Raw genomic sequence first — 134,301 nt, 5'->3', positions numbered from 1 at the left:
GTGAATTTTTACCCATTTTTTAAGCCATGATTTAGTGATACAATTCCTGGATTCATGTTGTGTTGTAGCTCTATGTTTTCCCTGGCTATAATATTTAGCAATAACTACTTTTGGATTGGGTGAAATAACCAAATGAACGCAGGTCCTTTGACCTCAGTCTGCCACTTACCTCTGCTCCCCCGCTGCCGTCATCTGTCCCAAACCATCACTGGACTGGAGAGGCGTAGCTCCAACTTTGGGAAGTTGGTAACAAAAACTGACTCCATTTAGAATCTGGGTCCAACAAACTAATCCAGACTACATTCTAACTGAAACCTGGCTGTCTGACAAAATCAAGGATAATGCCGTTGCACAATGAGTAGAATACTTACAGAGTGGATCAAGCCACAAGAGATGGGGGTTGCTACTTTTGTGAAATAATGGTTTTGCTGTTTTTTTGAGTTTCATTCGGTGTCCCTGTCCAAGGAATTTGAAGTTCTAGCATTGGATGTGTCTCTGGATCCTGTTAGTAAGGATATGAGGACTGAGTAGAGTAAATATGATTTAGGCAATTATGCTATGAGGCTAACGAATTGTATAGACAATGGTGACAATGTTTGCCTTCTACTTGATTTACCAATATGTTGTATTAGGGATTCCACCAGGTATTATTGTTAAGACGGACCTCAAACACTTTGTTGAGAAGGTTTTTCTCGTAATTTGTTTCTCAGTCATATCACAAGGTTATACTTCATTACTGACCCTGAACTAGACCTAATATATCTCAGAGAGATTCAAATGAAGGGATTAAGCATTGGCAAAACTTTCAACAGATGACAAATTATTGTCAGGACAGATTAAAAAATGCAAAGTCTTGACACCCTATCAGATTGTAGTAATCCAGCACAATGGAAATATGAACATAAAGAACATTAAACTTTTCAAAAACTAATATTGACACTGTGTACACAGTCCCTGCGTTCCGAATAGCATACTTCCCTACTATTTAGTATGCCAGAAAAAGATTTAGGATGTCCCAATACATGCACGTCAATTGTAATATGCTGAAAAAACCTAGGTGCCCCTCTAACTCCAATAGCATTTTGGAATATTCATCTTTATTTTTGACATTTCTCGACATAATGAAAAAAAACATCCTTATTTGATTTTTTTATTCTCTCCTGTGGCCCTAAAACTCTTCTCTACTTTAGTATGTAGTGTAGTAAAAAGAAAGAGTATGTGATTTGGAACGCAGGGAGTATACGTATAAAGCCACAGTGCCACAGGAAGTTAACAGGAATCTACTGGTGCCACCTGCTGGCCAAGTACTCATGTCAAAGACAGAGAAATAATCTCCAGTGATTCATCATAACAAGTTTATCTCTTTCTGCTTTTTGACATAGACATAATAATATAGTTCCTCCCTCTGTCTCTGATAACTGTGAAAACTTGCATGTCCTTGTGAAATACGGTACCCAAGGCTTCGCAGGGGGGAGAATGAATATTGACCCCAGGTCTGGATCAGGGGAATGGCTTCACGAAAAAGACATTAGTGTCTGGTGTGATTAGGAGCTAGTCCTAGGTCAAGCGTTTGTTTGCTCAGTGTAAGAGGACAAATGAACACCCATATGGTCAGATTAAAGGCCAATATATAACAGTAAGTTGTAAACATGTGTGTGTCTTGTCCTAGGACCTGGTCCTGACCCACAGGCTGGCCATTTGTAAATCCAAACTCAAGTTGCAAAAAAACCATAGACAACATTGCAGATGCAACATCCAAGTTTCTTTGGCAATTATTTTACTTTTATAAACAGGTTCTTTTTTCTTCTTCTTTTTTTACAGGATATTAACAAACTGTAAATTATTTTTCAGTGCTCAGGAAAGCCTTGAACACTGAAAGTAGATGTGCACAAGCAGAGGTTGTATTTGTTATCCCATCGCCATGTTGAAACCAAGTCGTGGACCCAAATTAACTACAGTTGATCTCATACAAGTTCAGCTCTCAGTAGAGAAGCTGTAGAAGTTCCTGTGGGTCCAGACTTAGAAATGGTGGTCTTTTTCTTTGCATCTGATGAGTTGGTTTTGCGCCTTTTTTCTACCTGGATCACTCTGGACCCAGTCTGGGTCTTCTCAATGACTGGTGGTGTCATGTTCTGGAGTTTCTCATCCTCCTTTACTGGGGAGCTTTTGCTCAGAGCAGTAGTCTGGTTTGGCTTCCTGGATTTGGATGATGATTTGGGTTTTGGAGTCTTTGGGTACTTTCTCTTTCGAAGACGAAAAAGTCTTGTCCTTCCCACCACCTTCAGTTTAATGGGGGCTTCAGAAATCCCTGCCATGTTCCGTGCCTGGCAGCGATACTCACCGGCGTCCTGATAAGATAACCCGTTCAGGCTGATAATCGACCAGCGAAACCCCACTTGAGGAGATGCCTGCACAACTTGAACATAAAAAAGGTGAAACAGTCTTAGGGCTCTGCACACTACAGCAGTCTCTTCCCGCATAGTATAGCTTTTTAAATGACCCAAGCTAAACAAGCTGTACTCCAAATGTGAGACCAGAACAATACAGTCCCCTCCAATAGTATTGGAACAATGAGGCCAATTCCTTTATTTTTGCTGTAGACTAGAAACATTTGGGTTTGACACCAAAAAATTAATATGAGACAATAGATCAACATTTCAGCTTTCAATTCCAGGTATTAACATCTGTATCTGATACTCAACTGTGAAGATAGCATTATTTGTAAAGGAACACCACATTATTAGGTGAGCAAAAGTATTGGAACAGATAGACCTAAAATAAATTTAAATTAATAAGACTTAATATTTTGTCACAAATCCTTCGCTTCCAATAACTGCATCAAGCCTGTGACCCATTGACATCACAAAACTTTTGCATTCTTCTTTTGTGATGCTTTTCCAGGCTTTCACCGCAGCCTCATTCAGTTGCTGTTTGTTTTGGGGGGTTACTCCCTTCAGTCTCCTCTTTAGCAGGTACAATGCATGCTCTATAGGGTTTAAGTCTGGAGATTGACTTGACCAGTCTAAAACCTTCCACTTCTTGACCCTGATGAACTGTTTGATGTTTTTGCATCATTATCTTGCTGCATGACGAAGGATCTTCCAATCAGTTTGGTTGCATCTTTCTTTAAATTGGCAGACCAAATGTTCCTGTAGACTTCTAAGTTCATTTTGCTGTTGCCATCATGTGTTACTGTGTTGTTGTCAAGATGAACCTTTACCAAAGTGATGGAAAGGCTAAAGTTTGGAGAAAGAAAGGATCTACTCATGATCCCAAACATACAAGCTCATCTGTGAAACACGGTGGAGGCAATGTCATGGCTTGGGCTTGCATGGCTTCTTCTGGGACGGGCTCATTAATCTTCATTGATGATGTAACACATGATGGCAACAGCAAAATGAACTCAGAGGTTTACAGAAACATTTTGTCTGACAATTTAAAGAATAATGCAACCAAACTGATAGGAAGATCCTTCATAATGCAGCAAGATAATGATCCAGAACACACTGCAAAAACAACAAAGGAGTTAATCAGGGGCAAGAAATGGAAGGTTTTAGACTGGCCAAGTCAATCTCCAGACTTAAACCCTATAGAGCATGCATTTTACCTGCTAAAGAGGAGTAACCCCCCCAAAACAAACAGCAACTGAAAGAGGCTGCAGTGAAAGCCTGGAAAAGCATCACAAAAGAAGAATGCAAAAGTTTTGTGATGTCAATGGGTCACAGGCTTGATGCAGTTATTGCAAGAGAAGAATTTGCAACAAAATATTAGGTTTTATTCACTTTAATCTATTTTATGTCTATCTGTTCCAATACTTTTGCTCACCTAAAAATGTGGTGTTCCTTTACAAATAATGCTATCTTCACAGTTGTGTATCAGATCCAGATGTGAATACCTGGAAATGAAAGCTGAAATGTTGATCTATTGTCTCATATTCATCTTTTGGTGTCAAACCCAAATGTTTCCAGTCTACAGCAAAAATAAAGAAATTGGCCTCACTGTTCCAATACTTTTGTAGGGGACAGTATGTGATATAGCAATAGCCTTGTCCCAAATATAATCTGCCAGTTGGTCATACATATTATAGTGAAGAGTCTGAGCAGAGGGCTATGGCACATGGTTAAAGATAAATGGAAACACTGCAAATATTGACCTCTTTTGGTTAACCTAAATTAACTGAAATTGATGCTGCCTAGCTCATAGTACGGTTGTTAACCTGAGAAGAGAACTGGAGTGGGACAGCCCGATCATGAGTGAGTGATACTGTGGAGAACGAATCAAGAGATGGTGATTGTATTTTGTATTCATGTTAGCAGCTGGTGTAGCCATAACCCTCAGTGGTATTCCATTGACCTAAAACAAATCATTTCACCAGGGCAGTGACCAGAGTATTTCACCTCAAGAACTTCACTACAGCTACAAATGATGTTTTTCACAAATAACTTCTATATTGAAATGACATCTGAACTGGTTTTTGAAAAATTCCTAACGTCGTTATGGCTTTATTATGACACCTTGACAAGAACCCTGTCTGCTGTAAATACTGCTCATGCAGGAAAGGAGAAAAGCACCACTTACAACTCTCCAAACTCTTGGGTAGCTGGTCCGAGTTCTCAATGATGTCTTCTCTGCAACAATCTGTACAGACAACCAAATCACAACATGACTGGACTGATACTCAGATGGTAGTGGCATCATTCTGTCACCTTTGTGTGTGTGTGTGTGTGTGTGTGTGTGTGTGTGTGTGTGTGTGTGTGTGTGTGTGTGTGTGTGTGTGTGTGTGTGTGTGCGTGCGTGCGTGTGTGTGGGTGTGTGTTGTGTCTTACCCGTGTAGGCTGAGGTTTTGATCCAGCTTAGGGTGGGTGTTGGGTAGCCGGTGGCGTCACAGCGCAGGATGACGTTGCTGCCCAGTGGAGAGGTGACTGTGGTGGCTGCAGGCTGGACTGAAGGCCTCATACACAGAGAGAGCAGCTCAGACTGACCCAGAGAGCCTCTGCAGACCAGCAGCTGGTCCATGAGCACCACAGGACTCCCCAGGGACATGGACAAGGACATCACCAAGGAGATCTGACAGTCACACAGCCAGGGGTTGTCATGAAGACCTGGGTATCCACGACAATTTGATTTGGTTATATTATTATTGGCATGGTTGATATATGTGTCATATTTTGGTTGGAAAAACCTTCTCTATAGTAAAGGAGTTGGCAGTAAAGGCAGCTTTTCAATTGCACAGTATAAAACACATTTCAGTATTGTTTAGTTTATTCTTCAAACTATTTTCTAACAAAGTCCTTCTCACAAATGATGTGATGTGAATGTTGTTTGAGATGCACCTGTTTGTGATACAATGTGTCCAACATTATAGTGAATCAATCAATCTTAAATCAAGCAGACTGTAAACCATAGCTACCATGGACAGGTCAACCTGTTAACTCTATAAGGAAGCCTTAAACTTCATGGATGTTCACTTGGCCCTGCTTGAGTAAAGCTGTGTTTATCTAAATATATGTGTGTTTCCATGTCTTTGCTGGTCTAAATCAAGACATCACTAGAATATAATGTGTCTTTATTACTCCAAAACATTCTGTACCCAGAATTCTTCTTTGAACTGGGCCTCCCTGTTGTCCTGCCAGAGGAAACCAAAGGTCTAGCAGCTCAGCAGATAAAATAGTCAACCTGAGAAGAGAGGAGAGGAGAGGAGATTAAAAGACTGGAAATTCCCACGGAAATGTTGAGTGTGCTTGCACCTTTGTGTGTATCCTTCCTAACCCTAGTAATATTACCAGTAATAAGTTGATGTGCTGTCTGCTGCGAGAGGTCTACAGAGTGAAGTGTATAAGAATACACCTCACTCTGAAAATCCAACGGAACACTGTCCCTCAATCCCCTGCTGGAAATCACTGTTGTACCTTGCTACACGCTCCTCTGATCCCTGCTGATTACATTGCTGTGCATTGACTGTGTTTTGTTTGTGTTAAAATAAACTTGTTTAATAGTGTAACCAGAAGTGTTTGTGATTATTTTGTGTGAATATTTTGTGGTAAATCAACCTCTAACACGTCAAGAACTCATTAACCTGCAGTATTGTGGTCATATTATCAGATTTATAAGTTCAATAGTAATTGATTTATTATTGAATTTTGAGTGATCATTTGACTAGGTTTTATTAAAGGTGAAGTAAGCGATTTATTTATGTTAATATAAGTGTTAAATCGCCCTTTATTCATACAGTGATCACTTACATAATGTGCGTGTTTCATAAAGCCGATCTCTCAGTCATGCTCTGCACATGTAGTCGGCAAATAAACTTTTTGTCGTATCCCAAAATTAATATCCAATCACAAGAGAGAACGCTACAAACCGAAACCCGTCTCACTCATGGTCTCACTGCCGGTGCACGCCAGAGCGACAGGTGGGTGAATGTTTATGCGCCTACAATGGCGGAGCAGGTAAAAATCCTTCCCAATGTCTGTTTTAGGATTTAGGATGTCCAAATTCTTGTGGTCAGATTAGAATGCTTAAAAATACCCGGATGTCTGCTACATCCGTCCAAGATTTTACGCGTTGAAAAAAAACATGCTTTACTCATGATTCTGACCCACAATCCAGTGCGCACCAGAAGTGAAGTCACATCGACGAGCCTGTATAAAACAACCGGCGATGTGATGGATATAAAAGCAAGAGGCAAGATCAATGCGTAATGTTATGATGAAATAAATAAGTAAAAGTACGTCCAAACCGTGTCTACTGCATGCTAACTAGATTCTGGTGTGTTCAGATGTAGTATGTAGAATAGAAAAAGAAAGAGTATGAGATTTGGAACACAGGGATAGTGTGCTGAATTCCTGCAGGCTACTGTGTGGCTCCTATGGTTGTGTGGTATCTGGACACACCTGTTGCTGGACACGTCCAGGTAAGTGATGTTGGGGAGAAATAGAGCAGCGTGAGCCGGAAGGCTGGACAGACGGTTGTTATGGAGACCCAGAGTCTGGAGGCGGGGCATGTCTCTAAGCCCCTCCCAGGGGAAGGACGTCAGCTGGTTCCCATCCAGACGCAGCTCTCTCAGGGCCTTCAGGTTGACAAAGCTGGAGGGGTGGATGGACAGGATGGAGTTGTAGGTCAGCCACAGGTAGCACAGCCGGGACAGGTTATAGAAGGCTGCCCGGGGCACCCTGAAGATCAGGCTCTTCTCCAAGCGCAGTTTGACCGTGTCAGAGGGCACGTTGACGGGAACGCTGGAGATTCCAGGGCCACTGCATTGCACCAACCTGCCATGGTAAACACAAACCTGAGATAAACAAAAAGACGTATTTCATTGTAATTGATCATGTTTTAGCTTTTCTATTCTGACAAGATGAGACAGATATACAGTACCATAAGTGTAAATACTCATTAAATCCCAATTCTGCTTGTATGATAGATTGCCACAGATAACCACAGAAATAAATAGTTTGTCAGTAGTTATATATATATAAGAAAGAAATAATAGGTTCTATGTGGATTTCCCTTGTGGAGAATATGGTGATGGATGACGCATGTGTTCACATGACTTTTTTCCAGATCTCTATAAAGCAGTGCACATGGTTCCTGCACCACTGAACTCCCACATGTGCGTTGATCTCTGTAGTGAGAGGTGTATGTGCTGCAGCTCTACTTAACCCTTTTCTGTCATTGTGGACGGACTATTTGTGCTGACTCGTCCTGCATTCTCATTGACAGTCACTTGATACCTAGGGGGCAAAACCCCCTTTTTTTAAAAAAACAGACATGGAGCGTTGTAAAAGGTTCACCAGAAATGATATCCAGGACCTTCCAGGACCCCAACCTGGGTGGACAACCTTGTCAACAAGCTGCTGGAAAGCTACAGCGGGCCGACATAGAGCAAATCAGAACCGCTGTTTAAGCGAATGAGGGTGGGCTAATAGGGAACTTTTTAAACTTATATATATCATTATGAAACTTTGCAAGTTGATTACTGACATTAAAACAACAACTTTTTGTATTACAGTATTTTCCAAAAGGTTTGAATAAATATGAAAAATCATAAATATCTTACTAATGATGCGTACATTTGCATATCTGCAAAGCCCCAAAATCTAGATGTTGGACAAAAGCAGAGTCAATTTATTTTTAAATTTTGAAAACAAAACAAGTGTCCAACTGCCTGAAGCCTTTCCTAATCACAGTTCAAATTTGATCAATAACCCATAGAAAATGAATTTTTTACAAGGGAATGTCTAGCCGTTTCCTAAAATACCAGCTGGAGACTCCAAAAGGACACTTTTGGTCCATGGCACATGAAATGTAACTGTGTAAAAAATGTATTTTCTATGGGTTATTGATCAAATTTGAACTGTGATTAGGAAAGGCTTCAGGCAGTTGGACACTTGTTTTGTTTTCAAAATTTAAAAACAAATTGACTTGGTTTTCTTCCAACATCTAGATTTTGGGGCTTTGCAGATATGCAAAATTTCGCATCATTAGTAAGATATTGATGATTTTTCATATTTATTTAAACATTTTGGAAAATACTGTAATACAAAAAGTTTTTGTTTTAATGTCAGAAATCAACTGGCAAAGTCTCATAATGGTATCTATAAGTTTAAAAAAGTCCCCATTAGCCCATCCCCATTCACCCCCATTCACTTAAACAGTGGTTCTGATTTGCTGTCGGCCCACTGTAGCTTACCAGCAGCTTGTTGACAAGGTTGTCCACCCAGGTTGTGATCGTGGAAGGTCCTAGATGTCATTTTTGGTGAACAACCTTTTACAACGCTCCATGTCCATAAAATCACTTTGCCCCCTGGGTATGAGAAAGAGTTGCTCTTCTGTATTTTCTGTTAATAACTCACTAATGATGGGCTGGATTTGATCTTTTAAAGGGAGCACGTCTTTGAATGGGAATTGTAAATATTAAAGCAGGAAGCAGTATCACAATGTTACTAATGTTACTTTGTAAAGCCTTTGTATAGAAACTTTTATTAATTTCATTCTAAATCAAAAAATATTTTTTTAAGTTTTTTGAAAGTTGAATTAAAGGTGCTGCGAGGAACTTTAAAATATTTAAAAAAAAAAAAATAAATGACATGTAACAGCAATCGAGACCATCAGTACAATGAATGCTATTTTTAGATAGTTTTTCTTTATGCCTTTGTCATGGGTACGCTCACCCAGGAACAACAGCTTGCATAGTAAAAGCATTTCCGCTTTTGTCCAAAGGAGACGCTAGAATGAACACAAAGTTCCTTGGAGCTCCTTTAACTATGTTTCTTTTAACTGTAAAGGTGCGAACACACTAAATGCGTTACACGCGAAAAGACGCGTATAAAATCATAATTTTTTCCATAGGGAACCATTGGTTTACGCGCGTACATGGCGCGTAGATGCGTTACTCGCGCTAAAGCAACACTTTAGCCGCGTATGAGCCGCGTATATACGCACCTAACGCGCCTACGTACCTACGCGCGGAGTTCAAAAAATTTAACTTTTTACGCTCCTACGCGTGACGATTAGCCGCGTTGGCCAATCAGCGGTGGGCTTGACGCGACGTCACATACATTGGCACGGTCGGAGAACAGTGTACACAGAGGCTGAGAGACACCGATGAGGAAAATGTATTGCAGGCGGCCGATGCTATATGACAGCAGCTCAGGAATAGAAGACGTGGGGAAAGTAAACCAATAGAATGGACTTCCTGGTTAATTCAGTGAATATGTGCGGCTGTGCTTTAGCCGATAAAACAAGTTAGCGCCGTATAGCATTAGTTAACTCACCCTGTTGTGTGCGGGCGGCTACCGCCTCATATTATGAACCCAAACATGACGGCTATGTCCGGGGGACTTTCACAACAAGTACAGCGTTACGCGCGTAGAACCATTTTTGACACAAAATGATCAAGCAACATTTTAGCTGCGTTACGCGCGTAAAGCATACGCGGGTAACGCGTGTAGTATGTTCGCACCTTTATGTTATAATGTTTTTTTATTGATTAATTGATTAAATGCTGCTTGCTACCTTTGACTAATAAGTGTCAAAAACAAATTATTTCACAACAATATTGATTCTTTACTCAATGTATTTGCTTGTTGATACATTATAATTAGGGCTGTCAAGCGATTAAAAAAATTATCTAATTAATTACAGGCTCTTTGATTAATTAATCTAAATTAATCGCACACTTATATGACACTTTTATGCCTGTTTATAAACAACTGTAGGCCTATAGGCTACCGTTCGTCTCTCTCTCTCTGTCTCTCTCTCTCCGTCTCTCGTAACTTCTGTCTCCTCCCCTCAGCCAGGCTTCTACATTAAATATATTTAGGAACTACTAGCGCCGAAAGAAAAAAAAACACAAAAAAACAAGCAGGCTAAATGACGCACACACACACACACACAAAGGAGGAAAAAAGACAGGCATATGCTAGGAAGAGTGAGAGGGGGCGGGTGTCCGTTGAGACGATCGCAACTAGCAAACAAAAGTGAGACACGAGGAAGATTGAGAGATACTGTTTTGAACCTGTTGTTAATTAGGCACCCACTAAATCAATAATGCACAGACACTGCGGAGAATAACATAAGACGTATTCCTACCTTCATGTTTATTTTCCCGGAGCAGCCCATAACATAGAGCCCTCGGCCCCTTTCCCCTGCTTCTTTCTTTACTCTTTAATCCCGTGCGGGCCGTGTCCGCAAGATATAGGTGCAGCTCCGCTATCATCTCACCTCTTTTGCACCGGGTCAAAGGGCAATATAGAAGTGCGAAATTAACGCATTAATTTGACAGCCCTAATTTAAATAGATATGAATGGTGAATAAACCTGTTTAATTTTATAAACAAATTATTACACCGAAATTAATTATTGTTTAAATGATGAATGTTTTCATTACATTTGTACATGACTTAAACTTTCATTCTGGTATAGACTCTATATCATGTAAATATGCAGTCTTATTGGAAGCTTATACTTTTGATATTGTAACAATGTCCCCTGTTCAGCACAGGTATCGCTGTCAAAATGATACATGTGTTCTTAGCTTGTGTTGAATTACAAGCCTTTCCATATCCATGCACTATTACCATGATCATTCTCTAAATATGCTGAGAGCTATGTTCATCTAGGAAAACCAATCACATGCACACACAAAGACACACACACACACACACACAGATGAGAATGAATTCAGCCTCACTCAACCTGAGCTCTGCTATCCCATTGTTCCCATATGTGCAGGTACAAAGAGCTGGACAGGAGTGGACCGCCAACAAAGCACACTGCAAGATAGTAACCAGGAGCAGCAGAAACATCCTTCATCAGACACTCTCTCTGGACTCAAACAGGACCTTTGCTTTTCCCCACATTCCCAGTCCTCTCCAGTCTGTCCACAGAGCAATGTGGAACTGAAGCCCAGATTAGCTGGGGGATTACGCTGCTCACAAGAGGCATGTAATCCCAACGCATTACTGTCTGTCAGAACACCAAATCACAACATCAGGGCCATTTTAGAGCCTTTTTTGGGGCATGGAGGAGTATTTCATTTAGTCAAGTTCAATAACACAGATCCATCATTTATTTTCTAATGGCTTTACAGAATGTAGAGAAATTATACAACTATACTCCGAAAAATTTGCCTGGAAATTCAGACCCATATCTAGAATGATATAGGGTCTGGCCACAATCAATAGACCTTCCCAACTCAAGGGGCGGCACCTACGCGGGCATTTCAAATACCACTGCTCGCAATTGGATAGCACTACGACCAATCAGAGCAAAGAACAAGGTGACACATTAAGCCCCGTTCATTTAGCGAACAGCAGGTTAACCGTTAAATTAAACTTTTGGCGTGGTCGTTCGGCAAAACAGGAAATTATTCTTTCTTGCTAATGAAAGATCTGAGTGCCATCTTCCAAATCGTTAAGTGTCAAGGCCAAAGCCGTCTCAAACTCAAACATTATCAGCAGCCATCTTTGTTGTTTACTATCACTGCTTCAACGGAGCATGCACATCACTGTCGTCATCCGGTTACGTCCGCCCCCATACAGAGGGCTCTGGCCCGCCCATATCAGGAAGAACGATTTGATTGGTAAGTCAGAATTTTCCGACATAGTTAATGAGCTCCAATGGATCGTGTCCAGACCAACAGGCTGAGCAAAAAAAAAAATTGCCAGCGGCAGGTCTGGATTTCCAGGCTAGCCTAAACCATACTGGGGGAAAAGGAACAGAGGAGGGATCCCTTTCCCAGGATAGACAGACAAGACAGGAGTTTTGTGTGAACAGAAGAGACAAACAAAATATCACAGTAGCCTATGACGAATTATGATGACACAGTTAATTGTAAAACACATGGAGCATTCTATGAGACACAGCAGTCTTAAGGCATCGGTGTATGAGCCTAAAACTGCACTTTTATTGTCAGTGTGTGATTGAGTTTTAAAGCTATAGTGCATAAGCTTTTAATGTTAATGAATGTCAGTTACATTCAAGCGGTCGCCTAACGAGTTGACACAAGGTTGATTAAGCCTATCAGCTCCACAAAACTTTCTCTGTATTTCTCAGTATGGTGTAGTGTATAAACAACTTAAAACACATTTTCTGTAGACTAGCAGAAGGCATAATTTGCCAAATCCCCCTGTCCTGTAGGAATGTGTAAATTGGCTGGACAGGGACTGAGCTTCTGTAAATCACCTTATTTCTGTTTAAGTTAAACCAGACACTTGCATGACTGTTTTATAGGTTTGAGTTAACATTGGCCGGATTCGGGCCTTTCCCAGCCATTAGGAAAGAGGTGATAATATACGGCCACTGTCCAAAACTGTTGGTGTTACTGGTCAAGCCCAGACTTCAGGCCGCCAGGCCGGACAGTGTCTCTGTCAATCTATTCCACAGATGTTTCGGAGGGATGATTGCACAATAGTTAAAACCCACCAATTAGACAAAGAGTGTCGTCTTTGACGACCAATCAGTTTACGTGAACCCTGGGATAAGAGAGCCTGCAGAGCAGCATTCAGGGGGCTTTAACGTTTTGACCAGGAACTGTCCACTTATGTATAACTTCCTCTGTTTCAATTTGGCTAAAATACTCTGACTTTTATTTGGCTTCGTTTACTGCAGTATGAGGTTTGTTGTGTTGAATAAATTAAGCTGTTCCTGAAAGCCTCCTCAAACCTGCGTCAGCTGTCAACTTCTTTCATCCAGCCTTGCCATCAGAGGTCAGACAAGAAACTACAATGGCAGTGTTGACATTAGGAATACAATAGCCTACTATTATAGCCTAATATCGACATACTTAAGAACAATGGACAACTATTATTTGCAATACAATAGTAGCTATTTCAAGTAAGAGTCCTGAATTCATTATACTTAATACATAACCCCCTACATGACCTTAAATGTATCCAGTTTAGCTAGCCTAATAATATGTAGGCCTTTTTATCACATTAGTTTGTGTGGTTGACATATGTGCTATGATTAATTATGTAGGCTACAAAATGTGAGCTTCAAAGACACTGTTTCTCGCATTCTGGCGACTTTATAAGCACAACAATCAGTTGTTCACATCATTGTGCACTTTCTCATTTTAGCCAAAGAAGGAAATAATGCCTTGCTGCCTTCATCTTTACTAACATTTAAGTAAAAAATATACAGGAGAAAATGTAATGTGCCGCTACAGTCTTTGACCGCTGACAGCCAGCTAAGGAAATGTTAAGGTGGAGTTTTCCTTCATGTTGAGGTGATAGCTGACTATTATCGTTTCTCTTGCGTGACATAACCTACACTTGAATGAGGACCGGATCTCGAACGCTCAAAATATGACAATAGATGATACTTCATTCATGTTTGCTCGTTTTTCTTTTGTACTCTGACAATGTTAGCTAAGTTCACCTCTCTCACATTATCAATAATTCACTTGAGCCTCCCACACTTATAACCCAATCACAGTAAATATGTAGCGCCTTCTTCCCTTCCCTTTTCACGTTGTAACGGCCCCGGGAAGTCTTGTAAAAGAAAACGAAAGTAACGAGCGTTTCCTGCAGCGCTGCTGCCTTGATAACGCACGCTTCCTTATCGAGCGCCCTACCTCCACGGACTGTAGGCTTTATAAAAGCATCTCTGTGAGACTAAACAGTGAAGTAGGCCTAGGCCTATATGATGCAGTTCGACCTTCCACGTTCATCGGCTCCTTCCGACAGCTCACAGCCGCCGCCCCCGCACCGACAGCACAGCAAACTGCTATGACAGTTCGCCCCCCAGTATGAAAAACAAATTAATCGGGATAAATCAAAATGTGATCCTGCCATAAAATAAAAGGTGATATGATATTTTTACCATAGCGCAGATCTTTGCCCTGTTTTATTCTAAATGCATTATGGGCATTAAGTGTCTGTTTTGTGTAAGTAGGCTATCTGTTACTATTTGCCTTTCTTGTTTTCCATGTTAAAAGTAAGCTATTGGAAATTGAAAGTAGCCTAAATGTGGTTGAAAGAAAAGGAAATGTGCGTGTTGATCATATGTGATAGATAAGGGGTCGCTATTGGATGCAGACATTATGAGATTCGGACCTTTGCTGTAAGAAAATGTTGTCAACTGGACCCATTTCAATTTTAGATGAAGACCCCTCGGTCAGATCAAGAATAATGCAATTGTAGTTCAAGGATGATGTTGTCGATGACGGTATGAAGAAGAGAACTGTGGAATGCAGGTATTTTAAATGTAGAAACTGGGTTAGATAACATGATTTTTGTATGACTTGATTTGTGACTTGAAGGTTATGACTTGAGACTTGCTTGTGACTTGCACATTAGTGACTTACCCCCACCTCTGGTGAATACTGACTTGTGAAAAAGCTCTAGTATCACTGTATGGGGGAGAGACAAATCTAATTCCTGAGAGGCACCTGTTATACCCCTGGCAGGTAAGCCAGGCAGTTTTCCAGGTTAGAGGCCAGTCTAAAAGCAGCATCGCCATCACCCATTGGCAGTAGGATGATTGGATATTCAAGGAGCTCATGTGCATATTCAAATTAATTTAAGAAGAAACTTGTAATACAAAAAAAGTTACTTTTCAAGTATACTTTTACTATGTTAAGTTTTATTGTGGTAGGAGTAAAGGAAAAAATTAAGCCTATTTGGGTTTATTTTGGGCATGATTAATGTATAGCTCATTTGCATATTCAAATTCATTTTCAAAGAAACCTGTAATACAAAAAAAGTTCATTTTCATGGATACTTTCATTGTGTAAAGTTTCATTTTGATAAAAGTAAAGGAAAAAAATAGCCCCATTGGGTTGTATTGTTGTCTCGCCTTATGTCTGGGCCTCTTTACCTCTGTTTTGTTTTTGCCCTTTGCCCGTGTCCTTGTCTGGTGTATTGCAGGGTTGGAGTCAGGTTCGTTGGAGTCAGGTGAAGCACTCACAGCTGCCAGCAATCACTAATCAACCGCTCTTCATATACCCGGCCCGACCTTCCAGACACTGCCAGATTGTAGTCTCAGTTCCTCACAGTCAGTCGCTCTTCCTAGTTTACCTACCTGTTTTCAGCTCTGTTTGCATTTTGCCTCATCCTAATTCCTGTCTCTCTGCCTCAGCTCTCCCAGCCTGACTCCAACCACCGGCTCCAACCTGCACCAGACAGCACTTCCTCCCGGACCCCTCTGCCCGCCTGCTCGCGCTCAATCCCCTGGACATTCTCCGTTGCTCTCCCCCTGGTTTTTATTATTAGGGGAGAGTGGCCTAAGTTGTGCAACTTTTCACTCAAAGTGACTTTAAAGTAAGGCCTTGACAGCAAAGTCTCCAACTCAAATATGTACATATATTTCAGGGTGTTGTGCATCCCTGGCAATAAAAACTTTGGATCTGGAATAAACTGTTGAAGAAATATAGCTTTCGGAAAAAAAAGTTGTCTTGATGCACAACTTGCCCCCGGTGTGGTGTAAGTTGTGCGGTTGGAGAGAATACAATGGGGTGAATTGTGCCATTGCTATATATCTCATAAACTGTAATGCAAGACAAATCCATTAGACAATCACTTATTTAAGGTTTATTTAAAGTAAATAAAGTAAATAGTGGACAAAGATTGAAGGACAATTTTCTTAAACAAGGCCTAGCAGATCTAATGGTTTTACCTGCAAAGCTCACAATGACAAAGTCACCATCATCATCTTTCTGGCCATCTGAACTCTCATCAGTGGTGTCGTTAAGTGGAATTGAGATGTCACTCTCTTCTGAGCTACTGTAGACAATCACTTTCTTTTGGTGACCAGCGTATACAGCCATGCCACTGGCACAACTCTCAGAAATGTACTTTGCACTAGTTGCTCTGTGCTTGTGGAACCAACTGCCACCTGACAAATGTGATTCCCCTACATGTCTGCTTTTAAATCAAGGCTCAAAACCCATATGTACACCCTGGTGTTTCCTTCCCATTAACTATCTTACCTCTGCACTACTATCTGTGTTTATGTGGATGTATGGGCTTTACGTCTTTTATTTTGGTTATTGTTATTTTACCTTCATTGTTTACCTACTGAATGCACTATGTACAGCACTTTGGACAGTGCAAACTGTCATAAATGTGCTTTTATAAGTACATTTTACTTACTTACTTACTTATAACTCACCCAGGCCCTTTGGCACAAATCACCCCATCCCCAGAATTTTGGATAATAAGCATGATGCAGCAGTTTAGGGCTGACATCGTGCTAACTGTATAGACTCAAAATGTAGCATACCAAAGCACTAAAACATGTGTCAAATGTTTTCAAACTTGTCTATAATTGTTCAGACACAATAATCAAAAAACCTTGATCATGGAAATTTTATTTTGAAAGGCAAAACACAGTTTTTTGTGCTTAAATGTGCTTATCTTATTCCTTGTGTCTCCCTTCTTTACAGGATGAGTCAAATGGATGGCTCTTCTTAAATATGTGGTCACATTTCCAATTTCTTCCACGGTTTTCTAGAAACAAGGGGTGGAACAACTTCCAAAATGCACAACTTAGGCCACTCTCCCCTATAATTAATAATATCATTATTTTTTTAATTTAATTTCTATTATTATTATTTATTTATTTTCTGGTGAGAGTAAGTTCTAGCTGGCCCCTATGACCAGTCGCCAGCTAGAACTTTTCAATATAGTCTGAGTGGCAGGCGTGAAAGATTTGCACAGATAAGACCACGTTCGTAACGGTATCTAGGCTTGACAAAGTGCAGCGCGGTTTCTCTATGGGTCCATGGTGTAGGCCTACATCTATTATAATAGGTCCATGGAGTAGGCCTCCAGGCTCAGTATTGTTGTAATGCTATCCTGTCCTGTAGGGGGCGCGTGGCCTAGGACTTCTGCTGCGGGGATGATGGTGTCGTTGAGCTCTCGCGACCCCTCCATGTGAACGCGCGGCGCGGGGCGGCGACATTGGGATCGGGCTGTGTGGATTACTCCTCTAGCATGTTTTGATTCCTGAAAGTTACTGTCAGTTGAGAAGCTGTACAATGACCACAGCACCGCGGCCTGAGAGCGACCACTTTGTTTACCGTCGACGGGACTTTGAACCGCCGCCAGAGAACCAGAGAAGACATGACACTCCTCAAGCTGTCCACACAGCACTACATCAGCAGACACACCGGGTAAAATGCCAAAGTACAGTAACAAGCTAGCTGTAGCCTTACAGTGTAGCCTCAGTTGGCTGTAGCCTTTAGATTAGATGGTCCCATACACGGGAGCGGTTCCACTGTGTCCGAGCTAACGTTAAACTCTGTGAGATCCTTTGGCAGTGAAACATCGTGTCGGTTACTACAGACACACTTTCACTTTAACAGTTATCCTGTGTAAAACGCCCTAATAACACAGACCAAGCTCCATTCAAAAATATGATACTTTTTCAAAGGTAAGCCACTTTTAGAGGCTAGAAAAAGACTTGTGAATATTAAGAATGAACAGGATCAAGTGGCCGCATGGTAGTAAAACGTAAAGATTTGCCTGGTGTATTTATACAGCAGCCTACAATAGGCCTACACAACGAAGTGAAGGAGGTTCTTTCCACTCTGTGTGCTGTGTAGTCTGGTGGCGAGGACATGTGACTTTGTTATCTTGTGTCGTGTTATAAATCCAATGTGTCAGTGTAACAAAGCAGGAAGATATGAAGACAGATCAAATGGAGATTGTTAACTGTACATTCAAAGTGACAGCCATCAGCCCACATAAAGTTAGCAGTAATATGGCCACATTGAGAGTTCACCAAACAACTGTCAAGTCGTGGTGCCCTATTCTTCTATAAGAGAGAAAGAAAGTTCCCCTGGTAACGCTGACGTCACGGCTCCACTTCACACGTGCGTAGTCTATAACATTTGCTGAAAACGTGTGTAGCTTATATGCCAGGGACATGGCTCTCTACATAAAAAAAACACTATCCATAGTTCAGCGTGCAGCAGTTAAGTTACTGTTCAACAAAAGGAGCATTAAGGCTACGGCTTCACAGTAAAAACATTTCACTGGCTAAACATTAATAGCATTTCACTGGACAAACGTGAATTGACTTTTATTTTGAAGTACGCCTAACAGGAAAGTAGCCGCTCACAAAGCCCCTTCACTATCAGCATGTCTTCTGTTTTCACGAGTTCAATGTTGTGAAATAAGAGGACAGAAAGCTTGTCATTTACAATACTTGTAACCCTAAGCTTACACCAACCGCTTTATGAACGTTAGTGGCATTCATTTTCGGTTACAGTAAGGTTTTATGCATCAAATTGTACCGGAAGAGCTATCTACTAGGCTAATGCCTCGTTTCCACCGAGTAGAGCGGGTCGGGTGGGAGTGGTTCGGTCCGGGTAGTTTGGCTTTTCATTTGCCAAAAGTTGGGTAGGGTACGGTTTAAGCGCACCTAACCGCTCTGAGCCGCTCCAAATCTCAGTACTCCTCCGTAGGGGTACTAGCCGCCTGAAAGGGTGCCGAAAATGCGGAGCTACACACTGCCGTCATTTGATTGGTCGAAATAATAATTTCCGCCATGTGTAGTCATCCCGGCAAGAGTGTGGAGAGTCTTGTGTTTTGGCGAAAATGTGAGCACAGCACTATTTATTGTGTGGTGTTTTTCCTCGTCAATAAATTAATCAGTTGGTTACACTGTGTCCCACTAGTCACGTAGCTGCCGCAGCCAGCGCTGTTCGCTCACTGTCTCTCTCTGTGTGTTTACGCCATAGCCTAGATAGTAGTAAATACACGCTCACAACAACACGGGGGGAATAAATAAAGAAGCGGCTGGTTTGACCGAGCAAAAACGAGAGACCGCTGGCTTGACCACAGTTGGTCGAAAGAATCATTTCCACCGTGTGTAGTCACCTCGGCTAGAGTGAAGAGAGTCAGTGTGTTTTGGCGTAAATGTGAGTGCGGCACTGTTTATTGTGTGGTGTTTTTCCTCGTCATTAAAATAATCAGTTGGCTACACTGTGTCCCACTGCTACGATGTCACGTAGCTGCCGCAGCCAGCGCTGTTCGCTCACTGTCTCTATCAGTTGCACCGAGCCGTCTCTGCGGTTTACACTCACAACCACACGGGGGCAATAAATAAAGAAGCGGCTGGTTTGACCAAGCAAAAACGAGAGACCGCTGGCTTGACCAGTTGTTCCACAGCCCGATAGTTTGACCCACATTCTGGCGGCAGCTATCGCAGTCCAGCCTAAACCCCGCCCCACCAGTAAGGGTAGGATCGGCGGTGGAAACACCACCGAGATTCTTAAAAGCGAGCTGTCCCGCTCTGAGCCGCTCCGCTCCGACCCGACCCGCTCTACTCGGTGGAAACGAGGCATTAGTGTCACTGCTGACTATTGGCTTGGCATGCCTACTACAGCGATTTCGGCCCGTTTCCTCTGAAAACATGTGTACGAGTGAATTTCAAATAAATTGCGTCTGAACGTTTAAAAAAAAAACGGGAAAACTGTCACGTTTTCACGGTGTAAAGGGCCCCTTAGTCTTCAACCTCTGTGCTTGGCCTGTGGTTCACTGCTTGTAATAGAGTTGGTTTGTGTTTATGGAATGTGAGCTGTTGAGATACACTGCAATGTATTAGAGTAGTGTTGTATACAGGATGGGCTGTGGTGTAGAAGGAGCTCCTGATGGCATTACTGGTTGAGTTAGATTATACACAGCATGATAATGATATGAGATATGGGCTGGATAAAGGCCTTAGTCCTTATGTTCCTAAAGCAGCAGAACTATTCTACAATGTTAAACTCTTCCTAGATAACAATAACATGACCAGTAGCATAACTATAGCATGCTACAAATCAGCATTCTGATTGATTTTAGGTAGAGTTTTCTCTTCTTCTAAGTAGTTCCCATCTAGCAACACACTTGGTAAGACTAGACGAAAAAAGAAATATTGGTCCTTCTCATCATACCAGTGTTTGGCTTTGGTTGGATTCCACAGTGACAGTCCCTGCGTTCCAAATCTCATACTTTTCTTTTTTCTATTCTACATACTACCTCTGACCATAAAAATAATCTAGTTAGGATGCAGTAGGCATACTATTGGGACATACTTTACTCTCTTATTTCATCATAACATTTGCGCATTGATCTTGCCTCAGCTTCTATATCCGTCGCATCCCCGTCTGTTTTCATATGGAGGCTTCGTCGATGTGACGTCACTTACGGTTTGCACTGGATTGTGGGTCAGAATCGCCCAAATAAGATGCTGTTTTCAACACTAAAAACCCTCGGGCCGGATGTAGTAGACATCCGGGTATTTCTAACCTTACTAAATCTGGCCACAAGAATCGGGACATCTTTTTTCTACCATACTAAATAGTAGATAGATAGTATGGGTATTGGAATGCAGGGAAATTCTGGAATATATATATATTGTATTCACTGTTCCTGTGCCTTTATTTATTCTGTTTTATAGCCATTTTATTTATGTTCTTTATTTTGATATTGTAATGTTTCTGTGTGTCTGCCTGTCTTCTCCCTACTGGAAATAGGCTCTGCTTTAATACTCCTTGTTAAGCATGTTGTAACAGTGTCAAGAAAATAAATAACTAAATGTGAATGCGTCTCTTGTGTCTCTGCAGGGGGATGGCCCCATCACGGAGCCCAGGCCCACATGGCCCTACGTGGAGGACCCCACCACCAGAGAGCCCCGGCTGGATGACTGTGAGCGCATGGGCACTCTGTTTGGGATGCTCAACAAGTGTCTGCGCAGCCTGGGCTTCAGCCAGATGTACTTTGGGGACAAGATAGTGGAGCCGGTGGTGATTGTGTTCTTCTGGCTGCTGCTCTGGTTCCTGGGCATCCATTGTCTGGGCCTGGTGGGCACGCTGTGTATCATCATCATCTACATCCAGAGGGAATGAATGAGGCTCACACACTGGACTGTTAATGTGCACTGCTCTGGCACCGAGCTGATCTCCTCCTGTTGCCACCGTGTTGTGCTATTGACGGAATGATTTAAAGATACAATAAGAAATAGTGGAAAGTATTTAGTTTGTGATGGTAAATGGACTTGACTTACATAGCGCTTTTTTTGCTTGAGTCAGAGGCTACAGAGTGGGACGCCCACCACACATCCCTTCAAGAAGGTAACACTCCTAAGAAGCTACAGTACAAGGTCAATGAGACCTCACAATATGGAAGCCATGAAGATGCTTACATACTGTAAGTTAATGTGGCACTAATAATCAATCCTAAGAACGAGTGTGAATGTAAAGCTGACTGCTGTGTTGTCCTTGTAGGTATCAGTTCTAAATGAGTCCATATCTCTTCATATGCCTGTGCTGTGTGGGCCTATTCCCCTGCTCCCTCTACCACATAATACATGTGATCATCACTTCTTGTTATCAGCCCTGAACGCACACATCAGCATCTCTAATGAAACTCACTCACTGGGTAGAGTGTGTTTTGTTAAAGACCTACTTCACCGGTGGAAATATGAAGGTGTATTGAACTCTGAGATCCTATGTAGTATAAATGTGCAAACATTTTAGAAATCGGTTCATCCTAGCCTGAGAAAAAGGCACTGTCTAACCCTAAAAATTTAGGGTTAGACAGTGTGTTATGGTCTCACTGTCTAACCCTAAATTTTCCCTACGTGACATCACACATGGGAAAATGTAGTTTTAGGATTAAGAGGACAGCTGGGCCAAGGGAAGACTGAAGGAAGAAAAACCTCATTCACTATATTATAATAGCGATTTTATTACGATAGAATGCCGGTCCTGTATGGGTGAAGTATTCCTTTAATGCAAAGTTCTTGTCAAAGGCCTTAATGCATACATACGTTACTTATTCGTTCACTAGTATCCAATAAAATTATTCAAAATGCCCAAAAAATTCAGTAAAATAAAAATGCAAGACCAAAATGATTTCAGTGGAGCCGACAGAAATGTGAGGTATGTTCTAACGATTTGTCAGGTCTGTAGCAAGAGACCAAATGAATAATCACAGGGAAAGAATTTGCATTAGTATTGGAAACTAAAGGTGTTACCTAGATACAGTCCCTGTGTTCCAATACCCATACTTCCATACTATTTAGTATGCCAGAAAAAGATTTAGGATGTCCCAACACATGTACGTCAATTGCAGTATGCCAAAAATACCTAAAGGCCCCACTTACTCCAATCGCATTTTGCAGTATTTGTCTTTATTCTTGACATTTCTCGACATAATGAAAAAAAATCTTCCTCATCTGATTTTTTTTCTCTCCTGTGGCCCTTAAAACTCTTCTGTACTTTTGTATGTAGTGTAGTAAAAAGAAAGAGTGTGATTTTTAACGCAGGGAGTGTGCCAGTAGGCCTGCGACTAAACTCTTCTACCAGATGCAAACATGAAGAGTCTTCCAAGTTTGTGAATGTGCAAAGCTGCAGTTTGACTGTTACAGTTTTCTGTCCAAAGCTCCTCAGTAGATGGAGTGAATGCCAGTATCATATCAGACTAGGTATTGCTTTGGGTTGTCTGGTTATATTGTCAAATACTTCCGTTTGTTTTGTGTTTTGTTTTTCCAAATCTGCATAACATTGCGTTTACACAGTGGTCATCACCTATCAGAATATTTTTAATTGAGTGCAATTCACACAGACATCCCTATTCTCCATCAAATCCATATTTATAATAATCATATCTGATTGTAATCATACTCAAAATCCCTGAAACCAAAATAAAATAATCTGGCCGCAGCTCATTTGTTCTGCTATTCTCAGGTTGAATTACAGTTGAACAGATTTGACTCTTGTGTTGTGATTGTATGGTTGTTGTGTGTCCAGGTTTGACTCAATGAGCAGATCTAGAGTCAGTCGGCACACTGTGACTTTGAAGTTTACTACTGAGGATGTGCACCACTGGCTCAACTGGAGCCATGCAACATTTGATTTTTTTTAAAGAAACTATAATAAATTATTCCAAACATAAATGATTGTTTACGTTGCAAGTTTTATGGAAAATAAACTTTAATCAAAATGTATTGCAATGTCTATGATTAAAAGTGAGCGTTCTTACATTTTTTATTTGGCTGTCACTGGGTTTTTACAGTATCATCTGCTTAATATGTTGACACAAGGTATCCAAGATGAGGCCATGTGTCACACAGTAGGTCTGTGCTCTAGTCCATGCACTGCTGCTTGGATACAAGTACATACATGTACCAGTGACCATAACCAAACGAGAAAAGTAAATCATGCTTGAGTACTGTACAGGGCAACTTTGCCTAGTGGGCACACTTACACTAGGCCTTCTGAAACGTGCCCAAGTACGTTTGCCCCCTAAAGTCTAGTAGGTTTGACCAGTATAAATATTATATTGACGGTATTGTTACTGTTTAGTTGACATATTTGTCCTATCTGTGGATGTTGATGCTCTTTGCTTGCAAGCAAAACATCTACTGAGAACTGAAACATTGTGTCAACCGGTACTTAATTGCCAGCTCTCGATCTGCACTAGACAAGCTGATATTTCCTGTTTGGTTCCCACGACAACCCCAGTACTAAGTCAGGTTAAGGATGAGGGACTGGGCGTATTATATGTGACTATGTCTCTCACCTTCAGTCTCCTGTTGTGTGGGAATGGTATAGATTCATAAGAACACTTTAGAAACTTCTCCATTCAAACGTAGCACATTGTGGTGGACCAACCAAGATTTCCATTTTTCTTCCATTGTTTATTTGGAACTGTCCCACAACAACACAACAATAGGTCCAGAAGAGTATTCACTAAGATATTTATTTGAGGCTATTTGGATGTGAATTGATGAGGCAGAGTTGTAAGTGAGGAAGAAAAGAAAAGATTCCATCCATGTAGCCATTGTTTTCAAGGTGGCTCCACTCTTTAAAGCTGCAGCAGTCCAGTGTATGTTCACATTTGACACGTAACATTTATTTTCCAAAACAGAAATTGCAAAAAAAAAAAAACTATACGATACGATACAAAGAAGCTAGTTAGTTAAGTGGAAAAAGCTCAGCTAAGGAAGATGGAGTGATGGGAGAGACAGGTCCAAGCTGCTTATGTGTGTGTGCTCTGCCTCTGCAGATTGGGTTAAACTAACATGAAGCAGTCAGCTGTCTCCTGTCAACAACTCTTAATACCACACTGAGTTTGTATGCTAGTTACATGTTTAAGAAACTCATACTTGTACTTTCAAATTGAGCTCATGCTGATGGCCTCACTAGATACACAACACATGTAGTGTCACAAGATACATTGCAATTATTCATACACTCAACTTTTGTCATTGCTCACCATTGATTTGTAATTTAACTTTGTGTGTGTCAAAGTGAACATTTTCTAAGGTATATTCTCATAACTGAATAAACAAACTTTCCTCACAGGAAAATTGGATCACTGAAATTAGAACGCTTCCTGAAAAGTTACTGTTTCACTGTTGTTGTTTACAGCAGTAGGGCCCACAGTTTGGTTTTCAAACATATATTCGTCTTAGGTTTGGTTTCTCCACAAGTCTCAAATTTTGATTTGATTTATGATGATACAATCATGCAATATTAAGAATTACATGTAGAGTAAATATGTTTTGTAAACTAACTGCAGGCTCTGTGAATGGAAACAAATCCCCCTCCTCTGAAACTCCATACCTTTAAGCCAATGTACATATAGCAAATCCTTCTGAACACAAATACACTATTATATACATGCATATATTTACCATACTATATACAGGACATTAACAGGTTCAACTGCACAACCACTGAAGGCCATTGGAAGGATTACAGCTCGGACACAAAATAGGCACCGAAATAACAATGTACTTACTTTGTATGTACTCTGGTCTATTATTTTATCTTTATGGCAAACACAAGTTAAGTTCAGAAAAAATACACAGCAGTGACACTATTTACATATTTCCTTTCACCAAACCTTGAGTGACTCATTCAATTTATTTACAAAATGTAAAAGATGCACAATATGAAAAAGAAAATATCAATACAATAAAACCTCCCAAAAGTCTTCGGGATCAAATCAAATAAATATGAGGAGGTTCACATGTTAATAGTGACTCCAGAATGTGCGTCTCCAAAAGCAGTTGAACTAGGTGTGTACTAGAAGAACATGTATTAATAATCAATTCATTACTCACATCTTTACCAAGTTAAGATAGCAAACACTGTCTGGGTGCAGCTTATTTCGATTGGCTAATGGTGGTTCAGGACATGGTTGGTTCAATGAAATGGATCATTTAAACACTGGCTTGGACTGGCTGTGCTCACTTGTCATTGGCATTTGTCATTATCTCATGAAATGGTTAAATGACCCTGTGTTCCAAATCACATACTTCCCTACTATTTAGTATGCCAAAAAAAGATTTAGGATGTCCCAATACATGCACGTCAATTGTAGTATGCTGAAAATACATAAATGCCCCCACTAACTCCAATAGCATGTTGGAGTATTCGTCTTTATTCTTGACATTTCTCAACATAATGAAAACAAATCTTCCTTATCTGATTTTGTTTCTCTCCTGTGGCCCTAAAACTCTTCTGTACTTAAGTATGTAGTGTAGTAAAAAGAAAGAGTATGTGATTTGGAACGTAGGGTGAGTTGCTCAATCATGCTGAACACCTCATAATGTCTTTACTATGAACTAGGTGAGCACGTTTTGAACAGTCAAAGCCACTGGATTACTCAGTAACAACTCTGTGGGTTTAACAACTGGCCAAGCTTGAGCAGCTGACAGTCAAACGCTCTGTCCCTTAGTTGATGGGTCAGTGTCCGTTGCCTCCCTCAGACAGGATGCGGCTGGGCTCGGTGAACCTGGCCGTGGCGATGTAGAAGAGGGCGGGGCAGGGGACGAGGGCCAATAGGGGCAGGTCCTGCTCCAGCTTGTCCAATCGGGAGATAGAGATGATGCCGTAGGCGTGGAGCAGCCAGTGGCTAAACAGCACCACCAGGCGTTTCTTCTTAGCAACCAGGTTCTTAAAGGACTGGAGTGGTGTAGGGCGAGCACATACACACAAACACACAGAGAAAACACATTACAATAATGCTGGGAGTACCGCTTCCAATACACAGGGAAACAGTGATTCTGAAATGCTTAAGCTGAGACACTAACGGCAAACATGTTTGTTTTTTCAAGCATTGGTACATTTTTGGAATTTTGTTTCCATAACATGTCTTCTTTTTTACTAAATCAAAGGTTTCAGTGTATATTTGACCGAACCTGGTCGGTTTGCGTCTGTATATTTCTGCTACACATCTTTAACGGCTATTATGTCAACATTCATTTTTTCCATAGTCTGAACGCATAAATCTCAACCTCTGTCGCATTGACATCAACTTAACGTAAACTTTCGAGGGAAAAGTTCCTACGCTAAAATGTAAGGTGTTGTGAGTGCTTTTTTAATGTCCTACACATTTCAAAGTGCAGTGCGTGCTGTTACCTGTATCTCAGAGGCAGACATGTAGACAGCCAGAGTGACCAGAGACAGGACCAGTATGATGTAGGGAAAGGCATAGTCTGAAACACACACCATTATGCAGTCTTATTACATGGCACTGTTAAGCTGGGAACACACCGCACTTACACTGGCCGCGCGGCCAGATTACATACAAAGTCAATGTACTAGCGCGTGGCCGCGCATCCACCCAAGAATCGGCGTCCAGCGGCCTTGAATCAAAGGCGCTGTCATTTGCGGCGCGGCCAACATATGCGGCGAACGCAGAAGATGAAATTATTTATCTTTTTGGCGTCGCCGCGCCGCGATAGCCAATCAGCGTTGAGATTGCCCGGTGGTCTGCAAGACAAGGTGGGCGTGTGGAGTGAGGACATTGGGCTTCCAATACATGTGGAATCTGTTTAGCTGTTGGTTGTACTTTAGCCAAGGTAGCGCCGGTTAGCATAGTGAAACTCACCCAGCTGTGTGCTGTTCCGGAGGATAATATGAACCCAAACTTGACGGCAGTGTCCGTGTGGAATTCCAATATAGTACAGCGAAGCACCGGTGTTGTCCTCCGCCAGACCCGGCACACTTTCACTTTCAGGTAGGCTGATGTCTGCCTTTATTTGTGCTGCTGAGCACACACTGCTGTTGTTATTGTGTTTAGTATGTTGCTGAATTGCTGTTAATATGTGTGTATTTGCGATCGGGGTGCGTCTTCATGCTGTTTTAATGATATTTGTGACATGACTGCCGCTGGTTACACAGCGTACCTACATCTGTATTTTTTGGCACAGCCGGACCATGTTGTTGTTGTTGTTGCACCGTAAGTGTGACGGGTCTGATCTCGGCGGCGGCTGCGGTTAATATGGCCCAATATGACCAAACGGCGAGCCTCCTGCGTTCACACGGCCAACCGCCGCAGGGGGCCAGTGCGGTGTGTTCCCAGCTTTAAATGCTGTGTTCTGATTGGTCAATCACGGCATTCTAAGGTCAGATATTACCAGTTAATGGCCGCTGTCAAGGATAATTGTCCGTTGCTAAAGGTCTTACGTCATTGTTTTGATGGATCACTTTCTGCCATATCAATCCACTGACAGACGTCTACAAACAGTTCCATAGCACTCCTTTAAAAAACAATGGAATACTTTCTCAACATGACTTTGAATGTACCAGAGAGCAGAGAGCATGTTTCCACCGAGTAGAGCGGGACAGCTCATTTGTAAGAATCTCGGTGGTGCTTCCACCGCCTACCCTACCCTTACTGGTAGGGCGGGGTTTATGACCCTACCCTTACTGGTAGGGCGGGGTTTATGACCCTACCCTTACTGGTAGGGCGGGGTTTAGGCTGGACTGCGGTAGCCGCCACCAGAATATGGGTCAAACTATCGGGCTGTGGAACAACTGTGGTCAAGCCAGCGGTCTCTTGTTTTTGCTTGGTCAAGCCAGCCGCTTCTTTATTTATTCCCCCCGTGTTGTGGGCGTATTATGATAACGGTAAATAGAGACGGCTCGGTGCAAGCCGACAGAGACAGTGAGCGAACAGTGCTGGCTGCGGCAGCTACGTGACATCGTAGCAGTGGGACACAGTGTAGCCCACTGATGAATTTAATGAAGAAGAAAAACACCACACAATAAACAGTGCTGCACTCACATGTTTCGCCAAAACACAAGACTCTCTTCTCTCTTGCTGAGGTGACTACACACGGCGGAAATGATTCTTTCGACCAATCAACGAACGGCAGTGTGTAGCTCCACCTTTTCTGCACCCTTTCAGACGGCTGGTACCCAAACGGAGGAGTACCGAAAAAAGGAGCGCCTTAGAGCGGTTAGGCTCCCTTATATCCGTACCCTACCCAACTTTTGGCAAATAGAAAGGCAAAAAACAGGACAGAACCGCTCCGACCCGACCCGCTCTACTCGGTGGAAACGAGGCATACGAGTCATCGTAAAAAAAAAACTGCAGTCAAGACCATGTGAGGAAGTCTGGCCACAAACTGATATAGTTATGGTTTGATATTGAGTGTGTTCCGACCGTGTAGCCGACTATATTTGGACCGTAGGAAATAAAAGTGTTTGTAAATCAATAAAAATGTCCATTTCTCCTTCGCTATACATTCTCTCTTACTTATTCAAACTGGAATCTGGTCCCAATCACAACAACACTGCTTATGGAATTAGGAATCAAACTCCCCAACATAATTGGTACTACAGTGGTGGGTGAGGCCCAATGCTTGACAGTGTACTCACAGAGCAGTCCTCCCCCCACAGCCTGCAGCACAGTGAGGATGGGGAAGAAGTAGAGAGCAGCGTAGATGCTTTTGAAGCGATCAGACTTGCCCAGACCGCAGGCAATCTTCTTGACCAACAGAGGGCGCAGCAGCATCATCAGCACCAGGCAGAAGGCGTAGTAGATCAACACAATGGTGTAGCTGAGGAAAGAGAAAAAATGACAATATACCACAATATAACAGCATATGTCAAAAGACTGGAGTATGGCTGGCTCAGCGATATGAACTCAAGCCAGTATCACCATTAATTCAACATTGTACCTCAATTACCATTAAAAGTGAAGTAAGCGATTTATTTATGTTAATATAAGTGTTAAATCGCTCTTTATTCATACAGTGATCACTTAGTGATAGTGTGCGTGTTTCATAAAGTCGATCTCTCAGTCACTCGCTCTGCCCGTAATCGGCAAATAAACTTTTCGGGGATTCCACTACTGATAACCAATCAGAAGAGAGAACTCTACACACCGGCACCCGTCTCACTGCCGGTGCACGTGCAGAGCGACAGATGGGTGAATGTGTATGCGCCTATGGTGGAGCAGGTAAAAATCCTTCCCAATGTCTGTTATGATGGTTTTTATCATGTTTTATCACACTTATGGATCTGAGATGATGCTAGATAACTTGCTGCTTGAAGACCACAGTGCATTAATGTGGTGACGTAGGGACGAGAGAGGGGACTGCTAACTGCAGTCACTGACAGGAAGTTAGCTAAACTGACCATTCCACTTACTGAACCTTTAAAGAACCATTCTTTTCTTGTTAGCTTCCTCTTATAGTTCACTGACAAGGTTTGTACTGTAAACATGCTTAACTATTATAGCTGGGATATTCTTTCTAATTAAATACTGTGTATCTTATCTTTGTGATTTAAACAAAATCAAGTTAACACAAACAGTTGAACTATTTATGGTTATTAATTGAATATTTTAAACTGACAAGAAAACATCGCTTGAAATGAAAAGGTCACAATTTTTTTGTTATATCAAGTTATATAAAACAGTTAGACAATAAATAACATGCATTTTTAATCGCAAACAAAAATCAATTCTCTCAAATGTTGCCATTTTGAAAAGTAGATAGCTTGGAAACTCTTGTTAACAAATATTAGTTTACAGAATTAAAATACAAAGAAACAACTCAATAGCCATGTGGGAACAGTGACGTGTGTTAGAAGTTCTGAATGTCTGTTTCCATTCATTGCTCAGCCTTTAACTTGAGTGTACAGGGTCAAGTTAACGTTTATTTCTTTTGTCTTAAAGTCCCAGTAAACCCAAATCCACAAAAAGCCTTTTAACTATGTCATTTGAGTTGGCTGCATGATAGTATACATCGGAAAAAGAGTTATATTTATCAATCCATATAAATATATTGTCATTTAAGGTTATTAAACTTGGAAAGTGTGTCTGGATTAGGCGGGCTTGTGCTCTGGTCCTTATGACACAGTAAGTAGCGTTCTATAAAGACAATGACTGTTGCCATGGAGAGCGTTTGTTACGGCCACGCCCACACAGCCCTGTCAAACGCTCTCTAGACAGTAACAAAGAAACTTTTTTAAACTAATTTTTAGAATATTTATAAAGATTGATTTTCATTCAGATTTGTTGTGAAAAGCTCACTGAGACACCCAACCTAAATATCATATATTGATTTGTTTTACTATTTCAGAGCAGGTTTCCAAAAGGCTTTAGCTTTCGGGCAACTGTGGCTCAGGTGGTAGAGCGGGTCGGCCAATGATCGAAGGGTTGGTGGTTCGATCCCCGCCCTGCCACTTGTGTCATGGTTGTGTCCTTGGGCAAGACACTTCACTCACCTTGCCTCATGTGAATGTCGATAGTAAGCCTGCTATCGGTGTATGAATGTGTGTGTGAATGGTAACGTGTAAATGGGAACAGGTCTCCCTTAAAGAGGACCTATTATACTACTTTTCTGGTCTTAATGTCTTGTTTTACACTGCTATAGAGCAACCTGACACAAATCACATCACAAAAAACTATGTAGATTTTCGGGAAGCTCTTTCTCTTATTTTGGCGATCCAGCACGTCCTGTCAACACTTGAGTGTGTGTGCTTCGGCAATCTCCGCTCCCTCCGCCTGTGCATCGGCCATCTCCGCTACCCTCCCCCCTCCTGCAAACCCCACTCCGTTGTGATTGGTTACCTTCCTTCCGGAACACTTTCAGTGGCGGGAAGCGCGAGCATGGACCTATAAGGGCGCGAGGCAGACGCGAGGCAGACGCGAACAGGGAAGTGACAGCATTACCATACATGGAAACATCCGCGTGGTGACTTCACAAAGTTACATGCGACGTCACAAAGTTACAAAGGGTAGACCGCTTTGAAGACGTGACTTCTCGACTGGCTAGAATAGTGTTTAGTGCTCTGCACAGACACCCCAGACGGTCAGCAGGGAATACGTCAAAATGCATGTAAGTCATTATTTGATAATTTAGTATGGTTAAGCATGATATAAATCATCATAACAACGTTTATAGGTCATAAAAGTCAAAAAGCATCATAGGTCCTCTTTAAAAAAAGAGTCTCCGGTCTCAATGGGATTTACCTGTATAAATAAAGGAAAAAGAAAAGAAAACTACTAGAAGTTTGCTGGTACTTACAGCGGGTAGACAGCCTCCTGGGTGCAGTGCAGGGTGTGGACATAGTCTGGACTGGGGTTGTACAGCATGGTGTACCAGTCTGAAAGCATCTGGACCCGACAGGACGAGATGCTGGGCAGGCCCACCGGCTCTGTCACCAGCACTGTCACCACAGCAGACACACTGCACTCCATCATGGCTGTCATGTGCTGCAGCAGAGCACTGGAGCTAAACACACACAACAACAACATCAACTCAAAAGTAAAACACACCACATTCTTAACCAAGTTATAATGTCATTATGACATTAATTAGCCTGGTCCAACCAGACCATCGTACTTCATTTCATTTGTACAGAAGGTCAGGAATCGCCCTATTGGCAAACGTTCACTCACTTGGAGGCGGGTGTCTGTTGAAGTTTAAAACTATTGGATCTGCCCAGTAGGTTGGATTAGCCAACCAATCGCATAACGTTTGGTTGTGACGTATTTCATGAGCCGGCTTCTGACGGTGCGTTCCAGTTGGACAGGGAACTCGGAAATTTCCGACTTCACTACGTATTGTAGTCTATGGATCTACCGGTACCTGGCAACGGTAACTTGTTAGAGCCTAACGTTTAGTTATTTGGATGAGAAAGGTTGTTGGCGTCCATACTTTCCCGAGCAGATGCACTGGAACACAGACAGGTCAGAACTCGGAACTACCAAGTCGGAAATTTCCACGTTCCGAGTATAAAGGAACGCAGCATTCAACTGAAACTGGAGCGCGACTTCGACGTCATCGTTCTCAGCCACTCGCTCTGTTCGCTGATTGGACATCCAAAAATCAGTTTGAGCAGGATCCCACTATTACATCCCAGCCCCAGACTGACTACTGAAGTGAAATGAAAATTGAGCGGAAGTAGGTAGGCGGGTGGAGCCAGGCTAGACATTAATAGGTTGACTTAATGAATTCTAAGCAGAGAGAATGATTGAGTGAGTGAGTGCTCCCACCTCTTCTTCCCAGAGTACCACTCGATGAAGAACCAGTGCAGCACCAGAGGCAGCATGGCCATGAAGCCCAGGTAGAGCCAGTCATACAGCTCTGGAGACTCTGTGCAGCGCTCACACACCTTCTGGAGGTTGGCCCGCTCTCCACGAGGACACACCTGCCAGGACACACACACACACAGACACATACACACACACACACACAGACACACACACAGGGCTGGCCATTGGAAAAGCACACAACAACAACAATCCACAGTAAAGCCTACTGCCAACTACTTTCCCCACATTCATACTTTCCCACTGTCTCATTTAACCTAGTGTTTAATCTATACCAACACAATTCATTCATTTCTATAAAGCTGTTTCGAACTTATTCAGCAGTCAGTAGCCTATCCTGGCAATAGCTGTGCCTGTTGCATATATTTGTACATGTGTGTGGGGGGGGCAAAAATAGACATTACTTTTTGATGGATGACAAGGCAATGCCCTACAGTCCTACACATAGGCCCTAGTGCTACCTGAGGTCAGGTTGGTACTCACACCACAGTCTCCCTCCACTGAGCCGTTGACCAGGAGCCTGCCACAGTACAGGCCCGGACAAGTAGAACTCATGGCCACAGCTGCATCCACATACAAATACACACAATACACACTGAGCATTAGTCCAATTATCTGAAGGTTAAAGGTCAACAGCATATTTCTGGTGACTAATAATTAGCCCGTGGTGGGGAGTAGTGACTGAACGCCATGTCTCCATCAACCTTGTAGAATGCATTCCATTTGCAGTGGCTTGCTGGTTCATTTAAATATTTGCATAGCGATTCAAGTAGTTCAAACTTAAATGACTTTGTTTTGTGCAGTGAACTACTAAAACTACACAAACAAAGACTTGTGCACACCAACACACTCCAACACACATTTTGCCCCAAAAAAGGAAAGGAATGAATTTTTCGAACATGACCATTGCTTCTCTAATTGCACTCAAATTGACCGACCTCAGGAATTAGAAAATCCAGATTTGTTTCAAAACAATATGTGACCTTCCATGTGATTGAGTCTTTGATTGAGTGAAAAGTCCAGATGGGACTGTTGTATCACGGACAGGTTTGTACATCAGCGCTATTCCCCGTCCAGGAAGCTACATTGTCAGCTCAACTGGGAAACCAATTCCTTATTGTTTTTAGTTTTCATTTGTTATTCAAATTTGATATTTGAAGCTGTCGTTACCAAACTAGATTTCTCCCTAGGGTAGCTTTACTGTAGGTCAGCTTCTTCCACTGTGACGCCATTGACAGATTTCACTGTGTCCACTACAGTGTCGGAGGGAGACACCCTTTGTTTGTTAATGATGAGGAACAGTGTTGTTGGCATGTTTGTTGCATGATGGATGAGCCGTTTATTTAGTATAGTTATTTGGGCACCCAAAGCTCTATGGGTAGAAGCATCACATTAAGGTTGGTTCGAGACCAACACAACCACAAGCAAGGAAACTGCACCACTTGACGCGACTGGCACGCACTATTCAGGTCAATGGTACGACGATTTAAATGGGGAATACAGCAGTCTGTCAATGTAACTATATTTCATTGAGAATAAGTTGTGCGTGTGCTGGATCTATGTGGATAGCCGGTGATATGTTGTTAGCTAGTTCTCAGCTAACGTTAGCTAGTAAACCACTGCTTTATGTGCGCTCGGCGGTATATCTTTCATTAGACTAAAGGTGAAAATGAAACCGTCACTTACCCATTGTGGGCCTGATAATGATATATAAAAGAAAAAGCTGTCGCCTCAGTGCTGCCGTATTTTCATTTGGTTGCTTTCTGTAACCGGATGCGGACGAATAATACAGTAGAATAAACAGGAAGTGTGTTGTGACACATCGTGTAGCGTCCGTGCAGCAACAACAAAGCATGAGGACAATCTTGCCTGAAATCTGAAGAGACCATAGATCAGAGGTGCCCACAAGTTTTCAGCTTGTGAGCTACTTTTATAATGACCAAGTCAAGAAGATCTACCTACTATAAAAATTTTATATTTCTTTTGATTAATAAACAAATCATTTTTTAGGTAACACTCAGGGCCTTTTAGGGGGGTCCGGGAGCATGCCCCCCCGGAAGAAAAATTCGAAACTTTTAAAGTAAAATGCATCAATCTGGCGCAATTTGAGAAGAATACTAATACTTCTACTAGCTATTTAGTACTATTTTCTGGAATAATGTGGGGACACAGAATTACCGAAAAGCAGAAAGAAAAAATGTACAGGTTTAAAAAATCTCTCTGTGAAGTTTTGTAAACAATGTAATTTAAAAAATATCAAAAATGTACTGGTGCCAGATCTCTGTATGTTCGGGGCCTTCAAAGATTAGGAGCCTATATTGAGCCAGTAAAAAAAACGTTTTAACTTTTTAAGAATGCCATGGCCAATTTTGGAATGCAGAATTTTTCACTTTTCAGCCCAATTGCAGCTAATCATTTGTTTACTCCCTCGACGGTGGATGGTGCATTCAAGATCTGGTGTAAAAAAGGCTTAAAATGCATCTGTGATCTATTCATTAATGATCTATTTGCTAGTTTTTCTCAATTGACAAAACATTTTGGTATCGAAAAAACTAATTTTTTCCGATTTCTGCAAATCAGGCATTTTACGCAGAAGTTAATTCCCCAATTCCCTTATAAACCGCCAGCCAATCATGTCAATTTGTTTCTTTCGGTAAACCCCACATTAAAAGGCTCAATTTCTGTGTTTTTCAACCTTATTTCGAAGTTGCATAGCCCCTCATTAGCAGCTATAAGAAGAACCCTGTGGGAGCAGGACCTAGGCTCTGCCTTCACAGATCACACGTGGAATTCAGTCCTGGATCGGATACACTCTACCTCCATGTGCGCCCGACATGCTCTTGTGCAATTTAAAGTAGTACATTGTATCCACATATCTAAAACTAAATTAGCTCGTATGTTCCCCGATGTAGACCCGACCTGTGATAGCTGTAAGAGCGCACCGGCATCACTCTTTCACATGTACTGGTTGTGTCCCACCTTGACTGAGTTCTGGACATCAGTTTTTCAAACAATTTCTGAAGTAATTCAGCATCAAATTGAGCCGAACCCTTTCACTGCAATCTTTGGCATTGCTCCAAATCCGGGCTTACCTAAGGCCCTGTTCTCACGGTGAAAACGTGACAGTTTTCCCGTTTTTGGTTTTAAAAAAAAACCCATTCAGACACAATTTATCTGACATCTTCACTCGTACACATGTTTTCAGAGGAAACGGGACGAAATCGCTGTAGTAAGCATGCCAGGCCAGCAGTTGGCGGTACAAGGTAGTAGTAGATAGCTTTTCCGGTACAATTTGATGCATAAAACTTTACTGTAACCGAAAATGAATGCCACTAACGTTCATAAAGCGGTTGGTGTAAGCTTGGGGTTACAAGTATTGTAAATGACAAGCTTTCTGTCCTCTTATTTCACAACATTGAACTCGTGAAAACAGAAGACATGCTGATAGTGAAGGGGCTTTGTGAGCGGCTACTTTCCTGTTAGGCGTACTTCAAAATAAAAGTCACGTTTGTCCAGTGAAATACTATTAATGTTTAGCCAGTGAAATGCTTTTACTGTGAAGCCGTAGCCTTAATGCTCCTTTTGTTGAACAGTAACTTAACTGCTGCGAACTATGGATAGTGTTTTTTTAATGTAGAGAGAGCCATGTCCCTGGCATATAGAAGCTACACACGTTTATTTTGCTAGAAAAACCGGCAGAGCACAAATCTTTCCCCAGACAAAGTGGCGGGTGCATGGTATCAATAACTTACTAATAGACTAAATTGGCGAGTGTTATATTTGAGCCCTGCACGACACTCTCCGCTGATCACAGTGATGGTGCCGCGGAGACACCGTGCATGTTATGTTGTCTTCTAACTTTAACTCGCGTGTGGGTATTTTGACAGCAAATGTTATAGACTATGCATACGTGAAGTGGAGCCGTGACGTCAGCGTTATCAGGGAAAATGGTTTCGGTGTTCACACGAAACCAAAACCGTTGTGTTTTCCAAAAAATCCTCCCTGGGAGTAGATCTCAAAAACTTGCGGTTTCATGCCTGCGTTTGCTGTTTTCATGTACATGATATAGTGCAACCGCGGGAATTTTTCCGCGTTTGCACCGTTTTGTGTTGCCGTGAGAACAGGGCCTAAAGTGAAGCTGAAGGTACTGGCCTTTACTTCATTACTTGCTCGTAGGGTTATCTTACTCAAGTGGAAAGATCCTGCTCCTCCTTCCCACTCACATTGGATTAGAGACATTATGTCATGTATGAATTTAGAGAAAATACGTTGCACTACCCAGGGATCTGAGAATAAATTTGACAGAATTTGGCGCCCCTTTCTAAATTATTTTAAAAAACCAACAATAACAATAGAAGAGTAGCTACCTACTCCCCTCTTTTATTTGATTTCATTTTATTTATTTTTTTATTTTTTTATTTTTTTCGTGTTGATTGTTTGTTTTTGTTTCTTGTAGTGTATATTTCGTGTTGTTGGGTGTGAGGGTGGGATGTGGGTGGGGTGTGTTCGGGGAAAAAAGGGGGAAAAAATTTGTACCCATTGTGCTGCAATTCCTTTGCAACTGGCATAATAAAAAAACCTTTGAAAAAAAGAAAGTCAGTTATATCCTCACGATCTGCTAGGCCTAGGCTACCTGTCAGTCAGTATGGGCGTGTGCTGAAAAAAATCTGGTGTTAATACACAACCTAGGCTCTGTAAACAAAGGGTATGTAAACAAAAGGGGCCCACCTTAGCTGGCAACATGCCAACATATTTACGGAGCCTAGGTGCTGTATTAACACTGGATTTTTATTTCAGAGCACACACTAGGCCTATGCCTACAGGTAGCAGCAGATTGTGAGGAGATATCTGATTTGACAAAAAGCTTTGATATCAGTTTTCCTATATTATGCAAACACTTTTTAGACTAACATTGAGTCTCATTTTACATGGAGGCAGATGCAAAAATCTATCAGCAGCAGTTACCATGGCAACTGCATCAAACGTCACACAAGCTGAGCACGTTCATTTGAAAGGCGTGGCTTAGGTAGAGAGAGCCGTGCATCGGCTCATTGTTCCCACCTGGGATCTTTGTTCATGTTTGGTAGCAGAACTAAATACTGTAAATGGAGCTATAGAGAAATAGAAGCGACGCTAGTTTGATTTCCCCCCCGGACAGAGATCAACAGGGTGGGGAGGGGGCTGCTGTGTTTGCTCCTCCAGGCTCCAGCGGCGGTGAACAGCTGGACTGACATGTTCTCCTCCGCTTACGAAGGATTTTAAAGGCCAAACGGAAAAGACAGGAGACTACTAACAGTTCAGACATGGAGTCGGGACTATGTCGCGTCTTTCCTGTGTGCAGTCTGCTCTGTGCTTAACCAAACGCGGCTGCGCTGCTGAACAAAGCGCCGGGAGCAGAGTGAATGACAGAGAGGTACAGCTGCTCTGTGTATGGAGGAGAGGGACAGAGGAAAGGAATAAACCATCCTTCTCAACCTAATCACAAGCATTCATGCTCAATTAGCAAATATGCTTTAACACTATGTGGATGAACAACAATTTACTTCCAGCGAGGAGTAGTCTAGCCTAAAGGAAGGTGAAGGGGGATTTTATTTATACAATTATTTAACAATATTTAAATAATAATAATAATAATAATAATAATAATAATAATTATTATTATTATTATTATTATTATTATTATTATTATTATTATTATTATTATTATTATTATTATTAAATAGGCCTAGACTAATAAAAATTTTGAAAAAAGTAAAGCTAAAGATTGAAGCAGTCAGGCCAAGGTGTGTGAATTTTAACTTTGTGTAGCTATAATTCTAAATAATAGCCTACCATTATTAAGCATCATAGAAGTGTAGTAGTATCTCCATATAGCCTATATCAAAATATGACCATGTCACATGCTATATAACAAACTGTAAATAAACTAAATACACACACTGTTTGGCAAAATGTGCCTTCAAAATTGGCCCTTGTAGCTATGTTAAATATACTGTGTGTTCATCAAGAGAATTCATAGGAATCTGGCAAACACAGAGCAAAGGTTGTTTCAAACAACATATCTGATGAACAAACAGTTGTGAATCGTCTTTATTATTCTATTCAAGAGGAATTTACCATTTCTAAATCTGTACACATGCACTTCTTGTGATGACTGCTAGGCTTATAAATGTCCCAAAATTCCAAACAGGATTGAGGGATGAGTTTGGAATTCTAAAATTGGGTAAAAGGCTAATACAAAATATCACTATCCAACATATTCCACCATTTATGCTTCAATGACAAATAGTGATGATATATTTTGTCATATTCAAGCCAAATACAGACCCAACATATTTCAATGCCATACAGACATTTTCGGATTCATATTCTATGTGTGTGTCAACATTAGATGTATCTGAAAACAGAATACTATATGAGGCAAATATGTTGAAATATGACCCAGCATTTGTCCTGACACAATGCATGTCAAAACAATCTCCAGATATGCTCCTGATTCTAGCAGAATTTAAAAAAGGATTTGGGGGGTTTTCGTGTAGTGTGCTGATGGGGAAAAACATTGTCATTCATCATTGATATTGGTGTTAGACTATACTGTATGTTCCAGTGTATTCCATTTTGTAACTCTGCCATCATCCATTGACAAAAAACCTACATATATTGAAATGTTACGTCAAATCAATTTGCTAAGTCGGTGTAAGTCTATGAACCAACATGTTTGAACATGTATTTGACTTCCCCTTGTCTTCTCCTTTCTTCTGTTGATGGAAACAATGAATCAGAAGCCTGCTAGTGGGTGAGGAGTTATCAGCAGCAACATCCTGAATCCAGGAAAGCATGCCAGACGGACTGTTGATCTGAATGGATGAGTGTGAGATGAGAACGGAGTTGTGTTGTGTTGTTGTTGTGCATCATCCATGGATCGACCTGTTAGCACTCTCCTGCCGGCCAGCAACTACACCCTGGGTCCAGGCTCTGCCTCACCTGTTGTGCCCAGGTAAGTCACTCTGTCCATCCTTTACCTTTACATATTGCCTTTGTGCTTTGAAATGATATTTAAAAAGCATGTAATACCAGTCATACAGTGAAAACAGCATCCTCCTCAGGGCTAGAAAAAAACGAAAACACTGCTTCTGTTTGTGCACATTTTATTTTATAGTAGGCACTCCACTGATGAGTGTGCAGAAGACATATTTAGACCCCTTTTCTAAATATAACTTCCTTTTTTAATTGACAAATAAACTCAACATATAACACCGTGTATAACACTGATTCTTTTTACCAAAAAAAGTGATTTTCTCCAGAATCACTGACTCAACCTTTAAGATCTTACTTTGAGATATGCATTATCTCAAAGTAAGATGCTCCAATTTGACTCATATTGTATGCAGAATAGGATGTTATTGTACAATGATTTGTCCACCTTTTGTCTTCCTGTTGGTACTTTAGGGTTGTTTCAATAGTGACCAGCCTAGTCACAACCACCACCACAGTGGAGGCCACAGTCGGAACCACAGGGAACCTATCTGTGTTGAGAGAGCAGAGAGGGAGCGGCCTCCTTTCCCAGGCCGTGTCCACCCATGCGTCAGTGCTGAGCGCGGCGGCCCACAGTAGCTCTGTGCTGCAGGGCTTGAGCGTGGCGGCTCAGGCCCTGGTGCTGCTCTCCATCTTCCTGCTGTCCAGCCTGGGGAACTCTGCGGTGCTGGTGGTCATCATCAAACACAGACAGCTGCGGACGGTGACCAACGCTTTCATCATGTCCCTGTCTCTGTCTGACTTCCTCACGGCCGTGCTGTGTCTGCCCTTCTCCTTCGCCATGCTCTTCAGCCAGGACGGCGCGTGGATGTTCGGGGACGGTTTCTGTGTGGCCAACGGCTTCTTCAACACCTGCTTTGGGATCATCTCCACCCTGACCATGACCCTCATCTCCTTCGACAGGTACTACGCCATCGTCAGGCAGCCGCAGGCCAAGATAGGGCGCCAGAAGGCCACTCAGCTGCTGATAGCCGTGTGGTTAACAGCGGTGGTCTTCTCTCTCCCTTGGTACCTGTTGGTGCCAACGCCGTCGGAGATCCACAAGCCGGGTTTCTACCACTGTATGTACGCGTTCCACTCCGGGACCTCGCGCATGGGGACGGCTTATAGCATCTGCCTTATCGTGGTGTGTTATCTGCTGCCCTTCTCCCTCATGTGTTTCTGTCATTACAACATCTGCAAGACGGTTCGGCTCTCAGAGATCCGAGTCAGGCCGGTCACGACGTACGCGTACTTGCTGCGGTTTTACAGCGAAATGCGGACAGCCACCACAGTTCTGATTATGATTGTTTTCATAATTTTTTGTTGGGGGCCATATTGTTTAATGGGGTTGATTACGGCAATGGGGAACTACACGTTCCATCCCGCGATGGACACTGTGGCCATTTGGCTAGCCTGGGCCAACGGAGCCATCAACCCTCTGATCTACGCCCTGAGGAACCCCAATATCTCCATGCTACTGGGGCGCAGCAGACAGGAGGGCTATCGGACCAGAAACATTGCGGCATACCTCTCCAGCCAAAGCCAGCACCGCGAGGTCCGGCACAGCCAAGCAGAGAGGATAAGGGACCGCTATGTGAGTCGCGTAGGGGTGAACAATAACAGCCGGATAACAAGTTCAAGTCCTGGGAAGGGAGGAGGGGGAGGAGAGGTGGCAATGTGGGCCTGTAAAAACCCAGCCGTCTTCTTCTGCAGGGACGCCCAGCATGATACCGCAGCACTAGCCAACTCTGTCAGCACTCCAAAGATCAGGACAGCCGACACCAGCCTGTAATGTTCTGTATTTGACCATTTAACGACTGTTTCCATCTCATCTGTATGTGTTGTTGGATCTAGAGACTGCCATAAACAGTTTTTTCGTGACATTTTTGGAAGTCAGTGTTTTTGTTTTGATTCAAAGCACCACTTCCTCACATTGTGTTCCAAGAATCAAAAGGATTATTTAAGTTGTTCAAATACCACTGTTATATTGCAGCACTCCATGTGGGAAGACGAAAGTTCAAACTCTAAATTTACTGTAAGTGGTTGTTGTCCAATAGAATCAGAACCAGGTTTTGTTTTGCCAGGTACATTTGCATACAGTACAACGGATTCCTGTGTGCAGGTGGTAGGCTTTGAGAAAAAGACACTGCACAACATTCTGCTTTTTATTTGACGCACTTGATATTTAAGTTTCTCTTTTAATGTGTCATTGATCACAAGTGAGCGATTTATTTCCACCGTTGACCGACATATTTCGGCATGTTTTTTCAGGCCAGGACCTTTGTTGTTACTTGGCCCTGTGGAGGTTAGTGCAGCTGACAGCTGACCACTCGTGCCAAGCGCATCTGTCATAGAGTAAAACGCAGAATGTGTTATTTTATATTTTTAAACCCCCTTTGAGTAGTGCCATCTGAACCGGCCATTACATTCTACACATTTACATCTCTGCAGACTTGTGTTTCTTTTATGGAAAAAGAAAACAAGACATGCGTAAAATGTTTAATATTTACCATTATCAGACAGTTGGTGTTTCTCCTCCACCACTTATGCCCAAAATGAATCAGATCCGGTGAGGCCAGCCACAAACTCTTCAGTGGGGTCAGTTTCAGGCTGGTGCTCTGGCTGGCTTCCTCCAGTCTGCGTGCTGCTGCATTTCAGAGCAGCAGCACGCGATTGTGGCAATTTCTTAAGGCAGACCACCTTTTCTTCACCTTTAGGTAAAGAAATTGCGACATAAACTTTTGTATTATGCTAATTTATATTATTTGATCGAAAACACTGATAAATAAATAAACTACACAAACCTCAGCTGGAGATCTTTTGTCAACTCCAACGCTGTTGAGCGCTTTTCTGACGTTTTTAATGTTCCAAAATAAAACATATTTGTTTTTTCTACTTGCGTTGATCGGTGTCAATTTCTACTTCAGAGAATTTCCTTTCTTTCCCGTATTGCGCATCTCATTGTCGTAAACCTCTGGGTGAGGCCTCTAAACTCAGAAAATACAGGGATGTGATATTCAAATTACGATTGTTTTCAGCCGCCGCATTTATCAGCACTGATCTCTGGTGTACGCTAAGATTGGCGAGGTACGACGGTTTGATAAATCCCACGTGATACCTGGCGTAGGGTTGATTTCTGCGCCGGGATCTGCACCAGTTTCATGGTTTCAACGCAGGTTTGATAAATGAAGCCCAATAAACATAGAAACACAGAGAACATAGAAAAAAATCAACATAAATAGAACATTTAAACAGAAAATATTAAACTAAGAGATGTGCAATTATCTATTTAAAAAAGAAGATGCAGCATGTGGACATTGAGAACTGGTATAACTGGAGAACAAGGTGTGACATCTTGTGTTGTGTTTGGAAAAAAAAAGCTCCTTCAGAATCAGAGGTCGGATGTAAAGTGGCACAGTGAATTTCATCAAGACATCTTTTAAAAGCCGTAGGTGCGGTGATCTTGGTGAGTGTTTGCAGGGCCAGCTGTTAAAACCACTGTTTTGCTATCCGTGAACATGCTAACACCACTGGTTGTGTCTTAGAGAATAGTTGGTTGACATTCTGAACACCTCTGTCTGGTTCACTTTCCCTAGAGCACATTAGAAAGGTGGAGAGATGAAGGTAAATCTTCTGAATCAAATTATTGTCAGATGCAGCCCGACAGGACGTACCAGTAAACACCAGTTTTCACATATGGACTCTTATGAATAAGAATTATAAATCACAACACTGATGATGGCTCTTTTCAGTTGACTGTAGGTGTACCAGGTTATAAGACGGTATCACATGCCACTAGCCCACACTGCAGCAGTGGTACATCTGAATGAAATGTTGCCAATACTATGGTTTTGGTATTATGCATTTAAATAACCAATATGTCATCTTAATAATGCAGAAAAAAGATCAGACTTTATTTTACAACTTCCTATATCCTTGAAAGTTTCTGATGACGCACCGTTTGTTTTTAATACAGTAAAAATAGATACAATGTTTTAATGTCTAACACTGGGGATTGGAATTCAAATTCAAAATGGTAACCATAATGTAACAACTGATCTGCAGTTTTAAATGATAGCGGAGGAAGACAATGAACCATTCATTTTTTACATTTGGACAACTTTTTGTTAGCAAGGGTATCTGTTGTCCTGTGACATGAGCGCTGTTGTATCAGTTCACATCCTGTGCTGAACCCTAAAGGTCACCTCTCTTTGAAGTATGTTTACCCTGCTCTATTTAAAGACAAGCACAGGACAGGAGATCTGACAGGCAACATGACAGCACTCTGTTTTAGTAGTCCTAAACAGCAAGCTTTCAAGATGAGGGCAACATTTGGGCTGATTGTGGCTGTTACATCATCTTATACATCACAGGTGCCATGATTTGGACATTTTGACCAGTTGGAAATGACCCCAACATTTAATTAAAAATGAAACACTGCCTACCCTGTTGGTCGGCACCCTGTTTATTTATTTATACCTTAATTACCCTTAGATTTAAGTAAGTGCTTAGCCTCTTGGGGAGACAGAGAGAGAGGGGGGATGACCTGCAGTAAAGGTCCACGGGTCGGATCCGAACCCGCGACCACTGCAACGAAGGCCAGCAGAGCCAACATGGCACACGCTCAAATTCAACATGACATTTCATTTGCTTTTATTTAATTCCCAAACACACTTCTTTCTCATTCTTAATGAGGAAAATTAGTATTCTGTGTCCCATCTACACTTTCCCCATTAACAACTCCTGCAGATCCATGATCCACATCATAGGTAGGCTATGTCTGTTTCCTGTCCAGCCTCTTGACATGGCACACCCACAATACTGCAACTCTCTCCTGCTGCTCTCTCTACAAGCATTCCACCTCTACAGCTCATGCAGAGTGCAACAGCCAAACTATCAAATAACAACTCTTTCTCTATCTGGAAAATGGAAAATGGATTTGACTTATATAGCGTTTTTTAGACGATTTTCTCAGCCCCAAAGCGCTTTACAATTCTCACCACATTCACCCATTCACACACACACTCATACACCGATAGCAGTAGCTGCCATGCAAGGCTCCCTCTCAACCATCAGGAGCAATTTGGGGTTCAGTGTCTCTTTGCCCAGGGACACTTGGACATGTGGCTGGTATGTGGGGATTTAACCTCCGACCCGGCACTCCAGGGTGTTTTTAAATGTAGTAGTGGAAGCAAGTCAGCTTATTTGATGAAGTTCATGTACTTACATGTTTCTTAGGTTGTACCCACATGATATTGTAAATAGGGTCTGGATAAACTGGTTAGCTTTATTAATGTTAATCTAAATGTAATGTCATTTTATGTTGACAGATTGAATGTACTGTATGTAAACCTTTAACAAAACCTGTTAACTTACTGTTATAATAGTGGAAAGATTGTAGATATATTAGCTATTTTTATACTAGAGACCTGCTAAGCGACTTAATAAACAAGCTGTAATTGCACATGAACTGTCTTCCTCACATGCCTCTACACTGTGTTCCAAATTATAATGCAAATTAGATTTTCACAGATTTTCCTAAATAGTCGATGCAAATCACAGTCAGTATAATTTTCAAGTCATCAACCGTTAGAGTATGATTCAAATTTTATTGAACAAACCTCCCAATAATAAAAGTATTTTTTTCAAAAATAAAAAACTCCAAATACACTGTTCCAAATTATTATGCACAACAGCGTTTCAAAACATTTTATAGGTTGTAAACAACTAAAAATGGTCATTTGTTGAATTTGCAGAATGTGAAGGTCATATTTTGTGAAATCAAAAGCTATTTCAATCAAAAACATCTTAACAGGCCAAGTTACATGTTAACATAGGACCCCTTCTTTGATATCACCTTCACAATTCTTGCATCCATTGAACTTGTGAGTTCTTGGAGAGTTTCTGCTTGAATATCTTTGCAGGATGCCAGACTAGCCTCCCATAGCTGCTGTTTTGATGTGAACTGCCTCCCAACCTCATAAATGTTTTGCTTGAGGATGCTCCAAAGGTTCTCAATAGGGTTGAGGTCAGGGGAAGATGGGGGCCACACCATGAGTTTCTGTCCTTTTATGCCCATAGCAGCCAATGACACAGAGGTATTCTTTGCATGAGATGGAGCATTGGCATGCATGAAGATGATTTTACTACGGAAGGCACGGTTCTTCTTTTTGTACCATGGAAGAAAGTGGTGAGTCAGAAACTCTACATACTTTGCCGAGGTCATTTTCACACCGTCAGGGACCCTAAAGGGGCCAACCAGCTCTCTCCCCATGATTCCGGCCTAAAACATGACTCCGCCACCTTCTGTCTGCCGTCACAGCCTTGTTGGGACATGGTGGCCATTCACCAACCATCCACTACTCCATCCATCTGGACCATCCAGGGTTGCACGGCACTCATCAGTAAACAAGACTGTTTGAAGATGAGTCTTCATGTATTCCTGAGCCCACTGCAACTGTTTCTGCTTGTGAGCATTGTTTAGGGGTGGCCGAATAATAGGTTTATGCACAACTGCAAACTTCTGGATCCTACACCTTGAGGTTCGCGGGAATCCAGAGGCACCAGAAGCTTCAAATACCTGTCTGCTGCTTTGTGATGGCATTTTAGCAGCTGCTCTCCTATTCCGATGAATTTGTCTGGCAGAAACCTTCCTCATATTACCTTCATCCGAACAAACCCTTCTGTGCTCTGAATCAGCCACAAATCTCTTCACAGTACGATGATCACGCTTAAGTTTTTGTGAAATATCTAATGTTTTCATACCTTGTCCAAGGAATTGCACTATTTGACGCTTTTAGGCAGCAGAGAGATCCTTTTTCTTTCCCATAGTGCTTGAAGCCTGTGGCCTGCTTAATCATGTGGAACGTCCTTGTTACGTAGATTTCCTTTGATTGGGCTTACTTAGCAAACTGATTATCACAGGTGTCTGAGATTGATTTCAATGATCCAAAGACACAATACCATCCATGAGTTTAAATTAAATACAAAAAATTAAATGTTTATGACACTTAATTCCAATTTGCATAATCATTTGGAACACAGTGTATTTGACAGAGCTGAGGCGTTTCCTTTCAATCACATACAGCCCCGGAAAAAAATAAGAGACCAGTCTGGATTTTTCATGAATTTTTTATCTCTACATTACTTATTGAAAATGCTCTAATTGACAATATTTTTATTGTGAATTTGGTAGAAATGTTGTCAGTAGTTTATATTATAAAATCAAAATGTTCATTCTACTCAAACAGATGCCTATAATAGTAAAACAAGAGACACTGAACATGTGGAGTGGTCTCTTAATTTCTTTCCGGTGCTGTATATCTGAAACGGCAAAGTCAATCATGTCAGCAATACTGTGTTGACTGGACTCTGACGGACAACAGCAGAGCAGCTCGATTTTAATTGTTCTAAATTATTGCTAGGAACAATTCAGTAGTCAATTAAGGTTCAAACACTCCCCAGAAACCTTAAAAAAATGGGGCACTTGATTTGAAAAGATTTGCCTTATTGGGACTGTCTGTTCTACTCTAATCCCTAACACACAGTTTGTACCTGATATTTTGTCCCTGTAATGTAAGAGGTCCCCATGACAACACTGAGTAAACAAACAGAGACCACATTATGTGGTAAATACCAGAAAACTCTCTCTTTCTCTCAAAAACACACACACACACACACACACACACACACACACACACACACACACACACACTGTTACGTCACCATCAAATCTCTTCAACTCTCATTGCATTGCACAATACTGAGGTAATGAGAAGTTCCAGGAAAAACATTTTCCTCTGTTTGCCTCTGTTATGTCATTCCCAAATAATGTGCTTTATTACAAAAAGTGATGGAGGACATTCTCAGATGCTTCAATAAAAGTATAAATATAGTCTAAAATGAGCTCAACATTAAAGATACTAACTATGCAGACTAGCCCAAATATATTTTACATTGCACTCTATGACACCTGTGCAGTTCTGGTGAAATGCCAGAAGGGGGCAGAGGAGGACCATGATGGACGTGGGCTCATCAAGGCGTCCGTGGCTCAGGTGGTAGGGTGGGTCGGCTGATGATCAAAGGCGGTTTGATCCCCGACCTGCCACCTGTGTCATAGTTGTTGTGTCCTTGGGCAAGACACTTCACCCACCTTGCCTAGTGTGAATGTCGATAGTTAGCCTGCTATCTGTGTATGAATGTGTGTGTGAATTGTAACATGGGAAAGGGAACAGGTCTCCCTTGCAAAAGAGTCTTCGGTCTCAATGGGATTTACCTGTATAAAAAAAAGAAAGAAAAAAAAAGGCAGTAACCCAGGATCAGAATCAGAGATAGCCTACTTGATTGATTCCGAGGGGAGTTACAGTTGCTCCTATTTACAACACAAACACGTGAAAGAACCAAGGGTAAAGAATATGTGTCCAGGGGCCTGTTGCATAAAAGTGGAATTAAGATATCCAGGATGATTGATAAAGCCAGCCTTGACAAAGTCTAGCCTGGGCACTTTGGATTAGTCAATTGCATATACGCCAATCCAGGATGTAAAGGGGCTGCTTTGTCAAGCCTGGGGCCAATCCGAATAGTCTTTTTTGCATAGGAAATTTCCTTTCCTATCGAGATGACCCGGAAGTACTCGGCAGATAGGTGATCCGAATTCTCAAAATGCTTAGGAAAGGCATAGGAAAGGAGCCTCGATTCATCCTTTAACCCTCCTTTAGCATAGGTTACTCCGGACCAACCTATGCGAAAGGAAAGGAGATAGTGGTATCCCATAATCCTTTACGGCGCCAAGATTTAAAGCAACAGGCCACCGCCGGAGTTTACCGACTCTACACGAATACGAACGAGAGGTAAAACAGAAGAGAGGAGAGGAGAAGAGAGGAAGATTTAACTCGGCTAAAACAAAATACCCCCCCCCCCATAAATAATAAAGAACTCATAAAAGACCAACATCATAATAGTTATTTTCGTAGCACATAATTTACACCATAAGAAAATAAAATACCAACTTCACATTTAATGATGTTACTGGGGGCAGTTCATTTCAACATCAACATAAGTGTAGCCTCTTTTTATTCCACATGTGAATTGGGATATATGGGAGTGATTCTCACTCTGTTGGCGACAACCTGATTAAAATCAATATGAAAAGAACGCATGGATCAAACAAGCGCTTGTAGTCAATTTTCGGCGAATAGGCTATGGTGTAGTTTCACGCTAGTGACTCACGTCAGCAATACTCGCCGTCGCGCAATGACGTCGGTTAGGCAAAGTGGAGTCGAAAGCTGCATTCCTATAGTAGTTGCACTTCCCCTCGTTCATTTACCCTCAGCCCTTGGTATGACGTAGCAGCATACGTTGCACGAAGGGAACTTGGAGCGCGGAGGGAGACTGGGCGGGGGAGGAGGATTTAAATGGAACCCACTTGCCCACTTGCCCTTGTAGTCGCAATGGACCGTCAGTTACATAGGTAAATCTGAATGCAAATAATACAGAATTATAACATTCTGCTAAGGTAGCCTATGTTGCAGAAAGCCATTTCCATAGCATAACAAACGTTGAATTTCGACACGGTAACTCTTGTAAGTAACAAGATATTGTTACTTACACATGTAAATTGTTTGCTCCGACATATTTTCTTATTTATGTTAGTTTCAACCAAAAACATTTGTTTTAAATAGTCCTCTAATTGGCAGCCATCGGTGTTATAGCAGCAATGTGTAAACTGCAATACATTCACTGGATTGTTCCTATAGAAATAGGATAGCCTAATTGAGGCGTTTTGGAATATATTTATATATATATATTTGTCCTGCGGGTGGCCGCAATGTCCCTAAAAGCATACAGTCTACCGGAAAATAAAAGGAGAAGAAGAAGAAGACAAACTGCAATGCACTGTGGGTGATATCCACCTCGGAGTGATCATGGATGTTCACTTGATCACTCAGCCCTCCGAGGGTCTATATCACCAAGTTCACTTCAGTTTCCAGACAATTGGAACGACACTTAAGATGGCGGCGGGGATTCCTCCGAGGGCAAGTGAACGAGGGCATGTTGAACGGGTATTGGAACGCATGGCCATTCTGAAACAGTGCTGTCTTTTCCTATGTTCGATAGGAAGCACCTTTCATATCTCCTTAACCCCGATGACGTTTAGGGGTTAAGGTATAGGAAAGGAGGCTTATAGGTTAGGAGATTGGACTATTCGGATTGGCCCCAGGTGTAAATTATTCTGTTAAGTGCCAGCCCACAGCTTTCAGAAGTAGACCCAAGCTGCATTCCAATAGTAGTTGCACTTCCCCTCGTTCATTTACCCTCAGCCCTTGGTATGATGTAGCAGCATACGTTGCACGGAGGGAACTTGGAGAGCGGAGGGAGACTGGGCGGGGGAGGAGCGGAGGATTTAAATGGAACCCACTTGCCCACTTGCCCTTGTAGTCGCAATGGACCGTCAGTTACATAGGTAGTTCTGAATGCAAATATACAGAATTATAACATTCTGCTAAGGTAGCCTATGTTGCAGAAAGCCATTTCCATAGCATAACAAACATTGCATTTCGACACAGTAACTCAGATTATCAAGATATTGTTACTTACACATGTAAATTGTTTGCTCCGACATATTTTCTTATTTATGTTAGTTTCAACCAAAACATTTGTTTTAAATAGTCCTCTAATTGGCAGCCATCGGTGTTATAGCAGCAATGTGTAAACTGCAATACATTCACTGGATTGTTCGTATGGAAATAGCCTAATTGAGGCGTTTTGGAATATATTTATATATATATATTTGTCCTGCGGGTGGCCGCGATGTCCCTAAAAGCATACAGTCTACCGGAAAATAAAAGGAGAAGAAGAAGAAGACGAACTGCAATGCACTGTGGGTGATATCCACCTCGGAGTGATCATGGATGTTCACTTGATCACTCAGCCCTCCGAGGGTCTATATCACGAAGTTCACTTCAGTTTCCAGACAATTGGAACGACACTTAAGATGGCGGTGGGGATTCCCCCGAGGGCAAGTGAACGAGGGCATGTTGAACGGGTATTGGAACGCAGGGCCAGAGATCGAACACAGATTTACTGATGTAAAAATGGAAAAGACAGCCCATTTTCCCACAATGCCTTGCTAGTTTAAACCATAAGAGAGGGGGCAGTTCATTTCATAGAGAAGCTGTATTCTATGCCCACTGATCTTGATGCCCCTACATTGATTAATGATAAAATAGTTGACAGTGAGCAGTCTGCAGGTGCATCTTTAAAAAAAATAATTATCATGGAAAGTCCATTGAGAAAGGGAAACTTTCATAGATTCACTACTCAAAGTGAAATATGTCAGGCCTTTTTTAGATGATTGATTGATCAGGGAATACAAAATCCAATATTCTCAAAATATTAGAATATTACATACAACCAATCACAAAAAGGATTTATAATACAGAAATGTCGACCTTCTGAAAAGTATGTTTATTCTAGATTAATTTCACTTCATGTGTAATGAATCAAGTAGAATATATTTAAATTTCACTTTTTGGATTAAATTACAGAAAAAGGAACTTTTCATTGATATTGAATTTAGTTTTAGATGCACCTGTATAAGGTTATAAGTACAAAGTGAATTTATTTGACCCACATATGCAATGTCATCTGCCATCGATAATCAATTGTATAAATATAACCTGCAATATGAACAGACTCACATAAATTATTAAAATGTATATAATTTCATATTTATTTATTTTAAGATATTTTTTTTGGCATTTTTTTATGCTTTATTGATAGTGTAGAGACAGAGTTGAAATGGGGCAGAGAGGGGAGTGACATGCAGAGAACGACCGCGGGCTGGAATCGAACCCGGGTCCGCTGCTGGCCAAGGCCCATGGGGGGGACGCCCTACCAACTGAGCTAAGGGCGCCCCTTACATAATTTCATCTTAATCTAATTATAATTAAGTTAATTATAAATGGTTCAGGTTAAATAGATAAAAAAATAACTATTTAACTAAATGACAATGCAGTCTTTTATGTGGTACTTTAAAAAAAATAAAGCAGTACACCGAAGATCATGGAATAACTGTTAAACACCTTGATTTCAGATCGGAGTGACAGCTGACTGAGCCAATCAGGCAACAGAATAAGTCTCCAGGGTAACTTATGTCCCTCCGCTTTTATGCAACCGGATCATTGCTAACGGAAGCCAGGATAACCGAAATATCCTAGGTTAATCCCTTATCTTAGTTTTATGCAACAGGCCCCAGGTTTAAGAATACAAATCTGACATTATAGGAATACAAAGTAAATAAGTAAGTAAGTATGTACGATATTATACAATATGTACAAGTGTAGGTACTGGAAAAAAAATGAATATATTAGAAATGTAATATGTACAATACTGACAGCAGAAAAGTGTTACAGTGTAAGTACTGGAAATAACTAGAGCACATGAGATATGACATATTATGTACAAATATTGACATCAGAAAGTGTTATGTATACATATAGCATCATATCAATAATGTTAAACAGCGCTGTAATAATACTTAGTGATGTGTACAGTTAAATTATTGCAATGAAGAAATATTGCATATGAAGGTAGATTATTATATTAAATAATAATTGCTAAGTGTGAAGGTAAGGTAAGGTAACTTTATTTGTACCCGAGGGTAGATTTGGTTGCAGTTAAAAAGAAGAGTGAAAGTAACAGTCCAAGGTCCAGTCTATTGACTCAGAAGCTGGATCTCAATTCAGGGGTTACAGCCTACGAAGGCGGCATTTGAAGACCGATTGCATCATAGCGGCGCGCAAAGGCTTGTTCCATTTGCAACGATTTGCAAGGCTCCTTCACATGCGGCCGAGAAATGCAGCCTTCGTTTCACGGTTTTGAAGGCTGCAACAGATGGATCCTTCGCGGCCCAGCATATCCCAAGATTCATTGCGTTTTTTTCCAGAGATGGCATAAAATAAAATAACAAAACAGCAACGTGTTGCTCCACCTTCTTAACTTTTATCTTCCTTTCTTTTTTTCTTGTACTTTTTTTTCTTTTCGTCTGGTAGGCAACTTCTTTTTCTTTTTTCCTCCTTTGACAAGGCTGTTTCCGTTGGCAGCAATCAGGGTTGCTAGGCAGCACAGGAGCGGCGAGTCGTCACGCAAGGTAACGGCTTGTTACGCAAACCGGAAATGCTCGTAAACGGAGACCTGCGGAGACCGTCTCGTTTAACAACGCTCGTTCGGCTTTCGAATCGGCCTTCACAGGCTATAGCCTTCATAGACACATTGTCACACAGTGTCAGTGAATGTGATCCTGTGTTGGACTAGAACATGATGGAGAGGCTGGGAAACACTGTCCAGGATGACACCTAGTTTAGACAGCATCCTCCTCTCTGACAGCCGGTCAGAGAGTCCAGCTCCACCCCACCACGCTCGACATGATGGGGGGCCAACACAAGCAGAGGCATCAGTTGGGCAGACATCTGGCAAACTACACTAGCGAGGGTGTGTGTGTGCGTGTGTGTGTGTGTGTGTGCGTGCGTGTGTGTGTGTGTGTGTGCCATCAAATAACTTGCAGAGGTAGAAGGTGGAAGCTGCCCCATTGTGCAGCGGTAGAAGTGCGGGAGGCAAGATGTCAGGCAGACAGAACACCGTCTGTGCAGCATACTGGTCATCATATTCATGTTTTAATATATTTGCCAAAAGGGTAAAATACATTTGGAGGAGGGGGGATTTGTTTACATTCACAGAGCCGGCAACTAGTTTACAAAACACATTTTCTCTACATTTAATTCTTAGTATTGAATAATTATTTCATTATAAATAAAAACTAAATTAATTTGAGGCACTTGGATCCAAACGTAAGACTACACTATGTTTGTGAACTAAACTGTGGGCCCTGCTGCTGTAAGCAACAACAGTAACTTTTAACAACACCTTAAGGCCAGGACACACCGGTCCGACTACCGACCGTCGCCAGAAAATGGAGTCTGCCGATGCAGGCAGCTCCATTCTCCCCGACACGGTCAAAATACAGTAGTGCGAAGAACACACCGAGCCGACTACTGACTTGCCGTACGCTCTGCGCTGGCGCGGGATGACATTAAGTAGCTGTTATCATACTGTAGGCTGTCATTATAATGGAGAGAATGCATGCTGCAGACACAGACACAGACACCTGTGGCCGCTCCTCGCCCAAACTACCTCTGAAAACTATTTAGGAAAACATGTGAAAACGTCATGCACGGACAATCTAATGCTGTGTGCTGATTGTGTTTGGCCTACATAACAATCTGAAACATTCTCCGATTCTATCAATAGCTTCCTAAATCATGTTTGACAAAAGTGAAACTAATATCTGCTCCGCTGCCGTGGCAGAGCAGAGACAGGCGAGCCCTCCACCAATCAGATTGCTCCGGCGCCGAAAAGAAGCCCGACGGCATCTACGACGGCCGACGTCACCAAACACACCAAACAGATTTGTGTCCCCGCCCCCTCCAGACTCTCCGACCATGTCCGACGCCCGATTATCGGGCCGGTGTGTCCTGGCCTTTAGAAAATGTTCACTTCTCCGACAGCCCAAAGTCACATAGTGCACCTTTAATTATTAATACACATTATGGGATAGTTGAGACACTGTGCATCATCAGTAACTGCTCTAGTAGTCTTTGTTGTAGTCAAGTGTGTTGAGTCACGAGCCAGGCACCAAGTCTAAAAAGAATGGAAAGCCCACGGCTGTGTGTAGGGAGGAGCTGCTGAGGGGCATCAGGAATGACTTGACTCACCTTGTCTGCACTGCCTGTCTCACTGCCTGTCTCACTGCCTGTCTCACTGCCTGCCTCACTGTCTGCCTCACTGTCTGTCTCACTGCCTGTCTCACTGTCTGCCTCACTGTCTGCCTCACTGTCTGCCTCACTGTCTGTCTCACTGCCTGTCTCACTGTCTGCCTCACTGCCTGTCTCACTGTCTGCCTCACTGTCTGCCTCACTGTCTGCCTCACTGTCTGTCTCACTGTCTGGCTCACTGTCTGCCTCACTGTCTGCCTCACTGCCTGTCTCACTGCCTGTCTCACTGTCTGTCTCACTGTCTGCCTCACTGTCTGCCTCACTGCCTGTCTCACTGTCTGCCTCACTGTCTGCCTCACTGCCTGTCTCACTGTCTGCCTCACTGCCTGTCTCACTGTCTGTCTCACTGTCTGCCTCACTGCCTGCCTCACTGCCTGTCTCACTGCCTGTCTCACTACCTGTCTCACTGCCTGCACCGTGTGGGATCGCTTTGTTTAGTTTGGTAACATTTTGTTTCCACATTCCACACAAAATTCCACATCCCCATTTGTGCGTCATGAGACATCTCCAAAGATGTAGTTTGCTTTCTATTTCAGTTGGCCTAGAATGAATCTTTAAACTTACAGCTGTGGGTTGTGATACTAAATTCAGTCCACATCTGCTACAACCTTCCCTTTCAGAAGACATTGCTTGACATTTATATGCACGTTTGATTTGTCACCTAATATGCAGTGTGTACATGTAATAAGACTTTTGAAATGTATTTTCAAAGACCACTGTAGAAACTAATAATGTAATAACTTATAACATTAAAGGTCACATATTATGCTAAATGCACTTTTTAAATGTGTTCTAACATATCCATGGGTCCACGGTGTGCCTATAGACTGCCAAAATATTTAAAAAAAAACAATCTCTCCTTTTCTCACTCTCCCCCTTTCTGAAACCCCCACCCCTCCCCCCAATATACTCCAGTCAGAATTCTCGCTGACTATTACGTAATAGTCGGCACAGCCACATCCCCATATTTTCTTTATATGGCCATGCTTCCCCCCCAGAAACGTCCACCGTGCAGTTGTCTATGATAACCCCACCCCCCCCCCATTTCTTATTGGTCCACGGCCCCGAGATCCGATGGAAAATAGTTTTTATTGGTATTTTTGCCTGACTGGTGTATAGCTATTTAGCTTTGGGACAAGCATTCAGCTTTTGCTCATAAAAACATAATTCTATTACCCACACCAGTCTGGAAATGCCTCGTTTTTAACAGGACAAAGGAAGTCAACTTTGAAGATATTTTTTTCACTGATTTGTGTGGTATTTTTAGCCGGTAGCTTCCGAGCTAGCTTCGAGACAAGCATTCAGCTTTTGCTCATAAAAACATAATTCTATTACCCACACCAGTCTGGAAATGCCTCGTTTTTAACAGGACAAAGGATTGGAACTTAATAGTGTGGAAGTCAACTTTGAAGATATTTTTTTCACTGATTTTAGTGGTATTTTTAGTTTATTTTTAGCTGTTCATAGCTTCGCTGTTTATATTCCCCACAGCAGTCTGAATGAATGACTCGTTTTTAACATGACAAAGGATGGGAAGATATTCATGTAGAAATCAAACTTTGAAGCTACTGTTTTCACTGGTTTTAATCATGTCAGGTCATGTCAAACTGTTCTCAAAGTATGGCTTAGCTCCGGCCGGGTAAACACTGTGTTCGCAGTCACGCAGTGTCTCTCTAGTATCGCGAGAGCACGGCAGAGACGGTGGGAGAGCCCCATGGACATATAAAGAAAGCCCGGCAGAGAGGTGGGAGGGGCCAGTCAGATCGCACAAATATAGGTCATCCTGAGACCAGAGGACAATCAGGGTATAGAGGCTTGCTACAATAAATGATCTGAACGGGTTTTTCAGCAAACATCTAAAAAAATAAGTATTAGGGACTACTTAGACCATATAAAATTGACAGCAAAGTGCATAATAGGTGAGCGTTATTGATACCGCTCATCATGTAATAACAGCTCATATAGTGAGAATAGTGTAGCATTTTCATAATTTTTACTTCTGCCAAAAGGGTCAATATGAAAGTAGACCACACCAAATAAAATGGAATAAAATAAAATACAAATCAGTGCAGTAAGAACTGTCACAAAAAAGTTAATTATTTACTACTTTGGTCACTGACAGGACTGTTTTGACCACTGGCAGTACATTGATTGCAGAGTAGGCTATGATCGTGTGAAAGGAGGTCGCTGATAGAAATGATAACACTGGTTCTGTAGGACTGCACAATAGTAAAAGTGATATTTTTTTTATAATCTGCTGATCTGCATCGGAAGAATCTCATTATCAGACCCCCCCCTCTCTCTTTCTCTTTCTCTCTCACACACACAATCACACACACACACACACACACACACACACACACACACACACACACACACAAACAGAAACACACACACACACACGTGCACACACACAATGCAGTGGGTGAGGTCTGGGTGTGACTGGCTCCACCAGGAATGCAGTAGTGTGTGTTTTGAACTCTCTACATAGCGTATACTCTCACCTAGTCTGATCTGTCATTTTCTCTGACAGAGAGACACACAACAGGAAATACTTCACTCTAAATGAACGCTTCAGAATGGAAAAAGAAAAGATAAGACAGAGGCACACATACAACAGGTGAGGTGTGGACACATGAAGTGAAAGAAATAGCTCTCTTCTTCTTGGGACACCTGCATGGGTCTGCCAGACTTTCGGGGAGATTCCTGACTGAATCAGCCGTTCACTTTTGGATCTTGTAGCGATTTTTGAACGGAACCAACTTTTTGTGGATTATGACTGACTTCTGCTGACTTTGAATATTTTGAATTCAACTCTAGCCCTGTTGAAAGTGACAAAGGGTGATTCAAATGATCTGACACCAGACTGCTACAAGCACACTTGCTGCAGCTGAACATGGCAACACACTGCGTCCCATAGAAGTGGATCACAAAGGTACGAGAGGCACATATTAGGATATAAAATCGAAATAAAAGTTCTAATAAATAAAGTAAATAAAGTAAAATCACAGGTGCACAGATGGGTAGGGGAGAAAGGGGTTATATGTCACACGGGTTGGTTGTCACAATCGTTATATCTCGGAACCAGAAGGTGCTTTCTGTGAAATTTTGGTATGTAAAAATCCAGAATTGGGATCAGAGGTCACCTACATAGTTTTCCTTGGAGTTAGACTGCTGAATTTGAGGTGAGAGGACTGTTTGTGTTTTTCATGTCAAATTGAAAATATTTAGCTCCTCAGTATTTTTCTTCTAGGCTTTCACAGAATGGGTTTATAACAAAACACTTGTTACCCTAAAAAAGTGTGAAGGGTAAGCTATAGTTTAGATTGTTGTTAGCAAGCTAATTAGTTGTCAGATGGTTGTTGGCCTTGATGCTAGCAAGAAATTCAAGTTGGGGTTGGTCGTCACATTTTTTGGGGGGTTGGTTGTCACATGTTATCCAAAGGCTGCAGCCAGAAAAGGAACCCAGTAACGAAATAAATTGTCAAGCTGTATCCTCACTGACACCCCAGAGAAGGAAAGAATAGAGCAGGAAAAGGCAGCTTGCATGCAAAAGAAAAAAGGGCAACAAAATCAGAACAACCCAGTGCATCCCAAACTAGACCAGCTGCCAAGGCTACTGCACCCCAGAGCACTCCAACCCAGCTGGAGAAGAAGACTTGACAATGCAATTAAACTTTCATATGTAGTTCTGCTTTCTTGCCTTCTTTTTAAGATTATTCCCATTAAGATGACATTGTGACAAACAACCCCATAGTGTGTGACAACCGACCCCTTGATGGGGTTGTTTGTCACAATGTGTAAGGGTGGCTTTGATGATTAACTTCTTCTTTATTACAATAAGTTATGGGTACACATTTCAAGCCAACACCTTAAACTTCGATTTAATCTGGGAATGACTGTTGAAAGATGTACAGGTGATGAGCAATTATCACTAGAGTAAAAAGTGTGCCTACTAGCCCCAGTCTCGCCTAAAGTTAACCAGTAAAGTCCCACATTAATACACTGTAGATAAATGCTTTATTTGTGAATGGTGACAGGTCTGGCCTGACCTCATACTGTTTTTTGTTGGCCTTTGTGAACCTGACAGTTTTTTTTATCTGGGGAAACTATTTGGAATTCAAGTCAAATGTGCGAAGGCTTGCTGTGGCAAAAATCAATTTGCAGTATTTCTGTTTGGTCAATGCTAGCAGATTGGTCTCACTATAAATATTCAGCTGTGCCAATATTAGTTCCTAATTGAATAGAATGTATGATTATTTGATGTCTATTATGAATGGTTAACATTATAAATGTTGCAGCATGAAAATTAAAATGTAAACTGACATTTTTAAACAGATGTTGGCTGTTTGAAAGTGGCAAATGTGATATCTTAGTTTAGGACTTCGCTCATGGGATGAAACTGACCTTGAGTCAGTGGTGGGGCGAGACCGGATGCTGCAGTCCCTTCTGCCAGACCACCCTCTGTAAAGTCTGGGTGTAGAGGTTCTCCATGGATGGCAGCTCCATCCTGTTGATGTGCTGGGTAGTTTCCACCCTCTGTAAAGGCTTACGGTTAAGGGCCAAGCATCTCCATGGTGCACCTGTAGAAGTTGCAGAGTATCCTGGAGTCCATGTTGTCCTGTTGATGGTGAGGAGAGTGTGTCCTTCTCCCTGCCCAGAGCTCAGCTCTTTAGTTCTGCTGATGTGGAGGTGGCTGTCATGGCACCAGGCATGTTAGGGCTCTCACCTCCTCTGTGGTGATTGTCTGTGGACCGTTTTTTTACAGCTGATGCACAGTGCGGACAGGTAGCAGATCCATTCACTGAATTTCACAGATTTTGACAAAAAGTGATTTTGACAACAAACATTATCCAGAATCGCTGACTCCATCTTTAAGTCTGCGGACCACAGACCAGTTTGGGTCTGTCCTTAAAGGAATACTTCACCCATACGGAACCAGCGTTCTATCATGATAAAATCGCTATTATAATATAATGAATGAGGTTTTTCTTGCCTCAGTCTTTCCTCAGTATTTCCTTGGCCCAGCTGTCCTGTTAATTCTAACCCTACATTTCTACTAGTGTGATGTCACACTAGTAAAATGTAGGGTTAGACAGTGAGACCATAAAACACTCGTTCTGCCTTTTCTCAGGCTAGGATGAACTGATTTAAAAAACGTTTGCACATTTATACTACATAGGATCTCAGAGTTAAATACACCTACATATTCCCACCGGTGAAGTAGGTCTTTAAGTTGGTCAGAGGGGTGTACTACGAAAACAGATGGCCAGGTTTGTGAGGTAGGTTGAGGCCAAAGCCAGAGTTTTTCGATGTCTCTCTTTTAACCTGACTATCTCACCGTGGTAACCATGTTGCAAATCTAACCTGCTCTGACAAGTTTAGGTTCAGAGTTTGCCGTCACCCTTTTACAATCAACAAAATTGGAAATCTTGTGGAACTGACTATATTCTCCATGAGCAATAAAGATTCTCAGTAAGGGAACTTATTAGCAAACGTGTTGATCCATGTGTTAATGAGTCAAATGTAGCCTTAAAATCACAGCAGAGTAAACTGGGACCTACAGTCATATGAAAAAGTTTGGGACCCCCTTCTAATTTTGGGGATTTTTGTTCATCATTAGCTGGGATTTCAAAGAAGCAAATTCCTTTTCATATATGACATACCTTAGGGAAACAGAAGCAATTCAGCAGTGTCATTTTGTTTATTGGAATAATAGAAAATATGCAATAGGCATCATAACAAAATTTGACTGGTGCATAAATTTGGGCACCCCAAAAGAAAAATGACATCAGTACTTAGTTGAGCCTCCTTTTGCAAAAGTAACAGCCTCTAGACGCCTTCGGTAGCCTGTGATGAGTGCCTGGATCCTGGATGTAGGTATTTTGAACATTCTTAAATACTAAAGCGATCCAGTTCAGTTAAATGTGATGGCTGCCGAGCATGGAAAGCCCGCTTCAAATCATCCCATAGATTTTCGATGATATTCAAGTCATTGGACTGCAACGGCCATATTAGAAAATTGTACTTTTCCCTCTGCAGGAATTTGAACTGTTTTAACGGTCATTGTCTTGTTGGAATATCCAACCCCTGGGCAACTTCAACTTTGTTACTGATGCTTGAACATTATCCTGAATAATCTGTTGAAACTGGGTTGAAATCATCAAACTATCGACTTTAACCAGGGCCCCAGTCCCTGAAGTGGCCACAGCATGACCAAATTTAACAGTAGGTAGCAGGTGTTTTTCTTGGAATGCAGTTTTCTTCTTTCGCAATGCAAAGCGCTTTTTATAAAGACCAAATAACTTAATTTTTGTCTCATCAGTCCAAAGCATTTTCTTCCAATATGAATCTGGCTTGTCTAAATGAGCTTTTGCATAGTCCATGCAACTGTATCTGTGGCGTGGGCGCAGAAAGGGCTTCCTTCTCATCACCCGGCCATACAGATGTTTTGGTGCAAATTGCGCTGAATTGTTGAACGATGCACAATGCAGATACACAATCTGCAGCCAGATGTTCTTGCAGGTCTTTGGAGGTGATCTGTGGGTTGTGTGCAACCATTCTCACAATCCTCCACCTATGCCGCCCCTGTTTTTTTCTTGGTCTGCCATGCCTGGGTTTAACTGCCACTGTGCCTGTGTCCTTCCATTTCCTGACAACGTTCCCTACAGTCGAAATTGACAATTGAAACCTTTGGGAAAGCTTCTTGTAGCCTTCCCCTAAACCATGACAATGAACAATCTTTGTTTTTCAGACATTTTGGGAACTGCTTTGATGATCCCATTCTGTCTCACTTCAGCAGAGAGTCAAAGAGAAGTGCAACTTGCATTTAGGCACCTAAAATACTTTTTCTCATGATTAAACAGACATTTATTTGTGTTTAAAGTCATCAGTTTTACATGCTGTTACATGCATTAAAATCAACAAAACCACAAGGGTTCCTATATTTTTGCACAGCCAGTTTTTCACATTTTATTTTATTTCATACACTCTAAAAAGTATATTTTTGAAAAGTTGAAGTAACGCACTTTTTTGAATAAGTCTGACTCAGTTTTCTGCTTTAGTGATGGCAATGTACTTTTGTGGATTACATCAAATTGAAATTGTACTTTACTACATAGACCTGACATTGACTTAATTTTCTTATGCAAATTAAAGCGATTCAATTAGGTTTTCCTGTCTAACGCCCCCTTTCCCACAATGACTTACACTGGTCTAAACCTTTGTTATGTTGCTATTTGCACCCTCAGTGAAGGGGATGTTTCATTCCATTACGTCACTATGCATTTTGTTTAAATAAAATATCTCTTTGTGAACTAACCGTGATTTTGTTGGTTATAACAGAACGGTTTGTGGAAATCTTAAACCAGATCCCTAGTTCAACTCAGGAGACAAATTACAAAAGAAATTAATCATTCCATTGAACTTAATATATTGTAACAAGTGTGTTGAAGTAACAAACAGAAGCTGCTGTCTATGTTTAGCATTTGAACAAATAGGGGACATAGTAAACTTATATAGGGTTGAAACACATCTGCCCAATGAAATATAACATCCCCTTCGCTCACGGTGCAAACAGCAACATAACAAACATTTAGTCCAGGTTGCCTTAATTCAATTAAGTTGGTGCAACTATTTTCTTTTAGGTTCTACGGAAGCAATATTTTACTTTAGGATTAAACAAGAAATTGATTCAGAAAACACTGACATTTTAAGTTGTCGTCCCTTAATTATAAGTTGGATTAATGCAAACTTTTGATTTGAAAACAAACAAACTATTAAGTTGATCTGACTTGAAACAATTGTGTAAGTGTAACTTACATTCTTTATTTCAATAAACTTAATTCAATTGTGTGTTACCGGTTGCCCTAATTCAATTAAGTTGGTTCAACTATTTTCTTTTTAGAGTGTACAACCAAATACTGCTTTTCAAAAAATCTTTGTTTGGAAAACATCCCAGTAGTACTTAGCTGTTCCTGGTAAATTAAAGACATACCACTTTTATCTTTTTTTGTGAAAGCAGAGTCAATTATAATGCCGGCTGAGAGGGGTTCCCAAACTTTTTCATATGACTGTACAAGCCATTGATGAATCAAATATAAAATACTGTCTGCAGAGCTATTCACACAGTTGTTCCTGCTCTCACTGAACTAATGAATATGTTTGTAATGTTCCCTGGTCATTTATACACACTGGCTATTAAAGAAACCTGAACAGGTTGCAAGATTAGTTCACTAAAAGTTTATATACACAGTATATATACAGTATATATATATATTTCATTTACTTGGTGAAAGGCTATAAAATCCTTCAGGTTTTCTTTAGGGGTGCAGTAGATTACACCCACATACCATTACGGACGATGCTGTTGTTTCACAGCACCAATGTTAACGTTAAGTATGTATTGCTCATGATGGGTGATAGGTGTCACATAAGGACATTGCTGCAGGTTCACAAAAGCTGCTACACAGTAGTTCCATTTGTCAGAAATATTCAGACACAGCACCGGTTTTAAAATTAATCTGTTGCAATCTATCACATGGAATAATAAAAAAATAAAAATTTATTTCACTTTCATTTAGCTAAAAACTAAAATGATTCCCACGTATCCTATATCAAGAGACAGAGTCAGACCTAAATGCAGTTCTTATAGAGAGAGTTGTGTTGAAGTTTTGCAATGTGCAGTTGTCACTTTAAGACGGTACTGAGAGTCTGAGTGGGAAAAAACATATTCATTTGGCAATTTTCTGCCAAAATTTCTCTCTCCCTTTATTTGCAAAAACAAGTGTTACTTTTGGCTGTAATTTCTCTTCTTAAAGGTTCAGTAAGTGGAATCCTATCAGTGACTGCAGTTAGCAGTCCCCTCGATCGTCCCCACGTCACCACATTGATCCGTTTTGGTCCATCAGTGTGATAAAATATGATAAAAACCATCAAAACAGACATTTGGAAGGATTTTTACCTGCTCCGCCATTGTAGGCGCATAAACATTCACCCCTCTGTCGCTCTGCGCATGCAATGGCAGTGAGACGGGTGCCGGTTTGTAGCATGCTCTCTTCTGATTCGATATAATTTGTGGGATTCCCAAAAAGTTTATTTGCCGATTAAATGCAGAGCGGGTGACCGAGAGATCGGCTTTATGAAACGCGCACACTAGGGGAGAACGGGGTAAGTAGGCACACTTTTTACTCTAGTGAGAATTGCTCATCACCAAAACATCTGTCAATAGCCATTCCTACATTAAATTGAAGCTTAAGGTGTTGGCTAGAAATGTGTGTCTCTCTTTTTTTCCAACTTATTGTAATGAAGAAGTAATTTACCATCAAAGACACTCTGACACATTGTGACAACCAACCCCATCAAGGGGTCGGTTGTCACACACTATGGGGTTGTTTGTCACAATGTTATCTTAATGGGAAAAATCTTAAAAAGAAGGCAAGGAGGCAGAACCAAATTTGAATGTTTAATTGCATTGTCAAGTTGACAAATAGGCCTACATAACGTTCTGTAGCCTTGGCAGCTGGTCTAGTTTGGGATGCACTGGGTTGTTTTGATTTTGTTGCCCTTTTTTCTTTTGCTTGCTAGCTGCCTTTTCCTGCTCTATTCTTTCCTTCTCTGGGGTGTCAGTGAGGATACAGCTTGACAATTTATTTCGTTATTGGGTTCCTTTTCTGGCTGCAGCCTTGAGATAACATGTGACAACCAACCCCCCAAAAAATTTGACGACCAACCCCAACTTGAATTTCTTGCTAGCATCAAGGCCAACAACCATCTGACAACTAATTAGCTTGCTAACCACAATCTAAACTATAGTTTACCCTTCACACTTTCTGAGGGTAACAAGTGTTTTGTTATAAACCCATTGTGTAAAAGCCTAGAAGAAAAATACTGAGAAGCAAAATATTTTGAATTTGACATGAAAAACACAAAACATCCTCTCACCTGAAATGCAGCTGTCTTCCTCCAAGGAAGTCTATGTATGTGACCTCTGATCCCAATTCTGGACCTTTTTTATATCAACATTTCAGAGCTAGCACGCTCTGGTGGCGAGATATAACGAATGTGACATCCAACCCATGTGACAAATTACCCCGTTCTCCCCTATATGTGATCACTGTATGAATAAAGAGCGATTTAACACTTATATTAACATAAATAAATCGCTTACGTCACCTTCAATAGCTGACAAACTTCCTATCTAGAGTGACATACACTGCACAGCATGTGATCGGTCCATTTGGTGAAGAAACAGACTTAAAGGACGCTTGAAACGGTCCTTTTTTATGCGAAAGAGCAGAAAGCCTGAAGAAAAAAACCTGGGTTAACAAATTAAGTTAATAATAACTGTAATACCCGTTATGAAGCCAGCTAACACAAAGAAAGCCAGGATTTGAAGAAATTGCTTCATAGTCCAGGCCTCAGGTCGGCTGGGAGACCTCTGTTGAGATGTCATCTTTCACTCAACATGTATGAAAGATACACGTCAGTCAGTTAGAATGTTAGCATTCTTCAATTACATTAAAATTCACAAAACATTTAAAAATGGCTCATTAGGAGACAGAGGTGGTGAGGACGTTTGGTTAGCAGCCTCATCCACAACACACATTCATGTTGGGAAAGAACAACCTTTAGCAAACATTAACTGACTGATCTGTCCTTGAGTCAGACAATGAATGCCCCCCAGCTCCAGGGCTGCTGGTCTGCCGCTGACACTGACCTCTGACTTCTGTGTGGAAGAGAGGCCAGAGAAAACACACTTTCCCTACAAGGAATCGATAAAGTATTGATGAAACCCTGTGTACTCTAAGCTGACTGGTTCATTCCAGCATCAGGATGAATTATAACCATGTCATCAATCTATACACAACACGAACATACACACTAACAAAGTAAGATCATTATTAGAGTCCTGCAGCATTACATTGACATTTTGTTACATAAACACTTTTATGCAACTGGGGAAAGAACACTGACAGTTTTCACTGTCAAATATCAACAAATGAGGATGGAATTTTGTGACAAAGTTTACTTTGCTTTACTATCATCATATTACCATTATTAATGTGACATAGTCAGATACATTACCTCATCGCCAAACAAATGTGTGTGCTGCCGGCACACTAGCAAGTCGTTAAAAAAACACTTCCACTTTTGTCCAAAGGGGGAGCTAGAATAGAGAAACTAAAAGTTCCTCTTAACCACATAACATTAGTTCTAATTCATATTTTCACATTAGCAATGGATCATACTGTATGTGATGTGAAAGGATTTACTCATACTGTAGGTGGAGACCAAACAAGACCATGTTTTTTCAACTTAATCATCATGTGACAAATATTTCTCCACCATTTTAAAGCTATCTGTTGTAAAAACATGTTTCCTTCAGTTTTTAGACTTTTATCTATTTTATCAGTAGTGCATTTACTGGTTCTTTTGGTTACATTTGATCTCAAATCAGTCTCACCAAGACCATTTTATACATGATATGACAGTTTTTATAAGGTTTGCAAATAGATTTTTAACTATACAGTATGCCCCAACCCAAACTAGACTTCCCACATAACTGTCAAGCAGAGAGTACATAGTGTAAAAGCATTAAAATCCCCAGACCTGAATCTGGTTAAGCATCACTTAGCCTACTGCTAGGCTTGAATAACTTGATGAGTACATCTTGCTTCAGAGGGTGTGTCTTTGCTTGTTTGTCAGCATGCTTCCCAAACCTTTTTGCCATTCCTGAACCTCCTGTCAGCCCAGTCTGGCCTTTACACTTACCAGGTCTGTACTGTTGGCAATGGAGCCAACATTTACATACTGACAGCCAATAATTTATCATCATTCTCTGTATAAACCAGTTTGGCATCAGTGTAAAGAGTAGAGCGCAGCACACTACAGGTGAATCTAACAACCAAATATCTCATGACTCCATCTAGAGAGCAACTGATGACTGTCAAGACCATTTCTGAAAAAGCGTTTTAAAAAATACAGCAGTGTCATCAGCGTAGAAGTGGAAATCTATTCCATAACTGCACATCATTTGGCAAAGAGGTGAAGAGAGAAACGCAGAAGGCCAAGAAACGAACCCTGAGGTACTCAATATTTAGTTCAGAAAAATATTAATATAATAATATTGTAGGACACATGCTGTGTTCCTCCAGATAAGTAAGACAGGAACCATGCAAAGCCAGGGCATAGATGCCTAATTTGTTTTTGATTCAGTCTACCTCTATGTACAGGTCCTTCTCATATAATTAGCATATTGTGATAAAGTTGATTATTTTCCATAATGTAATGATAATAATTGAACTTTCATATATTTTAGATTCATTGCACACCAACTGAAATATTTCAGGTCTTTTGTTGTTTTAATATTGATGATTTTGGCATACAGCTCATGAAAACCCCAAATTCCTATCTCAAAAAATTAGCATATCATGAAAAGGTACTCTAAACAAGCTCTTAACCTAATCATCTGAATCAACTAATTAACTCTAAACACCTGCAAAAGATTCCTGAGGCTTTTAAAAACTCCCAGCCTGGTTCATTACTCAAAACCGCAATCATGGGTAAGACTGCCGACCTGACTGCTGTCCAGAAGGCCATCATTGTCACCCTCAAGCAAGAGGGTAAGACACAGAAAGAAATTTCTGAGCGAATAGACTGTTCCCAGAGTGTTGTATCAAGGCACCTCAGTGGGAAGTCTGTGGGAAGGAAAAAGTGTGGCAGAAAACGCTGCACAACCAGAAGAGGTGACCGGACCCTGAGGAGGATTGTGGAGAAGGGCCGATTCCAGACCTTGGGGGACCTGCGGAAGCAGTGGACTGAGTCTGGAGTAGAAACATCCAGAGCCACCGTGCACAGGCGTGTGCAGGAAATGGGCTACAGGTGCCGCATTCCCCAGGTCAAGCCACTTTTGAACCAGAAACAGCGGCAGAAGCGCCTGACCTGGGCTACAGAGAAGCAGCACTGGACTGTTGCTCAGTGGTCCAAAGTACTTTTTTCGGATGAAAGCAAATTGTGCATGTCATTCGGAAATCAAGGTGCCAGAGTCTGGAGGAAGACTGGGGAGAAGGAAATGCCAAAATGCCTGAAGTCCAGTGTCAAGTACCCACAGTCAGTGATGGTCTGGGGTGCCATGTCAGCTGCTGGTGTTGGTCCACTGTGTTTTATCAAAGGCAGGGTCAATGCAGCTAGCTATCAGGAGATTTTGGAGCACTTCATGCTTCCATCTGCTGAAAAGCTTTATGGAGATGAAGATTACATTTTTCAACAAGACCTGGCACCTGCTCACAGTGCCAAAACCACTGGTAAATGGTTTACTGACCATGGTATTACTGTGCTCAATTGGCCTGCCAACTCTCCTGACCTGAACCCCATAGAGAATCTGTGGGATATTGTGAAGAGGAAGTTGAGAGACACCAGACCCAACACTGTGGATGAGCTTAAGGCCGCTATCGAAGCATCCTGGGCCTCCATAACACCTCAGCAGTGCCACAGGCTGATTGCCTCCATGCCACGCCGCATTGAAGCAGTCATTTCTGCGAAAGGATTCCCGACCAAGTATTGAGTGCATAACTGAACATAATTATTTGAAGGTTGACTTTTTTGTATTAAAAACACTTTTCTTTTATTGGTCGGATGAAATATGCTAATTTTTTGAGATAGGAATTTGGGGTTTTCATGAGCTGTATGCCAAAATCATCAGTATTAAAACAACAAAAGACCTGAAATATTTCAGTTGGTGTGCAATGAATCTAAAATATATGAAAGTTCAATTATTATCATTACATTATGGAAAATAATCAACTTTATCACAATATGCTAATTATATGAGAAGGGCCTGTATACCGTGATCAATGGTATTAAATGCTGCACTGAGATCCAGTAATAGAAACACTTACATGGGATGGTCACCCATTTTCTGGGTATTGTCTTATTTTGTGTTGTGTGTCTTCATGTTGAATATGGCTGGCTCCAGAGAAAATTGCAACACAATCCACTATATTATATGTGAATGGTATCATGTTATTCACAGCTACACTGAAACTACTTTTGTGGTTCAACAACCAAAGTGTTGTTTTCATAAGTGCAATCCTTACATAAATGATCATTCACAGGACTGTGATTGACTTGCACTGAGCCACACCTCATGACTCAGCTGGGTGAACAAACACTGTTCCAGTTATGGCTTGTTAATCATACTCAAATGAATGTGTGTGTTGTTGTGTTAGTCTGTGCATGTTGATAGGTTTGATGATGTTGGTGTTGATGGATGGGAGACAAGTGTTTGTATAGACATGTGACTGTACAACTTACTAACTTATCCTCTTTGGAGCATTAGACATTGATAATGTTTATCCACACATTACTGTCTGCAGCCACTAGTTGTGGCTTGTCCAGTGAGAGAGCCATCTCCAGCAACTCAACCTCCACTGTTCTTTGCCAGGTGATTTTTGGTTGGCTTGTTTAATTTTTCCTTGGAGGGGTCCATTTGAGAGCTGCTTTGGGGATCAGCTTTTGGTAGCCTGGTGAAACCAACCTGATCTTGCGAGATTCAAATTGGTTTCTCTGCTGCAGATCAGTCTGGACTTTATCCAATCTCCGTGGGGAGGAGTCCATTCTCCTTTGTTAGTGGAAGGCAGCCCCTGAGTGGTTGACAAAGTCGTCAATCTAGCCTCCAGTCAGACCAGGCCTTCCGCACGTTGTGTCTGTTAAAATTAGATTTATTTTAGGGGGATAAATTGCTGTTAATCAAATATAGTCACCAGGTGTTGCTCATGGCTCTGCTTTGCAAGCCAACATGAGCTTCCAAACAAGACTTGTCCAGTGTTTTTCTGCTGCTCATCACGATTGCAAGGGACAGAGATTACACTTATTTTACATGCTGTTATTGCTGTTTTTGTTGTTTTTATATGGTGGTTGTAGTGTATTTTGTTATGACACATTCTAAGATTACTGATAATCAGGAGATTGTTTAATTACATACAGAATTAACTATAAGGGGAGCCAGGAGCAGCTCTCGTGGGTATATGTGTGTGCAGAGTGGATTGCTTAAGTTGAGGAAGCAAGCAGGCTGATCTGTATATCATTCAAATTGCACACAAAAAGAGACTCCGGGGTGACTATCTGGTGAGGGCAATTTAGGACAGTCTGGCTTGGGTTTACATGTCTCGGGGAAAGGGTGAAGGTCTAATAGCTAATGTGTTGGCTAAAGGGATTGTCCTAAGGTTACTGAATCAGACTTCTTGCGCCCCACGAGATATCGCCTCCAGGGATTGATTAACACAGATGTCCTCTGGACAGTGTAGGTCAGAGCTAGTTAGGGTCCACCAATCAGGAGTTAGGCGAGGTGGAGCTTACTGACCTAAGGACCAATCAGCTCACTTAGATTTTCAGATTAAAGGCCACCACAATTCAGGAAGAGACAGGTCTTTTAGTATACAGGAACTCTTCATAGCTTTTTGTTTTGTGCATGTACCTCTATTTGATTTGGCTAAAATACTTTAACTTTTTATTGGCTTCGTTTTGACTGCAGGATGAGTTTTGTTGTTAAAATAAAATAATTGTTCCTGAAGACCTCCTCATCTGTCTCAAACTGCGTCTTCTTTCATCAACCCACTACCAACGCCGTTTTTCTGAGTAAAGGCCGGAAAATATACAGCATGGTCTCAAGGTTTTACTTGATCTGGTCTAAATTATCCCTCTCCCAGACCCTGGCGTACTTGGTTCTTGGTAGAGTGCTGCTCTGGAACCAGCTTTTTGGCCAAGAGATGTTTTTTTACACTGTTATTGCAGTCACAGGCAGGCTGTCAGGTACACATAGGTTACTGTGACCTCACATATTGTTAATTTGCATTAACCTTGTACCATATTATAGCTTCACAGGAGCTTTACCTTCTTTAAAGTATTGCCTACCACAACTGTACTTTCACCGTTCCGCAATTGTATGTCTCGCGGAGGAATATAACTGCCAGGCGGTCATTTTTGCAGCATTTTTGTGCAATTCAACAAATGTAATATTTGCTTGATCTTAGTCGTTCAGAATACTCACTATAGTCAATTATTTTAAATGCAATAAGATCAGTAGCAGGTACCAGGAAACGGCAACTCGTTTAATTGACTATTTTTGTCTTCCTCTTTAGTCAACACTAAAGGCTCCAGTTGTAAATATGACGTCCCGGGTGAAGCATCCACAAGGGCGGGGCCTGTCCTCGCTGTTTTCTTGCTGCTTCAAAGGAAGTGAGCAACCAGAGATCACATACTGCCATGACAACGTGAACACTGCGGCTGTACTGGAGCCAACCCTGCCCATGCCCCCTGCTCAAGAGCTAGACTCTAGGTTCAACGAGCTGGTGGTGAGCACAAGATCAATGTTCAATGTTTCTATTTTGTCCTCAAACAGTCAATTCAATTACTGTCTTTTTTATGTTTCTCATTCACCCTTTCCAACCTTCCTTTCCTCTAATCCCAGGATGAACTGGACCTTACAGAGGAGCACAGAGCAGCAATGTTTGCTTTGCCAGCAGAGAAGAAATGGCACATCTACTGTAGTAAGAAAATGGTAAGAAACTAAAACTGAAAAAGTCATCCTGTGTTGGAAGACTATATACAGTACATGTATAGGGAACTTGTAGTCAGCTGCTTTTCTTGGGTAAAAGTTGATACCACTCATCATCATCATCATCTTCAACCTCTTATCCGAGATCAGGTCGCGGGGGCAGCAGCTTGAGCAGGGAGCCCCAAACTTCTCTTCCCCGACCCACATTGACCAGACTCTGACTGGGGGATCCTGAGGCATTCCCAGGCCAGCTTGGAGATACAATCTCTCTACCTAGTCCTGGGTCTTCCCCGAGGCCTCCTTCCAGCTGGACGCTCCTGAAAAACCTCCCTAGGGAGGCGCCCAGGGGGCATCCTTACCAGATGCCCCAGCCACCTCAACTCGCTCCTTTTCGACACAAAGGAGTAGTTGCTCTGCCCCGAGTTCCTCATAAATGACTGAGTTTCTCACCCTAGCTGTATCCCATTACAGAGACCGCATCCTTGGAAGGACGCGGTCTCGCGGTCTATGAAGGCCATAGCCTATGAAGGCCGATTCCAAGGCCAACGAGCGATGTTAAACGGGACGGTCTCCGTTTCGCTCTGTTTACGAGCATTTCCGGTTTGCGTAACAAGCCGTTACCTTGCGTGACGACTCGCCGCTCCTGTGCTGCCTAGCAACCCTGATTGCTGCCAACGGAGACAGCCTTGTCAACGGAGGAAAAAAGAAAAAGAAGTTGCCTACCAGACGAAAAGAAAAAAAAGTACAAGAAAAAAAGAAAGTTAGATAAAGAAGATAAAAGTTAAGAAGATGGAGCAACACGTTGCTGTTTTGTTATTTTTTATTTTATTTTATGCCATCTCTGAAAAAAACACAATGAATCTTGGGATATGTTGGGCCGCGAAGGATACATCTGATGCAGCCTTTAAAACCGTGAAACGAAGGCTGCATTTCTCGGCCGCATATGAGGAGCCTTGCAAATGGAACAACCTTTGCGCGCCGCTATGACGCAATCGGTCTTCAAATGCAGCCTTCGTAGACCGCAACCCCTGCATTGAGATTCACCCTGCATCTCTATGGGAGACGCCAGCCACCCTCCTGAGAAAACCCATTTCGACCGCTTGTACCCGCAATCTCATTCTTTCGATCATGACCATAGGTGAGGGTGGGAACGAAGATCGACCAGTAGATCGAAAGCTTAGCTTTCCGACTCAGCACTCTTTTCGTCACACCATCCTGTGACAATTCTGCAAATGTCTTAACGGTTATCACTCTATTAAGCAGTTCTCATTTTTTCTATGGTCATTCTAAAATATATTTCTAATTATTTGATCTTGTTTGTCCATTTATATGTGTATTTCAGGAGGCAGAGGAGAATAAAGGTGCAACCAGCTGGCCAGAGTTTTATATTGACCAGCTCAGGTCCATAGCTGCTGTGAGTAGCACTCAATGTCTGTTTCATAATGCTGTTCTCAGTTCTTTTATTTATTTTATTAGCTGTTAAAATAAACAATATCATTCACTGTTGTCAAGTTTCTGTCCAACTTTCAAGTATGCAGCGCAAACTGTGCAGACTCAAAAAGCTCCCTGTATGGGATTGTCATGATTGGAAACTCTTTGCTACAGCAACACACAAAATCAAAGACCCCCACTACCAGATGTTTTTTCATTATTCGGACTAATTATTCCTCAATAAAACCAGACCCGATCGGCTAGTCTGCCACGAGGGCTGATTTGAGCTAACATTAGCCAGATACAATCTGTTCCCTAACAACTAACGTTAGCCTGCTAATCAGGCCCGCCGTGTGTCTTCACCGTGCCCGGGACACAATTATCTTCACAGTGAACACTCAGACTGGTATCATTCTAAACGTGATTGAACATTTATTTTTCACGCCAACATTATATATTTATGGTAATTGAATAAGGTTTAAGAAGGCTGAGGGCAAGACTTGGACGTCTCCAACAAACTTTCTGACTCGTCCCGGGTCACTTCAAAAATCCAAATCTTCAATTAACAAACCTTTTTGCAACTTAATCACTTAATCAGCTAATATAATAGTGAACCTATAAACCACCAACATTTAGTTCTAGTGAAGAGTCAAAGGGAAAGTTATCCAAACATGTATTACCTCTGAGTGAGTATATAACCTATTTTCAATTGTGAAAAGTTGTGTGAGGCACTATTTTTGTATAACCCCTCTCTACCCAGAGGACGAGTCTGCTGGCAGTGGAAGATGAGGAAGAGCAGGGAAGACACAAGATTGTAGATGGTCTGAAGACAGCATTGAGGACACAGCCAATGAGGTATGGTCCCAGTTCTGACACACATTATTATTCTGAAAATGTAGAGATGCTCCAAAGCTTGGTGAGGTTAACATGAACCTACCTACCATTGTGATTGGTCTCCCCATAGGTTCGTGACCCGATTCATTGATCTGGATGGCCTGTCTTGTATCCTGAATTTCCTCAAGTCAATGGACTATGAGACCAGCGAGTCCCAGGTCCACACCTCGTTGATAGGCTGCATCAAAGCTCTGATGAACAACTCCCAGGGCCGGGCTCACGTCCTCGGTCACTGTGAGAGCATTGATATCATCGCACAAAGTCTGGCAACTGAAAACATCAAAACCAAGGTACAGTACGGTCACTTTACCAGAAGAGCAGACATGGCTGAAATATGGACAATTATAATGGGCATGTGTGCATATGTTTGAGGGAAGATCACACTAGTTCTAAAAAGATGCCAACGTTACAACTAATACAGTTAGGAATGGAGCAAGCCACTGTGGCAATCTTCTTTTGTTTTTTGTTGATAACGATGATGATGAGGATGATGATGATGAGGATGCGTTTTTCCAGGCAGTTCCTTAAAAATGATGTATGGTTAATACTGATTAGTTTTTCTGATATTTATTTTCTATATTATTTATTTAAAGGTGAATTAAGCGATTTATTTAAGTTAAAGGTGAAGTAAGCGTTTTATTTTTTTATTTTTGGGCATTTTTTTATGCTTTTATTGATAGTGTAGAGACAGAGGTGAAAATGGGGCAGAGAGGGGAGTGACATGCAGAGAACGACCGCGGGTGGGAATCGAACCCGGGTCTGCTGCTGGGCCCGGCCCGGGAGGGGGACGCCTTACCAACTGAGCTAAAGGCGCCCCCTTAAGCGGTTTATTTATGTTAATATAAGTGTAACATCGCTCTTTATTCATACAGTGATCACTTACATAATGTGCGCGTTTCATAAAGCCGATCTCTCAGTCATATTGGAGTATCCCGAAATGTTTATCCAATCAGCAGAGAGAACGCTACAAACCGACACTCGTCTCACTCATATACAGTATATACACTCCATGGTCTCATTGCTGGTTTACGCCAGAGCAACAGATGGGTGAATGTGTATGCGCCTACAATGGCGGAGCAGGTAAAAATCCTTCCCAATGTCTGTTTTGATGGTTTTTATCATGTTTTATCACACTTATGGATCTGAGATGATGCTAGATAACTTGCTGCTTGAAGACAGCAGTGCATTAATGTGGTGATGTATGGACGAGCGAGGGGACTGCTAACTGCAGTAACTGACAGGAAGTTAGCTAAACTGACCATCCCGCTTACTGAACCTTTAAAGTATTACTTAAACTGTATCTTAAGGTAATCATTCTGAAATAGTTTCCTCTTATAATTTGAAATTGACTATTTTCCCTTCTCTCCTTAGGTTGCAGTGTTAGAGATCCTGGGTGCAGTGTGTTTGGTGCCAGGAGGCCATAGGAAAGTCTTACAGGCCATGCTGCACTACCAGACATTTGCCTCAGAGAGAACTCGCTTTCAGGTCTGCATTCGCTTGAATCATTTGTGTGTACTTTGTTTACTTTCCTGCAAAGAACGACTAAGGTTTGGGGTGGAATTGTTTCTTATGGTTTCTAGGAAATAGAGTACATTTTATTCATAAAGCCCTGGTTTTCAGGTTGAGTACAAAGTGTGACAAACATGGCTTATAAATATGTTCTAATCTTGAGTACAAACTGAGGACAACATCAAAAGGTGGACTACTTAAATTAAAAAAACATGTTTTATGTATAATGGTATTTTTGCTTTGTGTGCAGAGCCTGGTGACAGACTTGGATAGATCCACAGGCCGCTACAGAGATGAAGTCAATCTAAAGACGGCTATTATGTCCTTCATCAATGCTGTGCTCAGTCAGGGAGCAGGAGAGGTAAACAGCCTCTAGCTGTGTCTGTCTTAAAAAATACTAATATGATAAGTTTATGATGAACACTGTGCATTTTTCTGTTGATATAAGGACTGCTAGACACCATTGTATCTGTACCATACTGTATATTATGATACCATTGGCCTTGTGTTTGTCAAGCAACTGCTCTCCGAAACCCTTTGCATCGTTTTTACCTATGTTCTAGCTTTACATATAACAAAAACAGAGAACATTTATTTTCTTCCTTCTATCGGTTGTGATAGAAAAAACAGCAACATATGTATGTAATCGTATGTGTGTGTGTGTGTGTGTGTGTGTGTGTGTGTGTGTGTGTGTGTGTGTGTTTTCAGACCAATCTGGAGTTCCGTATACATTTGCGTTATGAGTTTCTGATGTTGGGCATCCAGCCCATCATTGACAAACTCAACTCCCATGACAACGCCACCCTGGACAGGTACATCAGCTGCAGTAAAGAAACATTGAAACATTAATACTGTGTCATGGAATTAAGAAATAAGTAACAGGTGATAGAAAGATATTTGTACTTTGTCATACTTTGATTGTAAATTTCTCTCAGTGCATCGCTTTGTCGTTCCCAGACACCTGGACTTCTTTGAGATATTGAGGAGCGAAGATGAGCTTCAGATGTCCAAGCGCTTTGATGCTGTAAGTCATTCGAACACACCTTATAATATCTAAATGCTGTAATACCATTAGGTCTTATATGTCTCCCAGACGGCGATAGCCCAAGGCAAGAGGCATTATTTTTTTGGGGTGGTCCGTCCGTCCATCTGGGCCATTCTCTCGCAATATATCATTAACATTTTGAGGGAATTTCTTCAGACTTTGTACAAATGTCAACTGATTTGTTTTGGGAGGTCAAAGGTCCCTGTGATCTTACATATACAGCTTAAAATTAAGAGACACTTCCAAATGTTTAGTGTCTCTTGTTTTATTATTCATAGGCATATGTTTGAGTAGAATGAACATTTTGGTTAAATTCTATAAACTATTGACAATATTTCTACCAAATTCGCCTCAAAAATAATGTAATTAAAAACATTTTCATTTTGTAATGTAGAGATGAAGATTTAAGAAAAATCCAGACTGGTCTCTTAATTCTTTTTCAGAGCTTTAGTAGTTTTTTTTATATTTCATCCCTAGGATCAAGTAGCAGCTGAAATACAAGTGTTGGAGGATTAACAGACTGAAGCCAGACTTTACACCAGAATACACTAGAAGAACAGAATTGTAGTATTGTGTTATGTTATGATGAAACACATCAGATCCTCTTAAGAGTTACAATTATTTTGGAGGACAAAAATAAAATGTGGAAAATTCAAATCCGATGTGTGTGAACCTTATCACAAATATCTTGTGGTACGTCACCTCAGGTCCATATAGAAACTAAAAGTGCCAGCCAGATGTTTGAGTTGATCAAGAAGAACCTGAACCACACTGAGGCCTATCCTCACCTCCTGTCTGCACTGCAGCACTGTCTCATGATGCCGTGTAAGTCTACCTACTTCTCTAATTTACTCTTTTACTTGTTGTAAAAAAAAAACATTTTAAAAAGAACTGGCATTCTATGTTGTAATATGATTCATCAAAGTGGCCGCTTCACCCTGTGTTCTCTCCTCTCTGTCCATCTGTAGATAAGCATAACAGTAACACACGTCACTACTGGGTGCTGTTGGACCGCATAGTTCAACAGCTGGTTCTGCAGACAGACAAAGGTGAAAACCCCGATGTGGCACCGCTGGAGGACTTCAATGTTAAAAATCTTGTACGCATGTAAGTTCCCCTGACTTTAGTGTCATAAGGGCTGCATATTCTACAGTTTTTAGTAATAATGGCACATCAGATTCAAACAGCATTCATGGCATAGTGCTCTCGCAGATAAACCCTGAGTTCCAAATCGCATACTCTTTATCTTTTTTATATATATTTTTCTTTTCATAATATATTTCTTGTCGTTTTATATTTTTATATATACACACACAAACAAACACCTGCACCATCACAACAAGGACATACAACAAACAGAAAAAGACTCATTTATCCCATGTTCTCATCCGTCATGATAGTCATGTATGGCTCCCAGAGCTCGACAAAGTCCCTCCGCTTGCCCTTGGCAATATAAGTCAATCTTTCCAGTCCAATACAGCTTCACAGCTCTTTAAACACATATTCTTTATATTTTATTTTTAAAATTAAGTGAACACTTTAATCACACATCAGATACTGATGAACAAAAGTTTTGAAGGTGAATATCTTGACTGATGATGAACATTCTTCAATGTGTTAGGAACAAATGACGTAACAATGGTCAATGGAAACCAAAATCATCAACCCATTGAAGGTTGGATTCAAAAACCCACCCATGAATCTCTTATCACTGTAACTCAAAATGTGAATCAGCGGTGCGTATGGCCCCCATGTGCAGTCCCCACAAAGTCTGGCTATGCTCCTGATGGTGTCCTGGCGTATCTCCACCCCTACCTGGATCAGGGCATTAGTGAGCTCCTGGACAGTCTGTGGTGGCACTGAGAAAGATGCTCCCAAACATAACGTCCCATAAGGTGCTCAATGGGATTAAAATCTGGGGAACGAGAGGACAGCTCAATGTCATCATTGCCTTCGTCATCCAGGGAACTTCCTACACACTCTGGCTACATTAGGCCTGGCATTGCCCTGAACCAGGAGGAACCCAGGACCCACTGCACCAGCATAAGGTTTGACAATCACTCTGAGTATTTCATCTTGGTACCAAACAGTAGTCAAGGTACCGTTGGCTACGTGACGTCAATGAGCTCTGTGCGACCCTACAAGATATGCCTCCCCAGACCATCACAACCCACCGCCAAACTGCTCATGCTTGATGATGTCCCATGTAGCATAACGTCCACCACGGCGTCAAATGTGCTCAGTGTGAACCTGCTTTCATCTTTGAAGAGAACGGTGCCAATGGCATACCTGTGAGCACAGGTCCCGCTAGAGGACATTGGGCCCTCATGCTACCCTCATGGAACGCACAAAGGAGCAGATACCGGTCCTGCTGCTGGGTTGATGCCCTACTATGGGCCTGTCCAGCTCTCAACGTTCTTCCAACCACACGTATGAACGTGCCATCCTAGGGGACCTGTTGTACCAGTGCAACCTGAGTGGGCTGCAGGTACCGCTTCATGCTACCAATAGTGACAAGGACACTAGCAGAGTACAACACTAGACAAGAATCAGCCAGGAAGGATTACGAGAGGTCAATTGTCATTGGCCCCCACATGCAAAACCATTCCCTTTCTGGTGTTCTTCTTGCTTTTGCCCATCCATTGCACCTTTGGTCACTTTTATTTGAGCCAAATCAGGTGAAATTGATTCACAATCTCTTGTGCTTCCCTTTATGGACAGATTGATATCCCTGAACTTTAACTTAACTTGGTGTTATACTGTTATTAAGTGTTCTCTCCTAAATTATTTTGAGCAGTATATTACAGCAGGTAGCAACAAAGTATGTAATAAGCATGCAGTAGACATACAATTAGAACATACTTTTGATTATTTATTTTATCATAAAATTGTACATTGAACTTGCCTCTTGCATATACGTATATCCATCTCATTGCTGGTTGTTTTCACTTGGAGGGTCCGTCAATGTGACATTACTTTCTGTGCACACTGGATTGTGGGTCAGAATGACCCAAAAAGAAGGCTGATTTCCACACTTAAAATCATGACTGGATGAAGTAGGGCACCCAGGTATCTTTCAGCATCAGTTTGACACATGTGTCCTACACACTCTGGCTACATTAGGCCTTGCATTGCCCTGAACCAGGAGGAACCCAAGACCCTCTGCACCAGCATAAGGTCTGACAATCACTCTGAGTATATCATATTGGTACCTAACAGTAGTCAAGGTACCGTTGGCTACGTCAATGAGCTCTGTGAGACCCTCCAAGAATATGCCTCCCCAGACCATCACAACCCACCGCCAAATCGTTAATGTTTGATGATGTTACATAACGATTAAGTGTTCCCTAAATTAATTATTTTTCCACCATACTAAATAGCAGGGAAGTATAGGTATAGGCCAGAGTTTAAGTTATGTTTCGTCCAAGACTTTTCAAGGTTGCTCAGTAGTCTATATGGTATTCATTAAAAAGTTATATTAGTAGAGTTAGTGCACGATTTGAATGAATGTATTTGAATAATTGAAGATGAACTTACTACACTATTTATCACTTGCTGCTGGTATAGTAAAGTAAAATAAGTCCATGATGTGTGTCTTGTTTCGGTAGGCTTGTCAAGGAGGAGGAGGTCAAACAATGGAAAGAACAAGCTGATGAAATGAGGAAAGGTAAATTCACCTACACTGTACACTTTGTGTAAAAAAGGGATTTGCACATTGCATCCTGTTAAAGTGAAGGGGAAAATAGGGATCTTGGGTGGACTGGTTGGTTTGAATGTATATTTTACATCTGGGTCCAAACACACAATGCAACTCTCTGGTCTACCAAATTCATAGTAAATAAAGTCTCTGCTCCTTCACACATCATTTGTCTGAGCAGCTCTTCTATCAAGGGACAAACATCCTCTTAGGAGTCACTTATTGCTGGCTGTCTCACTTTCTCTTCCGTCTAGAACATCAGGGCTTACAGCAGCGTTTTGAGAAGAAAGAGAGGGAGTGTGAGGCCAAGAACACGGAGAAAGAAGACATGATGGCCATGCTCAACAAGATGAAAGACAAACTGGAGCGAGAGAGCAGCGACTACAAGCAAGCTAAACTCCAAATGGCACAGCTGTCTGCTCAGCTGCAGCAACTCGGCTCAGTATGTTTACCAGCACAACAACCCTATATATCCCATATAGGAATGTGAAGGATTAGGTTCACACAATAACCCCTTTCTATATGTTATTATTACTGTATGTTGTGATACAACATTAGTCTGCTGAGACCAGCCTGATCTCACAAGCTTCACATGTGTTTCTCTCTAGCAGATCAGTCTGGACTTAATCCAATCTCCCTAGGGAGGGTGTTCAGCCCCATCCGTTTGTAGAAGGCAGCCCCTCATTGGTTCATGTAGTCGTTAATCTAGCCTCCAGTTAGACGGGCCCTCCCCACTTTCCGTCCTTTACTGGAAGGCAGCCCCGATTGGTTCTTGTATTAGTGAACGTACACATGGATGGACCAATAAGCTTGTGATATCAGAATCAGAATCAACTTTATTTGTCATTGCACATGTTACAGAGCAACACAATAACTTTTCAGTTTACACCCCGCCAAGAAACATAGAAAGACAGTGATCAATAACATGGGGGACAGGAGGGTGTAACCATATATGGCTGGTCTCAGGCTACATTGATGACTACATGAACCAAATGGAAGCTCACTTCCACAATAAGGGACTAACCTCCGGCCCAGGCGTTTTTGTGGACACCTCCCCACAGAGATAGCAGAAAGTCCAGACTGATATGTGGGTCTCACCAGGCCAATGAAATATGTGATCTATAAACTACCCAGTATCGGCTAACATTATCATAATGTTTATGTTTGACTCCCCTGTTCTTTTGCCAGACGTCCATCGTACCAGGAGGCCCTCCTTTGATTCCAGGAGATTTAGTTATTCCTGGTTCTGTCCGATCCATCCCTGCTCCTCCTCCTCCTCCTCCTCCTCCTCCTCCCCCAGGAGGCCCTCCAGCTGCTGGCATGGCTCCATTTGTCCCACCTCCTCCTCCAGGAGCTCCACTAGGACCTCCCAAGATCAAGAATGTTCCTCGGCCGTCTAACCCACTTAAGTCCTTCAACTGGAACAAACTGCCTGAGGTACACTAATTACTGCCAAAGAGATTGGTGGTAATGTTACAGCTGCTGTTATCATATACTATTACAAATATATACATTACTGCATTTACTACTGTGCTACTGTTACTACTATTACAGTTATGACTACTGTAGAGCTTCTACAGTGTTCCTCACATATCTATACAAAACCTCTAGTTGCACAGCAGTCAAGTACGGCCCTAAGTGCCGGTAGAAGGACCATCCGTATGAGCAAAAGCTGGAGCTTACCAGACTGATAAGGTGGAGCAAGTTCAAATGAATCTATGTGTGTTAGCTGCTGACATCATGAACCTCCTCATAGTTACCTGATGGCTTTGGTCATAGGTAAAAACACTGGAACGAATGGAATCTAGAACTAGCGCCTGGCTGTTATGTGCTTCCACACCGGTGAAAGTATAAGCAATCGCAATAAGCAAGGTCAGTGACCTTGAACTTTCATCTTCAAAATTGGAACAGTTCATCCTCGAGTCCAAGTGTGAGTTTCTGCAAAATTTGACAAAGATAAAAAAAAAATATTTTTGATGGCATTTCATTCATTGGATTTAACTTGTTGGAATGGCTTTCGTCACAGAGTTAAATTATTTGTAGGCTACTTGACTGGGAAGGACTTGTTTCTTTCAAATATTCCATAGCTATAAACATCACCTTTATCATCAACTCTGTAAAAAAAATGATACCCCTTTCAATCCAGCCTTCTTTGTATACACTTTTCTTTTTGACAATAATATGAGAATTGTTCCAAAATGATATCTTTGCGTGGTGGGAAGTTGTGGACATAACATAATGGTAGAAGACATTAAAGCGTGCTGATAGAACTGTGAGAGTTTTAACAGTTATTCAAAGTGTCCTTGAGATATTATATTATATTCACGGTGACCTTTGACCTCCGAAATCTAAACAGTCAAAATTTGTGCAAAGATTGAACAAAATCACTCATACCATTTTTGAGATATTGCACTCACAATAATCTTATAAATCTTAATATGGATTAATCGCCTGTAAGAAGCCCCCAACAAAGGCACCGTGTCCTCCTGTTTGACTAATTGCCTAAATCATATTAACTGTACTCTACTTTTACTCTACATCTACTCTATTCTACATCTACTCTACTCTACATCTACTTTACCCTACTCTGTAACCCTTAAATATGACTTAGGCAATTATGCTATTAGGCTAACGAAAAGTAGATGTAGAGTAAAGTAGATGTAGAATAGAGTAGATGTAGAGTAGAAGTAGAGTAGAGTAAATATGATTTAGGCAATTATGCTATGAAGCTAACGATTTGTAATCTCTAGTAAAAAATGATGAATGATGATGACCAACTGCTTCATTGGTTGTTTCAGAGCAAGGTGGAAGGAACCATATGGAAAGACATCGATGATCTCAACGTGTTTAAAGTTCTAGATCTGGAAGAGTTCCAGAGGACCTTCTCAGCTTATCAGAAGCCACAAGTAACATACTGCACACTGACACTTCACATACATTTAACATCTCTGCCATGCCTTCAGCAACACTAGGATATTTTTGGGGGGGATTTCAAGTTCAGAATATTTGTGTCATTGGCATACCCATCCATGGATTATTGACATTGCTTAAACTCTGGTTGCTGGTGCTACTCGTGTATATCAGTAGTTAAACAATTCATGCTGAAAATACTTTTAGAAATAAATAATTTTAATATAATTATTTTTGTACTAACTCATTTTATTTTGAGATAATGATCATGTGTCACTAAAATAAAATGCCAAGGTCTCAGTATTGGCATCATAGAGCTCTGTTGTATTGTGATGTATTCTGTTGCATGTCATAACACTTTAGCATGTAACAATTGTCCATGTACTTACAGAAAGATGCTGAAGATGACCAAACGTTTGCTAAAAAGGTGAAGGAGTTGTCAGTAATCGATGGTCGTCGAGCCCAGAACTGTACCATCCTGCTCTCACGGTCAGTGTGTGAGGAGTATGAATGAAGGAGAAAGACACTGTAGGATGTCAATCATGGAAGTCAGACATTACGTCTGTTCAAACATGTTGTTCCTCTCTACTTTTTCCACACATTACATTAGAACAGGGGTCCCCAAACTTTTTTCACTGAGGGCCACATACAGAAAAATCTACGAAGGGCCGGGCCACTTTGCAAAAATAACACATTTATCAGGACATGTAGCTGCTCTGATGTTTAGTTTCATAGTGTCTTCGTAAATTGTAATCCTTCTTCACGGCAACACTTTCCTTGCACATTAAACAGACACATTCCCCCTCTTGTGTATATGGCAATGATACACCCAGTATTTTCTGCCTTTGCGTCCAATGTCCAGCAGGGTGAAAATAGTATCCAGCCGAGGTCCCGACCCTCCTAGGGGGGTCCGGGGGTATGCCCCCCCGGGAGATTTTTTAAAGTTTTTAAAGCGAAATGCATGAATTTGGTGCACTTTGAGAGGGAAATTAAGAGGCTAAATCTGAAGAATTTTGTATGAAAAAAAAATGGAGACACTGTGTCAGATGAATTAGAAGCTATTGGAGGACGCATAGATTTTCCATAATAATATTAATTTAAAATAAAATATTATGCAGGGTCCTCTGGGATGGGCTTGTTGCTCATTTTCTTTTATGGGACATATTTGTCTGTAATATAATGAGTGCATTTAAATTATTTAAAAGCGCCATATTACATTATATTTTTAAAATGTGCCACGGGCCAATCAATCAGTGTTTGACACCCCTGCACTAGTGGGTTAACTAAGAAATGCAAAAAAAAAAAAAAAAAAAAAATATAAAAAAAAAATTACATTATCTTTTTAAAATCGGCCGCGGGCCAATAAAAAGCGGGCCGCGGGCCGCATTTGGCCCGCGGGCCGTAGTTTGGGGACCCCTGCATTAGAATATAGCTCCAGGCGCAGTGGGTAAGGGCGTCGCCCCCCGGGCCCAGGCCCTGTTCTCTGCGTGTCTTCCCCTCTCTACCCCATATCTCTACACACTGTCAATAAAGAATAAAGAATGCCAAAATATATCGGAAAAAAAAGAATGTAGCTCCATTACATTTGGTGTCTCTGAAGCCATATGACGTGTACCAGATAGTCTTTATTTAATCCTTTATGTGTAGAGTCTTTTCGAATTGATTTTGTCGGCAAAGGGCAGATTTTACTAGTAGGTTCATCCATTGGTCAGTGTGTAATTGTTCACTGGGGACCCAACATTTACTCAATTTACTCTGCTAGCACCCATGTCATGAACTGTATCAGGAATTCCTTTTCATTTAAAAACCATGTGGACACGTTCAAAAGCTGTTTGTATGTATGTATGTGTGTATGTATGTATGTATGTATGTGTGTGTGTGTGTGTGTGTGTGTGTGTGTGTGTGTGTCTATCTGTCTGTCTGTCTGTCTGTCTGTCTATCTATCTATCTATCTATCTATCTATCTATCTATCTATCTATCTATCTATCTATCTATCTATCTATCTACCTATCTCAACGTCATCTTCATTTCTGTGTTACAGACTGAAGCTGACGAATGAGGAGATCCGCCATGCCATCCTGACCATGGATGAACAGGAGGACTTGCCTAAAGACATGCTGGAGCAGGTGCCAAGAGATATACATACAAAGAAACACAGTGTACATGCTATTTACATGTCCACTAGAATTTTAAACATAGCCACCAATTAATTCAGCATCACATCAATAGCTACATATACTGTAAAACACTACAACGACATAGGAGTGCATATATTGTCTTTATTTTATCAAATAGAGTTCACCAGCGCATCAAAAAAAATCCCTATTTGATTAACATAGGCTGCCTGTTGTTTAAGTGTTTAACAATCTTATCAGTTCAGGAAAATAGGTTACCTTGTAGTAGAAACAATGTGTTGTCATCGTGGCCGAGTGGTATGTAATTTGGACCACATAAGATACTACTAAAAGAGGAGACATCTCAACAGGCTTCAGATAGACACGGAGAAGTAGGAGATCGGTCTAAAGGGTACTTTATTCAAAGGTTGACATTAGAGCTGCAACGATTAATCGACGAATCGATTATTAATCGATTACTAAAATAATCGCCAACTATTTTGATAATCGATTAATCGTTTTGAGTAAGTTTTAATAAAAAAATTCCAAATTCTCTGATTTCAGCTTCTCAAATGTGAATATTTTCTAGTTTCTTTAATCTTCTTGTGACAGTAAACTGAAATATCTGTTTGTTTTGGACATAACGATACATTTGAGGACGTCAACATGGGCTTTGGAAAATGTATCAAAATTTTTCACCATTTTCTGACGTTTTACGGACCAAAACACTAATCGATTAATAATCGATTAATCGAGAAAATAATCGACTGATTAATCGATTATCAAAATAATCGTTAGTTGCAGCCCTAGTTGACATCAGGTTACAGCGAGTAGACAGTCTCTCCTATCCAACACCAATGGTATTTACTCATTACAATAGTTCAGATCTCATTCAACCCTATCCTAGGTATCTAGCCTCAACTTTGGGGGTAGGGAGTTCCCCTCAGCAGTCTTCATTCCTCGGGCATAGAAGCCCCAATCTAGTGAAGGCGGTTGGTTTAAATACACTATCTGTCTGTGTGTGTGTGTGTGTGTCTGTGTACGTGTGCATGTGTGTGTGTGTCTGTGTGAATGTGTGTGTGTGTGTGCAAGTGTGTGTGTGAGTGAGTGTCTGTGTGAGTGTGTGTGTGTGTGTGCGTGTGTGTGTGTGTGTGTGTATGTGAGTGTGTGTGTGTGGGGGTGTGTGGGTGTTTGTGTGTATGTTTGTGTGACTGGGAGTGTATTGTATTACATTTCTAATGTCAGATGTGGGCTATTTAGAGTAAGATGTGGCAAGATGTGTCCCTACTTTCTGCTGTGTCTGCAACAGTTGTTGTTGCAGTTCGTGTCCTAAAAGGTCATCCTGTTCTGAGTGCTGCTTGTCTAAGTCAGTCTGACCTTTGTGTGTTGTGGTGCAGTTATTGCTTTTCTGTATTAACTCAAACCTTACTAACATATTTTAATATAACATAAATGTTGGAGAACACTACATATTCCCTCCTTGCACCGTAAATACGGTGCACCAAAGAATTTCAACATTTATCCTGCATGAAAAATGCACAACCTTTAAACTCTACAAAAGTCAATAATAATAAACTTTGACAAAATAAACCCACAGTGGCCACTGTTAACTATATAGTATGAAACTTAATAAAACCTATTAGACCCTCTTAAAATTCAACAACAATAACAATAATTGAACAGCATATAATGACTTTCACAATTGTCTTTCAGTCTTCGTTCTTCGGACCATTGTCCAGTCCCGCAAATACCCGCGCACTTGCGAGAAACGACACGAGCATACTTTTAGAATGCTTAAACAGGCAATTCTTTCTGTGCGAAAAGCACAACACAACAGCCTCCCCCCATTTCTGGGGAGGCTGTGGGGAAGCCCAGTGCACCCATGCATTGGTGCCTTAGCTGGGTATTGATGACTGGTGCATGACTCGATCGTTTTGAAGGGGAGACGAGAGCGAACCCCTCTCGAATTTCCAGATGGCGACATTGACGACTGCATCTCGATTCTCTGTTGTTGGCGACGCTGCCGGTGGTGGAACGGACTTCTCGTCGACCAGTGTCGAGTTGCTCCTCCAAGCGACAGGTGGCACCCTCCTGCTGGCTGTGGAGATGTCTGGACAAGCTGGATGGGACGAGTTGACGACCCCTGGTTTCTGGCTGGGATTGGGTTGGGCTGTGTAGTTGCGAAAACGACCCCCTCTCGGTTTCGGCTGTCAGTTGTCCTGTGACATCACGACTTGGACACGGCAGTGACATCACGCTGATAGCACGAGTTGAGAGCGTAGCTTAGCATCAGATTTCAGCACGATATTTTTCCAATCTCCACAGCAGGATTCTGTACCTAGTTTTTATCGAGGCCATCGGAGAAATAGATATAGACAGAGAAAAAACAGATAGGGAAATAATCCTACCTGACACAAACTTCTAAATAACTTCTGGGGAGTTTGTGTTTGTCTTACTTAATTTTGTTACCTAGGTTTACTGTATCAATACACATACGTGTAATCTAATCACACTTGATGTCAACTGTGCAGTAATACTTTTTGGAACAGCTATGGATTATGACATTAACAACAACACTACAAGTATGTTCTGTTCTTACTTTATTTAATAGAGTGTTGATCCTGAACCCTAAATAAATTACTTATAACTTACTTATTAACTTAAATGGATATTAAGTATTTTGATCATCCTCTCTTCTTAAACTTACTTTGTTGTAGTGTTTTCTCTATGTGGCATTATCATTAATATTGTACTTATTACCTTTCTTTTTTAACCTGTACCTATATTATTTTAATTAACGTGCTTTCTTAAACTCTTTAACATGTACTTCTATTATTTTTAATTTAATGTGCTCTCTTAAACCTCTCCCTCCTTTTTCAAATTTCTATTTGAAACACAAAAAGGAGCATATTAAGTTAAAAATTCAGCTAAAATAAGATTCTCACTTTTTGTGTGAGCAATTGTATTCAAACAGGAACAAACAAACATGTGGCTTTCTCCCAGCCCTCTAATCAACAAAACCCCAAAACGGTTTATAAATTTAGAATGCTAACCCTTTTTCAAAAAATCCAATTTCTTGAATCGGTAAAATGTACAGAGCAACCCTTAAAAAACTCAGGTATTCCTGAAAGTGTGAGAATAAGATTGGTTCAAAATCCTACTTAATCAACAACTATTTCTCAATATTTTTAATACCTCTTCACTTGGGAATATCTATTCTTTATTAACTTTATTAACTTTGTTATCTTTAACCTTCTTTACTTGGGAATATCTAAAAACACTAAATCTCTGTCTGAAAAATCATTAAAGTGATAATTCTCAGTCATGCTTGCTTTCCTCTTGGCTGAGAAAGCAACAACACAATCTTTTATTGATTTGAAAACGGTAAACACTAGTTGTATTTTTTATTTGGAAATAACCCTAAACATGCTTTTCTTCAATGCATAAAAGAGGAAACCTATTAGTTATCAAAATAGTCCTTTAAACTTTTAATCTTACATACTTCTTTTCTTTACAAAATCTTATGTTGTCTTAAAGGCATAACTAGATTAGTTTATGTCCAAAACAGACCTATTTCATTTGCTTGCTTGCTTGCACAAATCTACATTTAGGGGAAACACCATTAATCAGAAAATTGTCACAATTTAAGTACTTGCACTTTTCTTTTTAAGTGGAGCAGTTGAATCCCCCCTCCTTTTACAGAAGGAATGTCCACTTTTTCAGTTCAGAAGCAAAGGAAACCCCTCTCATCGGCTCCTTCAATGTCTCTTGCTTTCCTATAACACAAGGCAGAAAGTCAGCAATGTCATTATGGCACATATAACTTGCCATTCTTGTATTCCTTCCATCCTGTAGTCCCCACACAGGGCATTGAATGTCACTTTTGGCACGGTGTTACTTAGCCACGGGCATACACGCCTCCATCTTTGTAGTCCACTCTGGCCATTGGCAGAGCAGTCTCTGTCGGTATGCGTTGGCTCCAGTCAGACTGTTGGCTCCAGGACCAAAACTGAAACTGGAAACTGCTCTTGAGCTGAGCAGACTTCAGGCTAAGTGTTTTTTTTGCATTTCAGTCCATCTGTTTTTCAAATATTTTTTGTAAATTGTCCTTTTGCGGCATCGGTAATGCCAGGCAACTTGTCTTTTCGTCTTTATACTTCCTTTCCTTCTTTCTTGATATTAAATACATTTTGTGTTCTCCTCTTCTTTTTTGGGCAGAGAAAAAGTATTGTGACTTGTGACAACCTTCGAATTTTAGTGCCCCAAAACCAATTGCAAGCATAACAATTTCTCTTAGAATAGACTTCAGATAATCTTTTATCAATAGTGAATTCTTACTAAAAAAGGGGATTTATTTGTTTATCTAACTCTTCAACCCAAATGCTAAACCTTTACATTGCAGTGCACTGTAATCGTTTCTTCCAGTGCACTCTCAGTTAAACAGCTTCTGGAAGAGAAAAAAGGAAATGTTACACATTTATCATAGAACCAAGGGATTCTCAAACCTTCAAAACTGTTGCTCCCAAAATCTCTTACTCTTAAATTAATCACGATGTTATTCAAAAGATTTTATTACTTACCCCAAAAACCCACAAGGTTTACTGTTTTTTACTGCAATTTAGAAGCATGCTTTCTAGCCTACTCAGATGTAAAACTTAATTAAAATCACTTATTAACTTAATTTTTTTTTTTAGTTAATTTCAACAGGTCTAACCCTTTTTTAACCGTTCAATCTAGCTCTTTATTAGACCTACAAAATCAAAGATTCTGTTTTGGTTTCTTTTGGAAATAAAATATGGCAAATCACACTTCAATGATTCTTACTAGATTTAAGAGATCATTTTTACTTAAACACTGAACATTTTCCACAAACAAAACAGACATTTTCATCCTCTTTCAATCACATGAACAACGTACACTCACGTTTTCACACATGTTTCAGAGAACTATGTTTCAAATGACAGGTGACAATGCAATTTAACGCTTCTAACAGCTTTCAAATCCCAATTGAGAAACAAATGGTTACATATCAGTGGAAAGAACTTCACTGTCTCTATTTTCCGTATATCACTGAAACCCCTGTAAGGTATTTTCACAGTTCCGATAACACTTATGCAAACCTAGTTCACTTAACACCTGTTCTCACAGAGTTTAATAAACCCAAATCTCTTTCTTAGTTTAATTCTTACTAAACACATGTCACCTCTTTTTTTATTTTTTATTATCTCATATGTCTCTTCAGTGTCTTAAGGGCACAGGCAATTTAACTTAGATGTTTCATTTTATCATATCTCCAGTGTCTTAAAACACAGGCAATTTAACTTAGATGCTTTACTTTTAGTACAACCCAATTCTTATGTTAAGCCAAATCAAAGAATGTACCATTAGATTTTATTTCCTAATCAATTTATTTACTTTAATGCTTTCTTATAGATTTTAAGATGAAAAAATCAGAGCATTCAACTGTTCAGTCTCTCCCCCTAATAATAGCTGCAGGCAGCTATTATTAGCCCAGCCTGCAAATTTGACACTCAGGCTTAGAGCAAAACGGGAGGGAGGGGGGAGCGGGGGATTCTTTTACGAGGAGAAAACTGCCAAAAGCTCGGCCCCCCTACCCAACACGATGAAATCAACACTTTTGACTGCTCTGTCCTTTAATCTGGCAACCATGCCACAGAAATTTTCAGGCCTGCACACAACTTCAGAAGCCACTCTTTTGCTTCAACAATATGGCAACACCACAGCTGTATCATAACACAAAATTCAACGCAACAAACAGCATACAATAATTTTACTTGTTATTCCTTTTTCAAATTAAATTATTCTCTTTAATTTTCAACTCTTTATTTTTTATTATTAATCACATTTAAAGCGCAAAACCCTTCATCTGTCGGTAATCAACGTCCTAGACTCTGTGTAAATGTCTATATGGAGAGAAGACCTTGATCAATTGAAATCTCGATAGACAAGAACCAGATATATGCTGCTTACTTTTAATACGTTAAAGCTATCCCAGACTTTAACTGGAACTACTTTGACGCAGTAACACTGTCATTTATTAGAACAGCAAATGTCTCTCTCCCGAATTGTATAATTTATTTATTTTTAAAGACATTACGGGTGTAATAATGTCTTTCATGACGTAATGTCCACCGTGGAAAACGGATCTCTCTGTACCAGTCAGAGGTTCGTGTGCTCATGGACGGGCCCCAAACTCATCGACAGGTATCCTCAGTACTCTTATTATTTTTTTCCTATTCCTCAACGGGAAGCACATCACACTGCAGCGATATTTATTACAAAATGGAATGTCAAAACACGGAACCAAACAGCAAGGGTGGCCAGCCAACTATAACAACACAACCATTTCTTTCTTCCCAACTAAACAAGTTTCTTAACAATTTCCAGAAAAGCCAAGATTCAGTTATAACGACTAGCAGATACTTTATCCTGACAGTCTATGATTCTGCTTTCCTTATACAAGCACGCAAGTTTAACAGACTTTCAAAGAAAAACAACAGATGACAGGTAGTGACAAAGGGCAACAATACATTACCCAGATGCCGCCGTTGTCTGTCTGCTGCAACTTCTGAAGGTCTTCCGTTAAGACAACGCCATTTATGTGGTGGAAACCTACATATCTATTCTCGTGGCCGAGTGGTATGTAATTTGGACCACATAAGATACTACTAAAAGAGGAGACATCTCAACAGGCTTCAGATAGACACGGAGAAGTAGGAGATCGGTCTAAAGGGTACTTTATTCAAAGGTTGACATCAGGTTACAGCGAGTAGACAGTCTCTCCTATCCAACACCAATGGTATTTACTCATTACAATAGTTCAGATCTCATTCAACCCTATCCTAGGTATCTAGCCTCAACTTTGGGGGTAGGGAGTTCCCCTCAGCAGTCTTCATTCCTCGGGCATAGAAGCCCCGATCTAGTGAAGGCGGTTGGTTTAAATACACTATCTGTCTGTGTGTGTGTGTGTGTGTCTGTGTACGTGTGCATGTGTGTGTGTGTCTGTGTGAATGTGTGTGTGTGTGCAAGTGTGTGTGTGAGTGAGTGTCTGTGTGAGTGTGTGTGTGTGTGTGTGTGTGTGTGTGTGTGTGTGTGTGTGTGTGTGTGTATGTGAGTGTGTGTGTGTGGGGGTGTGTGGGTGTTTGTGTGTATGTTTGTGTGACTGGGAGTGTATTGTATTACATTTCTAATGTCAGATGTGGGCTATTTAGAGTAAGATGTGGCAAGATGTGTCCCTACTTTCTGCTGTGTCTGCAACAGTTGTTGTTGCAGTTCGTGTCCTAAAAGGTCATCCTGTTCTGAGTGCTGCTTGTCTAAGTCAGTCTGACCTGTGTGTGTTGTGGTGCAGTTATTGCTTTTCTGTATTAACTCAAACCTTACTAACATATTTTAATATAACATAAATGTTGGAGAACACTACAACCTCTTCAACAGTTTATCAAAATACATAGAAATAAATGTACTCTAAGTGCAACAGCTTATCAAAATACAGGTAGGCCTAGGTTTACTAAGAGTGCAACAGCTTATCAAAAAACATAGAAATAAATGTAGGCTACTCTAAGTGCAACACCTTACAGTGTTTCCCCCCCAAAATATGTTTGTCAAGGGGTCACTGTCCAGGGTCATGGGAGGCGCGCCGTGCCGCGGCGAAAATTTTGGCTGTATTTTGCTCAAAGATGCCAATGCACAGTACAGAAATAAACAACTGCTTATTTGAATACAAAAAACTACAGACACTGACTTTACAGTTGTGCAGTTTGCTTGCTATGTGAAGGTACAAATTTTGTGCAAACATGCAAAGTTCTACTGGTGCAATATTATACAGACACACTAAATACAAATAATGGACCATACACTTACACTGCGGTACAATCGCGTCCGCAAAGCTGCATACACAGAGCAGCTGATAGAGAAACGCTTGGAAACACATGTGCACATTTATTTACTGCAGATCGCGGCCTTTAGCGCAGTTATGACCATGCAAAAGCACACATCGCACGTGCTAGTACATTAAGTGTGCACCACAAAAAAAAAATATATATTTTTTTTTTTTGGGGGGGTCGGTCGGTAGTCAAGGCAGGGGCCAGGAAATATTCCTTTGCGGGCCGCCTATTGAATAGCCCTGCTGTATGTGTTGAGGGGAGAATGGGGTAATGTGAGACACTTTTTACATTTGCTTCCCTCTTAGGGAGCTAAAATGATTTATCAGTTAAATTTAAACATTTCCCATTAATTCAGGATGTTTCCTAGAAAAGGGCATTAGCAGAATGTATTCATGACAAAGGACAGTGAAAATATGATTGTTTAAAAAAAAGTTGTCTTGTGTCTCAGTTTAGCCCAACTGTGGGGTAAACTGAGACAGACCAGAGAAATCAAGGGGGTAAACTGATCCACTTACTTTTTCCACTCTGAAACTACCATAACAACAAATGTTGTAACAGTTACAATCCTGACACTTAGCTTGAAAACCAAATATTCCAAAACTAATGTCGGACGAGTAACAGAATCATGGGGTTTGGTCAATTAAGAAAAACATTTTCTAAACACTTGAAAGTAACTCCGATCAAATACACCATATAATTCATATTCAATAATTAACATTCAAATGACAGATATAACCAGTTAGATTAAACACTGGGGGTCAGAACACAGGACCCTTAGAGCCAGCTAGTGTCTGGGGGTCAGAGCAAAGAACAATCCTCTCTCAGCAAATCAGGCTAATCTTCAGTTATCATCATCACATGGTTTCATATGTTGGTAGTTCATCAACATGTATGATAGAAGTTTTTCTACCTGAATCAATTTGCTTTGGCACAACAATCGATTAAAGGCCTACTTCACTGGTTTGAATATGAAGGTGTATTGAATTCTGAGATCCTATGTAGTATAAATGTGCGAAAAAAATTTAAATCGGTTCTTCCTAGCCTGAGAAAAGGCAGAAAGAGTGTTTTTTTTAACCCTATATTTCTCTTTCTTGTGACATCACAGAAAGAGAAATATAGGGTTAAAAAAAACTTACTTTGTAAATATTACTGTGATGTCTTTTACTGTGACATCACAGTAATATTTACATAGTACGTTTTTTTTAACCCTATATTTCTCTTTCTGTGATGTCACGAGAAAGAGAAATATAGAGTTAAAAAAAACACTCTTTCTGCCTTTTCTCAGGCTAGGATGAACCGATTTTAATTTTTTTCGCACATTTATACTACATAGGATCTCAGAATTCAATACACCTTCATATTCAAACCGGTGAAGTAGGCCTTTAAGTTGACAGCAAGAAAATGTACTTTTACATGCAAAAAATAAATTTTTGTGAAAAAAACATGTTTACAACATCACCATGAGGTCCTCTCTTTCATGGCCAAGGGGAAATGAGAAGGGCTTGAAAACATATATCTCACATGACCAAAAATGTATTCCATTGCCTAGATACAGGGGGTGTCTCACATTACCCGATGGCTCACATTCCCCCGTTCTCCCTTATATTATTATTGCATATTAGCACTTTAGCGCATGTGTTTATTGAAATATTCTCATTAATTTTTGGCTCAGACATGTCTTGTGAATAATTACATGAATAACTTTTCAATTTCAAGCTTTTCTGATATTGTGTGTGTCTGCGTGTGAAGCTTCTGAAGTTTGTTCCTGAGAAAAGTGACATTGAGCTGTTAGAGGAACACAAGCATGAGTTGGATCGTATGGCCAAGGCAGATCGCTTCCTGTATGACATGAGCAGGTACTCACACACACACACACACACACACACACACACACACACACACACACACACACACACACACACACACACACACACACACACACACACACACACCATTCACTGCCTTAAGCAAGTTGACATGCCTTGTTACCCATTTAAAGTTTAAATGCAGTCTGATGACGTAAATATGCTAAGTGGTAGAACTTTTTCCTCTATTTTCAACTTTTCACTGCTATTTAAAAAAAGAAAATAGAAATTTCAAAAGTTATTTTTATAGATAAACTCATCATTTGGACGTTATACACCAAAAGAAGTTTGAGACTAAACAGGTAAGTGAGCCCTGAATTAAAGTAAATGAATAAATACAGTAACACCAGGTGTGATGAAGTCCCAGCCAGGTCAATTCATTCTCAGGTTGACACGAGATAGGAATTTAACCTAAAGCAAAAGTTTCTGTGTGATCTGATAAGAAGTCTGATACATTATTAGTTTGTTAGTTTCATCAAATGGGGATTTACATAAAAATCAACGGATGACACATCTCATCCCACCAGTACTGTTGCCAGAGATATGTTGAAAAGTGCACTCACAGTTTTGCTGTCTATTCTCTGTCCTCACCCAGCATCAACCACTACCAGCAGAGACTCCAGTCCCTCTACTTCAAGAAGAAGTTTGCTGAGAGAGTGGCTGAGGTCAAGCCTAAAATCAAAGGTGCTCTTTTCTACCCCAATGACTCATTTGTTCAGATTGACTACATGAATTAAGGCGAGGTATGACAGGCAACAACCTCATTATTTCAAGCACTGGTCAAATGATAGATATTTGTCTATTTAGCTTCCATAACGTATTCTTTCATACTAGTAGTAGTATGAATCAAAGGTACTAAATGTGCATTTAGGTGTATATTTGACTTAACCTTGTTTGTTTGCGTCTGCATATTTCTCCTACACAACCATCTTTAACAGCCATTATCTCAACATTAGTTTCAATACTCTGAACCAGAAATTCTAACTTCTAAAGTACTTACATGGACTAAACTTTCCATAATCATGCTTAGCCTTACGCTGAAGTTTATAACAGAAGGATTTGTTCATATGTTGTTCAATGTCTGATTACAGTTTTTTTCGATCGCTAAACCACAGTGGGCACAACTGTAGCTCAAAACTCTAACTACAGTCTGCACTACCAAAAGTCACTGGAGCTGAACAGTTCACTTCACCTGCAAAATAGGCTCAGTGCAGCAAACACTATGAACCAGCCTCATTGACAAACACTGTCATTCAGAACACACTCAGAGTACAAACACTAGCATCAAACCCCAATACTCAAATGACAAACTTTAAATTTTTACAGTTTTGAATAATTTGAGTTACTTCACACAAATAAAGTAATATGAGGAAAGAGTGAAAGTAGTTCACATGAAATTGTTTATTTTATAACATACCAGTTATGTTTAGGTAAACAAAAATAAATGAAGATCAGAAGTTTGCTTCAATAGATACATCTTTTTATTTGATATTTTATTGATTACATTTCCAAATGTAGTATGTATCTGTGTAAATGTAATATATAATTGTGATACAGAAATCAATTCCTGTAATGTTGTCATTTACTGTAAGGATGCAACTCTTAGAGTTTTTTTTCGATAGCTAAACCACAGTGGGCACAACTGTAGCTCAATGTGCAAAACTCTAACTACAGTCTGCACTACCAACAGTCACTGGAGCTGAACAGTTCACTTTACCTGCAAAACAGGTTCAGTGCAGCAAACACTATGAACCAGCCTCATTGAGATAACACACACTGTCACTCAGAACCTGCTCAGAGTATAAACACTAGCATCAAACCCCAATACACAAATTACAAACTTTTAATCTTTACAGTTTGAATAATATGAGTTATTTCACACAAATTACATAATATTTTCTTTGATGAAAGGGTGAAATTCTTTCACATGAAATTGTTTATTTTATAACATACCATTTTTTTTAGGAAAACAAAAAGAAATGAAAATCAGAAGTTTGCTTCAATAGATACACATTTTGTATACTTTATTGAAAACATTTCCAAATGTAGTATTTATCTGTGTAAATATTCTATAATTGTAATACAGAAATCAATTCCTGTAATGTTGTCATTACTGTAAGGATGCAACTCTAAGCTGGAAAATTCGTATTACAGATGCAACTTTAGATCTATGCAGATTGCGGGTCACCCTCAACCCTGCCTCTCTCAATGAGAGACCATGATTCACAACAGGGTCTATCAGTGTTGCCCTTAATGTACTTCATCAGAAATTACAGCTCAATGTCTTCTAGGTCTTCCTCCACACATCCAGTCTCACTGCTCCTCTTCTCCCTCCAACAACCTGTCTTCCTATTTTTGAGCTTTTCTTATACTGTATATACTGTATGTTCACTAACACGTCTAAAACAAGACACCTTCTCAGTGTTTCAGTTGAAATTGCAATCTGCAGTGTTTAAAATGCACTAGGCTGATATCCATTCTGTTTTGAATGTGTGGTCTACAGTTGTGGCAGCAGTGTGTTAGCATTTGAACAAAGTGCTATAAATCCACAGTGTTGTGCAGGCTGTGGTTAAGCCATGAGATAAGTGTGTAAAGTTTTGAAATTTGTGTTTAAGCAATGAAAAACGATGTAGAGTTTGGTCCACATGAACCGCTGCTGTGCATAGTGTAGTTAAAGTTTTGCACTTGTCGTTCCAGTTGTGCCCACTGTGGTTTAACGATCGATAAAAACTGTAATGATACGTTGTCTTCTGAAAAACATGCCAAAAATGCATTTTTAAGACTTGTACACAGTACCTTTTGATTTATAAAATGAAAAAAAGGCTCTTGTACAAAATCTGTTCTGTTAAAACATTGGAGACTTATACACTCAACAAAAATATAAACGCAACACTTTTGTTTTTGCTCCAATTTTTCATGAGATGGACTTAAAGATCTAAAATTCATTCCAGATACACAATTGTACCATTTCTCTCAAACATTGTTCACAAATCTGTCTAAATGTGTGATAGTGAGCACTTCTGCTTTGCTGAGATAATCCATCCCACCTCACAGGTGTGCCACATCAAGATGCTGATCTGACATCATGATTAGTGCACAGGTGTGCCTTAGACTGTCCACAATAAAAGGCCACTCTGAAAAGTGCAGTTTTGTCTCACAGCAAAATGCCACAGATGCCACAAGCATTGAGGGAGCGTGCAATTGGCATGCTGACAGCAGGAATGTCAACCAGATCTGTTGCTCGTGCATTGAATGTTCATTTCTCCACCATAAGCCGTCTCCAGCAACTTCGCACAGCCATTGAAGAGGAGTGGACCAACATTCCACAGGCCACAATTGACAATCTGATAAACTCTATGCGAAGAAGATGTGTTGCACTGCATGAGGCAAATGGTGGTCACACCAGATACTGACTGGTTCTGAGTCCCCAGACCCCCAATAAAGCAAAAAAATGCACGTTTCAGAGTGGCCTTTTATTGTGGACAGTCTAAGGCACACCTGTGCACTAATCATGATGTCAGATCAGCATCTTGATGTGGCACACCTGTGAGGTGGGATGGATTATCTCAGCAAAGCAGAAGTGCTCACTATCACACATTTAGACAGATTTGTGAACAATGTTTGAGAGAAATGGTACAATTGTGTATCTGGAATGAATTTTAGATCTTTAAGTCCATCTCATGAAAAATGGGAGCAAAAACAAAAGTGTTGCGTTTATATTTTTGTTGAGTGTATGTTGATGCAAATGTATGCATAGTTAGTTAAATATTGCCAAATATTTCACATGTATTCAAACATTTTAAAACAAAAACACACTGTTTAAATGTAAATAATCAGCTTGTAAGGCTTTTATTATTATCTACAGTCCCAGAAAAAAGTCTTGTCACTTATCAATTGTGTAGAAACAACAGCTTATAAACTGACTTTTAATTAATCCATTGGTTTTAAAAAATGTCTCATATGAAAGCTAAAACCCTCCCAAATTATGTTTAATAAACTAAAATAAATTTGCTTCACTGAAGAAATATTGATCATTTAATGAACACAGAAAGGTCAGATTTTGGCAAGACAAAAGTGTTGTCGCCTACAGAGAGTAATGTAAAAATGTAGCAAATAATTTACTTCAAATACAAAAATATGTTGCATAACATCAGTGAATTAAGTAGTGGTGCTGTGAGATCCATATTTAATATCTTGTATGACTTCCATGAGCTTGAAGGACTGCATCCATGACAATGATTCATACAATTTATTGATGAAGTCATCAGGAATAGCAAAGAAAGCAGTCTTACATGCCTCCCAGAGTTCATCAAGATTCTTTGGTTTGGTCTTCCATGCTTCCTCTTTCATTCTACCCCAGACATGCTCAATGATGTTCATGTCTGGTGACTGGGCTGGCCAGTCCTGGAGCACCTTGATCTTCTTCGCCTTGAGGAACTTTGATGTAGTTATGGAAGTATGCGATGGAGCACCACCCTGCTGCAAATTTGGTCCTTTTATGGTTGGGAATGTAAGAGGTAGCTAATTCTTCTTGATATTTTAGGCTATTGATATTGCCTTCCACCCTGCAAATCTCTCGCACACCCCCATACCGGATGTAACCCCAGACCATGATTTTTCCACCACCAAACTTAACTGTTTTCTGGGTGAATCTCGGATCCATGCAGGCTCCTGTAGGTCTCCTGCAATGTTTGCGGTGGCTGTGATGGAATTCAACCGAAGATTCATCTGAGAAATCCACCTTCTGCCACTTTTCCAGCGTCCATCCTTTTAGCAGGCTGTGGGCCTTAGAAAATGCCACACATTTTTTTAAATTGCCTTTTGTTTAGTTCTGGTTTCTGGGCACTGATTCGACCTGGAAGGTGGATTTCTCAGCTGAATCTTTGTTTGAATTACATCACATGGTTGCTCCATCGCATACTTCCATATCTACATCAAAGTTCCTCAAGGTGAAGAAGATCAAGGTGCTCCAGGACTGGCCAGCCCAGTCACCAGACATGAACATCATTGAGCATGTCTGGGGTAGAATGAAAGAGGAAGCATGGGAGACCAAACCAAAGAATCTTGATGAACTCTGGGAGGCATGTAATACTGCTTTATTTGCTATTCCTGATGACTTCATCAATTAATTGTATGAATCATTGTCAAACCGCATGGATGCAGTCCTTCAAGCTCACTGTAGTCATACAATATATTAAATATGGATCTCACAGCATCACTACTTAAGTCACTGATGTTATGCAACATATTTTTGTATTTGAAGTAAATGATTTGTTCAATTTTCACATTACTCTCTGTAGGCGACAACACTTTTGTCCTGCCAACATCTGACCTTTCTGTGTTCATTAAATGACCAATATTTCTTCAGTGAAGCAAATTTATTTTAGTTTATTAAACATAATTTGGGAGGGTTTTAGCTTTCATATGAGACATTTTTTAAACCAATGGATTAATTAAAAGTCAGGTTATAAGATGTTGTTTCTACACAATTGATAAGTGACAAGACTTTTGTCCGGGACTGTATACGTTAGAAATGTTACCCTATTCAGAATGTGTCTCGTCTTCAAATAAATGAGAGGAGGGCTACATTTGAAAGTAAAGTAAAGTTTTACCGAGCAATTCAGGTATGGCAGATTTCAGATCTTAAAGGTTCAGTAAGCGGAATGGTCAGTGTAGCTAACTTACTGTCAGTGACTGCAGTTAGCAGGCCCCTCCCTCGTCCCCACGTCACCACATTAATGCACTGCGGTCTTCAAGCAGCGAGTTATCTAGCATCATCTAAGATCCATAAGTGTGATAAAACATGATAAAAACCATCAAAACAGACATTGGGAAGGATTTTTACCTGCTCCGCCATTGGAGGCGCATACACATTCACCCATCTGTCGCTCTGCACATGCACCGGCAGTGAGACGGGTGCCGGTTAGTAGCGTTCTTTCTTCTAATTGGTTATCAGTAGTGGGATCCCCGAAAAGATCGGCTTTATGAAACGCGCACACTATATAAGTGATCACTGTATGAATAAAGGAACGCTTATATTAATATAAATAAATCGCTTACTTGACCTTTAATACATGAACTGGAGTGCTTTCTCTGCACATGTATGACCTTCCCTCTTTGTTTGTGTGGCTGCAGCTCTGAGTCTTGCATCCAGGGAGGTTGTGCAGAGCGAGACACTGCGTCAGCTCCTTGAGGTGGTCCTGGCCTTTGGGAACTATATGAACAAAGGACAACGAGGAAACGCCTATGGATTCAAAGTGACCAGTCTCAACAAGATAGCTGACACCAAATCCAGCATTGACAAGTATGCAGGTCACATCCAGGCTCTCTCCCTGTGTTCCTAATCGCATACTTTCTACTCTTTAGTATGTAGAAAAAAGATTTAGTTTGTCCCGATTCTTGTGGCCACATGTAGGATGGTTAGAAGTACCCGGATGTCCTACTACATCCGGCTGAGATTTGCTTGAAAACAGCATCTTATTTAGCCATAATCCAGTGCAAACCTGAAGTGACGTCACATTGACGGAGCCTCCTTATGAAAACAAACCGGGATGCAACGGATATAAAAGCAAGAGGCAAGATCAATGCGCGATGTAATGATGAAATAAACAAGTAAAAAGTATGTCCCAATGGTAGCATACTGCATCCTAACTAGATTATTTTTATTGTCAGATGTAGTATGTAGAATAAAAAAAAGAAAGAGGAAGAGATTCGGAACGCAGGGTCTTTTTCACAGGCCTTTTTTCTCACACAAGACATTTGACATGTGGCACTAGGGAAAAGCATAGGCATTGGCAATTTAATGTCAAGCTCGAGGCGTTGTGCAAGCGGGCACTGTGACATAGTCATGGTTTACTGCAAATCCTAACAGCTCGTAAAGTGCTATTCCTAACACCTTTGTAAGAATGTGTAAAAAAAAAAAAAAAGACAATTTCTGCTACACATCTAGAAGATACTGAGACGAGGTGATTGATTCAAATGAAAATGTATGTTGTGTGTGTTTGTAGAAACGTCACTCTGCTCCACTTCATGATCACTGTGCTGGAAAAGAAGTTCCCTAGGGCGGCAGCTTTCAGCCAAACACTACAGAGTGTGCCAGAAGCTGCTAGAATCAAGTAAGAACTAACCGACACATACACACACACACACACACACACACACACACACACACACACACACACACACACACACATGCACACACACCTGCATGCACACAGAGAAATATGTCCCGTAAAAGAAAAAGAGCTCCAAGCCCAACCCAGAGGACCCTGCATAATATTTTATTTTAAATTAAAAATGTGTGTCTTTCTTCAATAGCTTCTAATTCACCCGACTCAGTGTCTCTAAATTATTTGTTCACACAAAATTCCTCAGATTTAGCCTCTTAATTTTGCTCTCAAAGTGCACCAGATTCATAGCCTGGAAATCCAGACCCTGATATCTTGAACGATAGAGGGTCTGGCCACGATCAATAGTAATTTCCAACTCAAGGGGCGGCTCCTACTCGTGCATTTCAAATGCCACTGCACGCATTTGGATAGCACTACAACCAATCAGAGCGATGCACAAGGTGACGTAAGCCCCTTTCGTTTAGCGAACAGCTGTTAAACTGTTAAATTAAACGTTTGCCGTTGTCGGTCGGCAAAACAGAACATTCCACTTACTTGCTAATGAAAGATTTGAGTGCCGTCTTCCAAATCGTTAAGGGTCGAGGCCAAAGCAGTCTCAAACTCACACAACATATCCGCAGCCATCTTTGATGTTTACTATCACGGCTTCGACGTCGCATGCACGTCACTGTCGTCATCCGGTTACGTCCTCCCCAGAGTACCATATAAGGGGCTCTGACGCGCCCATATTAGATAAAACCAATTGAAACCATAGCCAGATTTCTGGTTTTCTTGATAAAGCTTCAACGGAGCGTGTCCAGACCAACACGCGCAGCAAATTTAATTTGCCAGCGCCTAGTGGCAGGTCTGGGAATGCCAGGCTACCAGATTCATGCATTTCACTTTAAAAAGCTAAAAAAAAATCGACCAGTGCATGACGAAACAATGTTTTTGCCTGCATTGTCTCACCTTAATTAAACTATATACAAGTACTGTTCAGAAACAATGGGATGGTACCAAAGCAAGCAACCTCACTGTAACAGTCAGACATCAGGAAACTACACAGTCCCTGGATCACACTACTGCTCCCTAAGAAGCAGCTCCAGTTGAAGCTCAATCAAAAACCACAAATGTCGGAAGAAAAGTCATTCTAGATTCATACTGTTTAATGCAACTGTCAATGACATGTTACTCTTTACCTCTACCCTACAATTCCCTCTCTGACTGTGTCTCCAGTATGACAGAATTGGAGAAGGACATTGGCAATCTGAGAACTGGCCTAAAGAGTGTTGAGGCAGTAAGTGAGCTCAGTGCAATGTTGTCAAAGTATATTATGTAATCAACCCAATGGTCTGTAAAATCCATTACAAAGATAAGCAAAGAATGTATGTATAAAGGATTCCCATATTTGAAATCAGTCTAACTGCATATCTCTTTGATGTATGTTTGTCCATGTCCAGGAGTTGCGCTACCAGCAGGCTCAGTCCTCCCAGGGTCCGGCCGATAAGTTTGTCCCTGTGGTCAGTCAGTTCATCACCGTGGCCTCATTCAGCTTCTCTGAAGTGGAAGAGTCCTTCACCGAGGCCAAAGACGTGGTGAGTGGATGGACGCTAACTGTTTTTGATCTGATTTATTAGTTGGCACACATTCAATACAAATACAATACAATACAACATACATCACAACAGATATATCTTTCACAATGAGAGAGAAAGGAGTGTGCTGCTGGAGTCAGCTCAGAAACCGAGAGACGCCGAGATCGTTTAACGGCATGTGGCATGTGCCACGGCGACCACTGACATACCATGGCTTGTGCCACTCAGTAACGGTACTACCAGTCCCAACAATGGTATTCTGCGACCGGCACGCCCCGCCTCCCCCCTATAATTTCACGACAGGTATTGCCGTAAATGTAAATATAAATATATTTGGTCTTTATTGACACTATATCACAACATAACACCGTAAATAAATGGATTTATTCATGTCTCTGGTCCTTTCCGTTGTAAGGATATGTGCGATCTGTTTGTTGTTGCTTTTGAAATGACAGATGCTTTATAAAACAGTCAGACTTGCTCCGGTGACGGTAGTTAGCCTAGCCACCTGAGCAGGTCTGACTAATCGATAACAGAGATTTAGCACCATACTGTCTTGACTAGAGGCAGGTCCCTATATCTACCAGGGGGTGGCACTGTAGCCTAGGGCTAGAAATGCTGTAGCCTAGGGATATACATGCAGCATTTCCCTTAGCTCAGCGGGAAGGGAGTCCCCTTGCGGACTTAAATCCTTCAGCAGACCCGAGTTCGCGTCCCGCCTGGGTTGGTTCTTGACTAGACATTCATCTATTTTTTTTACTAATGTTTTATCAAGGTAGGCCTACAGGTTCCTATCGTTTAACATTGATTCAGGGTCATAAACCTTTTTGTACTATTTGGGTGCCATTTCCTACTGTCACCTGCATATTTTCTACTGCGACATACCGCTTCTCCACTGACAGGCCACTTTTGTAAAATGGTAGTACCTTTTCCGAATGGCATCTACAGTTTCTCCACTGACATGCCACTCATATCCTGTGGTATTTGCCGGTTCATACTGGCATAGCACTCATGATCCAGCTGCAGAATCATTTTGATAACAAAAAATATATGATTGGCAATACATGATGGAAACATAAATTAACACTGTCAAAAGTGAGAAGTGTGTGAACAGATTTGTCTAAAATTGCAATCAAATATATAAATAGAGAAAGGTTAAGTTTAACTTAATGCCACAAAGTTCACATTGAACCCAAATGCAGAACACGGACACAGGAGATAGCTGGAGTTTAGGACACTTTATTTTTGGAGGATGGTTGGGAGTACAGGGGGTAATGGTGAATGTGGCGGGCAGGCTGCTGGGTCTTCTTTTGTGAGCCGGAAATTCTACGGTGATGAGAAACAACACATTACCATGTCTGAATTTACTGATTCAAAATGATCTAAGCAAAAAGTTTGATAAGGCTGACCTCAACATTCACGCCTTTAATCATCTTAGATGAATGGTGTCTCCTCAGAGTCCCACAATTATCGAGGATTAAAGGTTCACTGCTAACCTCCCTGTTTACCATCTCCTTCGCCTTTTTGGGGGGTAATAACTTAATAGTCACATAACAAGCAGTTATTTCTTTTTCTTATTGTGTGTGTTATAAGTAGTGAAAGCTTACTACAGTTTTACAAGTTTACTTACTGAGCACACAAAAATGCCACAGTTATCAAAGTCCGTCTGCCTCCACTGTTTTGGGAATCTGACTTTCCATCCCTGGAGTCCTCCCTGGTTCCTGAAAACATTTCTTTAAAAGAATCGATAAGGACTCATTTTTCTATGACAATAATTGAATATTTTCCATTAACTCAATATTGTACATTTTTTAAAACACATTGTCTAAATTGAGTGTAATAATATTAAACCTCAAAAGAGCCATGTCGTCATCTTGTATTGTGGTGTACATCTGTAGAGAGTCATAGACTCTGATTTCCTTTTTTGGGAAGTCAAGTACCTATGGTACAAAGCATAAAGAAGCACATGTAACCCATTTCCTTTTTTTATTGTGTAACATAGAGTATGGATACTAATGTATCCACAATGATAACTGTGTCAGCCAAAGTCTCCTTATAAGCTTAAATATTGTGCAGGAATGTTTAACTTACACTTAAAGCTAAATGTGTGTGTATATACACACATCATCATATCATATCACACTTAACATTATGTTTAATTAATTATTTGTGTTGCAACATGTCAATCCAGTGAGAACCATATTCCTGTGCAAGATGAATTTACATTTGTACAGTGGCGGCTCCTGACAATAATCTCAGGGGGAAATGTTGCCATGATGGGTAAAATGACCCAAAATTAAGATAGCTAATATGACAACGTCATATTGCATTTAACAGTTTGTTTTTCTTGTTAATCTGGCATAACCACTCTGGCAACACCTTTAACCCATTGTGTGTCTCTTGTTGAAGTTTGGAAAGGCACTGAGATACTTTGGAGAGAACCTGTCTGACCTGAAGCCAGACGTCTTCTTCGGGATGTTCAACACATTCCTCACAGCGTTCTCTGAGGCCAAGCAGGACAACCAGACCATGGCCCGACGCAAGGAGGAGGAGGACAGACGCACACTCATGGAGGCCCAGGTCAGAAGACATTGTCAGCTCAGATATATGAGACAGGTTTATTGTAGGCAGACATGAAAGCACACATAACGTAGTTGAATTTAGGACTGTGCTATTAACAAATCGACATGGCAATATACTGTATATCGCGATAATTATTTTGATTGATATCTGTATCGTATCGCCAGCTCCAAAAGTCGATATTATAATTTTTTTATATTGAATTCTACCTACCAGGTGTCTATTACATAGTGGTTGGATCAATTTCACTCAGATCTGACACAATCTATGACATTGCCTAACTCCTTCTCCAATTTCACCTCATCCATGGCTAAATGTTTAGTATCTATGTTAAACCATCTCTTTGCCATCCATCCTCTCTCTGTCTGTGTGTTCCTGTCCAGCTGAAGAGAGAGAGGGAGCAGAGGGTTAAAGCCAAAGCCAGTGAAGAGGAAGAGGAGGGTGGAGAGTTTGATGACCTGGTGTCTGCCCTGCGCTCTGGAGAGGTCTTTGATAAGGACCTGTCCAAAATGAACCGCAGAAAACAGCGCAAGCACAACGCATACGACGGGAGCCGAGAGAGGCCGTCGACAAAACTAGAGCAGTAAAAGAGGACCCCTCAGAGAGACTGGTGAAGCCCCCTGCTCAAACACACATGAATGTCTATGGAACACTGCTGGCAATGAGTCATTATTTTTCACCTAACCCTAACATGCTGGTAGTGGGTCAAGGTTGTATATATAGAAAATAAATAGATAGATATACACTCACCAGCTACTTTATTAGGTGCACCTGTTCAATGGCTTATAAAAACAAAAAGCTAATCTTCCAATCACATGGCCGCAACTCAAGGCATTTAGGCATGTAGACGTGGTCAAGACAACATGCTGAAGTTAAAACCGAGCATCAGAATGGGGAAAAAAGGGGGTCTAAGCAACTTTGAACATGGCATGGTTGATGGTGCACGGCAGGATTTATCCATGCTTTCATGTTGTTTACGTCAAATTCTGAACCTGCCATCTGAATGTCACAACTGAAATCGAGACTCATCAGACCAGGCATGATTTTTTCAATCTTCTATTGTCCAATATTGGTGATCCTGTGAGAATTGTAGCCTCAGTTTCCTGTTCTTTGCTGACAGGAGTGGCACCCGGTGGGGTCTTCTGCTGCTGTAGCTCATCTGCTTCAAGGTTGGTCGAGTTTTGCGTTCAGAGATGGTATTCTGCATACCTTGGTTGTAACGAGTGGTTATTTTAGTTACTGTTGCCATTCTATCATCTTGAACCAGTCTGCCCATCCTCCACTGACCTCTGACATCAACAAGGCATTTTACGTCCACACAAATGCCGCTCACTGGATATTTTTGCTTTTTCGGACCATTCTCTGTAAACCCTAGAGATGGTTTAGAGTGAAAATCCCAGTAGATCAAAAGTTTCTGAAATACTCAGACCAGCCCGTCTGGCACCATCAACATGGCCATGTTCAAAGTGACTTAAAACCCCTTTCTTCCCCATTCTGCTCGGTTTTAACTTTAATAAGTTGTCCTGTCCAGGTCTACATGCCTAAATGCATTGGGTTGCTGCCATGTGATTGGATGATAAGTTACAGTGGCTTGAAAAAGTATTCATCCCCCTTGAACTTTTCCACATTTTGTCACGTTAAAACCACACACGTACATTTTTTTTATTGGGATTTCATGTGATAGACCAACACAAAGTGGCGCATAATTGTGAAGTGGAATGAAAATGAGATATGATTTACAATTTTTTTTATAAATAAAAACTGAAAAGTGTGGCATGCAAAAGTATTCAGCCCCCCTGAGTAAATACATTGTAGAACCACCTATCGATGCAATTACAGCTCCAAGTCTATTGGGGTATGTCTCTACCAGCTTTGTACATCTACAGACTGACATTTTTGCCCATTCGTCTTTGCAAAATAGCCTGAGCTTCAGATTCAGCTTCAGATTGGATGGAAAGCGTCTATGAACAGCAATTTTCAATTCTTTCCAGATATTCTCAATTGTATTGAGGTCTGGACTTTGACTGGGCCATTCTAACACATGACTATGCTTTGATCAAAACCATTCCATTGTAGATCTGGCTGTATGTTTAGGGTAGTTGTCCTTCTGGAAGGTGAACCTCCACCCCACTCTCAAGTCTTTTGCAGACTAACAGGTTGTGTGCCCTGTATTTGGCTCCATCCATCTTCCTATCAACTCTGACCAGCTTCCCTGTCCCTGCTGAAGAAAAGCATCTCCACAGCATGATGCTGCCACCACCATGTTTCACAGTGGGGATGGTGTGTTCAGGGTGGTGTGCGGTGTGAGTTTTCCACCACACATAGCATTTTGCATTATGGCCAAAAACTTCAATTTTGGTCTCATCTGACCAGAGCACCTAACTCCAACCCTTGCCACAAACCATTCGGGGGACACAGCATATTCAGATCAGATCAAACTGGAAGTTTTTGGCCTAAATGCAAAATGCAATGTGTGGCAGAAAACTAACACTGCACATCACCCTGAACACACCATCCCCACTGTGAAACATGGTGGTGGTGGCAGCATCATGCTGTGGGGGTCCTGTTCTTCAGCAGGGACAGGGAAGCTGGTCAGAGTTGATAGGAAGATGGATGGAGCCAAATGCAGGGCACACAACCTGTTAGAGTCTGCAACAGACTTGAGAGTGGGGTGGAGGTTCACCTTCCAGCAGGACAATGACCCTAAATTTCGATCAACACATATGCATGTGTTAGAATGGCCCAGTCAAAGTCCAGACCTAAATACAATTGAGAATATCTGGAAAGACTTGAAAATTGCTGTTCACAGACGCTTTCCATCCAATCTGATGCTGAATCTGAAGCTCGGGCTATTTTGCAAAGAAGAATGGGCAAAAATGTCAGTCTGTAGATGTGAAAAGCTGGTAGAGACATACCCCAATAGACTTGGAGCTGTAATTGCATCGATAGGTGGTTCTACAACGTATTGACTCAGGGGGTATGAATACTTTTGCAAGCCACTGTATATGTGTTAACAAGAAAATGAACCACTGCACCTAATAAAGTGGCCGGTGAGTGTATGTAGTTTATGGAAACTGTGGAAGGCCAAAGAGATGACTAGTTGGTTGATAATAATCTTTGAAGCCATTTGTTTTTAAACTGCTCTCATAAAGGGATGACTCAGAGGAATAGTTTAGGACCTCCCTATGAATACGTTGTTATAAAGCCTGGACATGGAAGGAAGCAGCTCACTAACTAAAGGAATGGTTCCACATTCACCAACACAAACAAGATGTCCTCATGTACTACACACACTGATAACAATTTAATCGCTGTTCCAACCTCTCAGGTCTCTATAACAGCTACTACTTGCATAGCACATGACCATGGACAGCCCCTCAACTCATTCTGTAAAGAAGCAATATGTCAGAGAGTTCAACCAGAAGAATGTCTCAGAGGTGGTATAGTAGGTGTAACCTATATTTATCAGAGCCAGGCTAGCTGTTTTCCCTGGTTCCACTCTTTACGCTAAAGTAAGCTAAGCTAAGATAGTGACATCCTAACTCCAGCTCCATACATAGACAAAAGATTGACATAAAAATGTTAATGTCACTCTCTAGATAGATAGGGATGAACAGTACTTAACTTAACAAACCAAATGCACTGGAGACAAAGTGAGCACAATGATTTCCTCTGTAATTCCTCTTGCACTACTTTAGTTTTTATGTGAAAACATCTGTTTACTTTAAGGCTATTTCTGTGAGTTTTTCTACTATCATGTTTTTTGTGTCTAGAGCATTGTTCTTGTTTTGTAAAGGAATATTTTGCACAATATAACATAATATATTATTGTCCATGATATAATAGAATATATATTTAATGTGAAACAAATGTTTGCAGTGTGTTTATATGACCTGTTCAGAGACAATTTGACCTTTTCTAATTTGTTAAGTAATTGGTACAGCCAATAGCAGACACTGGAGCTGTCTGAAACTACAGGCCTACATTCTCTCACAATTTAATTTATATAAGTTAATGAATGTATCTAAATGTATGTAACTGTCTATTTATGTGCAATTACAATCATTGAAGAGGGCTCTTGAGTACTTTCATGTTCTTTTAATGGCGCGATATATATTGCAAAAACGATACATAGAGAAAGAGAGAAGTAACAATAATTGAATATGTTCTACAAATCACAGTGTTAGAATACGTGTGGTTAAATCGAGTTCCATTTAAATCGTTCTGAAGGAAAAAATGGTCTGTTCATCCTTTAAAATGTTGATTAATCAAAGTTACATTCATACAGAGTTTCAAACATGGTTATTAAACAGTAGTAACTGTCAATATTAACCCTTTGGCAGTTCCTTCCTGTCAAGTGTTCAGGTGTGCGTTGCCGTCGGTCACAGACTACTCCATCCATTCTACTCCACTTTTTTTAATCGAGAGTTTGTAAATATCTGCACATATATCTTTCATTTTGTAAAGATGTTTTCTTTTTTTACAATCAGTTTGAACAATACACTTTTGCACTCCTTACAATTATTATTACAATTGTACTTCTCTAACCAACAATCAGTATTATCAGTTGATACAAATATAATGTGGGTGACGTGATGAAATCAAAGATGTATTGTTCTTAATCAAGAAGGACTTTCCCATAGCAAGGGCTTGTAGTTTGTCCATGTGTCCACTGATGGCTTTGAGTGGCTTTGGTGAATGAGTTTGTTCACCTGGATGCAGATAAGGGATTCAATGACATTTACAATATTATTTGTGATAATACTGATTTTTTTTAACAATAAGTAGAAATAATGTATTTAAGTGTACCAACGTTTTTTCATGATTGCTGCCAGTGACTTTAGAAATCATTTTGCGTCAGCATCAGATGTATAGCCAGTTGTCTATACTCAACTTCTAAGGAGAGAATGTTTTCAGACAGGCACGGTTATATCCAAAACTTTATTTTGTGCTATTTGTTTCTCAACTGTGTGGACTATTAAGACCCCTCTATATGCTTTAAATAAAACCTATAATGTTTCTTCCATCTGTGTCATTTGTCATTTTCTTGGATTTCTCTTAACACTGAGGGGGAAGAATTAAAGAAACTGAATTGAAGAAATAGCAGAGAAACTTTTAGAAGTAAGAATTCTATAAAAAGGATTGTTACTTTAAAATAAGTAATATGGTAAACATAAGGAATGTATTAGCTCCATCTTTATTGTCACTGCACAGATAACATGTAATCAAATACTTTCACAAGAAATAGCTTAGTCCGACATGTTTTTATTATTGTTTGCCTATTTCTTAATTGCTATGGCAATGTTAACTTTTGTTTTCCATGATACAACCCCAGAGAGACACACACACACACACACACACACACACACACACACACACACACACACACACACACACACACACACACACACACACACACACACACACACACACACACACACACACACACACACACACACACACACACACACAGAGGCCTATCTATGGAAACCCGATGATGGAAACATATTGTGGCGCCCCTTGTGGAGGCTCTCGTGTTTTCAGAAACAAAACAAAGCTACATTCAAGAGCAGCAGCAGAGCGCTGTCATGTTCCGCTATCTAACTTATTTGAAACTAGCCTATTAGTAGCGCAGGTCACAAGCTGAACACGTTAGTTAGGACACTCAATAAAACTTCGGTTTACCGGGTCAGTTCCGCTGTTTTTCTTCTGTTTCTATTAATGTGTCTGTCTGTCTGTCTGTCTGTCTCCTTCTCTGTGTTTGGTGGGAGGTTCACGAGCGCCCAGCCCACTGTTGTTTCATTAGGCAGCATTTCTAGGGAGCTAACGGTGGCTACTTCCTGAATTCACAGCAACAGATGAAACCAGGCTGCGTCTGTGTGTCAGGAGCCAACACAGACCGCAGCGGACCATTCCGTCCCGTCGATTAACACACGGTCCTCTGCCCGTTTGAAGTGCAGCCCGGTCGGCCTGCGTTGAGGAGCGTCGCCGCTGTGCCGCGATGGTGGAGACTCCATCTGGCTGTCTTTTTGAGGACATCCAGTATGAAGACATCCAAGTTGAAGCGGTAACTTATTGAGCAACAACAGCTCCACAGAGGACATGAACGCTAGCTGTGTGTGTCGCTGGGGAACAAATGCTCTGGTTGTAGGAGTTGAAGTGCAGCTACGTATTGTGTAGGCTACAGTGCGGTACAGTGTTCTTGAGCAGGGCGGAGATAACAGACTTTAACTCTACCGGTTACTAATTTAAGTCAAATAGAGTAAGAGTTTTCACTGAGCTGAGGTCAGAACAAACCATTTAAACACGAAAATATTTGCTACTGAACCTAAATGCACAACCAGAGCAAGGCCCAGTCTGGAAAAGGGCAGTCTGGTCGTAAAAATTGCAACAGTAAAACTCAATTGTAGCTATTAAAGTAAAGAGGGTGGTGTGTGCGTGCGCTTCTGACTTAAGTGACTTTCAGGGGACACGCACTAGAGTAAAAACCCGTTGATCTGGGACGGTGTGTTCAAATGGGGACAAAAGCTGTGATTTTCAGGAGCAAAGTGACATCGGTCATGTTATTAAAAACCTATAATAAATCCCGAATCAATTTATTTTCTTTATTTTCAATAATTTCCCGAATAAAACATGTTTTATGTTATGTTTTCTTGTTGTCTTTTTTCAGGCTGTTGGCAGAGGGACGTTTGGTGTTGTGTTCAAGGCCATATGGAAAGGACAAGATGTAGCAATCAAGACCATTGAGAGTGAGAATGAAAGGAACGCTTTCCTTGTTGAGGTAAGGTAAACCCTCTATGTTCTCTGTTACCCCTTTTCCATTATTAGGTTCCAGTTCTAGGCTGGTGCTAGAGCTGGTTCAACTTGGGAACCTATTAAGAACCGTTTGTTTTTCCATCACCTAGAGAGCAACATCATGACGTCATTGTAAACGTCGGCCAACGCCGCAGCTCTTCAGGCTAACGCTAGCTTTAAGCACATCAACAACAACAACAGCGGCGGATATGTCTTATTTTTACACGTGTTGCCTCTGTCTTTGCTTTGTTAACCTAACACCACCTGTCCAGTGTATTTGCGCTGGTCGTCATGATCGCTACATTCAGGATTATGTTATGCTTACGTCTCGTAGTAGCTGTCTTTTTAAATATGGCGGGCATGAGGTTTGAGCTGGTCTGGTTGGTCAGGATAATCCCTCCCCCGGCCCCTTATGTAATCACTTCCCAGTTCCAGACCAGCTCAGCGTTGGTGCGCCTCTCGTGCTAGTGTTTCTGACTTGGAACCGGTTCTCTAGCAGTGGGAAAGCTAAGAACCTGTTCCTGACTGGGCTCCAGCATAGAACCAGCCTGAGTTTGCCTCAATGGAAGAGGGGTGTGTGCACCATGAAACCTGCAGCCAGCCTTGTGTTCCAGATGTGTAGCAATGGTCAACCAATTTTTGGCAGTTTGGTCCAATTTGTTTTATCACAAATACTGGAGCCTGGTATTTAGCTGCATGTCAGAATACAGGTATCAATTAGGCCTTTCACACCGCCGCAAAATCGGAGCTAGTTCCGAGCTAGAGACAGTTTTATGGTTTCACACCACCAGAGAGCCGGCTCCGGGCTGTAAAAACCGGTTCAACCCCAACCCCAGGATTGAGCTGGGCTAGAAGTGAGAACTGCCTGCGCCAGCGGCCGGGGGAGGGATTATCCTGACCAACCAGACCAACTGAAACCTCATGCCCGCCATATGACCGCTACTACGAGACGTAAACGTAACATAATTACCGAATGAGCGATCAAATTGACCGGCAAAAATACGCTGTATGGGTCCTGTTTGCAAAGCGAGAGCCAACACGTGTAAAAATAAGACGTATTCGCTGCTGTTGTTGTGCTTAAAGCTAGCGCTAGCTTTAGCGTACCACCTCTTGTACCACCAGGTGTATGTGTGGTGTAGCTCGCCCACATGTAGAGAATATGGCAGAATAAGGATGACTTACTGTATCTGAACATATGACTTGATTCCACATCCCTGTAGACCAGTGTCTATGGTTCCTGCACCACTGACTCTCACGTGTGTACTCATCTTGGTAAAGGCCGCCTATTCATTTTAAATGTCTGTTTTTTTTTGCACAGCTTCGCCAGCTCTCTCGGGTGAGCCACCCCAACATTGTTAAACTGTTTGGCTCCTGTGACAATCCAGTAAGTGTACAACACTCCACACTGAGCCTGTTTGTTGTCAAACCTGTCAGTGCCCTTCTTTTATGATGTATACCGTAAACGTTGCCCACTTCTAAAGATATCTTTGCAACTCATTCATTCACTATGCATCCTGTTAAAACACAGAACATTCCCTTAGTTTGTTCCACATAGGATTTAACAAGGATTGATAACTGTGTATTATCTAGTGCAACAACATACACACTACTACATGGACAAAGGTAGATTTGTTTTTAAATGTAGTGCTATGCTTACCATGTCCCACTAACTGAGATAAAGTTGACACAATCTAATGACAAGGTGGATCTATATGAGTAGACAAGTTGTGTGTATCAAACACAGTAACATCAGAGTACAGTTTGTAGGGTTAAAAACCTTCTTATCTTATTTTGGCACATCCTCTGAAATAGAGTTAGCCTGGTCCAACCAGACCATCGTACTTCATTTCATTTGTACAGAAGGTCAGGAATCGCCCTATTGGCAAACGTTCACTCACTTGGAGGCCGGTGTCTGTTGAAGTTTAAAACTATTGGATCTGTCCAGTGCCACTCTGGATCAGCCAACCAATCGCATAACGTTTGGTCGTGACGTGTGTCATGAGCCGGCTTCTGACGGTGCGTTCCAGTTGGATAGGGAACTCGGAAATTTCTGACTTCTATACATATTGTAGTCTATTGATCTACCGGTATCTGGCAACGGTAACTTGTTAGAGCCTAACGTTTAGTTATTTGGATGAGAAAGGTTGTAGGCGTCCATACTTTCCCAAGCAGATGCACTGGAACACAGACAGGTCGGAACTACCAAGTCGGGAGTTCCGAGTATAAAGGAACGCAGCATTCAACTGAAACTGGAGCGCGACTTCGACGTCATCGTTCTCAGCCACTCGCTCTGTTCGCTGATTGGACATACACAAATCAGGACGAGCAGGAGCTCATGAATACACTGCAGCCCCAGACTGACTACTGAAGTGAAATGAAAATTGAGCGGAAGTAGGTAGGCGGGCGGAGCCAGGCTAAAATAGAGTAGCATCATCTTAGAATTAAGTAGTTGTAGTTGTTGCCATTGGTTGAACAGTAAATTGAGCTACATTTAGAGGCGGTTACAGCCTTGCCTTGCCTCATATCATGGTTTCACTGCCAAGTTAACATGCTGTGTGTTCTCAGGTCTGTCTGGTCATGGAGTATGCAGAATGTGGCTCTTTATACAACCGTAAGTAATTTGTATGTGTGTGGTGGATCGCTAGTTGATTCATGTTGATGTATTTATCATTATAACAGCAGCACCAATGTACGATTTTGGGGCGACTGTTGCTCAGGTGGCAGAGCGGGTCGGCCAATGATCGAAGGGTTGGAGGTTCGATCCCCGTCCTGCCACTTGTGTCATGGTTGTTGTGTCCTTGGGCAAGACACTTCACCCACCTTGCCTCGTGTGAATGTCGATAGTTAGCCTGCTATCGGTGTATGAATGTGTGTGTGAATGGTAACGTGTAAATGGGAACAGGTCTCCCTTGCAAAAAGAGTCTCTGGTCTCAATGGGATTTACCTGTATAAATAAAGGTTAAAAAAAACAAAAAGAAAACCACACCACGCCACTCACACTCATTATGCAACAGTTCCAGAGTGGAATGGAGATGTGCAGTAATGTGATGTTATTCTCTCATGTCGTTTGCCACTTGACCTCAGTCCTGCACAGTGCAGAGCCACAGCCCGAATACACAGCCGCCCACGCCATGAGCTGGTGTCTGCAGTGTGCCGTGGGAGTGGCCTATCTGCATTCTATGAAACCTAAGGCCATAATACACCGGGACCTCAAACCACCAAAGTAAGACTGTCTGTTTCACCAAAAATATGTAATATGATCCAATTATATACATTTATCATTGACCATCACAATTTACAAGAGAGTTTATTAAGATGCTCAATATGACAATAATTGTAATCATGTATGACTTATAATAGATGTATCTGATATGTTCTGAATGTCTATGTTGTTCCTCGGTTCCTGCTGTGACTCAGCGTACTGGAGTGTGAGTGAGCTCATGGCTGTGCACAGGGCCAAATGTCTGCTGTTTCTATAGAGAAAGGGCATTCTGGGTAATTGCATACCTGCAAACTCGTCGCTTTTCGGCGAAAATCGCCGTTTAGAATCAAAATATATGACCCACGTGAATCGTATAGATCCGAAGAGTTTTTGTTTTTGGGAGGGGGGGGGGGGGGGGGTAGCGGCAGCTGCCAGAGAAGTCAGCCAGCGCTTCCCAGACTGGACTGTGTGGGCGAGTTACCGTAGTGTGAGACAAGGGAATATCGCTATCTTGGCAATAAAACATCTTTGGTAGACGTCATGAGTATTGTCCAATCAGCGTTAAGATCGGGCACAAGCATCACTGCTGCCGCTGTGTGTTCAGACTTTAGAATTGGCTAAAAGTCTCAATTAAAGCCCTTTTGATAATAAAAAATTAGAGGCTTTGATTAAACACTGTCAATGCTTCAGAGGTTAATGTAACAGCCTACTGAAACAGAAACTATACGGAGGGACGCAGCTACAGGTACAGTCCCTTTATTTAGTCGCGCTGTCAGTTTGCCGACATGGCTCTCTGTTAGACTCGAGACATAGAAAAAGATCGCGGAAGCCGTTCCCGTAGACAAAGTTAACGGGCAGGATATCCCCGACTGATTTCATCCATCAAACCACAGAGTTTTTTCTGAGCGGCGTCTCACTCGCTCACTGGGTCTCCCGGGTCCCGGTGATTTTCACCGTCACAGCGATCGACTCGCTGCTTTGCTGGGGCGGAGACTTTGTGTGAAGGTGATTTAACATCACGGTCGTAGACGAATGTTATAACTTTATGCTGCATAGTTTGCACTGCACTGTTGACCCACACAGGACTCTTAAGTGAAGCTGACAGTTTAATGAGCGCACATTGCAGAAATGAAGTGTCTGCAGTGCGCTCACAATCAGAGCCGACCGACAGGCCCCCCCCCCCCCCCCCCCCCAATTTATTTTTATTTTTATTTTTTAGTTTGTGTGTTTGATATTAACATCATATTATTATATCATACAAAAAAATGAATACAATGTTTTGATCTAGATAGCCTAGTTAATAGCCCAATAATTTAATCAGTTCATCTGGGAGGTAATCCAAGTTTAACTGATCACGTCACGTTCACGTCCAGTGTGTATTGAGTTTATTTAAAAACATTTGGAAATGGGGCTCAGATGCCCATGCACTGTATAACCTATTTCAGCCTCGTCTGTGGAAAAAAAGATAGCTGGACAACAGAGTTCTTCTGCTTCATCCCTCTCACTGCATTTAAATGTATTCATTATATTACAGAGAAATATGTCCCATAAAAGAAAAAGAGCACCAAGCCCAACCCAGAGGACCCTGCATAATATTTTATTTTAAATGAACATTTTAATGGAAAATCCAAGAAGCTTCTAATTCATCCGACCCAGTGTCTCCAAATTATTTGTTCACACAAAATTCCTCAGATTTAGCCTCTTAATTTCCCTCTCAAAGTGCACCAGATTCATGCATTTCACTTTAAAAAGTTTAAAAAAAATCTCCTGGGGGGGCATACCTAGAAGGGCATACCTAGAAGGGACGGGTGTTTGTCACCTTTTTCACCTCCTATGAGTTTGCAGGTCTGTAATTGTGGCTTAGTTTTGGAGTCAACTTGCACTTCTAGAAGATATTAACTGTGTGTTGAATTTGCCAGCAGTCCAGTGCAGTACACAGTTTTAGATTGGTGAAGAATAGAGGCCTGTTTCGGTGGGAATTGCAGTCAGAGGCATGGTGAATGGGGGGGGGGGGGGGGGGGGGGGGGGTGGTATGTATGAAAAGGCCTAATACGAGTTAGACACTCAATATACATGGCCTCTACAACTGGAAATGTAAAAGTATAAACTATTACTGCAAAAGGTTTTGATATTATGGTTATTATAAATCTGCTTAAGATGTATCCTCCATTTTTAGAATTAAGTTAAGTTCTATTCGCTGAATAAAACCAAGCCCTTTACTCAATAAACTACCCTAACCCTGACCAAACATTAAAAAAAAACAATTATCATTTTCTTTCGTTTTTTTAATCCATTCTGTTGGTCCGTTCATCCAACAACACCTCCGTTCAGACTGAATGATCTCAATTTCCCTCAAAAATGGTCAATACGTTCTTAATTTTAGCTTAAATTTTTTTAATTTTGCAGACACTCTTTCTTTTCATCTAGTGCATTCTTCATGTCAAAATGTACATTTATACAATACTTTTATCTTTGACAACATACCTGCAGGAAGATATTTGAACTGAATTCATTCCCCCTTTACATTCACTAATATATCTTGCAGAAGTCCACTGTGTAATTCTTGCGTCCCCTGCACTTTTCCAGTCTGCTCCTGGTGTCTCGTGGGACTGTGCTGAAGATCTGTGACTTTGGAACAGCGTGTGATATCCAGACCTACATGACCAACAATAAAGGCAGTGCAGCCTGGATGGCTCCAGAGGTGTTTGAAGGTGAGAAAAACAAACGCTCTGTTCACTTCTCATCGTGGGGCTCCGTAATCTTTGAGGATCCTTATGGAAAACATTTCTTAGACACAATCAATTTCCTATTTGTCAGTGTTTCTATTGGTATCCAGTCAATGCAATGCAAACTGCATGTTTACAAATACATCTACCAGCTGAATCTGTTAACAGCAGACAAACAAACACAATCCAATGTAATACGTCAACCAAACAAGTAACATACAATAAAAAGGCTACCTGCTATAGGGGAGAGTGGCCTGAGTTGTGCCAGTGGGGAAGTTGTGCCACCCCTTGTTTCTAGAAAACCGTGGAAGAAATTGGAAATGTGACCATATATTTAAGAAGAGCCATCCATTTGGCTCATCTTGTAAAGAAGGGAGACGCACATTTAAACTCAAAAAACTGTGTTTTGCCTTTCAAAGTAAAATTTCCATGATCAAGGTTTTTTGATTATTGTGTCTGAACAATTATAGACAAGTTTGAAAACATTTGACACATGTTTTAGTGCTTTAGTATGCTACACTTTGAGTCTATACAGTTGGCAGGATGTCAGCCCTAAACTGCTGCATCATGCTAATTATCACAAATTCTGGGGTTTGGGTGATTTGTGCCAAAGGTGAGTTATAAGTAAGTAAGTACAATGTATTTATAAAAGCACATTTATAACAGTTTTTACTGTTCAAAGTGCTGTACATAGTGCATTCAGTAGGTAAACAATGAAGGTAAAATAACATTAACAAAAATAAAAGACATAAAGCCCATACATCCACATATAAACAAAGATAGTAGTGTGGAGGTAAGATAGTTAATGGGGAGGAAAAGCCAGGGTGTACATATGGGTTTTGAGCCTTGATTTTAAAGGCAGAAATAGAGGAGGAATCACATTTGTCAGGTGGCAGTTGGTTCCACAAGCACGGAGCAGCTAGTGCAAAGCACATTTCTGAGAGTTGTGCCAGTGGCATGGCAGAAAGTGATTGTCTACAGTAGCTCAGAAGAGACTGACATCTCCATTCCACTTAACGACACCACTGACAAGAGTTCAGATGGCCAGAAAGATGATGATGGTGACTTTGTCATTGTGAGCTTTGCAGATAAAACCATTAGATCTGCTAGGCCTTGTTTAAGAAAATTGACCTTCACTCTTTGTAAAATATTTACTTTATTTACTTTAAATAAACCTTTAAATAAGTAATTGTCTTATGGATTATTCTTGCATTACAGTTTATGAGATATATATCAATGGCACAATTTACCCCACACCGGGGGCAAGTTGTGCCACAAGACAACTTTTTTTCCGAAAGCTATATTTCTTAAACAGTTTATTCCAGATCCAAAGTTATTATTGCCAGGGATGCACAACATCCTGAAATATATGTACATATTTATATTTGGAGACAAAACTGTCAAGGCATCACTTTGAGTAAAAAGTGGCACATCTCACCCCACTCTCCCCTATATGTAATATATTAAGCCTGAGGTGACTGTACATAGTGTGTGTCTTTTGTGTGGAATGAGCAGAGTCTGGCTGTGTGTTCCTCAGGCAGTAACTACAGTGAGAAGTGTGACGTGTTCAGCTGGGGCATCATCCTGTGGGAGGTCATCACACGCAAGAAACCCTTCGATGAGATCGGTGGCTCTGCCTTCTGCATAATGTGGGCCGTGCACAGAGGTGAGCACCAGCCGTACCCTAACCCTAACCCCCTACCCTCACCCTAAAACCATGTCATTTCGAAGGAGCGTTCCTAACCCCTAACTCCATCCCTACCCTAACTCCACTCCTAACCCTAACCCCACCACGACCCTAACCCTTAACTCCACCCCTACTACTGAGTAACAGTCTCTAAACCTGCGGATCCCACTGAAAATTAAAAGGCAAATTCAAACAATTTTAAACATCAAGTGTGTTTAGTAGTGCTGGGAATTACTACAAACTTGTGGGAACACTACCCCATTCTCCAACCCAACTTTGGTTTTTGCTTTGAATTGTGGGTAATGTAGGCACCAGATTTTTATAAGGAATAAAAGGACTGTATCTGTGTTTTTGCTGCATCGATGTATGGATTTTTATAGAAGTGAGACGTAGGGTTGGGTAATCAGGTCTACTTTCAGATCTCTTTTCAGTGTACACATGTTGAAACTTTCTCCTACAGTACGTTGCATACATAAACATTTATAAAAGTGTGTGAACACAAATATATCTTTCCCCTCTAATTGGTAACACGGTAGGCAAACTGGGTCGTAAAGTACGGCTTTGATTCACATGTCAAACTACTTGTTAACTGCTCTGCGCCAAGGAGACCTGTCGCTCCACTAGATCAACATGTATAAATGCATGATTAGTTAAAGGTTCCTTCATAGGACATCCTATCATCTTGGAAAAAAACTATTGTTATCCATCCCTTCAATCCTATCTGATCGGCGATCGGAACAAGCATAGTGTGATTCTGAATTCCTTTCGTCCTCTGTAAACAGCCATCTGTGGCTCCTGGAGACACTTTGAGGAGCTCACACGCTGCTCAGAGTGTACTGAGGGCTAATCATCTAAGGTTCTGGAGCCATCAAAGCTTCTAACAGGAAGACATCCCAGGCTCACTGACTGACTAGATCTCCCCTGTGTTGCAGGTACGCGGCCTCCTCTGATCAAAGATCTTCCAGAGCCCATAGAGACTATGATGACCCGCTGCTGGGACAAAGAGCCCAGCCAGAGACCCTCCATGGAGGAGGTGAAGAACACCATGAGCCATCTCATGCAGGTACAGTCCCATCTCCTACTGGAACACCCCCTAAAACCAATAATTGTCATTTTTACATTTTTGTTGTGCATAATAAGCAAACAAATAAACATGAATTAGCTTTAATAGTGTTGTTATGTGTGTTTGAACTCTGGACATGAAGCAGTCCTCATTGGGACACGCTTGTATTGATTCAGCCTAATGAGTGAATATCACCTCTCGATACGCTACCTCCGTACTGTGTGTGCGCTGAAAAGAAAATCTGTGCGAATACTAGGAGTGTGCACGTGAACACAGATAAAATAAAGATCTCTCTGCCTTTCTCTCTCTATCTTTCTGCCTGTCTTTATCTCTTCCTCTCTCCACTGCACACTGTCACTCTGATGGCATCGGGAAAAAATAGACATAAATCAGTGCTTCTGGTCACGCTGTACTTCTTTGTGTGGGGTTTATACAGTTTTTTCTGAAGAATCTTTCTGAATGTTCTGCGTGCTGTGTGTCTCTCTCCCCCCCCCCCCCCAAACAGTACTTCCCAGGCTCTGATGAACCTCTGAAGCTCCTGCACCAGTCCTCAGCCAGTAGGAGTGGCTCTTCCTCAGCCACCAGCACAGGTAGCTATCAGCTCTGTACATTACATATTGATTTAACATATTAACATTACACCTGCTATTTTATGCTGATTTGAATGTTTCACTTACTTTTTGCTTATTGTGTGTTGGCTTTATTGATACACCAATTTGTTTTTTCTCATGTACTTATTTTATGGTAAAGTGTCTTTGAGTACCTTGAAAAGTGCTATATAAAATACTTGTATTATTATTACTACTAATGCACACACTGTCAACCCTAAGAACATATCTATGGTGGCAAATGGGTGTATGTGTTTGCTGTCTCAGGCCCGTATGCTGACTACACCATCAGCAGTAACAGGAGTGACGACAACTCAGAACACAGGAACTCTATTGGCCGAGAGGAAACCCTCAAAAGCTTTGATTCCAAATTCCCACTACAGTTCAAACCCTCCAAGGTAATGGAATAGTAATACACGCACGCACACACACACACACACACACACACACACACACACACACACACACACACACACGCCAAAGTTTTTACAGAACACATTTTTGATACAGCCTTTTTTCATTTTATAAATAACAATCCAACTCCAATTCTGAAAAAGGTGTGTTAAGTTATGTACGTGTAACACCTTCTTGGTTTAGCAGATTTAGATTTCAATGTAAGACGATATTCTGGGCCAGATTGTTAGGTTCGACTACTAGAGCAGGATGGATGATTAAAGAGACAACACAGTCAGTTTAGTTTTATGATGTATTATTGGAGGATGTATCTATAACAGTAGAGATCTTCACTTTTAACATAGATCTTTCTGACTCAATAGAAAAACACATAAAAACAAATAAATCACATAACCTTGGGCCCAAGTAAAAAAACAGGAATAAAGAAAATGTACCCCGGGGTATTTTAACTCGTATGGTGTTAATCACACCAATAATGTTTATGTTTTATTATCTACACATCTATTTCATTGTTTCTTGTACATATATGCATATGGGGTGATGTAACACAGCGGTAAAAAAACAATTAAGTTTTTCAGTTTAAACAGATACATATGATGTGTTTGTAATGTATTGAATACATGTTGATCACATTCTGTTTTTATTCACATTTTACATAACGTCCCAACTTTTTGGGAAATTGGGGTAGTACGTACTGGTCTTAAAAATGCATTTTCGTCATGTTTTGAATAAGAACATGTATCGTAAATCAGACAATTAAAAACATATGAACAAATCCTTCTAAATCCTTACCTTACCTTACACTGTTTGAAGTAAGAAAGTCAGACGATAAGTTACTGTTTCACTGTTGTTGTGTACAGCAGCAGGGCCCACAGTTTGGTTTACAAACATATTCTGGTCTTACATGTGGTTTCAGGTGCCTCAAAATCATTTCTATTTGGTTTATCATAATATAATGATTCAATACTAAGAATAACATGTAAAGAAAATATGTTCTATACTCTATATTTACAAATGTAAAAACAAATCCCCCTCCCCTGAAACTGCACAGTGCACCTTTAAATGATGCCAAGCCTCCCTGTGTCTCCTCAGACAGCCACGCCACGTAGCGGTGTGACCCGGCTGCCCAGTGCAGACAGCCTGCCTGGACGCTCCCAGAGCCCCACACACTGCTCCAGCCCTGTGGCCAGCAGCAGCAGCCAGGCAGAGCTCAGGATGACCATCAGCCCCACAGGTAGGGAGCTCCACACACTCAACTACAAGCAAGGAGCTTTCACACATTCACTTCCACTATACCTACTTAAAGGTTCAGTAAGCGGAATGGTCAGTGTAGCTAACTTCCTGTCAGTGACTGCAGTTAGCAGTCCCCTCCCTCGTCACCACGTTAATGCACTGCGGTCTTCAAGCAGCGAGTTATCTAGCATCATCTCAGATCCGTAAGTGTGATAAAACATGATGAAAAACCATCAAAACCGACATTAGGAAGGATTTTTACCTGCTCTGCCATTGTAGGCGCATACACATTCACCCATCTGTCGCTTTGCACGTGCAAGTGAGAGGGTGCCGGTTTGTAGCGTTCTCTCTTCTGATTGGTTATCAGCAGTGGGATCCCCGAAAAGTGTATTTGCCGATTACATGCAGAGCGGGTGACTGAGAGATCGGCTTTATGAAACACGCACACTATATACGTGATCACTGCATGAATAAAGAGCTATTTAACACTTATATTAACATAAATAAATCACTTACTTCACCTTTAACATCAATGTCATTTAGTGGCCAATTGAAAAGAGAATGAATGAGTTTTGGAATGGAATTGACACAACCCCCATTGTTTATCTGAACATATACAGTGAAGAAGTAAACTAGACTGAATTAGACAGAGCTGCACTCTACAACTCAACACATGCAGCTCAGTCCTGAAACAAAGTCCATGTATTAACCCTTTTTATCATATCCATATCGACTATATGAACAAAAACACCTATATTTGAGTCATCAGCCATGGAAAATCCATATTGAGCATGTGTTTTGTCAGTAGAATCCATTTAGTGGAATATGTATAACTTTTGATAATACATATTAAAATGGGTGAACAACGTTTGTTGTGTTGTGCGACCATGTAGACTCTCTGAAGACTTTCATGTTACACTGGCCCTATGTTCCAAATCACATACTCTTTCTTTTTACTACACTATATACTAAAGTACAGAAGAGTTTTAGTCTTTTTACTACACTATATACTAAAGTACAGAAGAGTTTTAGGGCCAAAGGAGCGAAAATAAATCAGATAACAAAGATTTTATTTTCATTATATCGAGAAATGTCAAGAATAAACACGAATACTCCAAAATGCTATTGGAGTTAGTGGGGCATCTGGGTATATTCAGCATACTTCAATTGACGTGCATGTATTGGGACATCCTAAATCTTTTTCTGGCATACTAAATAGTAGGGAAGTATGGGGATTGGAACGCAGGGTGGGTTAAGCTGCGAACACACCGCACTGGCCGCGCAGCAAGATTACATACAAAGTCAATGTACTAGCGCATGGCCGCGCGTCCACCCAATAATCGGCTGGGTGTATATGGCCCAATATGACCAAGCGGCGAGCCTCCTGCGTTCACGTGGCCAACCGCCGAAGGGGTCAGTGCGGTGTGTTCCCGGCTTAACACACATTATATGTGGACATTTCTGTGTCAAGAGGTTAATCACCATGAACACGTTACGGTGGGAGGGGCTTTCCAAAGCAGTTGACAATCGGCACATCACTCAAATTCATAAGAGCATTTTACAGGAGCTCATAGTGCTTATTAGCATTGATCAAAAGTGTTCCATACCTGAACATGCAACCAACAGTGAGGCTTAATTCTGCATCCACCATGTCACAACCTCTGCCAAAGCACATGTTGTAGTTTTCATTTTCTGTTCTACTTCTACGGGTTGAGTTCATCAGGAATGTGACACACACACACACAAGCTTTGAGTCATGTTGCACTGGCCACTTTAACCACTAAGGGGCATCACAGCGCAACATACCATACTGATTTTGTCAGTGCAAGTGTGTGTGCTTTGTATTCACGGCGCTCTTTACATTGTGTGTATGTGTCTTCCAGCTACCAATGGTTTAGACAGCTCCATACCCATGGCCTACCTGAAACTGGATCACCAGTTACAGGTAAGTTGAGGAAACCTTGTTGTGCTAATTAGAAGAAAGAAGCAAACACACACACACACACCCAGCTGTACTCCTTCCTAAAACACACTATATCTCTGTAAGACTTTATATCTATTTGCAGGCCAGTTAACAATATGAATGCAGAAACACAAACAAATAGTGTTAATGCAAAATACATAGATAGCATGTATTCATCATGGATAGCATGTATTCATCATACATCATAAGTGAAAGAAATGCTATGTGTGGAAATAACAGCCTTTTTTAATTTTTATAAATCATAAACAAATACTATTTACAGGTCTAAAAAATGTATTGGTCATGTTTTAAAAGAAGCAAATGCATCATAAATCAGACCATTAACAACATTTGAACAAATCCTTCTTTCATAACCTTCTTGATTATGGCAAGTATAGTTGATGGAAGTGCTTTAGAAGATTAGATTTTTTGGTTCAGAGTATTGAGATAATGGCCATTAAAGATTGTTGTACAGGAGAAATATACAGACGCGAACAGACAAGTTTTAGTCAAATAAACACCTAAATGTACATTTTGTCAGTATATCTGTCTTGAAGTTTGAAGTGTGTGTGTGTGTGTGCGCGTGTGCGTGTGTGCGTTCTTTCAGCCTCTGGCTCCATGTCCAAACTCTAAGGAGTCTATGGCTGTGTTTGAGCAGCACATCAGGATGGCTCAGGAGTATCTCAAGATCCAGTCAGAGATCACTCACCTGGTTCTCAGGAAGTAAGTCCACTCACGTGTTATTGGATGCTTTTCTTTTACCTACAGCTCTATCAGCGACTACAGAGACACTTCCATCTCACTTTTATCATTTCGTTAGCCTCATATCATAATTGCCTAAATCATATTTACTCTACATCTACTCTATTCTACATCTACTCTACTCTGCATCTACTTTTCGTTAGCCTAATAGCATAATTGCCTAAGTCATATTTTAAGGGTTATAGAGTAGGGTAAAGTAGATTAGAGATAGAGTAGTGTAGATGTAGAATAGAGTAGATGTAGAGTAAAAGTAGAGTAGAGTAAATATGATTTTGGCAATTATGCTATGAGGCTAAGGATTTGATAGTGAGTTTCTACATTACTAACGGGAGGGGAAGTTGCGACGGTTCCTTTCAGCTAGCTCACTTGATTTACTGTTAAACATGCTTAGATGTCTGGCTGGATATTATAGGTCACCTTTTTATCCTAAACATTCCCTTTTTCATGTTATATCAACATTAATATGGGTCCCTGGTGTGACTAGAGACTCCCAAAGTCTGAGAATAAACAACCCTTTCTATTTCTCCACCTCCACCTCTCTGAAAGTCACATTTCTCTCCCCTTGTGACATCATAAGGGGAGAAGCCACTTTAAATCTAACTGGCAGTAGGATTCAAACCAGCAGTTAGATTCGGGCCAATCAGAGCAGAGCTTTTTGGAAGGCTTAAAGAGACAGGCTCTAAAGCTGGGAACACACCGCACTGGCCCCCTGCGGCGGTTGGCCGCGTGAATGCAGGAGGCTCACCGCTTGGTCATATTGGGCCATATTAACCGCAGCCGCCGCCGAGATCAGACCCGTCACACTTACGGTGCAACAACAACAACAACATGGTCCAGCTGTGCCAAAAAATACAGATGTAGGTACGCTGTGTAACCAGCGGCAGTCATGTCACAAATAATATTAAAACAGCATGAAGACGCACCCCGATCGCAAATACACACACATTAACAGCAATTCAGCAACATACTAAACACATTAACACCAGCAGTGTGTGCTCAGCGGCAAAAATAAAGGCAGACATCAGCCTACCTGAAAGTGAAAGTGCGCGGTCTGGCGGAGGACAACACCGGTGCTTCGCTGTACTATATTGGAATTCCACACAGACACTGCCGTCAAGTTTGGGTTCATATTATCCTCCGGAACAGCACACAGCTGGGTGAGTTTCACTATGCTAACCGGCGCTACCTTGGCTAAAGTACAACCAACAGCTAAACAGATACAAAATACACATATTTGCAGAATGTATTGGAAGCCAAATGTCCTCACTCCACACGCCCACCTCGTCTTGCAGACCACCGGGCAATCTCATTGACATTGACATTGTATGTAATCTCGCCGCGCGGCCAGTGCGGTGTGTTCACAGCATAAGACAAAGCGTTTCAGACAGAGGGCGGGTGGCATGCGGCCCAGGAACTAAAGGATGGTGGTCGAGGAGTTCCTGGTAGTTTTGGTGGAAACGCGGCTGTATACATTTTCTTCTTCTATATTGCGTAGTTGAGAGGAGCCTGGGGCAGGTCATTGTGCATATGACTGCTGTTGACTGGTGTCTCTGCTGTGTGTTCAGACAGGAGCTGGTGTCTGAGCTGGAGCAGGACCAGAGGGAGCAGCACAGCTCCTCCAGGCTGATCCAGGAGCACAGCAAGCTGCTGGAGGAGCACAGCAGCCTGTCAGCCCACTGCCAGGGCCTCAAGAGCCTCAAAGGCAGCCTCAACAAGAGCCCCAACCAACACCACAGCTAGGACACACACCACCAGGCACTCCATGGACATTTAAGAACCCTAGGAAAAAAGCTCATTATCCTGAGGAAGAATTACAAAAGATATATCCAAATATTAGCAGTTCATTATAGAAGGGATAGGGCAGCTATCTGAAGCGTCTGTGCACATATTGGTGGGGAAAAGCCTTTGAATGGGTGTTTCCCATGACATTGGTTGAAGGGACAACTGAGTGTTTCTTGCTATCTTTCAAAGCGTATCATCATAATTGGAGGCATTCTCCCCACGTGTCGTTATCGCACAAGTTAAAAATTCAGAAATCCATTTTCACTAGTAGTAGTTAACATTCTCCAAAGGCCACTTGTAGAAGGTGTTGTAACTACAAGAAATCAGCCTCCAATATTCCCTGACTTTAAATCAGACAGAACCACCTTTTTATTGTCAATGAAATAATGAGCGTGCAGCGTCCTCTCTGGACAGCTGTACATTTGAATGTTCCTTTTGAATCACGGTTTGTATGGATACAGTGAGACCAAAGAACTTCAAAATGGACTCATGATTCAGAAAGATATATTGTGAGGTTAGAAGAGTGGCTTTTATCCATTGACTTTCATCTTTTCAATTGTTTTAAAAAAAGTAACTGCATTTGTGATTTTGTAAATTGTATCTTTTATATATATATTCATTTTATGCCACAAAATCTCCCCTTTTAAATTTTTTTTTAATGAAGAGTGTAAATGTGTGGGCCCTGTCATTTTTAAAGCCATGCGACTGTGAATGAGACAATGGTTAAAGGAGTTGTGTTACAGAGACCGTGCTGCCTGGGAGCAAAAAGAAAAGCTTTGTTGAAAGCTGTTTGAAATGGAAATATCTGTAGAATAATGAACCTTGCCTTTTCTTTTTTCTTCTGTTTAATTTCAATTTTGTTGCGTTACTTTTTTTTGTCACGGCTATATTTCACAGAATTATATTAACATTACTCTGCACTGCACTCAATTTGGGTCAAAGACATCTTCACATTGTGTTTTGTAGTCTCACTTTACTTTTGGTGATTTCTATTTCAGTGGGTTCCGTAGGGAGGGAGAATGGTTCATGTATTGGTTCAGATGTTGCCTTAGGATTGTTATTCTGTACAGTCGTCTCAGTCTGGTTTGAGAATACTTTTGACTGAAAAGCCTAACAATTCCTCCAAGATTTCTCGTGTGATGTTGAAATGTACAGACTGCAATTATATATATGCTTTTTATTTAGTTAAAAAAAAAGTTTTTAGTATTTTTTCGTCTGTTGTCTTCATTTACAAATCTTCCTTGGTGGAAACGGTTCAGTATGAAGGCTGAGTGGTGGTGAAGTATTGGTTGTGCTGTTAGACTGACCCTGCGTTCCAAATCATATACTCTTTCTTTTTACTACACTACATACTAAAGTACAGAAGAAAAAATCCGAAAAGGAAGACTTGGTGGGGAATTAATGTATTTTCAGCATACTACAATTGACGTTCATGTATTGGGACATCCTTAAAGGTGAAGTAAGCGGTTTATTTATGTTAATATAAGTGTTAAATCGCTCTTTATTCATACAGTGATCACTTACATAATGTGCGCGTCTCATAAAGCCAGCTGCTCTGCATGTAATCGGCAAATAAACTTATTGGAGGATCCCGAAATTGTTATCCAATCACAAGAGAGAACGCTACAAACTGACACCCGTCTCACTCATGGTCTCACTGCCGGTGCAACAGATGGGTGAATGTTTATGCGCCTACAATGGCGAAGCAGGTAAAAATCCTTCCCAGTGTCTGTTTTGGTGGTTTTTATCATGTTTTATCACACTTATGGATCTGAGATGATGCTAGATAACTGTCTGCTTGAAGACCGCAGTGCATTAATGTGGTGACGTAGGGACGAGGGAGGGGACCGCTAACTGCAGTCACTGACAGGAAGTTAGCTAAAAGAACCATTCCGCTTACAGCACGTTTGCGTTCCGAATCGCATACTTTCTACTATATAGTATGTAGATTTTTTTTTTAGGATGTCCCGATTCTTGTGGCCAGATTTAGGATGGTTAGAAGTACCCGGATCATGTTCTACTTCAACCGGCCAGATTGTTAGTGTTGAAAACAGCATCCTATTTGGGGGATTCTGACCCACAATCCAATGCACACGTGAAGTGACATCACATCGACGAAGCCTCCGTATGAAAGCAAACGGGGATGCGACGGATATAAAAGCAAGAGGCAAGATCAAGGCGCAATGTTATGATGAAATAAGAGAGTAAAAGTGTGTCCCAATAGTATGCCTACTGCATCCTAACTAGATTATTTTTATCGTCGGATGTAGTATGTAGAATAGAAAAAAGAAAGAGTATGCGATTCGGAACGCAACCCACCTCTTTATCTGGCATACTAAATAGTAGGGAAGTGTGGGTATTGGGACGCAGGGAGAGGTGCTGCAGTGAAGCTTTAATCAGTGCCCCTGGTTGTAATGCACAATGGTAATACTTTTTAATGGTACATGAATTATACATGAAAGTGCCTGAATTCATTTGTGTAGGACTTCATGAACTATCAGTAATTCACTAGGATTAACAGTATATCATGTATGGTTTAACACAGGAACAATACATTAATGAATCCTTCAGCTGAGGTATTGTAACGAATCAACGATTGAATGGTGCAGGTTATGGATGGTCCGATAGCAATAGCTCCGGTTAGCATGAAGACACGGTAGGCAACTTGTGGGATTCTCCTCAAGCTACTTTTATTACACATTGACCATATCAAGCCAGGTCTCTACGGCACTATATCTATTAAGCATGCATGCGTTCAGGAACATAGTCCGAGATTCCTGCCTACACCAACTCCTTACAAAATAAAGAATACAAAACGAGGCTTCACTCGTAGACTGCGTAGTTACTCAAACAGAGCGGAGAAGCACATGCTCTTCTTCTTCATGTTCAACATTAGATTCCACAACAAACAAAGGTATAAAACCGACTGTTACAATATGTTAATCATCATGATCTTTGAGTTATTACTGATGATCATGTCTTCATGGGTCAGTCTGCAGGTCACAAGCCAATATACACTCTGAGATAGACACACATCATTCCTTACAACCCTTTTTCACTTTGATTTGATGTTTTAAAGTTTACTGATCAATGAAATATACATCTAAAGTTTTCTTGGAGTTTAAGTTGCTCGATGGTGATTTGTGCCCCCAACGGAGCCTTCAAGGCAGCGCAGGTTAACGTTAGGGTTCAGGTTTGGCCCTCCAGGCAGCAACAACAAAACACAAAACACCTTGAAAGTTATCAATGTTTCGGAAAAATTACTTTTTGTCAAAAACATTGAATATCTCCTCGCAATACGCTACCTGTCTGTATGCGTGCTGAAAAAAAGTCAAGTGTTCTACACAGGCTCTGTTAACTGCTATGTAAACAAAGCGACCACTATAGCTAGCAACATGCCTGTTTACAGAGCCTAGGCTGTGAGTAACATTTTTTTCATGCCTGAAGAACGGGGAACACAGCAGGTACTATTGTGTTCACATGGCAGCATCTGCTTATCTTAGCTCAAACACTGGTAGTCAAGGGGAGCAGGGGCCTGTTTCAGGTAGCTGGTTTTACATACTCTGAGTTTAATCCTGCGCTCTGAGTTGACCAACTCAGAGCGCAGGGTTGATGAGTAACTCTGGGTTTTCGGTTTCAGAACAGTGGATCAGCGTTGGGTTTATCAACTCTGAGCGTGTTCACTCTGGGTGGAGCGTGTGCGTAAAAGTCATCGTCAATGGATCGCTGATAACATGCTTCACCATGGAAACAGAAGAAACAAATGCTTGATCCTCCCACTTCTCCACTTCTCAAAAAAGAAAAAAATAAATCTCCGCTCTTCCCACTGAGTTAGAAATATTAACGAATGAGCTTATGGTAGCCTATGGAGAAGAATTAACGGGATATTGTCTCATAACTATGATCTAATCTCCTCCGCAATTCAGAAAAAAAAAACAGAGTAAACATTTTTTGTCAAGATAATCATTTCGCTTCCGTATGAGAAGCCATTGTCTATTTTAAAAAGTTACTCATATCAGCTGTAAAGTAATAAAGCTGGCGCAGCACAGCATTGCTGACAGTGTTTTATATTATATTATATTATATAATATATATTATATATTATATTATATTTCAAAATGGAGGTTGTACACCTTCTACAACCAGTAGTAACGTACCGCCTGTCTCTCAAACTCCTATTTTCAGCCTTGATCTTCTTCCCACAAGTGTTGTTGTAGATGCGCTCCTCGCCATCAACCCCAAGAAGTACATGGGAGAGGACAATTTGGACCCGTTTTCAATCAAGCTTTCGACACATATAATATCAAAACAAATAACCCATATTTTTAATCTTTCCATCTCCTCTGGAATAGTTCCTAAAATTTGGAAAAAAGCTCACGTAATTCCTTTACATAAAGGTGGTGACAAAAATAATCTTAATAACTACAGGCCAATTTCCAAACTCCCATGCCTGGCAAAAATTCTAGAATCACTTATTAATAATCAGTTAAAAACATTTCTAACTAGTGCTTCCATTTTGAGCCCATTCCAATCTGGTTTTAGGGCAGGCCACAGTACTGTCTCTGCTGTGACTTTGGTTGTAGACAACATTGTTACAGCATTAGACAAGAAAAAGCACTGTGCAGCACTTTTTATTGATCTTTCAAAGGCCTTTGATACTGTTGACCACCATTTGCTTTTACAGAGGCTGCATGACATTGGCTTTGATCATTCTGCATGTAGCTGGTTTAGGGATTATCTCTCTGATAGACAGCAGTCAGTTAAACTCGGAAGATACCAATCTGAGTTTTTAACTGTTACAAATGGTGTCCCACAAGGCTCAATTTTAGGTCCAGTTCTTTTCACAATTTATATAAATAACATTGTTTCATCGCTAAAAAACTGTCATGCCCATCTTTACGCTGACGACACAGTACTGTATTGCATTTCCGATTCGGTGCACCAATCTATTCAGAACCTACAAAGCTCTTTTAACACCCTGCAGGACTGTCTAGTGGACCTCAGGCTGGTTCTAAATACAGACAAAACCAAATATATGTGTTTCTCCAGAGCAAGAACTACAAATTTGAATGATTTTAACATTTTTACAAATAATGGATTTTTAATTGAAAGAGTCACAGAGTACAAATATCTTGGCATCTGGTTAGATGATAAACTCACTTTTAATTTTCATATAAAAAATCTTGTTCGTCGACTACGACAAAAGATTGGCTATTTTTATAGGAACAAAACCACCTTCCCTTTATTTAGTAGGAAAAGGATTATTGAAGCAGTTTTCATGTCTGTCCTTGATTACGGTGATGTGGTTTACCGGCATGCATCACATTCATGTCTTAAACTCCTGGACTCTGTTTTTCACTCTGCTTTAAGGTTCATCACAGGAGATGCTTATGACACACACCATTGTCTTTTATATGAAAAGGTTGGGTGGTCCTCCCTTAAAGAGAGACGTGACGCACATTGGCATATTTTAATTTACAAAGCCTTGACCGGGAAGCTTCCTCGTTATTTAACTGAATTGCTGCAAATCTCAGATGGGCTTTATCAGACCCGCTCCACTGACATGCTTATGCTTTATGTCCCACAAGCCCGGTCTGAGCTAGGAAAGACAGCTTTTAGCTTCAGTGCCCCTGACTCCTGGAACAACTTACAGCAACAAATTAAACTAAATAACTTCATATCCTTTAACCAATTTAAACAAACTATTTTAAATCTGCCAAACTCTACCTGTAACTGTTTTAATTAGGCTATATTGTACTCTCACCCATTTAATTTTAATTGCTACCACTTAATTTCACCACTGTGTAAATGTTTCAATTGTTTTTCTCTTCACCTGTTGTTGTGTATTTGATGTATTTGCGTTGAATATTGTTAATGTATTGTTGTTTTTCCTTTGAATTTGTTTGAACTCGACGTCATTGAAAATGAGGGTCACCCCTCAATTGGTCTCTCGAGGATAAATAAAAGTTAAATGAAAAAAAATGAAAAAATATTCACTGTATAATATGTTGGCAAGCTATAGCCTAATAGCCTACTGTGCAGTAAACAGAACAGACTGTTGCTTCTTTTAAATGGGGAGTGAAAGACATTAACATCAGACACATTAGGTGACAGTTTCCATTGAAGAGCCTGATTGATTTATTACCAGATCCATTTTCCTCAAGTGATCACAGTTTAAATGATTATATCATTGTTATATTCATATTAGGCTA

At 41.0% G+C, this 134,301-nt stretch overlaps 5 protein-coding genes across 7 annotated transcripts; 4 read left to right on the top strand and 1 right to left on the bottom strand.

The window, feature by feature from the left end:
- The first annotated feature begins 17,410 nt into the window (after positions 1–17,410).
- Positions 17,411–23,379, top strand: fam241a (family with sequence similarity 241 member A). The gene is made up of 2 exons (XM_080041991.1): positions 17,411–17,616; positions 21,058–23,379. The coding sequence occupies exons 1-2, from the start codon at positions 17,482–17,484 to the stop codon at positions 21,337–21,339; spliced, it is 417 nt and encodes a 138-aa protein (XP_079898117.1). The 5' UTR covers positions 17,411–17,481; the 3' UTR covers positions 21,340–23,379.
- Positions 23,380–24,201: 822 nt separating this feature from the next.
- On the bottom strand, positions 24,202–34,586 carry jkamp (jnk1/mapk8 associated membrane protein). 2 transcript variants are annotated; one of them, XM_080043095.1, is made up of 7 exons: positions 34,484–34,586; positions 33,281–33,360; positions 32,741–32,895; positions 31,770–31,976; positions 29,113–29,294; positions 26,866–26,942; positions 24,202–26,409 (listed from the first exon to the last, which is right to left on the bottom strand). In XM_080043095.1, the coding sequence occupies exons 1-7, from the start codon at positions 34,485–34,487 to the stop codon at positions 26,191–26,193; spliced, it is 924 nt and encodes a 307-aa protein (XP_079899221.1). In that variant the 5' UTR covers positions 34,488–34,586; the 3' UTR covers positions 24,202–26,190. The 2 variants fall into 2 exon arrangements, with proteins under 2 accessions (XP_079899221.1, XP_079899222.1); XM_080043096.1 differs by lacking the exon at positions 33,281–33,360 and having other exon boundaries at positions 34,484–34,559.
- A 5,128-nt stretch (positions 34,587–39,714) lies between these two features.
- gpr135 (G protein-coupled receptor 135) lies at positions 39,715–41,606 on the top strand (the record flags this gene model as incomplete). The annotated part of the gene is made up of 2 exons (XM_080042757.1): positions 39,715–39,794; positions 40,247–41,606. 2 exons carry the CDS (start codon positions 39,715–39,717, stop codon positions 41,604–41,606), a joined length of 1,440 nt encoding a protein of 479 aa, XP_079898883.1.
- Positions 41,607–57,148: 15,542 nt separating this feature from the next.
- On the top strand, positions 57,149–110,878 carry LOC307261844 (disheveled-associated activator of morphogenesis 1-like). The gene is made up of 26 exons (XM_080042502.1): positions 57,149–57,580; positions 70,785–70,997; positions 71,114–71,203; positions 72,543–72,614; positions 73,392–73,486; positions 73,596–73,815; positions 74,897–75,010; positions 75,285–75,395; positions 75,743–75,846; positions 75,992–76,058; positions 76,787–76,904; positions 77,048–77,186; positions 79,688–79,746; positions 80,031–80,218; positions 80,965–81,213; positions 82,575–82,682; positions 83,078–83,175; positions 84,729–84,813; positions 94,455–94,561; positions 95,166–95,254; positions 100,706–100,874; positions 101,578–101,685; positions 102,916–102,976; positions 103,140–103,274; positions 105,684–105,854; positions 106,238–110,878. Exons 2-26 carry the CDS (start codon positions 70,812–70,814, stop codon positions 106,439–106,441), a joined length of 3,147 nt encoding a protein of 1,048 aa, XP_079898628.1. The 5' UTR covers positions 57,149–57,580; positions 70,785–70,811; the 3' UTR covers positions 106,442–110,878.
- Positions 110,879–111,433: 555 nt separating this feature from the next.
- Positions 111,434–129,295, top strand: LOC307261385 (mitogen-activated protein kinase kinase kinase 7-like). 2 transcript variants are annotated; one of them, XM_080041924.1, is made up of 15 exons: positions 111,434–111,542; positions 111,707–111,921; positions 112,525–112,635; positions 113,968–114,033; positions 115,215–115,260; positions 115,734–115,872; positions 118,438–118,562; positions 120,115–120,243; positions 121,197–121,327; positions 121,833–121,917; positions 122,203–122,333; positions 123,442–123,583; positions 125,466–125,527; positions 126,153–126,268; positions 127,873–129,295. In XM_080041924.1, the coding sequence occupies exons 2-15, from the start codon at positions 111,856–111,858 to the stop codon at positions 128,045–128,047; spliced, it is 1,524 nt and encodes a 507-aa protein (XP_079898050.1). In that variant the 5' UTR covers positions 111,434–111,542; positions 111,707–111,855; the 3' UTR covers positions 128,048–129,295. The 2 variants fall into 2 exon arrangements, with proteins under 2 accessions (XP_079898050.1, XP_079898051.1); XM_080041925.1 differs by having other exon boundaries at positions 111,459–111,542; positions 111,713–111,921.
- Positions 129,296–134,301: the final 5,006 nt, after the last annotated feature.

The sequence above is a fragment of the Ammodytes marinus genome (genome assembly GCF_949987685.1).
Source record: "Ammodytes marinus genome assembly, chromosome: 15".
Classification (NCBI taxonomy): Eukaryota; Metazoa; Chordata; class Actinopteri; order Uranoscopiformes; family Ammodytidae; genus Ammodytes; species Ammodytes marinus.
The sequence above is the reverse complement of the archived record's forward strand: the minus strand, read 5'-3'. Positions and strand labels throughout refer to the sequence as shown.

Bases quoted from the DNA above. Each gene is read 5' to 3' on its own strand.
- fam241a (XM_080041991.1), top strand. From the start codon at position 17,482: ATGACCACAGCACCGCGGCCTGAGAGCGACCACTTTGTTTACCGTCGA. The intron at 17,617-21,057 runs GTAAAATGCCAA...GTGTCTCTGCAG, and splicing joins TACATCAGCAGACACACCGG to GGGGATGGCCCCATCACGGA.
- jkamp (XM_080043095.1), bottom strand. The intron at 26,943-29,112 runs GTGAGTACACTG...TGTGTGTTTCAG, and splicing joins TGTGGGGGGAGGACTGCTCT to ACTATGCCTTTCCCTACATC. The intron at 26,410-26,865 runs GTAACAGCACGC...ACACCACTCCAG, and splicing joins TGTCTGCCTCTGAGATACAG to TCCTTTAAGAACCTGGTTGC.
- LOC307261844 (XM_080042502.1), top strand. From the start codon at position 70,812: ATGACGTCCCGGGTGAAGCATCCACAAGGGCGGGGCCTGTCCTCGCTG. The intron at 81,214-82,574 runs GTACACTAATTA...TGGTTGTTTCAG, and splicing joins ACTGGAACAAACTGCCTGAG to AGCAAGGTGGAAGGAACCAT. The intron at 95,255-100,705 runs GTGCTCTTTTCT...GTGTGGCTGCAG, and splicing joins GGTCAAGCCTAAAATCAAAG to CTCTGAGTCTTGCATCCAGG.
- LOC307261385 (XM_080041924.1), top strand. From the start codon at position 111,856: ATGGTGGAGACTCCATCTGGCTGTCTTTTTGAGGACATCCAGTATGAA. The intron at 115,261-115,733 runs GTAAGTAATTTG...ACTTGACCTCAG, and splicing joins ATGTGGCTCTTTATACAACC to TCCTGCACAGTGCAGAGCCA. The intron at 125,528-126,152 runs GTAAGTTGAGGA...GCGTTCTTTCAG, and splicing joins AACTGGATCACCAGTTACAG to CCTCTGGCTCCATGTCCAAA.